At 36.6% G+C, this 129,314-nt stretch overlaps 1 protein-coding gene across 24 annotated transcripts; it reads right to left on the minus strand.

Annotated features, from left to right (window-relative positions):
• Positions 1-27,563: 27,563 nt before the first annotated feature.
• TDRD15 (tudor domain containing 15) lies at positions 27,564-108,399 on the minus strand. Of its 24 annotated transcripts, none has more exons than XM_041755175.1 (8): positions 108,151-108,399; positions 102,451-102,562; positions 88,064-88,111; positions 85,985-86,744; positions 84,992-85,029; positions 48,239-54,485; positions 44,393-44,505; positions 31,664-31,880 (listed from the first exon to the last, which is right to left on the minus strand). In XM_041755175.1, exons 6-7 carry the CDS (start codon positions 54,480-54,482, stop codon positions 44,447-44,449), a joined length of 6,303 nt encoding a protein of 2,100 aa, XP_041611109.1. In that variant the 5' UTR covers positions 54,483-54,485; positions 84,992-85,029; positions 85,985-86,744; positions 88,064-88,111; positions 102,451-102,562; positions 108,151-108,399; the 3' UTR covers positions 31,664-31,880; positions 44,393-44,446. The 24 variants fall into 24 exon arrangements, 19 of the variants coding, with proteins under 19 accessions (XP_041611099.1, XP_041611109.1, XP_041611107.1 ...); XM_041755173.1 differs by having other exon boundaries at positions 88,024-88,111; XM_041755182.1 differs by lacking the exon at positions 102,451-102,562.
• Positions 108,400-129,314: the final 20,915 nt, after the last annotated feature.

Here is a 129,314-nt window from a genome sequence, read left to right on the forward strand (position 1 = left end):
TGCAAGGTGAGGGGCTGCAATTTTAAAACAGGATAGTTAAGGTAGGACACTTTGACTAGATAAAATTTTAACAAAGATGGGCAAAAGAAGTAAATCACACAGACCCGAAAAATTAATTTCTCAATAAACATAGGAAAAATATTCAACTATAACAAAGCATCATTCATCATCTAGTGAATGAACAAAAAAAAATTTAAAAATAAACCAAAAATTGGCCATGGTGCAAGATAAAGGGTTAATGAGAATATAAATAAATGGGTATAATCACAAAAGAGTAGAAAAATTAAAAGAGATAACATCTAAAAAGAAAAATCTCTCTACATTTATCATAACCAAAGGTGAACTTCAGATGGCTCAAAGATCAAAATGTGAAGGGCGGGGATCCCTGGGTGGCACAGGGGATCCCTGGGTGGTGCAGTGGTTTGGCGCCTGCCTTTGGCCCAGGGCGTGATCCTGGAGACCCAAGATCGAATCCCACGTCGGGCTCCCGGTGCATGGAGCCTGCTTCTCCCTCTGCCTGTGTCTCTGCCTCTCTCTCTCTCTCTCCCTGTGTGACTATCATAAATATATTTATTTAAATATATTTATAAATTATAATAATTTTATTATAGAATTATAATTATAATATTATAATTTATAAATAAATTTATAAATTATAATATTTAAAAATTTTAAAAAAACAAAATGTGAAGGGCAAAAATAAAAATATAAAGTGTAAAAATTTTAATAGAAGTAAATATTAATAAACATCTACATGAACTAACAACAAAGACTTTTTAAGTAAAATTGAAAAAGCACGAGCCATACTACTAAGAAATAATGATGGATTAGACCCTATTCAACAAAGAACACCACAGACAACATTAACTGACTGGAAGAAGGTAACATCTAAAACCAATAATGGATTAGTATCTAGAACATGTGGGAAATATTTGTATATCGAGATCAAGAAGGGGGGAAAAAAGGAAAACTTATAGCTGGGCGAAGAATAATAAACAATTCCCCAAAAAGAAAGCTACTAACCAGAGAAATGCAAATTCCAGCAATGAGATACCAATTTATATAATTAAATTTACGTAAATTTCAAAGGAGGCAAATACCAAGTATTGACAACACTATCAGATGTAGAGAACTCCTGTACTGCTAAGTAACTGTTACCCCCCAAACAATCTGGCAGTATCTATTTACTCTACGACTGAACAATTCCATGTTTGACTATGCATCACAGATAAATCCTTGCTCACAGAGTTCTATAAAGAAAATACAAGGAATACAAGGTGATTGACCTTCTCCGATTGACTTATTTCACGCAGCAAAATACCCTCCAGTTCCATCCATGTCGAAGCAAATGGTGGGTATTTGTCTTTTCTGATGCCTGAGTAATATTCTATTGTGCGTGTGTGTGTATGTATATATGTGTGTGTGTGTGTGTGTGTGTGTGTGTATGTAACATCTTTATCATATGGTTTCACTCATACGTGGAATATAAGAAATAGTTAAAGAGATTATAAGGGAAAGGAAGGTAACTGAGTGGGAAAAATTGGAGAAGGAGACAAACATGAGAGACTCCTAACTGAGAAACAAAGTGATGTGGAAGAGAAGCAGGGGTGAGGGGATGGGATAACTAGGTGATGGTCACTAATGAGCGTACTTGATGGGATGAGCACTAGGTGTTATACTATATCTTGGGAAATTGAATTTAAATTAAAAAAATAATTTTAAAAATTTTAAACAAAAAAAAGAAAATACATGGATATTCACTGCAGTGTACTTTAGATAGAAGGATGAAGGCTGACTTTCCACTAGCAGGGAAATGAGAAGTAAAAGGTAGTAGATATATAAGAAAGTATATTATCCAATAGAAAAACTAAATGTTCTTCAATTAACTGACAAATTATTCCACTCAGCATAATACTCTCCAGTTCCATCCACGTCGAAGCAAATGGTGGGTATTCGTTGTTTCTAATAGGCTGAGTAATAAGTCAATCGGAGAAGGACAAACATTATTATATGATCTCATTCACTTGGGGAATATAAAAAATAGTGAAAGGAATAAAGGGGAAAGGAGAGAAAATGAGTGAAAATATCAGTGAGGGTGACAGAACATGAGAGACTCATAACTCTGGGAAATGAACAAGGGGTAGTGGAAAGGGAGGTGGGCGGGGGGTTGGGGTGACTGGGTGATGGGCACTGAGGGGGCCACTTGACAGGATGAGCACTGGGTGATATTCTATATGTTGGCAAATTGAACTCCTATTAAAAACTGACAAATTAAATGAAATAGCAACATGGATAGATCCCAAAGGTATTGTCATGAGCGAAAAAAGAATTATCTACAGGACAGTATTTTTATAGGTTAAAAACATCTATATCTACAATGTCACTAGAAATATACAAAGATACATATATATGAGGACATATTTCAAACATATTAGCATGGGCATCTATCAGGAGAAAGGAACAGAAATAGCAATAAAAAAATAAGGGGAAAAACAACCATGAAATCAAACAAGATAAGGCATATATCAATGATAATATATTATGAATTGAGAATATAAACTCAATTCTTTCTATCCAATAGCCACAGAAGAGGGAAAGTGAAAACTATTCTCATACAAATTTCTGAAATTAATCTTGATTAGGATTGCAATATTTTGAAGATCAAAGAATTTTTTAATTTAACCTAGAAGCATAAATCTGTAAGAATGAGCATAAAAATCTTCCATAAAAAGTGAGATTAGATTTATATTTCCAGTCATTAAAAAAGAAAACACATAAGTCTAAAATACTTAAAAGATAGTGTAGTTGTATAAATAAGGGGAAAAGTTCAGAAGCAGACCAAAGACTATGTTAGATTTCATGGTGTGGAGAAATAGCCTTCCTTCTGTCGAAACCAAACTGCTTATCTATTCTCCTGGAGCCACACTCTTCCATTGCATCCACTGACTCAGAAAAATGTCTAGGATATAATAAGTCAAAAATTGAGTTGCAGATCAATTGAATAGTTTGATTTTTATAGTAATTTTAATAAAGACCAAGAAAGAGCCTCAGATTTCATCCAAATCCAGTGATTTTTTTTAAATGGTTGTCATTAAAACAGTTCCAGTTGGCTTGCTGAAATGAACCCTCCAGACCCCACCTACCCCATTTTCCAGTACTCTGGGTATCCTCTGTTTATAGGTGGCTTTCAGCTAGTTATACTGGCAGAGCTCAAAAATACAAAGATTCCTGCTGCTCTCAATGCGACTACACTAAATGAAGTTGAAATGTCAGAAAATTCTTGATAGAATACAGGAAGGAATCCAAGAATTTGGGGAGATGGGTGAACCTACTCACTCATCCTCCTACATCCCCCAAGAACATCTAAAAGATACTCAACTGAGGAATTTAGAAATATATTGGTTGAGGAAAATGCCAGTATCCTTGAAAAATGTCAGTATTCTTTCTCTCTAGAGCAAGGCTGCCGGTGATAATGCCCACACATGACATCAGTGCCATGATTTCAATAGGAACGATTAGATCTCAGGATGGTACATGCCTATAGGGTTCATTTAACCTCTCAAAAGAGGACATGGTATTGTCAGAGTGGTAGTCAGGATGTTGAGTAGTAGTGACCTTTGCCATTAGATAATTAATGAGAGGACTAAGATGAATGAGCAGCCTTCTACATGATTCGTATAACTCAAAACCCTAAGTCTGGTGAACTAACATGAGCCACCAAATAGAGCAACAGCCCTTCACAAAATACTTTGAGTTGGTCCATACATCCCAAGGCACTTGAATGAAGGGATTAGTACATTCCATAATCCTTAATTTTTACCAAGGGGGCATGAGGCACTGAAGATAGAGAAATATCTAGATCTTTTGGAGACTATTGCACAGTAGCTTTGAGTTAATGTCAAACCCTATGAATTTAGAAAGCCACTGTGGTCAATTAAAGATAAATCAAATTCAGACATAAGTCAGTCTTGCAGTCAGATCAGTGCAACAGTGGATTCATCCTATGGTTATTTCCCCAGGTCCTTAATATACAGTTGGAATAGATATACAAGAAATAAAAGCCTTGAATTAGCTCTTACGAAGTAAAAAGTCTTTTATAGTAGGAAGGACCAAGTGGACAAATCGAGTGCCATCTTCTACCTAAATAGTACATTTATAGAAACACCAGGTAGCTCTGGAGAATTAGATTAGTGCCACCACCAAATTCTTCAAAGTTGCTCAAGTAAGGATTTCTAACACATCCCTATTTAACTCCAAGACAGGAGGACAGTATAATCAAGTGATTCTTCCCATTGAAGTTGCTGGTCCAGATGTGGTCTCTCATCAAAGTAATCAATTCAACTGTTATTGCCTGGCATGTACTTACTGCTCTGGCAAATTCTTTGGGGTTAGTGTATTATACTAACAATCAGATTGATGGAACCTGAAAAGTAGGAAGCATCAGATAATCTAGTTATCTTGATAAGACACATGTGGCAAAGAGTCTGAGATAAATTCCATAAAATTACAGAGTCCTCATACTTCAGGGAAGATTTTGGACTCCAGTGATCTATGTGGAGTGCTAGGATACTTCCTAGAAAGCAAAAGACAAATATCCACACCTTTCATCTCTGCTGCCAAGAAACAAGTATACTCTGTGGAGGGCTTCTTTGAATTCCAGAGGCAACACAACCGGTACGCTGCATTGTCACCTCCCTAACTCGTACCTATGGTCTAGTATTAAGTTCCCAGAGACCAGCTGATGAAGGAAGATCAGAATCCTGCAGCATTACTACTCAAGTAGCCTTGCAGAGAACAATAGAGATGTAAAACTCCACCACTAAGGAATGTAAAATGTCCACATGGATGATCAGAATCTCTGAAATAAGATGTTTGAGGATTAGACATGAAGGCTATTGCAAAAGAGGCACACAAACAGAGGGGAGCATAGAGTATTTTTGACCAGAGAACAATAAGAGAAAATCAACTCTGCATAGAACTTCAGATTTGGGGTTGACATCCGTGGCAGGAGTAGCCATTTATCATTGATTATAAGATTCTGTTCCTGATGCAAAAATAGCATCAGTAGGAAACGAGGACCACAGGAACAATTTCATCTAGGGCTACACGGGGACAAGAACAACAGCAGATGTTCTCTCATGGGGCAAATCAGGCAAGAGGTCTTGATAAATATTAGATATGCAATACCCTTTTAATTTATGCCTTTAATTTTAGCCAGTGTCCACTTCTGTGACCTTCAAATAAGGACACTAGGATTCTATTAGCACCCTAGAAAGAAACAAATGGTGTAAAGGTCTTTGAGAAGACTTTTTTTAAAAGGGTTTAAAAAAAAACAGTTAAGGAAATCCATAACGGATGATACAGTATTCTGGAACTAGAAACAAGACGCTCCTTAAGTCTGAAGGAACAAGGAGACAACATGGATACTGGAGCCTAGAGAGAACAGCTGTTGCCTTCAGTAGAGGACCACAGCCAATAGTAGTGAAGGAAGAAGGTAAACAAACACACCAATCTCACTTTCTTCTCACCTTCTAGTCTCCTGCCAGTGCATCCATTGATCAAACCTAAACAAAAGCCAGAGGGCAAAACAGCCTATTGATGCAGTCTATAAAGGTCAACCTCTGGGAGACAGCAGGTTGAACAACAGTGGAGAATAAATTTGGAGGGAAAAAAACGAAAATATCTAGCACACTCTAGCAGCTATATCCTCTTATTAGTCATTCAGTTCATTTCAGGTTTATATGGTTGGAGTTATTAGGGTTAAGACATCGAATGCATACCATTATTTCATAATACTACAAAGATACAGCACTGCCCAGGTAAGGGAAAGAGCAAGCAAGAATACTTGAAGAGTAAACAGGAATATTTAGGGCCAAAAAAGACTTTGTGTCTTCCACTCCTTTGCACTCTAAGAATGTCCTCCCAGTTAACAGTCTCTACATCTTCATCATTTTGAGTGCAAAAAAACGGGCACTTCAAAATCAAATTAGTTTTCTAAAGTATGCAGGTACTCCAGCAAAAGAAAAACCAGGAGGCAATCTGTCGCTTTCTGAAATGACCTTGGTCACAATGATCTGTAACTCATTTTTTTTGTTGTTGTTGTTTTGGTTTTTTATTAGAGTTCAATTTGCCAACATATAGCATATCACCCAGTGCTCATCCCGTCAAGTGCCCCCCAGAGTGCCCGTCACCCAGTCACCCCATCCCCCCACACACCTCCCCTTCCACCACCCCTTGTTCTTTTCCCAGAGTTAGAAATCTCTCATGTTCTGTAACTCCTGATGGGAGACAGACCCTGCAGGAAATACCACTTCTGGGGCTGGATGGTCCTGGCCACTGTCCTCACTGTCTTCTCCTTTTTCATTAAAATTTTCATAAAGGGTGCAGGCTTCTTGTGATGAGAGTCAAATGTATGTGATGATTCACTGAATTCTACTCCAGAAAACAATATTGCACTGCATGTGAGCTGAGTAAACTTTAAATAAAAAAATTTTACAGGGCAGCCCCGGTAGCTCAGCGGTTTAGCGCCGTCTTCAGCCCAGGGCGTGATCCTGGAGACCCTGGGATCCAGTCCCACGTCAGGCTCCCTGCATGGAGACTGCTTCTCCCTCTGCCTGTGTCTCTGCCTCTGTGTGTGTGTGTGTGTGTGTGTCTCCCATGAATAAATATTTTTTAAAAATTTTACAGAGGAAAAAGAAAAACTAAACTTTAAATCATCTTTGATTCTTCTTTACCTCTCATATCTAATCCAGCAAGACTTGGTGGCTCCATTTCCAAAGTATATAATACATATATTCTTCACTATCACTGTAATCTAAACTGTCATTACTGCTCAATTAATCTTTCAAGTGAGAAAAAAAAAGTTAAAATGCTTCTTGACCTTTCACCTATTCTATAAACTACTGCTCTGTTACAAACGGACTTTATCTGTAAGATGCATGTAACTTTCAAAAGAGATAAATTCCATTAACTATTATCCATAGTGTAATAAAAAAGTGACCAATTATTTACATTTTAAGAGGTTAAAATGATAATACCCTCTTTGGTTTGTGATTTTGACCAACAGGTATTTTGGTTTTGAACATTAAAAGGCAAGAATTCAAAAGATCAAATTAGTTATCTAAAATCTTCAGTATTCTATGGCAGGAAATAAATGATTCTACATATTTCTATAGAAAGAAAACAGAAAGAATTTGCTAATTGGCCCCATTTTGGCACTGAGAAACCTAAGAAATAAGACAGGATTCCAGACTTCAAGTAACTCAAAATGTATGTAAGATCTAAACCAATAAAATACAAGGCAAGTGATAAGAGCACAAATGAAAATATGGGAGCACAAAAGAGGGGGATAGGTCACTTTTGTTCAATTAAGGAAGACTTTTAAAGTTACACTTGAGCTGAGCCATTGAGTCCAGAATGCAGGCAGGGCCCGGTTACAAGGGACCTCACCATACTAAAGAGTTTGGATTTTACCCTGCTCTGAATGCAATCTTTGACAGACATGGGCAGGTCATCTTTGTTTCAGGCACATTAGATTGACAAGATTCTAGAAGGCCAATGGGAGGGATAGTAGGTGATTTCTTTCATTCCCTACAAACAACAAACTACATCATAGTTCATCAACCTCTCCATGAGGTGACTGTGAAACACAAAGCAAATTTTTCCTCTAAAGTTCAGGTAAAATAGCATATAGGCCATGAAATATTTTTCTTCTAGTATTACCATAAAAGACTTAAGGTTGTTTTGTTTTGGGGGGGCGGGGGGGCGGCACCTCTGGAAGCAAGCTAAATGAAATCCAGTGAGGAGAAACAAACTTTTAAATTTCCTTTCTGGGATCTTTCCTTTTTCAGATGTGAGAAAACCATATTCATTAAGAACTACCTGGGGAAAAAAAAAAGAATTACCTGGAAAAGCTTTTCATTCCTTTAGGTATTTCATACGTGTGGCACATATAGTCTCTCAATAGTACAGCATGATGTAAAAATGGTATCACAAATAAAAAGTGATAAAATCATCCAACTTTTCCATTCATTTAGGAAAGAACAAACACAATCCAACCTGACTGGTCAGTTAGAAAATTCCTCAGAACATCTTGCTGCTGACAAATTTATGAAAGCTGTCTGCTTTTGTGAACTTCATTGCCTCTCTACTCTGCTGTACCAGGAAAGTACACTTTAGTAACACCTACTTTACCATTGAGTTATTTTCCCTTGTAATTTTTTTAAGTAGGCTCCATGCCCAGCATGGAACCAAATACAGGGCTTGAACTCATGACCCTGAGATCAAGACCTAAGCTGAGATCAAGAGCCAGACGCTTAACTGACTGAACCACCCAGATGCCCCTGTTTTCCCTTTTAAACTGTTCCCTGACTGGTCCTTTTCCCACTAATACAAATCCCTTGACTCCTAAAATTTTTTATCACTGAGCATTACTCATTTTCACTTTCTTCAACATCCTGCTCTTCCAACCTGACTTCACCACAGAATTAGCCAAATACCCTGATCTTTGTATGGATCTTTGAATGAAATTTAAATGAATTATAATCTAGGATTCCTTTTTACTACAACTTGCTAAGCACACACCAAACCTTCTTGATTATTGCTAATATTTCTATAGAGTAAAAATTATTAGAAATATACAAAATAGAAGGGAAAAAATTAAAGCATTTGGTTTAAGCAATTTTTATGATTGCTTCTTGGATAGTCAGCTTATCATAAAAAGTTAGTGCTGGGTCTCCATCTGGTGGCCAAAATTTCTATTTTTAAATTCTAAAGGGCCTCATTATTTTTTGGTCTATCTTCCTGACAGTGAAATACAAAAGATAAAAGACATTATTAAGTATCCTAAAAAGAAAGGACAAACTCACTTAATAATTCAGAGATTATAAGTCTGATAATGCATAAATTAATGCATAATGCACAAAATAAAGTCCAGCATTCTTAAGAATTGAGCCAAATCTCATGCATGAAAAACAAAGTAGGTATGTTCTGAATTGAGCAGAGAATTGCAAAATGCTGTCACTATCAGAAATTGCATTTATTCACTCTTCAGCAAATATTCATTGGGCACGTTCTATATATCAACAATTCCTCTAAATATAGGAGCTATAGTAAACAAATTTCTTCCCTTCAAAGAGCTTACATTTTAGTGTGAAAAGATAAACACGAATAGGTATACACCATAACATCAATTTGTCATTAGTGTTCTGAAGTAAAATAGAGTAAGAAGACAGGGAGTTATAGAGGTGAGGATATGTTACTTTTTAGAAAAAGGTCAGGATTGGCCTCTATAAGGCAATATTAGAATAAGAGACTTGAATAAAGTGAAAAATGTATCTATTTCCTAAGTAAAAGTAACATAGGCTAAAGAATATTATGCACAAAGTGCCTGAGGTATAAACATGTTTCAAGATCATTAAGTGAAACAGTGTGGCTAGAGAATAGTGAGTGATGGGAAAAGTGGAAGAAGATAAGGTAGGAGAGGTAGCAATTAGCCAGATCTTACACAACCTTAAAGGCCACTCAAGGACTTTCCATTTTATTCTAAATGCAGAAGAAAGCCACTGGAGATTTTGGACCTAATCCTATCTAGTCCACCAGCTACGTGAAGAACAAACTGGGCATATAAGGGGGGAGGGCAAAAAAGGCAATAGGAAGACCAGTCAGAAGTCAGCAACATGTAATCCATGTTAGATATAGTAGTGGCTCTGATGGTAGCAGTGCAGAGGGTGAAAAGAGGGATGCAGTTTAGGGGTAGTGCCCACAGGGAGTTTGTGAGGTAGTGAAGAGCAATCAAGCATAACATCAAGGTTTTTTTGGTCATGATGAGTAGGTGAACAAAAGTCAATTACTAAGGTGAAGAACATTAGGGAACATGAGGTTGGGGAAGAAAAAGAATTTTAGACATGCTAAGTTTGAATTGGTTATTAGGCATCCAGTTGAAAATCTCAAAGATACAGTAGGACATGTAGGTCTGCAATTCAAGGGAAATTTAAGAAATGGAGATGTAAATCCCAAGCAAGTGTTTTGTGAGTGTTATTAATCAATGGGAGAATGTGAATAGCTCACTCAGTACAATCTACCAGAATGAGTTGAATACATGTCAAGTTGATGACAGAATAATTCCTAACATGTAGGCAAATTTTACAATTGACTAGTTTCAAAGCACCTCCTATGTGCTGACCATAATATCCAAGGCAACGTGATGTACGAAGAAAAGTTTCAGTCACTGCACAGAAAATTTCAGTTCTAGTAAGCTGACAAGATAAATTAATGAAAAACAAGAAACAAGCAATATGTGAAGAGGAGCAGGATAGTAAGGAAAGAGAATCAGTGACAATAAGCAGGAATTACATAAAGTGACAAAGGCCAGAACAACAATGGTGGTGACATGATCAGAGAAAGCTAAATTAGAGGGGAAAAAACAATGTCACTTTTTAAAAAGCTAATTACATTTAATAATTTCATTTCACACTTAGGAAAAGTATTCCAAATATTAAATCACATGAACATGCCAATTATGTAATACAGCCAAGTAAAAACATTGCAGATAAGTGTATTGCAAAAATCAAAGTTGGGCAATGTATTGATGAGAATGTGAAGATACAGCAATAATCACGTACTGGCCAAAGTGTACACTGGGGCAGCCATTCTGGAAAGCAATCTAACACTTCTCAAATATATGTATTCCTTCTCAGAAACTCCATACATTGATCTATACCAAAAATTATCCCCAAGATCCGTCATTGGAACATTAAGATTCATTAAAGCATTATTTATGGAAAGTGAAGAGAAAAAAAGGCATATGAGAAAAAAGAGATAGAGGGATAGAGATAGAAATAGGAAAAGAGATGGATACAGGTAGAGAAATGGAAAAGGTGAGAGATAGGTGTGACAGCAAAAAGAAGAATCTCAAAAACAAAATTAAATAACAAGCAGATTTTCTAGGATTTAGAAATCCTAGAAATAACAATGGATCCAAAACAATCCTCAAAAACAAAGCTAGAGCTTGCATACCAGTTACCAAGATCTATTATGAAGCTAGAGTAGCTCATTTTGGTATTGGCAAGAGAAATTGATCAATGGAAGAGAATACAGCCCAGTAAGAGATCTACCCACATACCATCTGCTTACTGCATCGTACCATAATGCAATAAAGGATGGACTTTTCAGTAAGTTTTATTGGTCAACTGTTTATATGCGTACAAAATATGCATCTTGACCCCTACACTGCACAGCATACTAAAAACTTTGTTGCAAATCTAAATGTATAGGCAGTATAATAAAGCTTTTAGGAAAAAACACTAGACTATCTTTGTGGTAATCACAAGTACAGTAGTCAAATATTTCTCAAATAGGAGATAAAACTGAACATCTTGGTTTTAACATCTGAAGAAAGAACTGATGAACAAAAGTAATAGAAATTACCCACAACAAAAATTAACAAGGCTGGAAACCACAAATGTTGGAGAGGATGTGGAGAAAGGGGAACCCTCCTGGAATGTGAACTGGTGCAGCCACTCTGGAAAACTGTGTGGAGGTTCCTCAAAGAGTTAAAAATAGACCTGCCCTAGGACCCAGCAATTGCACTGCTGGGGATTTACCCCAAAGACACAGATGCAGTGAAATGCTGGGACACCTGCACCCCGATGTTTCTAGCAGCAATGTCCACAATAGCCAAACTGTGGAAGGAGCCTCAGTGTCCATCGAAAGATGAATAGATAAAGAAGATGTGGTCTATGTATACAATGGAATATTACTCGGCCATGAGAAATGACAAATACCCACCATTTGCGTCAACGTGGATGGAACTGGAGGGTATTATGCTGAGTGAAATAAGTCAATCAGAGAAGTACAAACATTATATGGTCTCATTCATTTGGGGAATATAAAAAATAGTGAAAGGGAATAAAGGGGAAAGGAGAAAAAATGAGTGGGAAATATCAGAAAGGGAGACAGAACATGAGAGACTCCTAACTCTGGGAAACGAACTAGGGGTGGTGGAAGGGGAGGTGGGTGGGGGGTGGGGATGACTGGGTTACGGGCACTGAGGGGCACACTTGATGGGATGAGCACTGGGTGTTATTCTGTATGTTGGCAAATTGAACACCAATAAAAAATAAATTTATTAAAAAAAAGAAATTATCCACAACAGAACACAAAGTTAAAAAATGGACGGCAGTTTAAAGAATAGTCTAGAATGAAAATAATTTTTATCTAAATATCCCAAAGGAAAGAGAATGGAGCAGAGAAATACTGGGAGAGAGTATGGTGAGAATTTTCCAGATTTACAAATGACACCAATTCACAGATTCAAGAACACCAAGGAATAGAGAAGATAACTGCAAAGCAAATTAAGATGGATTAGCATCCAAAATCAGGACAAAAGTCAACAACCAGTTAGACTGGTGAAAAATAAAGGAATAGGGGTTTCACAAAAGCAGCAGCATAAATGTCCAGTAAGCTAAAGGTGTAACTCATTTGTTATCTAAGAAATGTCCATTAAAACACTGAGAACAGGGATCCCTGGGTGGCGCAGCGGTTTGGCGCCTGCCTTTGGCCCAGGGCGCGATCCTGGAGACCCGGGATCGAATCCCACGTCGGGCTCCGGGTGCATGGAGCCTGCTTCTCCCTCTGCCTGTGTCTCTGCCTCTCTTTCTCTCTGTATGACTATCATAAATAAATAAAATAAAATAAATTAAAAAAAAAAAAGACTAATTAAAACACTGAGAACACAGCCATGGTTCTGTATAGAATTAGGTCTTGTGGCCACCATATCAAAAGAACTGGGGTGGGGAACAGGACTTGCTGGTCAAGTGACTGGCCACTTAAAAATGGGGCTGAACAATTAAGTAAATATATTGAGGATTACAGGAGGCAGGTTTCTCATTACAAATGTGAAAATGGGGAAGGTAGAATTAGAGTTCAGTAAAAACTTGTGACTTTCATCATACAGAGAGAATGTATGTAGCAATAGATATAAATGCATATGCAGACATATACATAAGTAAATATAAATACAAATATAACTCAACTGAGAGGATATAGCAGACACTGTAAGTGAACACACCAAAATCCAGATCTGTTTATAATCACTATCCTAAAGATAATGATTATCTTTAATAATAAGCCCTAAAAGATTATAGGGCTCTTGAAAAAATGGCAGATTCCAAAGTTGAGGTATCCTAAAGTAAGGAAAGGTTCAAAGAATTATGGGGACATATTAAAATAGAGAAGTCATCTCAAAGGAGTTCGCACCGGCCATTTCTGTGACAATTTAGGGATCAAATCCATAATGGTAATAATATATAATATTAAAAAAACAGAAATCCTTGAGTCATTACTGATAAGAGTAAACGAATAATAAATCTATGTAGAAGGAATGACAGAATTAGAAAATCATTTGGCAACCATTATAGTAATATTTGATTAAATAAGAATTATCAAGGATGCCAAAATTAGTAGGTGAATGATTGGTAGATAAGGGTATTTATACAATTCACAAAATAGTTCTAATCACTCATTAATCAAGCATAAAAATTACAGATAAATCTGGGAGACAGTTTCCTAGAAAAATGACAGAAGTCGACATCTGGGACACCTGCATGGTTCAGTCGGTTAAGCCACTAACTCCTGGTTTCAGTTCAGGTTATGATCTCATAGGTCAGGAGATGGGCCTGCATAGGGCTCTGTGCTCCGTGGAGAGTCTGGTTGAAGAGTCTCTCCCCCTGCTCCTCACCCATGCATGCATGCTCTTATAAATCTCAAAAAAAAAGTCATCATCATCATCATAAGGGGACAAACTAATATTGTATACTTCCTGACCTAAGTACAAACAGTAACATTCCTATGGAATTCATGCCAAAACACATATCAGAATCTAATCATGAGAAAACATCAAACCCAAGTTGAGAGTCCTTCTACAAAAACTGGCCTGTGTTCTTTAAAAAATATCAAAGTCATGAATGGCAGGAAAACTGAGAAATTGTTCCAGATTGAAGCAGACTATGAAACATGACTACCAAGGGGGAACACATCACTTAGATTTAATCCAAGATTTAAAAAAAAAAAAAGAGCAATTATAAAGGACATTTCTAAAATTGGCAAAATGTGAATAGGGGTGGGGGGAGAGTCTATGAATTGAATTGTAGGATTACATGTCCATTTCCTGATTTCTTTTTAAGATTTTATTTATTCATGAGAGACAGAGAGAGAGGCAGAGACATAGGCAGAGGGAGAAGCAGGCTCCCTGTAGGGAGCCTGGGGTGGGACTCGATCCTAGGACCCCGGGATCATGACCTGAGTCAAAGGAGATGCTCAACCACTAAGGCACCCTGGTGCCCCCACTTCCTGATTTTATGCGTCCTCATGTACAGGAAATATACACTGCAGTGTTTAAGGAATAACTTTTGCAACTTATTCTTAAATGGTTAATTTTACATCTATGTTTATGCACACTCTATATGTTTTTTATACATACACATACATCCATATACATACATACATATACAAACTAAAACATAGGGCAAATATGATAAATTGGAAAATGTGGGTGAAGAGTTGAGGAAAAAATTTTGTAGAAGATCTTTAAATTTCAAAATATTAAAACTGAGATTCATTTTATTCCCAAATTAGTAAACATTAAGTACCAGACAATATTAAGTGTTGGTGAGGATATAAATAGCAACTTTCATAAACTGCTAGTATAATTCTGAAAATCTATAAAAGAATCTGCAGTAACTAATAGAATTGAACATAACCACACCCTATGGCTTGACAGCTATGGTCCTAGGAATACATCCTAGACACTCTTGCATATGTGCAGAGACACATAGAAAAATGTGTTATGGCAACATTTGTAGAATAAAACTGGAAACACCACAAATGTCCAAACAGAACAGAAAAACTGTAGTATGGCAATGAAAATGAATGAGTCATCAAATGCATTAAAGTGAATAAAGCTCAAAAACCTAATAATGACCAAGTCGGAAAAATTCACAAAGCAGGGTTCCATCTCATAAGGTGAACAGGACAATTTTTGTTATTGGTTTTTGTTTTTTTACAATTAATGATAAGCACAAAACTTAGAATTATGATTTTATAGGAAAAGGCTCCTAGGCAGCTTCTGTAATAAATTAGTGTTCTATTTCTTGCTCTTGGGACAGTGACCATTATATGCTATTTAAAGTATATATAAATGTTGTAAAACACTCTTATACTTAACAACTTTAAAAGGCTAGATGATATAAGATCACAGCTGAGTGTAATCTAATGAAGAATTTCAGGTATGTAAAGAGGATTCAAACTCAGGAAATCAATATAAATGATAGCATCAACAGATTAAAAAAGGGAAAATGCATGATTGAATCAATAGATGCTGAAAAGGTATTCAGCAGCCTTTTATATAAAAATACTAAATAAAATAGAAGTTGAACAAAAGATATAAAAACTATTAAAAACCAACAGCAAATATATTAGAACTAAATCCTTTTCAGTTTAGTAACGGTAATGTTCAATTTTATTCATTTTCCTAGAAATTTTAACACATGCTGTAAGAAAAAGAAATGTAAAGATTATAAATTTTGTGACATTTTAAAACTAGAAAATAAACTGGCAATGAAATAATTTTATAAACACAAATTTTTAATAAACTATCAGATTCTTTGTAATCTAGCAAAAAGCCCCTAAAAATAGAAAAAGACTGCATTTCAATAGTTGAAATAAATTTGACAAGGTATAGAATCTACGCAAATATCAAGTTGAAAGCTAATTTAAAGACATAATTCAAGACTCAATAAAGTGAAAAGTATAGCAGTCTAGCTTGCCTTAGACCAACTACCCTAAGAAAATCTAGAAAAGCTTCCATGTTCATGGAAGAACTCTCATAAAATTATTCAATTTTCACAATCATGATGTATATTCATGTAATTTTTATTAAATCATTAATATATTTTTAAATGGACAAAATTATCTCAACATTTGCATGAATGAGTAAATACTTGACAAAAAAGTATGAGGAAAAATAACATGGGGACAGGGGACTTGCCCTCCTGGAAATCAAAACACACTATAAAACCATGAAAAAAATATTTGTATAGCATTAAATAGATTAGTGGAACAGAAGAGAAAAATCAAACACAAGACTATATAAGACTTAATATTCTACGATGGTTGTAGTTGAATTCTACAGGAAAAGGATGGATTATTTAAAGAACTTTCCTAGCAAAATTTGCAATTGATGTGCAAGAAGAACTAAAACTGTATCCCTTAAACCACAGGTTAAAAAATATATATATATTTGGCAATAGCATTCCAAGTTGATTTCAACCAAGTGTCATGCCAAGGAAATCCAGAAAACCTGAACAAAATATAAGATACATTTGTTTGAAGTTATCAGAGAGCAACCAAAGCAGTAAAATTTGCAGAGTCAAAGGCCGGAAAAACAAAAAGGACAACCAAAGAAAGCCTGGCCCTTGGTTCAACTTTACCTAGAAGGGACAAACAAGAGCTGTGATTTAGAGTTTAAAAAGTTGAAGTAATGCCTTTGACAATCTCAAGGAGCTGGGAGACATACTGAAGCTCAGTGTCTTCCAAGAGAAGAGGGCAGGACCCCAGAAATCTACATTTAAGGATGAACCCTCAGAATAAGTGGTGGTCTAGCTCCAAAACATCTCAGCACCTGATTGAATTGATCTGCCACTAGCTTCAATGCCTACCAGAAGCAAAAGCAAATCACCTGAAAAATAATGTCTATAATCTCTATACATGATGTTCATACAATATTCTACATAATACTCTGTAGTAAACCAAAAGTCAACACGACAACTTTCACTGAAAACCAAAAGAAAAAACCAAATCAGAGGTGAATCGGAAAATGAAGTTATTAAATAGACTATAAACTAATACACTCAAAGCATTAGATGATAGAGAAATTTAGATAAGGCAACAATGAAACTCAAATGAAAAGAACTGAACTGAAAATGCAATACTGTATTTAAGAACTCACTACATGGATGTAATTTTAGGTTGGACATAGCTAAAGGATTAAACAGGAGATAGGTCAGTAGATAACAGACTTAAATATAGAAAGTGTAAAGATGAAAAATATCATAAGATATATGTAACAAAGTGAAACCTCTAACATGGGTGTAGTTGGAATCCCTGATGGGAAGAAAAGAGATGAGAAAAATAAATACTTACAGATATGGTGAGTGAGAATTTATTAAAACTGATCCCCAGAAAATCTGGCTAAGAATTCAAAAAGTGGTACAAATCCTGAACTGGGTAATTACAAGCCACAAACAAAAATATTCCAAGTACATTACACAAAAAATTCTAAAAGAAAAAGGAAAAATTCTTAAAAGCAGCCAAAAAAAAAAAAAAAAAAAAAGGCACATTACCTTGAAAGGAAAACCAATAATACAGCTGACTTCAACAGAAAAGTCTCAAGATAATCAAAATAATGAAAAGACATCTTTAGAAGTCTGAAAGAAGTTAGATATTCTAAAATTCTATTAAAGTTTTATTTTATAGCTAGAAAATAACTATTCTAATATTTTATGCCTATGAAAATTCCCTTCAAAATTAAAGTCAAAATACACTTATAAAAAATAAAAGAATTCATCATAAGGCATGTGTTAGAAGAAATACTGAACAAGTTCTTTTAAAAAGGAAAATGATCCCAGAAGGAACCAGGAAAATACAGGATGCACACCAGGTGAAATGGTAGAAATATAGGTAAATATTGAGTAATTGCTTTACACTATCAAAATACTTCATGAGATTAAGATGTATGAAAGCAATAGCACAAAAAGCAAGAGTAAATGGAATTAGAGTGTTCTAACACTAGATCATTGTATATGAAGTAAAGAAAATAATTTAGATTCTACTAAATCAAGCATTCATGGGACAATCCCCGGGTAACCATTTCAGAAATTGTGAAATAAAGTATAACTAAAGCTAATAGAAAAATGTAATAAAAAAATCGAAGATTCAAAAGAAAATGAGAAAAAGGACAAAGTAAAAAAATGGTAAGACAGTGCATATATACACCAAATATATCCCTAATTACATAAAACCCCATGAAATAAGGACTTTCTTTAAAATAAAAATATTCTCAGACTGAAAGAAAATAACTACAAATAGCACGTGATACAAACGCATCAAACAGAAGGCCAAAGGAAGTTTGAAACTAAAAGAAGAATTACATGGAAAATTATCCAAACACTAAACAAAAGCCTAAAAAGCTGGCTGTAGCTATGTTATCAAAGCTGGCATTAAAGCTAGAAACACTACTAGCCGTAAGAAGGAGTCTTTTATAATGAAAAAAGGTTAAAACTACCAGGTACATAGGTCATTAGGCACATTCACATCTTCAAAATAAATATATGTATGTATACATATGTATTTATATATATATTTAATAGTAATTTTGTGCTGTCATATTAGATCTTATTTTGTGAGTCCCTTACTTTTTTAAGATATACTTTGGTTTTACTAGTTTTATATTTTAGCCTTTATACTAGCTCCTAACATGATCATTCTACTATCTTTACTGTATGTTTGCTTTTATCCATGAGTATTTTTTTCTTTTCATAATTTTCTTCTAATTATGGCCTTTTCCTTTCCACTTAAAGAAGTCTCTTTAACATTTCTTGTGAGGCCCATTTGGTGGTGATGAACTCCTTTAACTTACGTTTGTCTGGAAAACTCTCCTTGAATTCTGAGTAACTTTGCCACGTATATTCTCTGTTGTAGGTTTTTTCCTTCCTGTTCTTTGGATTCATCATGCCATTCCCTTCTGGCCTTTCTGCTGGGGGTGGGGGAGGGGCAGAAATCAGGGCTAAGTTTATGGGGTTTCCCTTGTATATTACTGTCTTCCTTTATCTTGCTGCTTTAAAAATTATCTTTAATCTTTAGTATTTTAATTACAATATGTCATGGTGTGGACCTTGTTGGGTTCATCTTATTTGGAACTCTGGTGCTCCTGAACCTAGATGTCCGTTTCCCTCCCCAGGTTAGGAATTTTTTTTTAGATATTCTTTCTTCAAATAAGTTTACCGCCCCTTTCTCTTATCCTTCAGGGACCCATATAATGCCAATGTTGCTTGATGTTGTCCAAGAGATCCCTTAACTCATTTTCATTTTTTTTAAAGACTTTATTTGTGAGAACATGAAGGGGGGTGCGAGAAGGAGAAGGTGGCTCCCTGCTCAGGGGGGGATCATGCCCTGAGCCAAAGGCAGACACTTAATTGACTGAGCCACCCAGGTGCCCCTTTTACATTCTCTTTTTCTTTGTGCTGTATGCGCTGGGTGCTTTCCATTACACCTGGTCTTCCAGATTAAAAGATGCAGAAGAATGGATCAGCAATTTACTAGTGATTTCCTCTAATGTATATTCTATTTCAATTATTGTATTCTTCAAATCTGATTGGTTTTTATATTTTCCATCTGTTAAAGTGCTGAGTTCATTCTCCTTCTCCAGTCCAGTGAGCTTCGTTTATGATCATTACTTAATTCACAGGTGAATTCACAGGTGAATTTTATCAAGCATTAAAGAGTTAATACCTGTTCTCACACTATTTTAAAAATGAATAAATAAAATAAGTAATGTAATGTATTTGGAATAAGTAATGTATTTGGAAAGCCTCCAAATACATTCAACAAGGCCAGCATTACCCTGATACCAAAACCAAAGGCACTACAAAAAGAAAACAGGCCAATATCCTTGATGAACACAGATGCATCCTCAACAAAATATTAGCAAGCCATATTCAACAATACATTGAAAGGATCATTCACCACAATCAAGTGGGATATACTGCTGAGACACAAGAATGGTTCAATATTCATAAATCAAAATTATACATAACATCCACAAAATGAACACTAAATATAACCATTGCAATAGATGCAGAAAAAGCATCTGACAAAATTCAACATTCATTCATGGTAATGATTCTCAACAAAGCTGGTGTAGAGGGAACACACTTAAAGACAATATGACAAACCTACAGTTAACATCATAGTCGATGATGAAAAACTGATAGCTCTTCAAAAATCAAAAACAATATCCACTCTCACCATTTTTATTCAACATAGTACTAGAAATCCTAGCTACAACAATCAAACCAAAAAATAAAAAAGGCATCCAAATTAGTAAGAAAGTAGTATAACTATCACTATTTGCCGGTGACATGATACCATATACAAAAAAACCTAAAGACTCTACCAAAAAAAATTATTAAAAGAATTCAGTGAAGTTTCAGGATATAAGATATGCAAAAATCAGCTGTACTTCTTTACACTAACAATGAAATAGCACAAAGAAAAATTTCCTATTTAAAATCTCCAAACAATGCATTTGCACCAAAAATAAAATACCTCAGAATAACAAAGAGGTACAAGATCTGTACTCTAAAAACTATAAAATGATGAATTAAATTGAAGACACAAATAGAAAGATATCATGATCACAGATTGGAAGGATACTGTTAAAGTCTCCATACTACCCAAAGCAATCTACAGATTAAGTGCAATCCCTATCAGAATACCAACAATGTTTTTCACAGAACTAGAATAATCAAAATTTGTATGAACCACAAAAGAACCCAAATAGCCAAAGCTATCTTCAAAAATAACAAAGCTGGAGGTATCGCAACATATACCATAAAGCTAAAAAGTAACCAAAACGTATGGTATCAGAACAAAAACAAAAACAGGTACATAGGTCAATAAAGACAGAATAGAGAGCCCAGAAATAAACCCATGACTATATTATTATTTAATCTACCATGAAGGAGGCAAGAATATACAATGGGGAAAAAGACAGTCCCTTCAAATCAATAGTGATTGGAAAACTTGGGAGCTACATTAAACATACACACACACACCCCACTATCTTACAACAGAAAAATAAACTCAAAGACCTAAATGTGAGACCTAAAACCATAAATCTCCTCAAGGAAAATATAAGCAGTAATCTCTTTGATATCAGCCTTAGGAATGTTTTTCTGAATATGTCTCCTCAAGCAAGAGAAACAAAAGCAAAATTAAAAGTATTAAGACTACACCAAAATAAAAAGCTCTTGCACAACAAAGGAAACCATCAATAAAATGAAAAGGCAAACTACTGAATGAAAGAAATTTGCAAATGATATATCCAGTAGGGGGTTAATATTAAAAATGTATAAAAAATTTATACAACTCAGAACCAAAAATATCCAAATAATACAATTTTAAAAAGGGTAGATCTGAAAAGATATTTCTCCAAAGACATATGGTCACAGACATACGAAAGATGTTCACCATCACTAATTATGTAAATGCAAACCCAAACCACAATGAGATATCAGCTTATACCAATCAAAATGTCTATTATCCAAAAAAGGGGGGGGGGGATAGCAAGTGTTGGTGCAGATGTGGAGAAAAAGGAACCTTTGTGCAGCATTGGTGGGAAATGTAAATTGGTGCAGCCACTATGGAAAATAGCATGGAGGTTCCAAAAAAAAAAAAAAAAAAAAGAAACAAAGAAAAGAAAAGAAAGAAAAGAAAGAAAGAAATATGATCTTGTAATTCCACTGTTGAGTTTTCTACCAAAGAAAATACTAGTTCAAAAAGTTATGCACCCCTGTTTATCACAAAATTATTTACAATAGCCAAGATATGGGAGTGACCCAAATGTCTGTCCATAGATGAAGAAAATGCAGGTGTGTATCTCAATGATACCCACCATGGGGGGCGGGGAGAGACAGAGCAAGCTTGCCATTTGACAAACCATGGATGAAACTAAAGAGTATTATGCCAAATGAAGTCGGTCAATGGAAGACCTATGCCATTCAATTTCACTTATATGTGGAATCTAAAAAAACAAAGAAAAAAGTAGAAATAGACCCATAAATACAGAAAAAATACTGGTAGTTGCCAGAGGAGAGGGGGCTTGGGGGATGGGGAAATTGGTGAAGGAGAATGGGAGGTACAAAATCCAGTTATGGAATTAGTCAAGGTTGAAAGGTACAGCATAGGGAATATCATCAATGGTATGATAACACTATTGTATGGTAACATGTGGTAGCTACACTGGTATTCACCACAATATATAGAGTTGTCAAATCACCATGTCCTACACCTACAACTAATGTAATATTATGGATCAACTATATTCCAATAAGAAAAATATAGTAACGTAAGGAAAATAGACAAATCCCCTATCAAAATGAGAGACTATAATATATCCCTCTAATATAAACATCTGAACAAAGTAGTTAAGGATGTAAAACACCGAAATAGCACAATTAAAGAGGACCTAAATAACAATCACATAGTAGTATTTTTTAAGTGTAAGATTAAAAAAATGATTATACATGGCTCATAAAACAAGTGATACACTTGGATAACTATAAATCATTCAAAATTATGTTCTCCGACCACTATAGAATTTTTTTAAAAAATAAATTTGAAAATGCCCAAATGTTTAGAATATATTTCTAATCCATGGTTCAAAGAGATGGAAATGAAGATTGGAAAACATTTCAAACAATGATACTGAAAATATATTTCAAGAAGTTACAAAAAGGATAGCAAGTTCAACCCAAAGAAATCAAAGAACAGAATACAAGGAAATAAAAATAAATGTACTCTCCCGAAATCTAAAATTTGGTGTCTAGTACAACATTCTCAACTAAAAGAAAGCAGAGCACTTTGAAGAAATGGCTGATTCTAGGACTGGAGTAGGGAATATAGAAGATGTGCCTAGAATACCTCGTAGCGCCAAAAAGGAAAAAAGTGCTTAAGAACAAAAAACAATGGTATTATGTCAAAAGAACTTAGGAGGCAACTGAAAGAATGTTCAATGGCCAAAGCTGGAGCAAATACAGTAATAAAATACACAGTATCAGGATATAACCAAAAGTATGAAGTATATATCCATGGGTCCATATTAATAAAAAGAAATTATTAAATATTTAAATGGGGGAGAATAGACAAAATATCTTGTACAGAAGAATCTCAATTTACATAGATACTCCCTCCTCAAAGAGGTGGGGCATAACTTACCACCCATTAAATATAGGATGCACAAACTGACTTTCTCATAAAGAGTACAGAGAGGGGAAGAATTCTTTTACCCAGAAGAAATCTGATCAGTATTACCTCAAATAAGTAAGGTTCATATCATTAGTGATACATCATGTTAACAATATGTACCGTGATATGCAATGAAAATATAAAAATTTACCTCAGTAGTCTTCCTCCCACTCACAACCCCTATCAGAAAATAGCCAAAATAAGAAAATATTTTAAAAGTTATCACTACAGATTTTATAATCATTTAAAAATGAAGAGATTATGAATTCATGCTAATAAGTTTGAAAGTTTACAAAAATAGACAAAAATGTTCATCAAATCAGATACAATAAAAATAGAAGAAAATCTGATCGTCTATTTTTAAAAATGAGAACTCGGTCTTAAATTTTTCTTAGAAATTATCAGGTCCATATAGCTTCACCAGTGAATTTTTCAAAATACGGGAAGAACGTATAAAATGTATAGAAGGTCTTCCAGACAATACAAATAAATACTTTTCATTCTATTTCTGATACCAATTTAACCTTAACACACCAAAACCTCTAAAGTTATAAGAAAAGATATAAACACATATTTCTATTGATTATAAAAGCAGAAATCTGAAACAGGAAATTAAATCCACAGAAAAATGAGAGAGCTCATCATAATCAAGTAGAATTTAATCCAAGAATAACGTTTATCTAATATTTTTAAATGAAGCAATAAAAGGAAGAAAAAGAAAACATACAAGATCAATAGAAGCAACTAGATAAAACTCAGCACCACTCACACTAAAAATTTTAAACAAGAACTAAAAAGAAACTTCCTTGCTCTATTAAAGACTATAAAAACTACTTTTGCACACATACTTAATGTTGAGATATTAAAGACCTTTTTCCAAAATTGAGAATGACACAAGGATGCTCACAACTACTTCTATTCCACATTGTACATAAATCAAACATATTAAAGAAAAAAATTTAATGATGTAAGGATTTAAAAATAAAAATACCTTCAGAAACAACTTCACTAGAAATAAGTTTTGTCGGGATCCCTGGGTGGCCCAGGTGTTTCGGCCCAGGGTGTGATCCTGGAGTCCTGGGATTGAGTCCCACGTCGGGCTCCCTGCATGGAGCCTGCTTCTCCCTCTGCCTCTATGTCTCTGCCTCTTTCTCTGTCTCTCTTTCTCTCTCTTTCTGTGTCTCTTGTGAATAAATGAATAAAATCTTTAAAAAAAAAGTTTCGCAAGATTACTAGATAAAAGAACAGTATACAAAAGTAAAATGAATATAAAATTTTTAAATTATACATCTAAAACATCAAATACCCAGAAATATATTTACAATATTCTTATGAAAATTATAAAGTATTTTTAGAATTTTAAAGGGCCTAATTCAACGTAAGAACACACCATATTTGTAGCCTTGAAGATTCAGTATTATGAAGTTGTAAATCTTCTCTAAATGAACTGCACATTGAATGAAATTACAATGAAAACCAAGTGTATTTTTGTACAAAATTAAAAAGTATGCATTAAAATGTATATAGAAATGCAAAAGAAAGACAAACTAAGGAATTTTTAATTTTTTAATTTTTATTTATTTTTTTAATAAATTTATTTTTTATTGGTGTTCAATTTGCCAACACATAGAATAAGGAATTTTTTAAAAGCCAGTGAATAGGCAACCCAGGTGGCTCAGCGGTTTAGCCCCGCCTTCAGCCCAGGGCATGATCCTGGAGACCCAGGATTGAGTCCCACGTCAGGCTCCCTGCATGGAGCCTGCTTCTTCCTCTGCCTGTGTCTCTGCCTCTCTCTGTGTCTCTCATGAATAAATAAATAGAATCTTTTAAAAAATTAAAAATAAAAGCTAGTGAATACTAGCAGATATCATGACTTAGCATAAAGCTATAGTAATTAAGACAGCAGGGTATTGACTTTATAGTATTGTCAGTGAAAGAAACACAAAGCCCAGATACCTACCTGTACTAAACACTTGATACAGGTCCATGAAGATTTATCAGTTCAGCAAAGCATGTATAGCATATTTTAACAAATACTATGGGGCCATATGAATATATGTAAAAGAATGAATACTGACCCATTTCTTATAACTTACATAAAAAATTTTAAGTGAATTGTAAACTCAGCTTAATAAAATTCTAGGAAACATTTTCCATGAATTTGGGGTATGTTAAAAATTTCTTCAATAAGACAAAAAGCACTAAACAAAGGAAAAAATGTAGAATTAAGAGTTTCTGTTTATGGGCATCCCAGGTGGCTCAGCGGTTTAGCACCACCTTCAGCCCAGGGCATGATCCTGGAGACCCTAGGATCAAGTTCCACATCGGGCTCCCTGCACGGAGCCTGCTTCTTCCTCTGCCTGTGTCTCTGCCTCTCTCTCTCTCTCTCTCTCTGTCTCTCTCATGAATAAATAAAATCTTCAAAAAAAAAAAAAACACCCTAAGTGGAAAACAAAGTGCCTGACTCAAAATATATAAGGAATTCTTACAAATCAATGAGAATATCTACCTAATAGGAAATTAGCCAAAAGGAGTTCTTAGTGACCAGTGAACATAGGGAAGTTGTTCAAATTTAGTAATCAGAATTGCAAACTAAAACTACAGTAAGATACCAATGTCTACCCATAAAAATAACTAGGATAAGAAACACGATAAGTGCTGGTGAAGATGCAGAACAGAATTCTTACTCACTGGTGGAGTGTAAACTGGTAGGACAACTTCGAAAAACTTGTGTGCTGTAATTACTGACCTGCTGAAGTTGGAAATCTACATGCCCTATGAGCCATCAATTTCTGAAATATATATCCAAATGAAATGTTTGCACCACAGCATCAAAAGTAATGTACAGGAATGTTCACAGCCATGTCTATATAGCGTTAATTGAAAAAAATCCAAATATCCATCAACAGGGGGATAATCAGATTTATGCAAGGGAATACCAACCATATAGCCAGGAGAATTATCTGCTGCACACCACAATGTGAGTAAAAGTCACCAACAAAATGTTAAACAGAAGATATTGGATATAAAAATACATATGAGTTTATATTAAGGTCAATGAGCAAAAACCATAATGTTTAGAGATCCAGTTTAGGAGGCAAAGAACACAAAAAATCAGGAAGGCAATTATCATAAATATCATGACAGCTGTAACTAGGATAATGCAATTTTAGTAATTAAGAAGAGACAAGAATTATTCTGAGTGGCTGCTGATTACATCAGTCTGTTTACTTTGATAATCCTTTAATACTGTACTTCACCATGTATATGTTATCTTTCAATTTTGAGAAGTTTAGTTATTAAATTCCAGGTGGATTAAAATTTAAACTTAAAACTCAGACAATAAAAACTTTGCAAAATAAAAAAAAAAATTTTAATGGAGAGAAGGATCCTGGAAGATAAAGGCCATGTGTGAGGAGTGGGACCTTCTTCATTACATACAGGGAACTCTGTCTAAAAAGACAGACCTGTTTAATTGTATGAAGAGTTAAAACTTTGTTTTCTTTTGCATAAAGTACTTGTAAAATTGGGAGGATAAAAAAGGAGTTAACATCTTACAATATACAAAGCATTAAAATTAGAAAAACTCATAGAATTCAGTGTCAGCACATAAAATTGTTCAAATTCTCTAATCAAGATATTAAAAATCATTTTAACCCCTCATACAGGCAAAAATGTTTAAAATGCTATAAAATGTACTAATGGTAATGTAGGGAGAAGGTATTCTCATACATTGTTGACATTTCAGCTGTTTTTAAGAGCAACGTGGTAACATCTATTCAAACTCTAAATATGTTCTTTCATCCAGCAATCTTACTCCTAAAAAGCTATCTCAGAAACAAAATTACCCCTATATAAGGACATACAAGCACAGATATGTATTGCAGTAATATTTAAGATGGCAAAAAAGGCAGATGTCTATCAAAAGAAATTGCTGAAAACAAAATTAAAATGCATCTGTGCTTTTTAAAATCACGCATACATTTAAAAGAATAGAACTACATCACTTCTTAGATTTCTGATATGCTAAGTGAGAAAAGCAAAATGCAGAAAAATTATGGGGTTTTTCTAAACTGTAACAAAAGCATGTACATTGTACTTATGTTCACGCAATTATATTCATTCACTGAATTATGTGCACACGGAAAAAATCTATACTATTACGACATACCTTAGGGTAGTCTTTAGCAATTCTATGAATGGAAAAAGGGGAGCCCAAGCAAATGAAAAAAATTTTAAAAGTGCAGGAAAACTATACTTAGGAATGAATAACATAGTCCTGTTTAGTCACTTATTTTAAAGTATGTATGAGGTATATGAAGAATACCATGAATTTTTTCAAAAAAAAAATCCTGCCTTCTCTTTAGGCACCTGAAATATATCTTTCCATTTAAAAAAAAAAAGCCTTAAAAATTAAAAGACAGACCCAGAAAGAGTTCTATAAAGCTTGTAGGAATTTAAACCATAGAAATGACGGCCACTAGATGGCAGTAAAACCCTCTGAAAATAGAAACATTTCCTTAACTGCTAGAAAAACTTGGTTTTATCTATTATCGTCATAAAGATATTCGAATTATATATGTAGACTATGAATTAGTTTCTTTCAGACTTTACCTCTTATTAGTGAAGTTAACACTAATATCTAATTACTTATTTCCTAAGTCATCTAGAAGTCCTTTTCATATTTTTTTAAATTCATGAATGATGCCTCTGAAATGCTGACAAATATTCAATCAATATGTAGTTATTTCCCATCTACTATGTGTAAAAATATGGAGGCAAACTGAAGGAATCATTTATTGAGTTTTTAATCAAGTAGAACAAAATGAAAAGTAAATGGAATGTTTACAAAGAGACTAGTACAAACTAATGTACAGTGGGCACATAAATGCTCTAGAACTCATATAGCCATAGGACTTAGTATCCCAAAACCAAATAAATGAATAGCAAGCCATTAGGCAGATAAAACGTGTCACACTTTTTCACTGAAATTCACACTTATTACCAGGTCTTTTTACTCTCACCATATGCCAAAAGGTCTAAAGATACTTTATAAGCAGATTATAAGTTATCCAGTTGTTCTACTTAACTACCTCAAGGCTAGTATAAAACATAACTACTATATTAGGTTCATGGATCCTGTAGCTTAGGAATTTGGATGTGATGAACATGATGGAGTTTGCTTGTTTCTGTACAATCAATACCCATGGCTTCAGCAAGGAAAACTCAAATGGTTGGGGTATGTAACTGTTGACAGTCCTTACACATGGACTCCCCACGTGGCTTGGGCTTCCTCACAACCTAGATGTGGTATTTGGATTTCTTCTATGATGGTCCAAGGCACCAGGTAACAAGTGTTCCAGAAAATAAGGTGAAAGCTACATCATTGTTTGTGAAGTAACTTGTAAGATGACATGGCATCACTTCAACTCCATGACTTTTGGTCAAAGGACTCAAGCTTACCCACTTCCAAGGAAAGGGTAATTATATACTCCCCTTCTTGAGGGGGAATAGCAAAGTCACAGTGGATGAAAGCTTAAATATTACCGTGACAATCTTTGGATAATAAAATGCAACACAGTACACCCTATAGCCCCAATTCACATCATTCTCATATGCAGAAGACACTACACCTTTCCCAAGACCTCCAAAGTCTCAATCCATTATGGCATCAGAACAGCCTCAGACCTCATCATCTAAATCAGGTCCAAGGGTAGATTAGGCTCCCCAGAAGCAGTTCCTCAGGTACAGTTCTTCTTGATCTCAAGACCTATGAAACAAAGTAGCATGTTAGCCCAAACACATCCAACATACCACTGTGGGGCAAGCACAGAGTAACTCGTTATAGGCACTCTCATTCAAAAACAGAACTAGGAGGCATTCAGTAATTACTTGGAAACCTCCTAAGACTAAATACTCCATTAATTAGGCACATTTTCATTTTCTCCATGTTGTGGCAGTAGCAATTTTGTTATATATAATGAGAATATCTAGCAAAGATCTCCATTTTCCTTTCCTCCAGCTTTCAACATTTTCCTTAACTACCATAAGGCCCTCACTGACCATCTCCTTGAGGACTGTCAAGTACCTTCCAGTTTCTGCCCACTACTCAGTCCAAAAGTTATAGCAGCATTTCACATCTGGTGCCATAGTTTGTTCCAGTTATTTCTATTTAACAACTTATTCTAAAACCCAGTGATAAAAATAATGGTATTATGTCACAGATTCTAGGAGGCAGAAATTGGGACAAAACACAGCAGGGTTGGCTTATCTTTGTTCCACAATGTCTGGGCCGTATCTAGGGATACACAAATGGTAATATACTGGAACAGTCAAGAAAAGAACCTAAACAGAACATTTTCACGTGGCTTGAGTTTCTTCAGCACATGGCAACCTCAAGGTCACTGGACTACTTAACATGGCAACCTGGCATTAAGCAAGACTATTCTAGTGAACAAATAGAGATGCACCACCTTGCACAACCTAACCACACAAGTCAAGCAGTACACTTCTCTGTCCTCCTTGAGGAGGGAACAGGACAGGAGATAGTGTTGTGGCCATTTCTGGAAACTAAAATCCTCTATGCCAGTTTATCAAGAAATGCATGATGATCAGAGTGCAACCGGCAATATACATAACAACAGGAAGGAGAAACAGTGCTTGCAACACATGTGTTTTTGCTGCCTCTTAATAGTGCCTAAACACTATTAAGATAACATGGGGAAAAAATAAGATAACATGGAGAAAAAATAAAACATGAGAAAAAAGCCACTTTGGGTTCCTCATGCACTGAACAATTAGGTAAAGAAGAGTTATGTATAGTGGCTGATTCAATTAGGGATCCCAGGGAATTCCTGTCTTGGCTATGAGAGTAACTGATAGACTAGCCCCATTACAAACAGGACACAAAACCTAGAGTATATATAAAACTGTTTGCAGGTATTGGACAGCACTCATGAAGGGCTGTAATCTTTGAGAGGGGAGACAAACATGGGGAATCTCTATATCCATCCAGGTTCTCTCCCCAGGTAAATTATCTGGACCACAGTGCAGAAGTGAGGTCAAGCACAGAGCAGTAGCTTTACTGAATTAAGGATGTGGAAATCAAGGTGCAAGGCTAATTTATGGTAGCTGGGATTTGGTGCCACCATAAGAGCCACAGGAAAGAACCCCAAAGGTTTGTATAGTAATTCCTCAGGTCATTAGCCAACTCCTATGCTGCAGATCTACAGGGCAAGACTCTACAGTTAACTTAACGGTGTTAAGAAGCTGAAAGCTGAGAAGAGATTCTGGAGGTAACAGCGTGCTTGGGAGATTTTGCAGTTTGTGCCAAGTCAGAATATAAGCACCCTGGAAAACAACCTGAGTATTCAGTTGAGACCCCAGAAAAGTTATCCATAGAAGGATGGAGAATAAGGCATGAAAACAAAATTAACAGATCTGCCCTTAAACTAGATGGACAAAAACCAAGTGGTCCAATAATAATCTAACAAACTACCAGAACAAAAATTTAAAATCTTAAGAGGAAGATAACAACCCAAAACTATTATAACATACACCCACGTTGTAATAAAAAAAATAGGGAAAGTAAAAGTAATATATAACCAAGAGAAATAAAGTAGGCATCAATTCATGATAAAAACTCAAAGACTAGAAAAAAACTTCAATCTGATTAAAGGTTAATATACAACCATAAACATCATACTTAATGATGTAAGATTGAAGGCCTTTTCCCTAATACAGACAAGACATGGATACCTGCTCTTACCATTTCTTTTCAACATAATATTGGAGATTCTAACTCCTGCAACCTGGCAAAACAACAACCACCACCCAATACATCCAAATAAAAGGAAGACTTAAGTTTTATTTGCTATGACATTCTGTATGCAGCAAATCCAAAGAAACACACCTACAGGGCAGCCCGGTGGCTCAGCGGTTTAGCGCCACCTTCAGCCCAGGGCCTGATCCTAGAGACCCAGGATGGAGTCCCAAGTTGGGCTCCCTGCATGGAGCCTGCTTCTCCCTCTGCCTGTGTCTCTGCCTCTCACTCTCTCTCTCTCTTTCTTTCTCATGAATAAACACACATACACAGATTTGAATGAACAAGTACAGAAAGGTTACAAAACACAAGGTCAAAATTCAAAGTCAATTGTATTCTAATAGATGAACAACTAACAATTAGAGAATGAAATCAACATCTTTCATTATAATTAGCAACAAAGAAAATATTTAGAAACAGAATAAGTTTCTAGATTTCAGAATAAGTTTCAAGATTTGTGCACTAAGAATTACAAACATTGTAGAGGTAAATTAAAGATCAACATAGTCCCTGTTCCAGGACTAGAAGGGTTGACACTGTTAAGATAGCAACTCTCCCCAGATTAATCTACAGTTTAAACCAATTGCTGTAAAATCTGGCTAGGGTTTTTGTTCTGGGTTTTGTTTTTGTTTTTTTGTTTGTTTGTTTGTTTGTTTTGTTTTTTTGTTTTTGCAGAAGTTTAAAATCTGACCCCTCCTATTCATATGGAAATGTAACAGACCCAAAATCATTTTAGAAAAGGACCAAAAACGAATCAACAAAAGAACAAATGAGAACTTTTATTTCAAAAATATTACAAAGCTATAATAATCAAAACAGTGAAGTACATGCAAAAGGCTAGTCCTATTCATCAATGGAAGACAATTAAGAGTCCACAAATAAGTCATTTTGGGTCAAGTGTTTTTGACAGTTTCCACAAAAACTCAGTGGACAGCGTCTTTTTAAATAAATGATGATGTAAAAACTAGAAATCCACCTGCAAAAAAAAAAAAAATAAGCAGTAAGATTCCACCTCATTCCACATACAAAAACTAATTCAAGACTGACCAAAGACCTAAACATCAGAACGAGGACTCTAAAACTCTTAGGAAAAAACTTTTATGAGCATTCATCATCTTGGATTACATAATGATTTCTTATGTATAACACCAAGAGCAAATGCAAAAGCATCAAAAATATGGATACACACTGGACTCCATCAAAATTGAAAATATTTGTGCTTCAAAGGGACATCAAAGTGAAAGGACACCCAGAAAAATGGGGGAAAATATTTGTAAACTATATACAGTATAAGGGGCTTGGATCCAGAATACATAAATTCTTTCTACTCAACAATAAAGAGATTTAAAAAACATTTTTTAATGATGAAAATTTTTGAAAACTTTTATTCAAAGAAGATATGCAAATGGCTAACAAGCACATGAAGAGATGTTCAATATCATTAGTGAAATGCAAATTAAAACCAAAAGATAGTTTGTCTTATCCACTAGGATAGCAAGAATAAAAGTGGATAAAGAACCAAGAGCTGGTCCTTTGAAACAAAATTTATTGTTCTTTAGCCAGACCCATCAAGAAAAAAAGGGGGGAGGGGCCTCAAAATTAGAAATGGAGAAATAACAACCTACACCACAGAAACAAAAAGAATATTTTGCCAACAAATTGGGTAACCTAGAAGAAATGGATTCTTAGAAGCATAACCTTCCAAAACTGAATTAGGAATAAATTAATTTGAACAAGTTGTTAGCAATGAATAGAATCATTAATCAAAAAATCTCCTAACCAAAAAAAAAAAAAATCCAGGACCAGGCTTCACAGGTGAATCTACCAATCATTCAAATGATTTAAATTTAACAAGTTAGTATCCATTCCTTTCAAATTATGCCCATCCCCCAAAAAAATAGAAGAGTAAAAAAGGCTTCTAAATTCATTAGGGCAGCATTACCCTGATACTAAAACCAAAGACACTACCAAAAAAAAAAAAAAAAGGGAGAGACGGAGAGACACAACTACAGGCCAATAATTCTGATTAAAAGATACAAAAATCCTCAACAAAATATCAGCAAAACAAATCCAATGATACGTTTTTAAAAATCCTTCATCACAATCAAGTGGTATTTATTCCAGGGATGCAAAGGTGGTTCAAGATTTATAAATCAACATGATACATTACATTAACAAAAGAAACATCTCAACAGGTTCAGAAAAAGCATTTGATAAGGCATAACATCCATTTATGATAAAAATCCTCAACAAAGTAGATGTAAAAAGAATACACCCCAATATGATGAAGGCCATATGTTAAAGATGCACAGCTATCATCATACTCAATGGTGAAAAACTGGGAGCTTTTCCTCTAAGATCAAGACAAGGATGTCCACTCTCACCACTTTTACTCAACATAGTACTAGAAGTCCTCACCACAGCAATCAGACAAGAAAAAGAAAAAGCATCCAAATTGGTAAGGCAGAAAGAAAAAAAAACTTACTTTTTGCAAATGATAGGATAATATATATTTAAAAACCCTAAAGACTCTAGCATAAAACTACTAGAATTCAGTACAAAATACACAGAAATCTATTGAGTTTCTATATACTAAAAACGAAGTAGCACGGACATTAGGAAAATAATCCCATTTATAATTGTACCAAAAATACCTAAGAATAAATTTGACATAAGAGGCAAAATATCTATACTCCAAAAACTATAAAATGTTGATGAAAGAAATTGAAGACACAAATAAATGGAAAGATGTTCCATGCTTCTGGATTGGAAAAAGTCAACATGGATCTATATTACCTAAAGCAATCTACAGATTTACTGCAATCTAGAGATCAAAATTATCAACTGGAACAAATGATCCTAAAACTTGTATGGAACCACAAAAGACCACAGATAGTCAAAACAATCTTTGGAAATAAGAACAAAGCTAGAGGTCTCATAATCCCAGATTTCAACATATGCTATAAAGCTATAGTAATCAAAACAGTATGATACTGACACAGACACATAGAAAAATGAAACAGAGAGCCTGTAAATAAACCGATGCTTATATGGTTGATCTAAAATGAAGGAGGCAAGAATATACAATGGAGAAAAGATGGGCTCTTCAACAAATGGTGTTGGGAAAACTGGAGAGCTACATGCAAAAGAATGAAACTGGATCACTTTCTTACACAATCTGGAAAAATAAACTCAAAATGGATTAAGGACCCAAATGTGAAACTTTAAATCATAAAACCCCTGGAAGAAAAGAGGTATAAACAGGTAGTTTCTTTGACATTGCCCACAGAAATGCTTTTAGACAGGTCTTCTTAGGCAAGAGAAACAAAATCAAAATTAAAGTACTGGGCTACAATGGAATAAAAAGTTTTTATACAGAAAAGGAAACCATCAACAAAAAAGAAAACCACATAACTTACTGAATGGGAAAAAACATTTTCAAATGATAAATCCAATTGGGATTAGTATTCAAAATATATGATCAACTTTTATAACCCCACACCAAATACTATCCAATTAAAAATGAGTGGAAGACCTGAATATTTTCCAAAGACAACATACAGATGGCCAACACATAAAAAGACGCTCAAAGACACGAATCATCTGGGAGATGCAAATTAAAATCACAATGAAATATTAGCCATTCTGACAGATGTAAGTTGACATCAAAAATGGAACTAACAACAAGCATAAGCAAGGATGTTGAGAAAAAGGAACTCTCACAAACTGTTAATGGAAATGTAAATTGGTACCACTACTGTGAAAAACAGTTTGGACGTTCCTTTAAAAATTAAAAATAAAATTACCATATGATCCAATAATTCCACTACTGGATATTTACCCAAAGAAAATAAAAATACTACTCTGCAAAAGATATATGCACCCCTCTGTATGTTGCAGTATTTATAATAGTCAAAATATGAAAGCAACACAAGTGTCCATCCATAGATGAATGAAAATGTGGCATATGTATCTATAATGGAATATGTATCTATAATGGAATATAACTCAGAAAAAAAAAAGAGGAGATCTTGCCATTTGCAACAACACAGATGGATCTAGAGGTTACAACGCTAAGTGAAGTAAGTCCAAGAAGGACAAACATTATTTGTTAATTTCCATAGGAGTGAAATAATATGAACAAAAAAAAAGACAAATAGACTCTTAAATACAGAGAACAAACTGGTGGTTTCTAGAGGGGAAGTGGGTGGGGGCATGGATGAACTTAAACATTTACAAGGATATAGAGAATCAGCAAAACACTCTGCCCATTGAAAGAGGCCAGACATGAGAACATATGATTCCTTTTATATAAGATCTCCATAAAACAGAAGCCATGAGGGACAGAACTCCCCCCTTGCCTGAAATAGGGAGTAAGACTGGAGAAGGATAGGAGGATTGACAGTAAATGTTGCAGGAATGATGATGAATAAGATGCTGCAAAAGGTATTTATGGAGATAGTTGCTCAACTTGTTACAACTACCAAACACTGAGTTGTATGCTTGAAAGGAGTTTATCAAAGTATATGAAAATATGCCTAAAATTATTTTTAAGTGATGACAAAAATAAAGATATTCACAGAAAACAAACGCTGAGAAAATTGTCATTGAATCCAAGTTAATAAAAGGAGTATTAGAAAATAACCTAAAAAATAAAAACACTTTAGAACATATGGGATGCAGGTGAAGAATGCTTAAGAAGTAGTTTATAGCAGTAAGCATTTCTAATACAAAAGTGAAAGCTATAAAATAAACTCTCTAGATTTAGAGACTAAAAAGCTAGAAAAAGCTAGAAGCTAGAAAAAAAATCAAGCACAGAGTAAAAAGAAGAAATTACTCTTAAGTCAAAGAAATGGAAAATGGAAAAAATGGGGGAAAAGTGAAACATTCTTAAAAAGAAATAACATAATCCTACATTAAGATTTCTCAGGCAGCAGAGGAGATATTTACCATCATTCTGTTATCCTAATATCAAATCCAGAGAAGACATCACAAAGGGGGAGAAAAGAACCTTAGACCAATATCCCTCATAAACAAAATTCCTTTAAAAATGCTAGCACCAAATCTAGAAAAACATTAAAAAGATTGTATAACATGCCTAAATGGGGCATCCCAGAAATGCAAGGGTATTTCAACACTCAAAAATCCTAACCTGTCTGTCTTTCCAGGAAGGTTTCCTATGACCGTTGGAAGTCTGACCCATAAATTAGTCAATTCAATATGCCATTGCAAGGCAACATGAACTACTGCCAACCTACATCTCCATTCAGGGGCATCTCTAAAGGAACAATGATGAGAAGAAACTTTTCTTTGGGCACAGCCCACAACCTTTCTGAATGGAAATGGAAGAAATCTAAGGTAAGTATATATAGTCTTCTACAAAGTGCCAACTGGTTAAGTTGGTTGTTTGAGGCTCAGAAGGTACAAATCTAGAAAATAAAGAAAACCTGTAGAAGAGGCATTTGGATGAGCCAGTGGTAATGGCACGTGAGTCTTGGTATGTCAATCTTGGCGATTCATGTCAATACGGATCATACACATCCACCACAGAAATATACTCAGCAACCAGGTGAAGAGAATTCCACATCCAGTGGGTAATTATAGCACCTCATTCTCTGTGTACACTAGTACACAGCGCACAACCACTAGTGTACAACCAATGACCCAACAATTCTAGCAATGGGACCTAGCACACATCCAACAGAAATGCACATGTTTATGAAAAGATGCATACTATTTCTCATAATTACTTAAAATAATTGAAAACTGGAAAAAATGTCATCAAAAATAGGATAAATTTTACTTTATATTCAGAAACTAAAATGAACTACAGCTGCACAAAATTGATAAATCCCATATTTAAAAGCTGTAAAAAGGAATAGATATAAAAGCATACTATCAGTTCCATATATAATCATTAAAAGATAAAAACATTTTTTTCTTGGTTGTTGGCAAAATTAGGTGGTAAAACTATTTTAAAGACACAAAAAGAAAGGAAGGTAGTAAGGAAGGTAGTAGCTCCTTTGGAGAGGAGGGCATAAATATTTGCCAGGACAGGAAAAGAACCTCTAGAATCTTGGTAATGTTCCATTTTTGAACTAAGAAGCAGTTACAAGGGTGGTTCAATCAGAAATAAGACTTCTAGCTATAGATCTGTTTTGTATACTTTTATGTCTATACTTAAAAATAAAAAGTCATAAAAATGAATCACACACCAATAGCTAATAATGACATGCACCGAATGACCTGGACTAAGGATCTTACTTTCCCCTTCCTAGGCCTCTCTTTTCTCATTTATTTTTTGAATCTTGAGGTTTCAGATTGTATTCTGTTCTAAAGTAGATATCAGAATGTCATTACATTGCTCCATTCTTCTCTAAATAGTCTCAAGGAATAGTTTATTGAATACATAAGCTATATATAAAGCTTCATACGTGTAATTTTTAAGAAGCTTCACTGAATATTCAGTTGTCATAAAATTTACCTTTAAGTGTACAGATCAGTGGATTTTAGTATATTTACAGAGTTGTGTAACCACTTTCACCATTTAATTTCAGAACCTTTTCAGAGCCCCAGAGAGAAACTCCATATCCATGAAGAAACTCCATATCCATCCCTTCCTACCCCCAGTTCCTCTTGGACCTTGGCAATCAAGACTGGTTTGTATCAAGTCAGTTTTGCTTGGCTGTACTATGCAGTCTCAAGTTCCTTCCTTGTTGGTTTGCCTAAGTTCTTTCAAGAATCAGGCTCACAGGCCATATTTTTTAAGTCTTATTCAACTGGTTCCTCAGGAAGTTAGGCACATTGCCCTCTGTGGTCCTAAAGCACATATTATATACCTTTATTACATACCATGTATCATTTACAATTAACTTGTTTCCACCACTGGAACTAAACAATCAGAATTGGACTCATTTTTGTATCTCCTATATTGAATATGGTGATTTCCAAAAACATTTGGTGAATGAATGTACCATATAAGAAACTGATTAGATTATAAAGAAGGATGATTTAGTACTAAGGAGAAAATATTCAGAGACAGGAGTATGTTTGAGGACATCAAGACAGAAATGTTATGTCATAGAAAATCATTACGATAATATAACTTGTCAATAACTGATCATTTTACAATGAATAAATTGAGAAGGCCAAGAAAATACATTAAAACTATTACATAGAGTTCACACTAAGATGTTAATGTACCCTAGCTAGAGAGAAATAGCTACTAAAATCTTAAGTATATTTAGTATGGCTGTGATAATATAACCTAAGAAAAATTCTAAAAGTCAAATGTAGAAAAAATATATATAATGCTGCAAGCTTCTGAAAAAGGTTGAAAATTATATCCAAACTATCAACCAAATAAAAGTCAAGGTAATGCTGACCTCATAGAAGGAGTCGGGAAGTGTTCTTTCCATTTCTATTTTTTGGAACAGTTTGAGAAAAATAAGTATTAATCCTTTAAATGTTTGGTAGAATTCTCCTGGAAAGCCAGGCAGCCCTGGACTTTTGTTTTTTGGAAGAATTTTGATTACTGATTCAATTTCTTTGCTGGTTATGGGTTTGTTCAGATTTCCTATTTCTACCTGTTTCAGTAGTTTATATTTTTCTAGGAATTTATCCATTTCTTCCAGATTGCCCAATTTGTTGGCATACAGTTTGTAATAATATTTTAATTGTTTATATTTCTGTGATGTTGGTTGTGCTCTTTTATTCATGACTTTATGTGGGTCCTTTATCTTTTCCTTTTTGCTAAAGTCTGGCTAGGGGTTTATCAATTTTATTAATTCTTTCAAAGAATCAGTTCCTAGTTTTGTTGATGTGTTTTACTGTTTTTGTGTTTCTATATCATTTCTGCTCAACCTTTATTATTTCCCTTTAGGCCTTTTTTCCTATCCCATTTCTAGCTCCTTTAGATGTAAGGTTAGGTTGTGTATTTGAGACTTTCCTTGCTTCTTGAGGTAAGTCTGGGTTGCTCTATTCTTTCCTCTTATGACCATCTTTGCCCTGAGTCCCAAAGGTTTGAACTGTTGTGTTTTCCTTTTCATTTGACTCCACATATTTTATTTCTTCTTTATTTTCTTGGTTAACTCATTCATCTTTAGTTGGATGTTCTTTAACCTTCACATATTTGTGGTCTTTAATTTTCTTCTTATGATTGACTTCAAGTTTCACAGTGTTGCAGTCTGAAGATACACATGGTATGATCTCCATCTTTCTGTACTTACCGAGGCCTGATCTGTGACCCAGTATGTGATCTGTTCCAGAAAATGTTCCATGTGCACTTAAAAGAAAGCGCATCTCGCTGCATTAGGATGATATGTTCTGAATATCTCTGTAAAGTCCATCTGGTCCAGTGTGTCATTCAGAGCCATATTTATTCTGCTTAGGTTCTCTATCCATTGCTCTGAGGTGTTACAATCTCTTCAAGAAATGGTGTTGGGAAAACTGGACAGAAGCACGTAGGAGAAAAACTGGACCACTTTTATACACTATACAGAAAAATAAACTCAAAATGGATGAAAGACCTAAAAGTGATAGAGGAAACCATAAAAATCCTAGAGGAGAACACAGGCAGTAACCTCGTTGACATTGGCCATAGAAATTTCTTATTAGACATGGCCAGAGGCAAAGGAAACAAAAGCAAAAATGAACTACTGGGATTTCATCAAAAAGCTTCTGTACAGTGAAGGAAACAATCAACAAAACTAAAAGGCAACCTACAGAATGGAAAAAGATATTTGCAAAGGCATATCCAATAAAGGATTAGTATTCAAAATCTATAAACAACTTAACACCCAAAACCAGATAAGCTAGTTAAGGAATAGGCAAAAGACATGAATAGACATTTTCCCAAAGACCTACGGATAGCTAACAGACACATGAAAAGAGACTCAACATTACTAATCAGAGAAATGCTAATCAGGGAAATGCAAATCAAAAACCACAATGAGATACCACTCACACCTGTCAGAATGGCTAAAATGAACAACTCAGGAAACAATAGATATTGGCAAGGATGTGGAGAAAAGGGAACGTCATACTGTTGGTGGGAATGCAAACTGGTATAGCCAGTCTGGAAACCAGTATGGAGGTTCCTCAAAAAGTTAAAAATAGAACTACCCTATGACCCAGCAATTGTACTACTAGGTATTTACCCAAATGATACAAAAAATACTGATTTGAAAGGACACATTCACCTTGATGTTTATAGCAGTATTGTCAACAATAGCCAAAGTATGGAAAGAGCCCAAATGTCCATCAACTGATGGATAAAGAGGTGATTTTACACACACACACACACACACACACACACACACCCAGGACCTATTACTAAGGCATCAAAAAGAATTAAATCTTGCCATTTGCAACAACAGGGATGAAGATAAAATGTATTATGCTAAGCAAATTGAGTCAGAGACAGACAGATACCATATAATTTCATTCGTATGTGAAATATAAGAAACAAAATAGATGAACATGAGGAAGGAAGAAAAGAGGGAAGCAAACCATAAGAGACTCTTAAGTGTAGAGGACACACTAAGGTTTGATAAAGGGGAGGTGAGTGGGGGAATGGGTTAAATGGGTGATGGGTATTAAGGAGGGCACTCATTGTGACGAGCACTGGGTGTTGTATATAAGTGATGTATCACTGAAATCTATTCCTGAAACCAGTACAATACGCAATATTAACTAGAGTTTAAGATTTTATTTAAATTCAATTTCCCGGATCCCTGGGTGGCACAGTGGTTTGGCGCCTTGCCTTTGGCCCAGGGCACGATCCTGGAGACCCGGGAATCCCACGTCGGGCTCCCGGTGCTTGGGGCCTGCTTCTCCCTCTGCCTTTGTCTCTGCCTCTCTCTCTCTCTCTCTCTGTGACTATCATAAATAAATAAAAATTAAAAAATAAATAAAAAATAAATTCAATTTGCCAACATATAGTATAACACCCAGTGCTCATGTCAACATGTGCCCTCCTTAATGCCTGTCACCCAGTTACTTATCCCCCCATCCACCTCCCCTTCTGCAACTCTTTGTTTCCCAGGGCTAGGAGTCTTCTGTGATTGGTCTTCCTCTCTCATTTTTCACCAGTTTCCCCCTTCCCTTATGGTCCCTTTCACTATTTCTTATATTCCATATAGGAGTAAACCATATGATAATTGTCTTTTACATTGACATGGATGAATTGGAGGGTTTATGCTGAGAGAAATAAGTCAATCAGAGAAAGAAAGACTAGAATAAAAATTTTATTTTATTTTTTTAGAATAAAAATTTTAAAATAAAAAACTATAGGCCAAATAAAAAGATTTGTAATTTTAAAAATCCAACACTTCTTAAAAGTGAAAAAGTGAAAGGTTAAGAACTTTGAGAATTAGTATGTTTTTTCCTCTTTTAAAGTACTTCTAAGTGTTTGAGTAAGGACTAGCTTTGGTTATGGGAAATGTTAAAGTGAATTCAATTTTTCATCACAATATACACAAGGTTTGATTGTTAATGCTATAGTACTCTTTTAAAACACACACACACACATTCAGACTTCAGCAAACTATACTTAAAGTATTGTACTGTGAAAAATTAACAATACTCAATATACAAAACAAAAATAACTTCCCTTGGGTGTACATAACTATAAAAGTAATATTAGAGTTAAATACACATTAAAAAGTCAGAAAAAGTTATATTAATACAGATCTTTAAAAAACTTAGACATGAAATTTAACCAACACAGCATCTCCTATAGAAAAATTTAGAATCATTTCATGATTGGATTGTTTGTTTCTTTGCTGTTGAGTTTAATAAGTTCTTTATAGATCTTGGATACTAGTCCTTTATCTGATACGTCATTTGCAAATATCTTCTCCCATTCTGTAGGTTGTCTTTTAGTTCTGTTGACTGTTTCTTTTGCTGTGCAGAAGCTTCTTATCTTGATGAAGTCCCAATAGTTCATTTTTGCTTTTGTTTCTCTTGCCTTCATAGATGTATCTTGCAAGAAGTTACTGTGGCCAAGTTCAAAAAGGGTGTTGCCTGTGTTCTCCTCTAGGATTTTGATGGAATCTTGTCTCATATTTAGATCTTTCATCCATTTTGAGTTTATCTTTGTGGATGGGGTAAGAGAATCAAAGTGATAGTGCCAAGAAAAGATAAATTAATAATTTGTCTTTCAAACAAAATCATTAAAAATTTATTTAAGAGAGAAACTGCAACAGAGATAGCAAGAGAGGGCACTAGAGGGGAAGAGAGAGAGACAAAGGGTCCTTCACTGAGCAGGAGCCAAGACTCAGGGCTCAGTCAATCCCAGGACCCCAGGATCATGACCTGAGCCAAAGGTAGATGCTTAATCATCTGAGCCATCCAGGTACCCCAACAATTTGTCTTTAACACTTTTTATGTGTTTTTATTTTGTATCCATGTATATAACTTTGAATATGCTTATGTGAATATTTTTTAAAAACCAATCCATTTCTATGGAATGCTTTTTTTCCATTCTTATAAACCATTTTTATAGGAGTTCAGAAAATATTTTTAATTTATATGAATAAAGCAAAATTAAAACTTAACAATCCTTAACTTTGAAAATATTTAAATCTAAAAGAGTCAAATGAGTTACTCTTTCCCAAATTTTGAACCAACAGTCTGTTGCCAACATTTACAAAAAAACAGATTCTATTAACTTAAACTAATAGAAGGGTTTTAGACTATGAAAAAAAGCATTAATATTGATTTATCTGTAAAATATAATAAAAACTTAATCCTAAGAAAATATAAATCCTAACATTGAATATACTTTTTTATTTGTTTTTATTTGAAAGTACTCTGAATTACTATACATCCTCCAGGTTGTAATTTTATAGTGTAATATACAAATATGGGGGGAGGGATATGCCTTCAAAATAAAGAAAAAAAAGGAAAACAGCTTTAAATTAAGCACTATATATATTTTAAAAGGAAACTATTTTAATCCTTTATTCAGCTACTTCTCTATACTGGGCTTCTGTTAAAAAAAAAAGTAGGAATTAACTAAATGTAGATTGTAAAAACATTTTCTACAATATTTAACAACAAATGCTATAATAAATTTGTGAAGTTTGTCTATTTCCAAACATAAAATACTATACCTGAAGACACAATTCAATGAAGTTAAATCTAAAAAACTGAAGGACAGGAGGCTCTTCCTGATAAAACTGGTACCAAAAACATCCATTATTATTTTATCTTTTTTTTTTTTTTGGCATTCAAGTTCATTTATTTTTTAAATTAACCAAATTATCTTTGCCATATTTTATGGTACCAAAACAAACAAAAGCAGCCCAGTGCCCAGTGATACAACAATCACAGAAGTTATATAGAGTGAATTATTTTTCCAATAGAAGCATTTTTCTAAAGTGTACAAAATAATCTCTAAGATCTGGTAAGATTTGGGGGAAAAGTAAAAAAAAGTGTTCAAAGAAATGATATTACAAAGAGTCAATGTTAAATGGTCTGCTCTAAAATAACTACAAACCACAGATTAATTTGTAGTGTAAAAATACACTCCTCACTTCGAATAAACTTTCAAGACACCAAATTTAAACTCCTATTCATAAACAACAGTATTTCTGGAAATTACTTCCTAACCACAAAAAAATGACAATATCAATACACTCAATATACATGTACCAATAATAAATTTGATTGCCCTATCTAGCTTAGAAAATTTCTAAGTTTCTTCAAATATTTTCTAAATCACCAAATCTCTAGTTCTTCGAAACTATTTGGCAGAAACTGACTCTTAAGTGGACTTGTATGATTTTATGGTTCTATCTCTGCAAGAATATACTCCGAATTTGCTCAATAAATGTTTACTTGTAAGATAAATCCTAATTCACAAGTAAATGCACTGACAAAATCTCTCTCCCCCAACTAAACAGTGGTGTTCTTGAATGTCACAAATATCTACAACAAATAACCAAAAATATAAAGCCAAAATAAATAAATATACACACACACACACACACACACACACACACACAAAATAAAGTAAAAGAAAAATCCCATTGTATGAGGTAGAGAGAGGGAACAATGGGATTAAGTCTGACTTTTCTTCCATATTCTAAGTGTCCTATAAGCACCCATATTTTCCTGGGAATGTGGCTGTGTTGCATTAACTCTCTATGTACTATCCATGACCTCGACGATGACTCTATAAAGTAGCAACAGAAACAGAGGCTTTAGTCAGGAAAGACACCTGAAAGATATAACAGTAAAATATTATCTAATGACTGAAAATATAGCAAAGAATACTTTATCAAATAAAATGTTTAAAATACGTTAGGAGTGAAACACATTTCCTAAATATTCTTTCTGAAAACAAGTCATCATAATTCCTGGTCACAACAAATTTGTAACATTCTAATCTGTAACATTCTAATCACTGTCTGCTAGCAAAATAATCTGAACAATCTAGATGCCTTTCAGATACTTTGAGTTTAGAAATTGTCATATGCTTACCACTTTTATTATATATTTGGAGCATCTAAAACAAAACAGGAATTACTGGGTATCCTATGTATTATCTGTTGCCAAACTGATGCATAAAAGATCTGAGCTTTCATCTCCTTGCACTGAAAAACAAGAAAGAAAAATTAGAATGTTAGATTATATTTTCCAAGAATTATGGGTTTCATTAATAGTCATGACATTATTTTGAAGTTCCTACTATAAATAGAATTTTTTGCTTAATTTCTAATAGCCATAATTTAAAAAGGTAAAGGAAAGAAATATAGCATACAGATTATACATATACTAAAACATACTTACACTTAACTAAAAATATCTTTTCTTAAATAATTACTAATATATATCCATTCTGGAAAATAAAATACATTTTTGTTTCTTCTAGTCTTTATTTAGAACAAGAATTCTATCAGAAATCCAATCTTCCAAAAAGATTTAACTGTTAATCTATTTACCGCAAATATGTGCCTGTTATACACTGCCCTAAATATTGCAATTTCATGCAGAGCAACATCAGCAATTTTTCAAGTTACTTCACAAAAGATTTTCAAAACAAATACAGTAGTTTTATTAGAATGTCTGATTTTTCTAGAATTAGTGAGCATTTACTTTGTACCAGGTACTAGTGAAGAGGTTTCACAGGTCTTAACTTATGTAGCCCTCACTCAGCCAATGGCGTCATCATTGGCTGCATATTACAGATGAAGAAACTGAAAAAAATCAATATGTTAGAAAGCTTATCTCCAGTTTCACAGTTAAGAAGGGATGCAGCAGGAATTCAAACTCATGGAGTGGGGCCTCATTGCCCATACTTTTAAATACTGTGCTAGATCCAATGCAAGTGATCCATAAGTATCACTTACAAGTCTTGTATTTTCAGAATTCAGCCTAACATTTTACATGCCTATCAGCCATTCCCCTTTGGATATCTAGCTATGTCATCTTGAATGTAAAAGGTCAGACAAAAGTCTCCTCAAAAATGGGTTGCCATTCCAGATTTCTTTCAAAGTTGTCCTCCAGTTAAATATGCAACTGTAGGAAGGTAGCACATATCAGCATCAAGCAGTGCCTCAGTAACTCGATATTTTTGTGCTTTTCAAAGGGTTGTTACATTCTCCTAGTTCCCATAATTATCTATTTAAGGACTTCCAGGGAAAAACAAGCAAGCAACAACAGCAAAGACATCTTGGACACATACTAGTAACTTATTCTGAGAAAACAGGCTGCAAATAAAAAACACTAGCTTGAATATTTTAATATGGATATGTTATAGTAGGCTGAAACTATGGAACAGCTAAGCCAATTTTCTAAATGTATAATTAAAACAATACCTGGGCAAGGCAAAATAAACGCCTTATACTTTGAGGCCATTTCTAAAACAATAACACTTTGAGTTAAGTTTAGCACAGAACTACTATGACTCACTATGTATTGTCTGGACTCCAAATACCAGAGCGATAGATTCTAACAGGTTTTGTGAAGTCCAAAATTAGTATTTTTCTCTAACAATTCAGAAAGTTATCCACAATAGTCTCTGGAACAGCGGTTCTCAACCTTGGCTGGACGTTAGACTCACCCGGGGAGCTTTAAGACGGTGAGATCACAGCTGGATCAACTAAAATCATCTCTAAAAGTGAGACCCAGGCAGAATTTTTTAAAGCTTCCTTTTGAACGCAAAGCCCAGATTGAAAAGCATGGGCACTAGCGCCACTTTTCTAGCTTCTTTAATAGGGAAGAGAACTTCAAATATTGAGAATTCTAACAGAGAATTAAAACCATTTTTCCCTAAGATCTGGAGCATGTGCAGGCAGTAATAGCAAACAGCAGTGGCTACTACAGTACTGCTGGTGATCAAGGAATAAGTGTTAGGAGCCTGGACAGTACTCAAAGCAACGAAACCATCTTGTTTTTTTATTTTGTTTTAAAACTGATTATAGCACATGCGTTAGTAAATTCTAAGTCCGTGAAACCATGTTTCTTATATTTGCCTCAAAGATTTTCCCAAAAAAAAAAAAAAACTTCAAAAATTTTAGAACTATAATTTGATATTTTATTAGCTGCTTTTGTAATAGCTATCTTCATTTAACTCACTCATTGATTCACCGTGTGCTAGGAATGCAGGAGGTAGGATGGAGATGGGGGCCTGAGGTGGGTTTTTAAGGAATTTAAGAAAAATGAAGGTGGAAATATATTCAGGTAGAGTAATAAAAGAAATTGTGGAAGCGCCAAAATGTATGGGCTGAGGGCCAGAAGCTTACTGAAAACTCTGCCTCAAATGATCTAACTGCTTTTCAGAAGGCAGTAGAAGTAATTAACAAAAGACTATAGAGTTGGAGACGTCAGAGTTGCTAAGTATATAGGGAACTGAGATCCTGTCTTCTATCCATGGACAATTGCCCTGAGCCTCATCCATAAAACAGTGATAATTTTGGGGGGTGCTTCTTCCCATTCCTGAAGTTTCCTCCCATGTAGAAGTATTCACAGGTGAGGCACTCTCCTCACCCAACACTCTGCTGGTTTTTGGCTTCCTTACTTAGACCAGGAGGAGGGCCAATCTGATTGGTCCATTTGGAGGACAAAGGAGGACAAAGGAATAGGTTAAGGTAGCCTCTTCCTCCTCCCTCCCTTTCTTTGGGAGATCAACGTCTCAAGCAGGGGTAGGCCCCCCCACATGGGAGGGCGGGGCAGTTCCCGCTCTGTGCTCTGTGCCTACTGTTGGTAAACCTATTTTCCCCACAGATATAAACCCACATTTACCAGTATTGTTTTGGGGCTGTTGCTTTATTAATAAATGTGGTATTTAGCTCACCAATTGTTTTCCTCCTTGTCCCTCTCTAAGGTGATTTAGAATTCAGGCAACTAGTTGTCAGACTCCATTTAAACCTCAGTATCAACCTACTTGAGAGTTTGGTAACCTTTAAATGAGGGATCCATATGAAAACCTTAACACAGCACCTGGAACATAATAAGCACTCCACCATAACCGCTAATTCAGTAACAAAATATTCAAAACTAAGAGCCAATTTTAAAATATCCATTCACTATAAAACACCTAAATATGAATTCAAATGAAATATTCTTTCTAAAATACGTCAATAAAAACAAGATCCCTCTGCCCATTCAAAGAAAGTAGTAACCTGCTAGAATACGAGTTAGAACATGGAATAACAGATTTATAGTCAGAACATTCATTAAACAGGAAGCATTTTTATAGCCTACAAAGATCCTCAGTAACTAATTCACACAGAAAATGAAACCCAACATGTATTAAAAAATCTGATAATACTATAGCTATAGCATATTAAAATTTTAACATTAGAGAATCAGTTTGACATCTAAAAAATTTAAGAGGAAATATGTCCCGTCAGTTTATTCCATAAGTGTAACTGCATTAGCAATATGCTAAAAGTACACTCGAAAAGCCTAAATAAAGATCTATTTCATCTGATAAGAAACCTATAAGAGAAAATTGGTTCTTCAAAATGAAGCCAGGAGCTCACTAATAGCAAGATTTATTAACCTGAGCTTTATGGGCCTTTAAGTTTTGTGAAACCCTTGAAATCGTCTGTAAAATGTCATGTATTTGTGCATGCATATATGGTTAAAAATGTTCTCCACTTTCATTACATTCTCAAAGGTCACCATTCCAAAAAAGAAAAGACAGTCCCATATCATCTTATAATTAAGTGATTAGTCCCAGTTTATCCATTTATTCAGATTTTCTATAAAGTCTTACAGTACAGAATGTTTTCAATTTGGATAATTCTGGCATATAATAAAAATTTAAAGAATAAAAGTAAATCTACAAAAACAATCTACTTTTTTAAAATAGCTACTTACCCTTTAACGGTTCCTCTGATACAATTTTTTCATTAGCGTGCGATGCTTTTACTGCTATTCTCAAATCCACTATGTTGTTTTCCTGTATTTCTTCAGTTGGTAGTTTTTCAAAAATGTTTTCAGCATAATTGATGTTATTCTTGAAACCATTAGGTGGTTCCCAAAATGAAGCTGAACACGTATCCAATGGAAAGGAACTTTGGGGATTACACTGCCCAACATCAGCCTTCTCTCTCAGAGTTACGTTTCTAGAATATAATCTTTTACGGATACAGCTTTTCCTTAAGAGGTTCTGGTAGACTTCTTTCCTCTTTACAGTTCTCCCTTTTTGCCTTTGTTTCTCAGAGCAGGCACAACTTATATTTTCCCTTCTATAACAATTTTGATCTAACAATGGGAAGAGAGGCTTCCCCTGTAATTGAGGCTGGACTGTAGTAGATCCAGTACTAACTTCATCATTAAGACGATCTGAATCTTTACAATACGCTGCAAAACCAGAAGCAACTAACACATCAGCCAAATTGTTCTTCTCATGGATGACCTCTACTTTCAGTTTTGTTTCAAGATTATATGTCCTAAACTGAAAAACTAAGCCTGGTTTACTTAGGAAATCTTGAAAAAAACTTTTGGCTTCTACATTCCAGTGTTTCCCTTCAGCAGGTAAGATACCATGTAAGATACAAGGATAACTCAACCTTGGTAAATTCAAAAGTTCGACAGGAGCAACTTTCAGATTTTTTATATCTGAATAAGGTATGGAAACAGAAAATCCATAGTCGATCAACACAAGTAATAAAGATTGATTAGAGACCTCAGAAATTTCCACTCTATTCCACTGATCTTCCAATTCATATTTGAACAAACAACTAGCACCGGGAATTATGCACTCTTGAGGTACTCTTTGCAACTTTTCCGGTAGATCAGAAAGCAACACAAAGAGAGATTTCATTATGTCAAAGAAATCTTCTAACTGAACGCAGAAATCTGACGGATCAGAAATAGCAGTGGCAATACCAGAATATTGTTTTCCATTGTGGAGCTGGGCCCAAGTATATGATCTTGTTGTACAAGAGGACACAGTAGTCTTAGATTCCACACTCAAAATAGTTTCTGAAGATTTAAGTTTGTTTTCAACATGAACTTTATTTAAATTTAAATATTCCAAAAGTAACAGGCCATCTACCAGAATGTCTACTTTCCACACAGAGTCTAAATATTTCAGGAAAAGAATATTTATTTCCAAATGTGCAAATAAACCCACAATGGACTCAAATGGCCGGCTTTTAAAATTTTCAAACCAAATCCATTTACAAGGCACAGCTTGTCTTGGAATATTTCTAATTTCATTACTAAGCATCTTGGTATTACTGAAAGGTACTATTTCATACTTACCACGATCTACTAAAAAAACAAGCACTTTCTCATCAACACACTTCTTTGCAACTTTTGATCGATACCACTTCAAGGATTTTTTAGATTTTGCCAAGCACTCTAAACCTTTTTCAATATTTTCAATTGATAAAGAGGGTTTCTTTACTTCTTTGGCGATTAATACTGTTAAATCTGATAAGATTTTTTTATTTTTGGATAACTTCACATAAAAGATCCCACTTTTTGAGACATAAAGTATTTCAGACTTTTCAAGTTGTCCAGGTTTTAACTCTTCCAAAGGAATCTTAACCAGCTGTTGGCAGGATGGTTGAAGGATCTCAGGACCTTCACACTCGTTTGATTTTCCTTTCTTCATTTCATCATCCTCCCCAGAGCTCACCTTTTGAGAGACAGCCACAGGCAGCTGCAATACTGTTTTCCGTAGTTTTGAATATGCTGTACATTTCAGTAATTCATTAATGATACACGTTCCGTCACAAATGATACTGACTTCCCATCTCCGCTCATGCTTTTTCAAAAATTCACAAGAAACTGTTTTGTTACTCACTTTTGATGTGAAAAAATCCACAGTGTTACTGTCCCATATTTCATCAGGCTCATTCCACTTGACTCCACTAAGAAAAGAATGGATTCCTAGCTGAGGAACAGTTAAGAATTCCCTCTGAAATTCATAAATTTTGGAAGCACTTATTACCGCAGTATTACCATAGTCAATAAATTCCACTTCAAAAGAATTTCCTGGCAAAATTCTCTTAATTACTGCTCTGTAGATGGCATGGTCACCAAAGTATTCTGCAATGACAAGGTCTCCCACCATAGGCTTCACTGATTTTCTCTCTTTCACTAAATTTGCTCTGCTTCCATTTAGAGCATCTGTGAGTCTGATGATTACATTTGCATTCTCAGCCAGCTGGATATGGAAACTTGCTGGATTACTGATATTAGAAACATATCCTTTAACTTTGGCATTCAAGTAGATTTGGGGTTGAGGAAGATCTTTGATCTGTGGTCTCATAAGATTAGATGGGTTTTGAGAGGCTGCTTGATTTAATTCTCCACTAAAACACTGTGATACAACCCTTACTGATCTGTGGCCCACATCATTTTCATCGAGAGCATGTGCAGATCCAGAGACACTTTTTACACCCTTACCTTTTAGTCCACTACTCAAAGAGTTCACTTTGGTTTTTGACACCGGTTCAATTTTGTAACAAACTGATGGTTTCAAAAGCTTGGCATATGTACTTCCAGGATTCATTAATTGATCTATTTTGCTTTCAGAATACATTACTAGATTAGTTTTATTTATCATATTATGATGATAATTGTTTTCTATTTTGCCTTTCAAAGAAACAGCAAGTCTTTCACTCTCACTTATTTTAGGACTCTTTTCCACACAGTGTGCTTGGTCACAATGTTTTTTTCCATAAGCATGAAGCAACATTTTAATTTCCTCATTTATATGTTGACATCCATCATACAATTCTATACCAAGCTGGCCATCTGACTCCCTGGACAATATTATTGCCCTTAACGGTTTTCCTAAGAAGTTATCTTCAAACCAGCCACTGATTTCTGCTGGAATATCTACATCTCTAAGATCTGACAAAAAACACTTAATAGCTTGCATGGGTGTAAACAGCAATTCTGGAAACTGATCTGAAATCGCCCTCAATGTACTTCCTTCTACTAACTGCTTATTTCCAAAGTCCACAAAATAGACCAGAAAATCAGTTAATGAATCCGTTGGCATTGCTAAAGCTCTGTAAGAGACACCATCCTCTATATACTTAGATATGCACAACCTCATTTTACTAGGATCATATTTTGGACAATTTTTGAGGTTACTAATCTCTACGATTTTTGTTTCTATCATCTCTAGGTCTTTAATATTTCTACTAAGTTGGCAATAAAACTTTTTGGGACTGTATATGTGAGATATGTATATTTCTTCCTCGCTTCCAATTTTTATGTTAAAGGAAGAATAATAGTAACTGTAAAGACTAACTGAAGATGGGAATGGCTTTGATAACATACTATACTGTGCTGAGCCATGATTAATGAGAAATTCTCTTGCACTAGTAAGTGGAGATTGTAAATCCACCAAGTTATATAAACAGTTTGGATATATAAGAGCTAAGGCATAAACGACACAAGTCAATAACCCTCCAGAGGAAGAAATAAAATTCCTAAAGTCTCTGCATGCTTCTCTTGTCCAACAGAATTTACCACTGATGTGTTCAACTAAATGGTTAAGACTACATCTGAAGGCTTGGACTTCTAAAACAAGAAAACGTGGGTTAATAGCACAAATATCTTTAACTAAAACCCTTTCTTGGTAACCATAATCAACAAATACTATGTCAAATTCTTTTCTTGATACTTGAGTCAAAATAGCAGCTCTATACCACTTCCCATCTCTGGAATACTTAGCAACACAAGCAATCTGCCCAGTTTGATAAGGATCAGAATGAATGCTGTAATAATTCTGAATTTGATCCATTAGTAATTTTAGGTCTTCTAATTTACATTGAAGCTGGCATGAAAAGTCTCCTGGGCCATAATAAGAAGAACACTTGACTTCAAGGACTGTTCCTGGTTTAAACATATATTCTTTATAAGGTCGTATCGATTCTGGTCCCACAGACAAGGTAGAAGGATTTCTTAAATCTGAGAAGTTAACAGCTGGGGACTTTAACAAAGACAAGTTACTGTCTTTTAGCTTATTTGAATGATACTTCTTAGGTTTAGGTCCTTCAAGAAGGGCAGATAGGACTTTAATATTAACTTTGTTTTTACACTTTAAATTTAACACTGAATATTCACTTACAGATTTGGGGAGACATTCTGGTTCTACTTCCCAATATTCTGCATATCCAGCTTGTAACATGAGAGAGACAACATCAGTATTTTCTGAGGCTTCAATACTCTGAATATTTACAATGTACTTGTCATCTTTTCTTGCTATAACTTGAAGCAAAATTGCTTTGCTCAAGACAATTTTTTTAAAATAGTCAATTGCTGCCTTAACCCATAAATCTTCAACAGGAAATATATGTGCAAGTGAACAGCACATGGCTAAAGCAGGCAACTCACAAAACTCTGGAAGCAAAATTTTTACATCAAAAAATGGTATGGAATCAGTATTTCCATAATCTATAAAATAAACATTAATCTTATAACCATTAATTTCAGTGATGACAGCCCTGTAAAAGTATCTGTCCTTGCTGTATCTAGCACAGCATAATAATCCGGGCTCTGGATTTCTTAGAATCATTTCATCATTTTCACACAAGTCATAAGATTTGTTTATATTTTTCATTATATCTTGAAGTTCATGCTGATGTTCATTAGTGCGTACCCAGAAATTTGATGGGTTTAATACATAGGCCACAAAAGCAATATAGGCAGCCCGTATGTCCATCTCTACAGTTTTAACAGGAAAACCTACTTTCAAAGTGTTTTTATTTAGAGAGTCTATCGGCCGTTCGATATTTCCAGTAAAATGCTCAACTGCAAAGCTGTTTACATCAGAAGTATTAGTCTCCTTAAACATATTAGAGATTTTTGATTCAGACACTGGACAGAGTACTTGTGTGCCTACAGTCTTCAGCAGACACTTAGAATTAATTGTAGACTCCTGAGTTTGTAGTGTTACATAATACAAATGTTCATCCTTATTGAACCAATCAAGGTGTGCATATACTATTTGTCCTAACAAAGCTTGTTTAAATACACTCAGTTGAGATTTTCTGGCATCTCTATCTGGACTGTGCAAATATGTCAGAGAACATGGAAATGAAAATAATGGTACTAAAATAAAATCCTGCTTAAGTTTCTTTACATGGATGGAGGGTATAGCCTCACTATTGCCATAATCCATGAACCAAATTTTCACTTGATTATTGGGCAAGAGCTGCTGAAGAATTCCTCTATGCCACTGTCCATTTCTTCTTTTGGCAACACAAAGTAGTCCAAAGTTATCACATGTGGGACTACTTTCTTGACTGGCTGTATCATAATGCAAAGTCATACACACTGTTAAGTTTTCTAATTCTGGAATCCATTTAATTAGCTGACAATAAAATTTACTTGGGCTTAATGCAGAGGATATCTTTATACTTTCAATACTGCCTACTGACAAAGTTGGCTGCAAATTACCCAGAATGTGTTGAATATCAAGTGAAGCATCATTATTACTTAATGGTAACTCAGGTCCTTTATGTTTTAGTAAATCTGATATTTCCTGTGGGAATTCTTTTAACATTTCCACAATAAGACGAAACGAATCCCCATCAATAAGTCTGCCTAATTGTAATTCAAGAACCTGTGATATAATTTTTGGCACTTCAAGAAGAAGCATTTGAAGAGGCAAAACAGCTTGTACACAGCCTTTCACTTGTAATCCTACTAATGACTTGAAGTAATTCAAAGCCTTAGGAGGCCATCTTTCCCCATTTGGTAGTATGTTGGCAAAAATACCAACTATTACCCGTGGCGGTAGCTCAAATAAGTTGCCACAGGCCGAAGCAACCTGTGTACTATTAACTTTTAGTTCTTTTCCATGATCTATGAGGAGCACTGTATAGAGTTCATTTTTCTTTTCCATGACTCTTCCTCTCTGCCATTCGCCAGATACACTTTCTTCTACCAAACAAAATTCATCAATGTCCACATTATTTTTTTCTTTGGGAATGTGCTGCATTTCCCGCTGTAATATGTGGTAGTCAAACTCACATTCAATATTATTTTTGCCTTGAAATTTCACCAGAATATCCTTGGGAAGACATTCTACATGTGATATTGTCAGATCCACGTCTAAAAACGTTGGTAACAGAGATGTAGAATCCATTTTCTAAAAACAAATAATAAGTACTAATTAGCTTCTGGGCAGACAGTTGTTATGATTAAGTGAAATTAGCCTTCTATAAATTTGAAATTAGTCTTTTTACAGGTTCAGTATGTAAACATAAACCTTAAAATCCTTATATGCCTGGGGTTCCTGGTTAAGTGTCAGACTCTTGATTTCAGCTCAGGTCATGATCTCAGGGTCCTGAGACAGAGCTTGAGTTAGGCTTCATATTAGTATGGAACCTACTTAAGTTTCTCCCTCTCTCCCTCTACCCCTATGCTGCTCGTGTGCTATTTCTTTTTTAAAAAATTATGTGCCTGTTTTTCAAACTAAACATATTGGTTTAAAAATTACATTTTTATTCTGTTCAATATACCTAACTTCACTGCCTTCTACTTTCAAAAAATTTGACTGAAATAACCACACTTGGAAAAATAGGAGAACAATTTTCTAGAAACTTCCAAGTTTCTCCTAGATATTAGACAGATGTAGTACAAGAAGGAAGCTAAGTAAAGGCAACTGGAGACTTCTTTCTACTGCTGTGAGAACACTAACAGACTTCTTCTAAAAACCTATAACTCAAAGAGGTGAATCCTAGAAGCAAGGGCAGATGGTGAACCCACCAGGGACACAAAGTTTATACTCCCCACTCTCAATTAGTAACATTTGGACCCTATCAGTATCACTATACAACTTCTGGATTCTTCTTTGAGGGGGCAATTAGGCTAACTCCTGAACACCATTAAGGAAAACCAGGCATGGAAAGACCCTAAAGCAACTTAGGTGCATCTGGGTTTTGTCACTGGTATGGCTGACCACAAAAAGTATGGAGGGAAAAGAAATCTTCAGCAGAGGCAAAGCTCTCTACTCTAACTATGGCTCCAGCTAATTTTCTCTGAACTGTTGGGACTCTAAAAGTAAAACCAATATTCAAGTATAAAATATTCCCCAAATTCAGGCTAGAACCAACATCTATTGTTACAGGACACATCTCAGCTCCTACTTGACCTGGAGTTAATGCTTTACAACTATCAATTTCTTTTTATGATGAGAAAAATACTGGACCTTAAAAAAGAAAATCACTTAAAAAGCGAAGGAAATGCTCCTCTAAGGAATAAATATGAGACAGCAAATAATTGTTTTTCAAGAGTCTGATTTCTGTTTTCAAAAGGTCAAAAGAACACATTTTTATATGAGTAAGTGGTCAAGATGCAGCAACCGAATTAGAAAAATACACATAAGGAATTTAAAACTGCCATGGGGAAAGTCAACACAAAATAAAGGTAAACAGAATAGAAAAAAAATTGAGAGAATACCCCAAAATTCAGAAGATAAAAAGAAATATAGAAGACAGGAATATAAAATCTTATCAAAGTATAAATGTTCTCTCAGAGATCAACAGATGTTTTTTCTGAGACTTAAAAGCCTAATTCCAAAAGCTGAAACTGGCCACTGGAAAGCTAGAGAAAGGGTTAAGATTTAGGGACATCTGGGTACCAACTATGGGTTTTTATTTCCTTCTACATAATTAATTAGGTGGTAATCACTATGGTCTGAACTACAGACTACAGCTATGCTCATTTGACCCTGGAGTCTAAAAAATTAAAATATCAAGTCAATGGACTAAATTCACTAAAAACTTTCATTAGAATAAATCATAACACTTCAAGACAAGAAAGGCCTTAAGCGACTGTTATTTAAAATCACAGGCCTGTACTAAACTTCCAGACCTGAGTCAGTTTATAGATCTATATCATTCCTTATACAGAGGGAAGACCAGGTACTCAAGAAAGGATCCTGTACTAGAACACAAGAAAATTCTTCCTGGCATTCACCCAAAAGGTCATGTGACCATTCATCTAATAGGAAAAAGAAAAACAAAACACTTAAGTCTTTTAGGAACTACACTTCTCTTTAGGTATAAAAAGCAAATGTAGGACTTTTTCATTAAATGAAGGAATATATACAATATGAGCCAAAAGAAAACCTAAACACACAAAGAAGTTAAATGGCATACTCAAACTACCAGAAGCCTATTCCTCCACACTACTTAACCTTCCTTCAAACAATATAAATGGCTTCATGTGGAGTTTCACAGGAGGAGGGAGAAAAAAGCCCGAGCCTAGTTTGCATATGCTCTCATCTAATGCCAGTAACATCTAGAAATTGCTGAAGCACTGGAGTGGCCTTGCCTGAGAATCAAAATGAAATAGTCACAATTGTAGAACTAAGAGTACATTTACTGTGCTTGAAGAAATTACTAGCATTAATAATCTATTCCTATTAATGGGCAATAGCTAATTCCACAGGATGATTAGTAATTCAATGGAGAAAGACTGAAGGACTTACAAGTAAGTCTGAAGAAGAGAAATGTGGATGAGCCCCTAAGAATTGACACATAAGTTTGTAGGTCCAAAGGCCCCTACTATGGAAAAGAGGTTTTGTTTTGTTTTTTGAGAGGGAGGATGCAGAGAGAGAGGAAGACAGAATTTCCACATTGAGCATGGAGCCCATCACAGGACTCAGTCTCACAACCCTAAGATCATGACCTGAGCTGAAATCAAGAGCTGATGCCCAACCGACTGAGCCACGCAAGTGTCCTGGAAAAGATTCTTGACTGAGGAGACAATCTATTCTGTAGGTGTCAGCCTCCTTCACCTACCTCTTCAATGCTGGTTTAATAGGATCATGAAGAAAGTTCCCAATGCCATGGATAAAGCTCTACCCTTGTGTTTTTGAAGCTCAAAATATAACAATTCAGAGAATTAGGAGGAAAAAAAAAAACAGGGAATTTAAGACCAAACATGTTCAACTAATCTTTGACAAAGCAGGAAAGAATATCTAATGGAATAAAGACAGCCTCTTCAACAAACGGTGTTGGGAAAACTGGACAGCAACACATGAGAGAATTAAGCTGGACCACTTTCGTACACTATACGTGAAAATAAAAGACCTAAACATGAGACAGGAAACCCTCAAAATCCTAGAGGAAGACACCTCGGCCACAGCAACTTCTTACTAGACACATCGGTGAAGGCAAGGGAAACAAAAGCAAAAATGAACTATTGGGACTTCATCAGGATAAATAGCTTCTGTACAATGAAGGAAGTAATCAAAAATTTGCAGATGTCATGGTAAAGTGTTAGTATCCATGACCTATAAAGAACTTATCAAATAACACCCCCCAAAAACAGGTAATACAGTTAAGAAACAGACAAAAAGACATGAATAGACAATTTCCCAAAGACCTACAGATGGCTAGCAGACACATGAAAAAAGCCTCAACATCATTCATTGGGGAAATACAAATCAAAACCACAATGAAATACCACCTCAAACCCATCAGAATGGCTAAAATTAACAAGGCAGGAGACAACAAATGTTGGCGAGGATCCTGAGAAAAGGGAACCCTCTTACACTGTAGTGGGAAAGCAAACTGGTGCAGCCACTGTGGAAAACAGTATGGAGGTTCCTCAAAAAGTTAAAAATAGGGCAACCCGGTGGCTCAGCAGTTTAGCGCCACCTTCAGCCCAGGGTGTGATCCTGGAGACGCTGGACTGGATCCAGTCCCACGTCGGGTTCCATGCATGGAGCCTGCTTCTCCCTCTGCCTGTGTGTCTGCCTCTCTCTCTCTCTCCCTGTGTCTCTAGTGAATAAATAAACAAAATATTTATTTTAAAAAAAGTTAAAAATAGAACCACCCTGAGATCCAACAATTGCACTACTAGATATTTACCCAAAGGATACAAAAATACACATGCACCCCAGTGTTCATAGTAGCATTATCAGCAATAACCAAAGTCTGGAAAGACCCAAATGTCCATTGATGAAAGGAAAAAGAAGTTATGCAGATATATAAATATAGAGAGATAGATTTAGATAGATAAATATATTTAGGTATAGATAGAAATATTTAGATATATCCACACACAATGGACTATTACTCAACCACCAAAAAGAATGGAATCTTGCATTTGCAAGACAGACCTAGAGGATATAATGCTAAGTGCTAGAAGTCAGAGAAAGACAGATACTATATGATCTCACTTATATGTGGAATTTCAGAAATAAAACAGATGAATATGGGGGAAGGAAAGGAAAAAGGAGATAAAATAGAGAGGGAGGGATCCCTGGGTGGCTCAGTGGTTTGGCGCCTGCCTTTGGCCCAGAACGTGATCCTGGAGTCCCGGGATCGAGTCCCACATCGGGCTCCCTGCTTGGAGCCTGCTTCTCCCTCTGCCTGTGTCTCTGCCTCTCTCTCTGTGTCTCTCATGAATAAATAAATAAAATCTTATAAAATCAAATAAAATAAAATAGAATAAAACAGAGAGGGAGACAAATCATAAGAGAACCTTAACTACAGAGAACAAACTGAGGGTTACTATAGGGGAGGTGGGAGGGTGAGAGAATGGGTTAAATGGATGATGGGCATTAAGGAGGCCACTTGTTGTGGGGAGCACTGGGTGTTGTATGTAAGTGAAGAATCACTAAATTATACTCCTAAAACCAAATATCATGCTATATGTTAACTAGAATAAAAAAATAAAACCAAACATGTTTTTAAGCAGTGGTTTTTTATACAATGGACATTTAAAGACCTAATTTAAACCAAGATGTTCTAGATCCAATAACCTTTACACAATATTCTATTCTTCAGACTATTACCATATTCATGAAAGTACTTTGCATACACAAGATTTAGATGTCAGGAAAGGATTTTTACTGAAAATTCAATTGTGTGAGATCTGGGGAACTGTTTCTTAGAATCAGATTCTAAATTTGTAAAATGAGAGGGCTGAATTAGACTTTTTCAAACTTTTTTTTTTGGCAACAATAGCAGCAAAAATCCTTAACCTAATGGAAGATGCAGAAAATAGAAAACCTAAAACTCCTATAAATTGGATTCATAAATGGGATTTCTAGTCATTTCATAAGTTGATACAATTTACTTATTAAAAAGCCAGAAAATGATAACAAAACTAGTTTGATTAATACAACCTTCATCATACAGTTTTCCTTATCATTGTATTGGATAGAACAGCAGTAAATCAGGTTCAGACATATGTAATAAGTCTACAATTATATATGATCAGATACAGATTCAAATATAGATAAAACCACAACTTAATAATCAATAAATTAATCTGATGACACAAACTAGTGCTTGATCTTTACTTTTAAATTTATGCTATTTGAGGGTTGTCTCAGTGGCTGAGCATCTGCCTTCGGCTCAGGGCATGATCCCTGGGATCCTGGAATTGAGTCCTGTGTCAGGGTCCCTGTGGGGATCCTGCTTCTCCCTCTGCCTATGTTTCTGCCTCTGTGTCTCTCATGAACAACTAAAATATTTTTAAAGAAATAAATTTATATTATTTGGATGTTTTCTTTCGGAAAAAAAAAAAGACTTTAAAATTAAATTCAAGTCAAAAATCAAACTCATGAATTAAATTTAAATAAAAATTCACAGCATCACAGTTCCCCTATGGTTTGTGGAAAATACAACCTATAAATGCCTTAAGAATAGATATGGAGAGCCCTTCCCACACTAAAATTCCCTGATTCTATAGAATACATATTACAGATGTCCTCTCAATGTTTGCCAACTACCTACAAATTCACATCTAATAAGTCTAGACCAGTGAGATCCAACAGAAACAGCTGATCCATATATGTAACTTTAAAGTTTTAAAGTCTCTAAAGGAAATGTAAATGTCTTTCCTTCTATTTAGAGCTCCTTATAACACTATTATTTTTAAGGAGGTTGTCAGTACATTAGTGTAACTGATCTTCACAATAAGACTGTCACTTTTCAGGCCAAGAGTGTGAAGATAAGAAATTCAGGAGCTTGAATTTAGATTCTGATTCACTCCAGTTCTCTATATACATTACTCCCACTGTTTCACACTGCTCCTTCAACTAAGTCACATCATTATGGACAAGCACTAAAAATGGAAGACACAAATCCAAAAACAGATATACAAACAAAATTGGGGAAAGCACCTTATGGAATAGAATCTGTTTACTAATTCTCTTTTTCAAAACTTAACATAGTTCTGATAAAGCTCTGATTAGCAGTACTCTGGCAAGGTTACCATGTTCCAAAAGACTGAATCAAATTAAGCATCTATGCCCTGGTTTTCCTTCTTTTTTCTCTATTCAGATTGATTTCTAGGTCTTTTAGGACACTGATGCAGTAGAAATAAGACAGTATTTTTTTAATCTGCATATTTCAAACACAGCTTCATTTTAACATCCCTCACCCAAGGGCTTTTGTGTCCCATAGGAAACATATGACGAGGTCTACAGATAGATTTTCTTGTCATAACTGGGCTGGGGTGGGGGCAGGAATAGCTACTGACATGTAGCAGGTAGAGACCAGAGATGCTGCTAAATATCAGGGTATAACCCATCTCCCCACCCACCCACAAAAAACTTTTGTTCTTTTGTCCAGTCCAAATTGTCAATAGTGTGAAGGCTAAGAAACATTGCTTTACTGAAAGCAAATACCAGGGAGGTTAAGAGAACAATTTTTTTTTTAACTAAATAAGAGAAAATAGACTTTTTTTTTTTTTTTTTTGCTAAAGAAGGCTTTCAAGAGACAAAACCTAAAGGCTACAAAAACAAGTTAATGCATAAAGTCGTAGGGAAAAGAAATGAAGCTAGGACAAAATTAAAATCCATATAATCTACCACATGCAAGATTTGCTCAGGTCAAGCATCTTCAATCATACTTGACTCCACTTTTTTGTATCCTACACACAATCCACCAGGAGCGCCTACAGGGTTTATCCTCAGAGCACATAATTCTGATGGCTTCTTCCATCTCTGCTGATACATCCCTGGCCCAAACTACCATCTTATCATCTGTAATACCAGATTCCTAACTTATCTTCCTGCTTCTGTCCTTAATCTCACTAACCCACCACTACCCTTAGTCCTATAATCATAATGACCTTTTTTAAAATCTAAGACATAACATGCACTTCTATGCTTGAACACATGAGTAGCTCCTATTTACACACAGTGTGAAACCTAAAGCTGTCACAATGGCTTAGGGAGTCCTACAAGATCTAACCACTACCACTAGGACCTCACTGCCGCTGCCCCAACACATACATGTTTTTCTGTTATCTTATTCCTACTACACTCATTATGCTGTAGCTACAGTACCTTTCCGTTTCTCAAACTTCCTGCATCTGGGTTTTGGGCTTATTTACCTCCAAGCACAGCTTGCTTCTTTACCACCTTCAAGTTTTTGTCAGATGTTTCCTTTCAGGTGAAGCATTCCCTGACCACTCAATTTAAACCACAACCTTCACCTAAGTTAGTCGTCTCTGGACCCCTCCCTAACCTAACACCAAAAAAAAAAAAAAAAAAGTTATCTTAAACCAGTGGTTCTCAAATATTTGGTCTCAGGACCCTTATACTCCTATAAATTAATGAGGTACTTATTATGGACTGAGTCTTTGTGGCCTCCCCCACAAAGTCATACATTGAAACTATCTCCCAGTGTGGTGGTATTAGAAGGAAGGGTCTTTGGGAGTTAATTAGGATTAGAGGAGGGCATGAAGATGAAACCCTCAGGATTGTGATTAGTACACCGATTGGAGTCACAAAAGAACTTCTCTCTGCTCTCTGCCATACAGGGATACCTTGAGAACACAGTCATCTAAAATCTGTAAACCAGCAAGTAAGCTCTCACCAGATCTGCAAACACCTTGATCTCGGACTTCCAACCATGCAGGATCATGAGAAATTTCTGTTGTTTACAGTCCAACTAGTATAAGGCATTTTGTCAGAGCAGCCCAAGCTAAGACAAACACCAAAGGGTGTTTATATAGCTTCTTTCAATGTTTACTATATTAGAAAAACATTTCTTAAATACTCATTTCCTCACACCAGTCAAAATGGCTAGAACTAACAAGGCAGCAAAGGGCAGGTGTCGGCGAGGATCTGGAGAAAGGAGAACCCTCATACACTGTTGGTAGGAATGCAAACTGGTGCAACAACTCTGGAAGACAGTATGGAGGTTCCTCAAGAAGTTGAAAATAGAGCTACCCTAGGACCCAGCAATTGCACTACTGGATTTTTACCCCAACGGTACAAATGTAGTGATCTGAAGGGGCACCTGCATCCCAATGTTTACAGCAATATCCACAACAGCCAAACTTTAGAAAGAGCCCAGATGTCGATCAACAGAGGAATGTATAAAGGTATGGCGTGTGTATATACACACACACACAGGACTACTACTCAGCCATCAAAAAAAAATGAAAGCTTGCCATTTGCAATGACATGGATGGAACTAGAGGACATTATCCTTAGTGAAATAAGTCAATCAGTGAAAGAACTATTATATGATCTCACTCGTGGAATTTAAGAAACAAAACAGAGAAGCATAGGGAAAGAGAGGAAAGATGATAAAATCTGAGAGGGAGACAAACCATAAGAGACTCCTAATCATAAGAAACAAACTGAGGGTGGCCAAGGGATGGGGGTGGAGGGTAGGGTAATTGGGTGATGGACATTAAGGAGGGCATATGATGTCATGAGTACTGGGTGTTTTATAAGACTGATGAATCACCGACCTCTACCTCTGAAACCAATAATACATTATGTTAATAGAAATTAAATTTTAAAAAATAAAGAGGCAGAAGACATGAGGAAAAAGATTCATTTCAAAATCATAATAAAGGGATCCCTGGGTGGCTCAGCGGTTTACCGCCTGCCTTCGTCCCAGGCCATGATCCTGGAGTCCCAGGATCGAGTCTGCATCGGGTTCCCTGCATGGAGCCTGCTTCTCCCTCTGCCTGTGTCTCTGCTTCTCTCTCTCAGTCTCTGTCTCTCATGAATAAATAAATAAATAAATAAATAAATAAATAAATCTTTAAAAAACAAAAAAAAATCATAATAAACCCATCAAATAGGTTTTCATGAAAGATATTTTTCAAAACCAAGAACAGAAGAGGGACATGGTTTTTACAATTTTTGCAAATCTCAATGTCTGCTTGATAGAAAATAGCTGGATTCTCTGAGCTGTCTCAACATTGTGTTTCAATAGACTATTTTGGGTAAAGTAGGTGAATAAAATCTGGCCACACACAGATATGTAATTAGAGAAGAGAGTAGTATTTTAGTAGCTTTAGTAGCTTTTTCACAGAACTGAAGACACTCTTCTCTGATAGTCACAAAAACTCAACAAGGGATAGTTTCTTGGACATTATTTACAACATGGAAACATTAAACCCTATAAATGAACTTTTTGTACTCTTAAGATCTCTTGGGATTTGAATGGAGTTTTAAAATATGAATGATTTGCTTGACAATACTAGTTCAGAATTATGCAGAGCTTCCATATACTGACATATTGCATTACCCAATATCTCAAAAATCAAATATCACAACCAACCTCATCAGACAACACAAGTATTGAGAAGCTCTAAAGCTTGAAGGGACAGGCACAAGTTTTCCAACTTTATAATTTTGGCTTTAAAGCGTGAATTTAAATCATAAATAAATACAGTCTGTTTTCCTTCAAGTATCAAGCTTCCTTCACTCACTTGAGTAAAGGTCTACAAAATACTCAATCTGAATAACCATAGTTTCTCTCCTGAGGTGGAACCTCATAACGGTTGTGTAACTGATCAGCAATAAAAAGGTACAAAGTATTGATAACCACCACATCATAGATGAATCTCCAAATTACTCTGGTCTACTTCTCCCTCTCCTCTCTCTCTCTGCCCTTTTCCCTACCCGCCTTGCTTGTGGTCTCGAATGTTCTCTCAAATAAATCAAATCTTCATTAATGTGAGCATTCAGTAATAGTTGCTTCAGAACTTGTATTTCATACAGATTTGAAATATTACCAGTAAACTTAATTTTTGTTAAAAAATTATTCTGAAGGAAAGCAAACTAAGAATGTATACTGCAGGGATCCCTGGGTGGCGCAGCGGTTTGGTGCCTGCCATTGGCCCAGGGCGCGATCCTGGAGACCCGGGATCGAATCCCACGTCGGGCTCCCGGTGCATGGAGCCTGCTTTTCCCTCTGCCTGTGTCTCTGCCTCTGTGTGTGTGTGTGTGTGTGACTATCATAAATAAATAAATTAAAAATTAAAAAAAAAATAATGTATACTGCATTCCATTCATATGAAATTCTAGAAAATGCAAACTAATCTATAATGAGGGAAAGCAGACCAGAGTTGCCTGGGGAAGAGCCAGAACAAACTTTTTTGGGTGTGATGGGTAGGTTTATTATCCTAATTATAATGGTTCCATGAGTGTGTACAGGCTTCAATGTCATCAAATTGTACACCTCATGTGCAGTTTGTTGTACCTGAATTGTATTTCAGTAAGCCTATAAAACACACCACCCAACCTAAATGGTTATTTAGGTGGAAGAGATTACAGAACACTTTGATTCTTTCAATTGCTACCGAAAAGAAGAAAAGAAAAAAAGAAAAGAAAAAAGAGAGAAAAGGAAAAGAAAAGAAACAATAGATCTACCATCACTGACCGATGCAGGTCTTAGGAATCCTGTAGAGTTAGGGGGTTGGAGGGTGGGTCAGAGTAATAGGGGGACAACACTAACAATATCCTACACTTGTACATGAATACATGCTCGGTAGGCACACAGATGAAGGTATGAAGGGTAAAGGAGGAGACAGCCAAGGAAGGGCAGAAGCGGGATTAACCTGACCTTCCGTTTAGCTGACACTCTACAGAAGGTTTGTATTTCTTCTTCAAAATCCCAGAAGGTTGCTTCCACAGTTTGGCTATTGTGGACATTGCTGCTAGAACCATCGGGGTGCAGGTGTCCCAGCGTTTCACTGCATCTGTATCTTTGGGGTAAATCCCCAACAGTGCAATTGCTGGGTCGTAGGGCAGGTCTATTTTTAACTCTTTGGGGAACTTCCACACTGTGGAAGGAGCTTCGGTGTCCATTGAAAGGTGAATGGAGGGGATCCCGGGGTGGCTCAGCGCTTTAGCGCCTGCCTTTGGCCCAGGGCACGATCCTGGAGTCCCAGGATCGAGTCCCACATCAGGCTCCCGGCCTGGAGCCTGCCTCGCCCTCTCTCTCTCATAAATAAATCTTTAAAAAAAAAAAATGGATAAAGAAGATGTGGTCTATGTATACACTGGAATATTCCTCAGCCATTAGAAACGACAAATACCCACCATTTGCTTCGACCTGGATGGAACTGGAGGGTATTATACTGAGTGAAGTAAGTCAATCGGAGAAGGACAAACAGTGTATGGTCTCATTCATTTGGGAAATATAAAAAATAGTGAAAGGGAATAAAGGGAAAGGAGAAAAAATGAGTGGGAAATATCAGGGAGGGAGACAGAACATGAGAGACCCCTAACTCTGGGAAACGAACTAGAGGGGGTGGAAGGGGAGGAGGGCGGGGGGTGGGGGTGACTGGGTGACGGGCACTGAGGGGGGCACTTGACGGGATGAGCACTGGGTGTTATTCTGTATGTTGGCAAATTGAACACCAGTAAAAAATAAATTTATATTAAAAAATCCCTGAATGTCAAAAGTTACTTCCGAATATGTATTAAAGCAGGACACCAATGACATGACTCAGCCAAAAAAATAAATAAATAAATAAATAAATAAATAAATAAATAAATAAATAAATAATACGCTTCTTCAGAAGAGCCCTTGCAGCCTGTGTCCTTCCATCACCCCGCGGAAAGGCGCCTGGCCAGAGTCTGGGCCATCAGGGAAGCGACCCTGGGGGCTGCCTCCCTGCAAACGGCATCTGTGGGCCGGCGGGGCGGGGCGGGGCGGGGCGGGGCGGGGCGGGGCGGGGCCGCAGGGGCTCCGCGGCTGACACCGTTGGCGGGCAGGTGGGCCCACTCGCCTGGGCGCCCCCCTCTGGGACCAAGGCCACAAGGGGTCAAGGAACAAAGCTGGCGGGGGGGGGGGGGGGCACCCAAAACAATACAGCCTAGCGCAGGCTAACTGCCATACAGACCTACAGAGAAGCACTGGCCAGGCCGTTCTTCCCAAAGCTTCTAGAAGAGCGCCAGGGCCCAAGATGGCAGCAAACCTAGACTCGGTCACCCCCAGCCCACCCCACCCCCCCTTTTCTGGCCCAGGGTGCATGCGCAGAGCGCGGAGGCTGCGAGGGGCGGGAGGCGCGCGCGGCTCCTGCAGCCCCAGGGCGAGGGCGAGGGCGAGGGCGAGGGCGGAGGGTGCGAGGGGCCCAGGGAGTGCGATGCCCAACCTGAGCTCCAGATTCCACGCGGGCAATCTCACAGCTGTGTCCACCCGAGATGGGCTCAAGCCTGCATTTGACCTGGATTAGAGCCTTGGGGGGGGCGGGGGGAGGTCCTCTGTGTGATGGTTTGTCATAGGGGTATGGCACGTTGGGGTGGGGTCACCCGACTTCTCTGGTTGTGCAAGGATCGCAGAGCACGCGGGCAGACACACCACGTGGCTTTCCCACGGTGGAAACCCAGGAGCCCTGAATGAATTTACAGATTAGAGAAAGCAATGGCCAGTTACTGAGCACCTGTTCATAACACACTTATGTATATTATTGCATTTAATTACATTTCTCTGTTTTGGAGAGACTTGAATTGGATCTCTGGTTAGATACTAGTAATTTATTATGTGACTTTCCTAATCTCAATAAATCTATTGGGGTTATGCAGGGGAAAGTCCTTGCTTGTAGTAAATAAACACCAAAGTATTGGGGGTGATTGGGTATGATGTCAGTAATATACTTTCAAATTATTGGAGGTGGCATGTTCTTTCTACTACTCTTGTACCTTTTCTGCAAATGCGGAATTATCCCAAAAGAAAAAGAAAACCTTAATTTAAAAAATTATGCTAGCTTCATGAAATGAGCTGTGTAACTCTATTTTTCTATATTCTGTAGCAGTTTATATTACACAATAATTAACAGTTCCCTGAAAGAGTAGAAACTGATCTATAAAGTCATCTAGACACAGGTATTCGGAGGAAGACAAAATCTTTGACTTTGTCATGCAGATCAACTGTTCTATTCCTTGAATTAATTTTGTCAGTTTATTTTTTCTATCAATGTATCCGTTTCCCCTAGGTCTTCTAATTTATTAAAGTATGAACTTAATATTATAAGCATATTGTTTTAAAATATATGTCTTTCATTTTTCCAGAGATGACATACATATGGTCAACAGACACACGTGAAAAGATGCTCATCATTACTTATATCAGGGAAATGCAAATCCAAACTACAATGAGATTATCACCTCATATCTGTCAGAATGGCTAAAATTAGCAACACAAGGAACAACAGGTGTTGGCAAGGATGTGGAGAAAAAGAAACCATCTTGCATTGTTGGTGGGAATGCAAACTGGTGCAGCCACTGTGGAAAACAGTATGGAGGTTCTTCTTCAAAAAGTTACAGTACTGAGTATTTTCCCAAAGAATACAAAAACCCTAATTCAAAGGAATACATGCACACCTATGTTTATAGCAGCATTATTTACAATAGCCAAGATATGGAAGCAGCCCAGGTGTCCATCAGTTGATGACTGGACAAAGAAGATACGGATATTACTGAGCCATTTAGAAAAAAAAGATAAAGAAAGAAATCTTGCCATTTGTAATGACATGGATGGAGCTAGAGATTATAGTGCAAGGTGAAAAGTCTTTCAGAAGAGGACAAATACCATATAATTTCACTCATGTGGAATTTAGAAAAACAAAGCAAACAAAGGTGGGGGGAGAGAGAGTAGAACCAAGAAACAGACCCTTAACTATAGAGAATTGATGGTTACCAGAGGGGAGGTGGGTGGGGGATGTAAATAGTTGATGGGGATGAAGGAGGGCACTTGCTGTGATGAGAACAGGGTGATGTGTGGAAGTGCTGAATCACTATATTGTACACCTGAAACTGATATAACACTGTGTTAACTGGAATTAAAATGAAAACTCTAAAAAAGAGAGAAAAATAATAATAAAGTAAAATCTATGTCTGTGACCATTCCCTCCTTTATTCTGTATTTGTTTATTTATATCTTCTCTTTTTTTTCCTTGACAGATCTTATTAATCTTTGTTGGTTTTACTTGTTCTAATTGTTCTCTGATTCATGTGTCTTTCCTATGTCTGTATCCTTTCCTTTTAAGTTTGTTTGTTCTGTTATTTAGTTTTGAGTTTGTTTGTTATTTACTTTGAGTTTGTTCTGTTATTTACTTTAGCTTCTTGCATTGAAAGTTTACTGTCTTTATTTTTTATTTATTTATTTTTAAGTAGGCTCCACGCCTAACGAGAGACCTGAATTCTTTTTTTTAATAATAAATTTATTTTTTATTGGTGTTCAATTTGCCAACATACAGAATAACACCCAGTGCTCATCCCATCAAGTTCACCAGACAGCAGGACCTGAACTCGGGTCTAGAGTCAGAGGCAGAACAGAGGGAGCTATCCAGGCACCTCCTACTGTCTTTACTTTTAACCTGTCATTTCCTTAAAAATGTACTTAAGCTATAGAATTTTCCTGTAACAATTGCTTTAGTTATATCCCTTAAGTCTTTATGGCATTATTCAATTATCATTCAGTTTTAAATTTTTCTAATTCCTATTGAGATTTATTTTGTAGTCTATGGGTCAAAGATCATTTTTATTAATTTCCACACATGTGAAGTGTTTTGTTATATTTTTTATATTAATTTGTAACTTGTATTAATTGCACTGTAGTCAGAGAATATGGTATGTGTAATACTGAGTATTTAAAATTTCTTGATACCTGCTTCATGACCTAGTGTCTGGTCTTTTTTGAAAACATATACCCATCACAACAAGTTGTTAATTTTTCCAAGTATCAGGTACAGAAAGTGATTTTTGTCAGCTTTTTGTAAATCTGCCAATTTTTGCTTTCTATATTTTGATTATATTTTACAAAGTACACAAAATTCTGATGAATTTACCATTTTATCCATTTGTAATAATCTTCTTCAAGTCCAAAAAGGTTTTGCCTTAAAGTCTATTTTGTGTGGTATTGATCTAGCTATGCCAGCTTTCATTTAGTTGGTATTTGCCTTAGTTTATCTTTTCCTGCCCTTTTTCCTATTAATCTTCTGTGTCTTTTGTAAGTAACATGTCGTTCAGTTTGTTTTTTTTGTTTGTTCAATGTTTATTTATTCAGACATAGAAGCTTCTTTTTACCTTTGGTCTGTTGACATGGATTGTGATTTCTAATATTTTGTGATTCATTCCTACCATTTTATGTGTTAAGTTTTTGATACTTTTTTTAGGTTTCTCTGTTATTGTTTGCTTTGAGAGTGACTGGAAAAGCTTTTTTAACTCCTCCTTCTCTACCCCACCCCCATCTGCCACTTTCTTCTCTACCACTTGGGAAGTTATTCTCTCTGTTACCATCTTTTAGAGATCACCCTACAATCTGTAACGCTTATTTAATTCTGAAGGAATTCTGAAGTTAATCAGTGTGCTTACCCTCCTCTTAGACAATACAGAAACCTGGGAGCATTTTAACTTCAATTATCACCTTCCCCTTTCTAACTTATCTGCTGGGAGGAATTTCTGTGAACATCTGATGGACCATCTGTCGCCTATACTTAAATTACTCCTACTCATCCTTCATTTCTCAGCTATAATGCCACTTCCCCTGAGAAGACTTCCCTAGAGTCTGGGTCAGTAGTCATCAAACTGGAACCCTGCACTTAGAAATACCCAAAGACTTCCCAAAAGGGTGATGGCATAATAGTTTTAAAGGATTCAACTTCCAAACCCTCACATTTCATGTGTAGTCTTTCCTAATCTGATCTGCCTGAGAACCAAGCTACCCACAAGCCTGAAGCATATAGTTAGTCCTCCTTTTCTCCTTCCCTTTCATCACTGCCCTGTCCCTACTTTGTGAAATAAAAGTATGTCTCTATTACCTCTATTTACCATTATACTTAATTTAGCCCTGGAGTATAAATCCCCCTCAAACACCAAACAAATACTCAACGGTTCAAAATAGTAGCAACAGTGAAACTTTTAGCTGTTCCTTTCCCAGTATTATTCAAATTTTTCTGAAAGACAAAGCATTAGAAATGGAGTGTTTTGGTGCATGTCAGGTCAGGTTGTTAATAGACATAATATAGAGTTAAACAAGAGTAGAGTTGCCAGATTTAGTAAGTAAAAATACAGAAACCTAGTTACATTAGAATTTCCGATAAATTTTTTCAATATACGGATTCCCCAGATATACACTGAAAAATTATTAGTCCCTAGGGATCCCTGGGTGGCGCAGCGGTTTGGCGCCTGCCTTTGGCCCAGGGCCCGATCCTGGAGACCCGGGATCGAATCCCACATCGGGCTCTCGGTGCATGGAGCCTGCTTCTCCCTCTGCCTGTGTCTCTGCCTCTCTCTCTCTCTCTGTGACTATCATAAATAAATAAAAAAATTATTAGTCCCTGAAATTCAAATTTAACTGTACATCCTGTGTTTTATCTGACAACCCTAGCTAATATTAAAAACAATTTTCATTTTTTTTCTTTCATCTTTTTGACCTTTTGAAAAATACAGTGTTCCCAAGGGAGGGTTCTATTAGCACAAACCCAAACTAAAAAATGTAAGTAAGAACTTTTAAAGCAGAGATACTTTAACCAGGCTACAAACTCATGGCAAGGGTCTTTTCCTTATTTAGCAATATATCTTATAATTAGAATAATTATCAGAGTGATGCTTATTAATATGTTGATTTGAAATGAAAAGTAAAGTCAGACTTGTTCTGTTGAAAAATGAGTCATATTTGGCTAAACAATTAGGTTACATGTGGGAATTTTCATATGTTGAATTCAGCAAATCTTCAATTCCAGGGTTTTATAGAAACTAATACATTATAAAAGTAAATGTTATCAAATAAATAACAATTATTATTATAAATTAGCTTCATGTTAAAAGTTCATTGATCTTAAGTACACTTAAGATGAATGCACATTATATATGCTATATCTCGATGAAAAAAGAAAAAAGTTTTAAAAAGGAATGTTGAAATTAGCAGTGTATTTTCTAAATATATCTGCTGTCACTTCAAGGTGAAAGAAGAACACATATAATTTGGTAATTTATGATAAGGCCTTTTGCTAAGCTTCCCCAAAATTCAGAAAGTAGATAATTCTGAAGGTTGGGTAGGAAATTTTTTTTTCAAGTCAAGTGGTCTCGAATTTTAGCACTAACAACAAAAAGAAGAAAAAGCAGGAGTTGAAGAATCTAGCCAAGTCCTCAATCAATCATTATAAATATGAGAGCATTAAGAATGCAAGAGCAATAAAGTTTAAGAACCACTAACACCAAGTTAGTTTCTCATAGCAACCTGGACTTTTTCCTTCACTTATCATAATATGTAAATATATATTCATTCACATGACTATTTGATGTCTGCTTATCCTACAACATCATGTCTCATAGAAGCGATACTGAGCACATTGCTTTTACTCAGTGAACCTTGAGTGAAAGATTAAATGGGCAAATGCACGGGCAGCCCGGGTGGCTCAGCGGTTTAAAGCCACCTTCAGCCCAGAGCGTGATCCTGGAGATCCAGGATCAAGTCCCACATCGGGTTCCCTGCATGGTACCTGTTTCTCCCTCGGCCTATGTCTCTGCCTCTCTCGTCTCTGCCTCTCTCTCTCTCTGAGTCTCTCGTGAGTGAGTAAATAAATAAATAAATAAATGGGCAAATGCATCACCATTCAGGTGGTATTTGCAATCTCAGGAGTGGATGAGATTACGAGAGGATGGAACTCTGGAAAACAGAAGTAGATTGCAACTCCTTTTAGGGCCACATGGGTGTCATCTACATTTGCAGCTCTCCCTTCTCCTTTCCTCCTTTGTCCCTAATAGGGATATGGTGTCTTACACTTAGGAACAATACAAAAGTAAAACTGACCCTGCTTTGTCAAACCAATCTAAGATCTGGAGTAGATAACCACTGTTAAGAGTGTTCTTTGCAATGAAACAATTACCCTAGAAGACTGACATTGGACAAATCTCTTGATCTCTTTGAGCTTTATTGTCTTCACCATCCTATGGGAGAAACAGATGTTAAATACATAAAATATAGTGGCTCCCACCTCCCCTTCAAGGAAGCTGCACACGATCCCCCCTGAGAACCAGCCATTTAAACATTAATTTTTTTCTATCATTCATTTTAGCCAATCACCTCTGAATGCATCATACACTCATACCATATGTTATATTTGTGGATAAGAATTTTTTCCTCCAGTTTTAATTTCCTCCAATATCCCAGAGTCAGGTCCATTTTTTCTATGTTTCTGCTACTCACTTTCTATCACTTTAACCCCAAATGAATTAACAGTGATGACTTGTTCTGATAGTTCAGTTAGACTGGGTTTTTTGTGTCGTCTGGTTTTTTGTAGGTGCCACCAGGAGGCAGCACGAACTTAGTGATGATCTCACATCCTGAGTCACTCTGTCACTTCCTAAAGGAAGTGGTCTTTTCTACCTAAGATACAATTAAACCTGACTTTATGTTTGTTTGGTTTTGGTTTTGGGAGGTTGTGGGGGTTGTTTATATTTTATTTAAATTAAATTTGCCAACATACAGTATAACACCCAGTTCTCATCTCATCATGTGCCCTCCTTAAGACCCATCATCCAGTTACCTACCCCATCCCCTCACCCACCTCCTCTTCTGCAGAATTAGGAGTCTCTAATGGTTTATCTTCCTCTCTAATTTTTCACTACTCAGTTTCCTACATCTCCCTTATGGGCCCTTTCACTATTTCTTACATTCTTACATTCCTTACATTTCTTACATTCTTACACGTATATCATATGAGTGGAACCGTATGATAATTGTGTTTCTCTGATTGACTTACTTCACTCAGCATAATACCCTCCAGTTCCATCCACGTTGATGGAAATGGTAGGTATTTGTCCTTTCTGATGGCTGAGTAATATTCCATTGTGAGTGTGTGTGTGTGTGTGTGTGTGTGTTGAAGGACAACCTGACCTTTTTTTTAAATAATACCCAGTGTTATGAGGACATGGGGGAGGCAACACTGCTATATACTTGCATTTGAAGCATTCCTTGACAATTTGACAACTCCATAGTTAAAACCTTTAAATTGTCAATATCCTTTGCTCTGGCATTCTCATTTCCCACAACCTCTCTCCCACCCCCTGTCATTTCATCTAAGGACATTATTGTGTCTGGGAGCAAAGATTTAGCTATAGGGACATTCAGTATAGCATTGCTTAAAATAACATAAACTAGAAACAATGTAAAGATCCATCAATAAGAGATTAAGATCATATAATGAATTACTATATGGCTGTTAAAAATTATATTGCTGAAATGTTTTCCAAGTATATGAGATATATATATATATATATATATATATATATATATATATATATATATTACAAGATGTGGTACATGGGACCATTGTAAATGGTATGTGGAAGGACACTGTTTCCATTTCCCTATATATACTCCCATTTCCCTGAAACCATCCTGGACAGTTAGAAGGCTAAGACTTCCCACACAAGCCCACACTCTTCTTTTCCCTCTCATCCTTAGGAGCTCTTTGTCCTGGTCCTGTTTCAAGGTCCAGGCTTCATCCTGTCATCCTGGCCCCCACATCCTTCTTTTTAATCCAGCCCTTCCTCAGTCTAGCAACCAGCTTCACCCTCCTTGCCTTCAAGTCCCTTTTCATATTTCCTGAACGGCCCAGCTCTGTCCCTTCTCCTAAGCTCCAGGAGGTGGCACTGAAGTAAGCCTTGAAGGATGGGGAGGAGTTGGCTTGGCAGAGACAGAGGACATGTAGGTATGTCAGAACACCATAAACTAGAGCAAAAAAAGAAAAACATAGCATGAAATGCACAGAGAACTAAAATCAGATCAGTGGCACACAAGAGTAAATCGAGAAGCTTGTTCAGAGATCCAGTCAGGGGTAGCAAGGACTTGATTACAGAGAACAGAGCATGATATTCTATAGAGTTTGAACCTCACCCTGAAACTAAGTTTAAGGAGTGATGAAGTCAAACCACAAAGCTTTGTGGAAAATGGATTTGTGGGGAAAGAGGTTTTTGCAGTAACATATATGAGACATGATAAGGGCTTGAGCTAGAGCAGAGGTAGGAAATATAGGGAAGATGGGTCAGATTTGAGATTATGTAGAACATCAAATTAACAGGACCTTGAGACTATAGACTACAGACCTGCTGTGGGTTAGGTAAGGACCAGAGTCATATCTGTCTCACTCACAGCTGGTATCTCCTGCACCTAATACAGTGTATTCCACACAGATACTCAACACATATTTCTTAAAGAAGGAGTAATGTCTGAAGTGAGCTAAGCTGGCATTACTGTATATGTAGCAAACTCATTCCTAAGACACCATTAATTTTATACCACTGATTTCATGGTACCTTTTGGAAGGTGGGTAGGTATCAGAAGAACCAAAATGCAAAATGACTGCAGATCTTACCACTGAGTGGAGTTTATTTCTCCTTCCCTTAAATGTTGGCTGGCCTTTTGATTTGATTCACTTCAGCCAACAGAATTCTTGATACCAGAAGGATCAAAATGAGAAAGAAAAGAATCTCTAATTGAATAATCAGCATAAATTTAAATAATTACTGATGATACATCTGTGAAATAATATGTAATTGAGAATTCCTCAAAATAAAAGTAGAATACTATTTAAGCAAGTTTAATGATAATGTAGAAGTAAAATTGTTGGCTATGTCAACATAATTTAGAAGAGAGGCATACATAAGAATGAAGCAAAATCAATGAAAAGAATTATCTTACTTGGGATAATGAGACTATAATATTGATTAGCCTCAGACAAAGAAAAAAACATAAGTACAAATAGTTTTTTATCTATTTAAAATGTAAAATTACGACCATAACTATAGGCAATATTAAAGAATAAAATAAAATCCAGTTATATGAGACTTACAAAATACAAACCCAAGGAGCACCATATACAAAGATTGAAATTGAAGGGATAAAATACATATACCTTGTGATTCACAAGTCCAGCCCAGATTCAAGAGGGAGAGAAATAAACTCTTCCACTTGATGGCCAGATCTTCAGAGTCAATTTGCAAAGTGCGTGATTCAGGAAGGTATAAAGATGAGAGATTTTTTTGCAATTAATCTACCACGAAAATCCTATCATTCCATCTATCTATTCTAATTCTAATCTATCATGAAAATTCTAATTAAGACCAGTAAGAAAAATGCAAGAAAAATCAGGAAAATAAGGAGGAAAAAAAACCCGGAAGTATGGAACATAAACAAATAGTAGAGCAGCCCTGGTGGCTCAGCGGTTTAGCGCTGCCTTCAGCCCAGGGCCTAATCCTGGAGTCTTGGGATTGAGTCCCTCGTCAGGCTCCCTGCATGGAGCCTGCTTCTCCCTCTGCCTGTCTCTGCGCCCCCTCCCTGCCGTGTGTCTCTCATGAATAAATAAATAAAATCTTAAAAAAAAGAAAACAAAAGTCAATTATATGCAGAAGTCAATTATATGCTGTTTAAGAGAAACTCCCTTCAAATATAAAAACACAGGTTAAAGTAAGGTGATGGAAAAATATGCACTATACCTACACAATCCAAAGAAAGCTAATGTGGCATAGGAATATCAGAGGAACCAGATTTTGAGCAAAGAACATTACAAGGGGTAAAGAAGTTAATTGCACAATGATATGAGTCAATTCATTAAAAGGACATAACATTCTTTAATGTGTATCCAATAATAACAGTTTCAAAATATCTGAAGCAAAATCTGTTAAGAGATAAAAGGACAAATGGACAAATTCATAATTTTAGTTGGAGATTTTAACAGTAATAGACAAAGTGAAAAGAAAATCAGTAAAGGTATAGGGCACCTGACCATTATCATCAATCAACTTGACCTATTTGCCATTTATAAAAATTCCACCTAGCAACAGCAGAATGCATCATCTTTTCAAGTGCACACAAAACATTTACCAACATAAGCTATATTCTGGATCACAAAACAAGCTCTATAAATTTAAAAGAATAAATCCCAAAAAGTATGTTATGACCACAGTAGAGTTAAATTAAAAATCAACAAAAAGATATTTGGGAAATTTCTAAGTATTTGGAAATTAAACACGCATTTCTAAATAACTGAGGGCTAAAGAAATTATGGGGAAAATTAGAAAGTACATTGAATTAAATGAAAATTACCAAGCAGCATATCAAAATGCATGAGTCACTACCACTGCAGTGCTTTGAGGGGAATTTATATTATTAAATGCTCTTGATTTAATGTTATAAAAATTTACTTTAAGATCATAAAAAAGTGAATTAAATGAATTAAATTCATAGGCATTAGGAAGGAAAAAATAAACATCAGAGCAGGAGTCAATAAAATAGAAAAAAATAACAAAGAACAATCAGTGAAACCAAAACCTGGTTCATTGGAAAGACCAATTAAAAGTGACAAAACTCAGATCAAAAGTCTGACTCGGGTCAGTCAAACTGATCAAACATGAAAGAAGGAAGACACAAATAAGAATGAGAGAAAGAAAAAAAAAAAGAAATGAGAGAGAGGACAACACTACAGATGCTACATATTTTAAAATAAAGGAATATTATGAGCAATTTATGCCATTTAGATAAAATTGACAAATTCCTTGAAAGACAAACTACCAAAGATCATTCAAGAGAAAATGATAGTCTGGCTAGCCCCAGACCATTTAAATAAGTTGCATTTGTAGATTAAAAACCTGCCCCAAAAGAAAATTCAAAATTCAAAAATATAAAGAGGATAATATGCTTCACAACTTGTTTTTTGAGGTAAGCATTACCCTAGTACCCAAAACAGGTAAAGCCATTAGAAAAAAAACTACAAACCAAAATCCCTCAAAAACATGAATGCAAAAATCCTTAACAAAACATTAACATAGCAAGTCCAGAAATACATAAAGGAAAAATGCCTCATGGGATTTTTCATTAGAATGCAAAGTTGATTTAACATTTAAAAATCTGTCGATGTAATTCACCAAAGTAATAAATTAAAGTAGAAAAACCATATAATTATCTTAATAAAGGCAGAGAATCCATTTGACAAAATTCATCTCCTGTTCATGACGAAAATTCCAAACTAGGAATAGAGAGAAACTTCTTCAACTTGATAAAAAGCATCTATAGCTAGTATCATACTTGATGATAAAAGACTAAATGTGTTCCTCATAAGGTCAAGAAAAAGGGTGGTGATTCTAATAAGAATTTTTAAAATCAAGTTTGGTAGGCATCAGAACACAAAGTCAATATAAAAAAGTCAATTCTGTATATTAGCATTGAACAATTAGACTTTGAAATTTTATTTTTTTAAATATTTTATTTATTTATTCATGAGAGACAGAGAGAGAGAGAGAGGCAGAGACACAGGCAGAGCTCCATGCAGAGAGCCCAATGTGGGACTCGATCCCGGAACTCCGGAATCACGCCCTGGGCTGAAAGCGGCGCTAAACCTCTGAGCCACCCAGTGATTTCCCAGAATTTGAAATTTTAAATAGTATTTATGATAGCATCAATAATATGAAATACTTAGAGATAATTTTTTTTTTCTTAGAGATAAATTTAACAAAATATATGCAATACCTAGATACTGGAAATTGTGAACTGTTTCTGAAAAAAAAATTAAAGATCTAAATAAGTGATGAGATAGTCCATGGTTCTGATTTTGTTAAGATGCCATTTCTCCTCAAATTGATCTATAGATTTAACACAATCCCAGCCAAACTCACAATAGGCTTAAAAAAATAAATAAAATTGGAAGGTTTATCTTACCAGATTATAAGACCGAAACTATAAAGTTACCTTAATCAAGACAGTGATTGATGTAGATACATGGATCAATGGAACAAAAGAGAGTCATTTTTGAAAATGAAAATTACTTAGCATTAAAAACAAACTACTGCCAACAGGTAACAACATGGATATATCACAACAGCATTATCCTAAATGAAATAGGAACACGTGAAATTTTAGAAAAAGTAGAACTTTAACAACAGAAAGTAGATGAGTAATTGACAGGGCTCATGAGTAGATGGCAAGAATGGACTGTAAAATGGCATGAGAGAACTTTTGGGGGCAATAGAAATGTTGTTGATTGTGTTTGTGGTGACACCACTGTGTGCATTTGTCAAAACTCATTGAATTGTATATTTAAAATCAATGAATCTTACAGTATATGAATTGGACTTCAATAAAATTATCAAAAATTAAAGATAGAACCTTTTAGACCTTCAAAACTAATAAAGAACCAGAATTAACAGTAGAAAAAAACAATAAATTCCTATAAATAGATACATTAATAAATACCTATCTTTGAAAAAATTAATAACATGACAGATCTCTTGCAGAATCAATCAAGAAAAAACAAGAAAAGGCACATAGACACTATTACAGGAAAGGGAGAGCTGAACTACAGGTAAAGTGAAATGGATGGATTCCCGTCCAGCAGTGAAAATAAATGAACTGAATCTACATATACCTAAATATCTTGAAAATATAACTTTGAATTAAAATAAGTTGCAAAACGCTCTATCCAATATCGTACATTTGTGTAAACATTAAGCAAACAATAGTAGGCATTATTTATACATACTTACACATACAGAAAAACTTTAATTTTTCAATTAAAATTTTTATTATAAATGCTCATTTAGTACATGAGAATTAGAATGCTAAATTATCAGCTTCAAAATATTGGTTTCCCCTGGCAGGAAGAAAGCCTGAAGGAATGGGTGGTAGGTGCAAGGGGAACTTTAGCTATATCTTTAATGTTTAATTTCATTTATGTCCCAGAGAAAATAATAAAGACAGAACTGAAGGCAAAAGAGAAAAAAAAAAGCAAAATGTCATGATCTTTCAGGCATTTTTTAATATATTTTTTATTGGAGTTCGATTTGCCAACATGTAACACCCAGTGCTCATCCCATCAAGTGCCTCCCTCAGTGCCGTCACCTACTCACTCCATCCCCCCACCCACCCCCCTTCCACTACCCCTTGGATCTTTCAGGCATTATGGGGAGTACATATAGGTATCTGTTATATTATTTTCTGTACTTTTGATATGTTTGAAATGTTTTACAATTTAACATCATTTTTGAAATTGAATAAAGCCAGCCAGACTTTAAACTTCACACCACAAAGTGTACTATCTGGGAATCATATTCCTAAGGAATCTCACAACTGATACAGCTTCCAGATTTACAAACAAAAGTCAATACATATTAGTTCTCTCAGAAAACTTCCTCAGAGGTATTAATAAACTGAGGATCAGGTCAGTGATTTCTTAATTACACTTCGGCACTGATTTTTTGAAAGATGCCAGTCAACCCTAGTGATCCATCAGATAATGGCAGCATGTCAGCAAGCAGATACTGCTGCGTGATCAAATTATCAGATTAAATTATCACTGAGGGCAAGTGAGAGCCCTGTGATACCGCCCTTGCAAGTGAGGTCAGAGATTTATCTCTGCTCAGAAAGAATTCAGTGTGATTAAAATCCAGCCTGTAATGGACTGTACCATGTCCTTCCCCTATCTTAACACTGATCCCTTGGAATCATCATCACCTGTCTGGATGCTTGGCTCACCGTAGGCACACAATAAATAATTGCTGGCTGACTGATTAGCCTCCAGGAAACGAAATCCCATAAATAGGAAGATTGTGCCTACTTATCCCTGGCTCCTAATATGGTGGACCTAGCATGAGGTAGGAACCAGCAAACATATTGAATGGGTAAAGGTAAAGCCAAAGGTGCTGCTACTTCCATGAAAATTTCCCAGCTCTCTCCAGCCAGAAGGATCTCTTCCTTTCAAATGTTACCCTCTTAGAATGTTTAACACCTATTCTCAGGTACTTGTGTTTAGGTCTCATTTTCCATTACTACCTTTATTTTTTTTTAAGATTTTATTCATTTATTCATGGGAGACAGAGAGAGAGAGAGAGAGAGAGAGGCAGAGACACAGGCAGAGGAAGAAGCAGGCTCCATGCAGGGAGCCCGACGTGGGACTTGATCCCGGGACTCTAGGATCACACCCTGGGCCAAAGGCAGGCGCTAAACCCCTGAGCCACCCGGGCTGCCCCCATTACTACCTTTAGGCTTAAGATCAAGGACTGTTCCTTTTTTGTCATTTATTACAGAATGATGGGAAATGGAAAAAAAAAAGTCTCAAAGCTAAAATTCATTTTTATATTTTATTTTTCTAAGTTCAGCAGAACCATAATGATTTCAAAGTGTGCAACTTCAAACCACTCAAAATGAAATCCCACTTCCATGTATTTAGTTGGTAGCAGAGCAATGGGCGATGACATGTGCGCCACACCACCTACAGGGCCAGTGTGCCTATTTGCTCAGCTATTTCCCATTAAACACCAGCAAACAAAGACAGCTGCCAAACATGTTCTAGGTCAGTTGTTCTGTTTGTAAACAGTAAGTATACAATAATTAACAAGATGTAATCATTTGCAAACTGGATTTACACAGAATGAAAGAATTTTTTAAAAGGAGAGAAATTAAGGTAAGTCTTAAGTGCTTAATGACCCCATTAATTGAGAGGGAATTGAAGAAATTAAACAGACGAGGTAATGGCCTTGGAGCCATTAATCTATTCTGGGAGTACTCCTAATGTTTACCAGGTGATTTTTGTCTGAATTAAGAGCTGAGAGTCAGTCTACTTTCTCACAATAATTCTTGGATCTGGTCAATCAGAAGAATCACTTGGAAAGCTCTTGAACAATATAGATCCCTGGATTCTCTTCATACATCCTTCATCAGAATCTCAGGGGTAGAGCTCATGCACATGGATTTTTTAAGAGCCTAACAGGTGATTCTTTAGAAGTGCTAGCCAGGTTTGGACGTTATTGTGCAGGATGTTTTCTCAAACTAGACACTGATGACATTTTTGGAAGTTAATTGTTGTGGATGCTGTCCCGTACATTACAGGATATTTAGCATCATCCCTGGCCTCTACCCAGTAGATACCAGTAGCACCCTCCCTTCTGCAAGTTGTAAAAACAAAAAACAAAATATCTCCAGACATTGCCAGATGTCTCTGGGGGCTGAAATCACAATCCATTTAAGAACCACTGCTTTAGAACAACTCTAATAGAACTTTCTGCAATGAAGGCAATGTCCAACATTGTAGCCACAAGTCACATGTGGTTATTGAGTACTTGAAGTGTGGCTAGTACAGCTAAGGACTTGAATTTTAAATGTTATTTTATTTTAACTAATTTAATTGTAAAAGCCACATATAACTAATGCTATCATATTGGACAACACAATTTTACAAGATTCAGATCTGACTCCAGGCAGTGAAATCTATACAATGTCTTCCCTAAGTACTTTGAGACACGTCATGTAGAAATAATTTACATGAATAGAAAATCTAGGGCAGCCCCCGTGGCTTGGCAGTTTAGCGCTGCCTCCAGTCCAGGGCCTGACCCTGGAGACCCCGGATCAAGTCCCACATCAGGCTCCCTGCATGGAGCCTGCTTCTCCCTCTGCCTGTGTCTCTGCCTCTCTCTCTCTCTCTCTCTCTCTCTCTCTGTCTCTCTGTCTCTCATAAATAAATTTTAAAAATCTTTAAAAAAAACATAGAAAATCTACCTACCTCCCTGTCTGAGTCAGAAAAATCTCTTGGGAAGTTATGACTAATGGAAACTTTACTTGCAGCTTTTCTAAGTGTTGTCTAGGAAATACATTTTATTACTACCCTTTATATCCAGATTGTGATACTTAAAGCAATCTAACTGGGGATAACCCCCTTCAGTCCCAATCTTGATCTAATTTTATTGTCAGTCCTTAACATTTTCTTAGGGAAAATATCCCATTGCTGTCTGGTTTTTGTCAATTCTTAGCAGTTAAACACAAAGTTACCATATGTCCCAGCAATTCCACTCCTAGATGTATACCCAAGGAAGATGAAGACATATGTCCATACAAACACTTAAACATGAATGTTCATAGCTGCATTGTTTTTTCCAGTTTTATTGAGGTATAATTGACATACAGCACTGTATAAGTTTAAGGTATATGGCACAATGATTTGACTTACATAAAAGGTGAAATGATTACCACAGTAAGTTTACTTAACATCTATCATCTCATATAAATACAAAAAAAAAGAAAAAAAGAAATTTATTTTCCTTATAATGGGAACTCAGCATTTATTCTAACAATTTCCATATATACCATATATAGGTATTAATCATAGTCATTAAGTTGTACATTACATTCATAGTACTTATTTATCCTATAACTAAAGTTTATACCTTTTGACCACTTTTATCAAATCCCTTCTCCACCTCTGGTAAGCAACACATTTATTTTCTTTTCCTTTGTTTTTCAGATTCCACATATATATGAGATCATATAGAATTTATCTTTCTCTGTCTGACTTATTTTTCTTAGCATAATACCTTGAAGTTCACTCATGTTATTGCAAATGGCTGGATTTCTTTTGTTATAGCTGCCATATGTACACCACATCTTCATTACCCATTCGTCTGTCCATGGACAGTCAAATTGCTTCCATATATTGGCTTTTGTAAATAACACTGCATAGCTGCATTATTCATAATAGCCAAAAAGTGGAAATAATCAGTCTAACAACTGATGAATGAATAAATAAATGTATATCTATCAATGGAATATTACTTGGCAATAATAAGGAATGTGACCTTGATATATTCTACAAGAGGATGAACCTTAAAACTATGCTAAATTAAATAAGCCAGTCACAGAAGACCACATACTATATGAGTCCACTCATATGAAAGGTTTATAACAAGCAAATCAATAGAGGCAGACAGTAGTTTAGCAGTTGTCTAGGGCTGGTGTGAAATGAGGATGTATGATAACTAATGGTTATGGGGTTTCTTTTTGGTGGGATGAAAGTTCTAAAATTAGATGTGATGCTGGCTGTACAATTCTGTGATTATACTAAATCTATTGAATTATACACTTTAATAGGGTGAATTGTATGGTTTGGGAATTGTATGTCAACAGAGTTGTTAAAACCTCTGTTGGTGTAATTCACTATATTGGTGTAATTCACTCTATAAGCAGATCTAACAAGAAAATCTGCATGATAACATCAACTGGTGCATAATACTTATTACAAACTGGAAGTAGTTTTTGATAATGTTATTATCTTATTCCAAAATAGTCTCTCCACTGTTTACTAGTACTCTCATTTCCAAGATAATTGAAGTGACCCTGCATTACCTCCAAACTCAGGCTGAAAAATGTTAAGCCTGGCCCTTACTCAACAACAAATTCTTCCACTCTACGAGCCCCACTGCAGGACAGTGAATTCATTCAGAGGATATTCTGCATAACCCCAGCCTGCAACTAAAATGACCCAATCTTGTAATTTCTGAGGTCCTCTCTAGTCCATAGGAATAATGGATTCATGAACATTACCAATGAGAAAAGATAAAGGGATAAGAGATATCCTAGTCTATCCTTTTGTCACAAGTCAGTTCAGTCAGACCCTGTACTGGATTAAAGTACTAAGTCATGGAAGATAAACAGCTCTGTCAGGTAATTCTAAGAGGACATTTACTTTTAGGGCTTTGAGTTCTCTAAGTAACCACAGATAAAGCCTGTTCTTTGACTCTCAGCTCATCTGATTCAGAACACTTTACAAGAAATGAAACATTTCAAAAAAAAAAAAAAAGAAAAGACATGAAACATTTCTAGGTTTTCCATTGTAAAGCAAGAGCTGGTACTAAAAATGACTGCCAGACTTATGCAGCTTGAGCATGGACCACTCAGGAGGCCTCGTGGAAGTGTGCAGAAGAGGAAAGGAAAACAGAAAATATCAAATGAGGTAAAATTTTTCATCATATAAACCAAAAAAAAAAAAAAAGAAAGAAAAAGAAAAATGCCTAACTAAGGCAATTTTGCTTTTATTGTCCAGAAGAAAGAATGTCAAGGGAAATTAAACAGTTTGTCTAAGTAGTTAGGTAGAGAATGATGTCCAGAGAAGTAGGGGCTCAGATTGTAAGGCAGGAAAGAATAGGCTGCTTCTTCTTCTTCTTCTTTTTTTATTTTTTATTTTTTTAAGAATAGGCTTCTTAAAGGAAAATTGTGTAGGGAGGAATATTAATTCAGTTACTCATTCAGTAGACAAGGCTGAAGATCTTAGGTTACAAAGCAGTGACATGTTTCTGACCTCTCTTCCATTCACTGAGGATACAGACGAACAAATACTTAGAGCATTTATGAGAAAAGCTAAGTCCTTAGGAATGGTTCTGGGAAGAGTCTGAATTATTGGGAGGACAAGTGTCATCCTCAAGACAAAATGCATTAACTGTACTCTGAATTTCTTATAACTAGATAGAGTGCCAGCCTTCCCTGGCCCTCATCATCTAGCTTGGTAATTACATCCCTCTTCTGTGTTGCTGGATATACCCTTAATATACCGCTTCAAATTATGTAAGATTGTTATTTTTTTCAGCCATTAGAAAGGACAAATACCCACCTTTTGCTTCGACGTGGATGGAACTGGAGGGTATTATGCTATGTGAAGTAAGTCAACAAGAGAAGGACAATCATTATATAGTTTCACTCATACAGGGAATATAAGAAATAGTGAAAAAGATCATAAGGGAAAGGAGAGAAAATGAGTGGGAAAAATTAGAGGGTGACAAACCATGAGAGACTCCTAACTCTGGGAAGTGAACAAGGGGTAGTGGAAGGGGAGGCGGGCAGGGGGATGGGGTGACTGGGTGACAGGCACTGAGGAGGGCACTTGATGGGATGAGCACTGGGTGTTATACTATATGTTGGCAAATCAAGCTTCAATTAAAAATATATATATATATACATATATATGTATATATGATTGTTACTTTTTATCTTCTTTCATCACAACACAGTAAATTTCATAAGAACCAGGACATTGGGGCAGCCTAGGTGGCTCAGCAGTTTAGCGCTGCCTTCAGTCCAGGGCCTGATCCTGGAGACAGGGATCCAGTCCCACGTCAGGCTCCCTGCATGGAGCCTGCTTCTCCCTCTGCTTGTGTCTCTAGCTCTCTCTCTCTCTCTCTCTCTCTCTCTCTCTCTGTCTTTCATAAATAAATAAATAAAATCTTAAAAAAATAAAAAAAAGAGCCAAGACGTTGGCATCAGTGTGGTTCTCAGTTTTCATGGGTGTCTTCACAGAGTTTCTAAGGTTGGCATACTTTCCCACCACTGGTAGTGTTTCATTTTCAGGTATTCCATAGGCCACTTGGCTCCTTCCCAGGTTAGGTAATTCAAAGATTACCATACCTGGACTCTGCTGTAAGACCTGTGGTAAGTCAGATTGTAATGTAATGCTAAATTCCATTAGTATTTGGGCTCGGCTCCAAAATTGATGCCTTATTCAAAATTGTGCCCTGGAGTGGATTTAGTGTCATTGCTTTGGCTTCAAGTCAAATATTTTTTCAAAAAACATTGTCACATGGACTTGGGACATTTGAACTGCACTTACCCAGTCTGGAACCCTGGGAGCTTCACATAGATTCCAGCCATCTATGTGAGATGTTAAAGAAACAAGTTGTTTAGTGACAGTTATGAAAGAATTAAAGCACCATCCCTGTTGCCCATCTTCATGGAAGGGGGCGTGGTGGGGGCAGGGTAATATAGCCATTGAAGAGTCTGATGTGTATCTCCAACCACATATCCACATCCAAGATATGGACTCAGAAATTTAATTATGGTCCTTGCATGTTCCAAGTCATTAAACCTAATCCCAAGTTTTGTCCCTTTTTTTTTTAACCCCTCTGAGTAGAACTTTTGAATTGCAAAATGACAATGGATTGTCTGGATAAGAAGTGTGATTCCAACAAATCTTTCATTTATGATCTTTCCATTTATCCCACTTAAGTAAAAGGTATAACACACACAGTTTCTTTTTTCTGGACTGCCTGTGTCAATGCAGACTCTATGTCAGATTGAAAAAAGAGAGAGAGAGAGAGAAAGAGAGATAAATAAGGTCCATGGGTGTCCCCCCATGCGGCGCCAACTTGTTTGAGCCAGTCATTATCTCCAGAGCTATAAGAAGACCTTTTGGAACTCCACCTGCCTCTCCTGCCAAGGCTTCTGGGATTAGAGACCAGAAGACAGAAATGCTCTGTTCTTTATTTCAGGGAGCACACATAGATGAACTTTGGAGTGAAGAAATCGTATTTGTTGAAACCTTTGCTCAGAGTTATAAATCTATGTGCCGCGTGGCAGGGATGTCTCTAACTCTGGAACAAAGAACAAAGACCATTTTAGTTAGTCACACTGAGGAAAATACTGAAGACGTAGAAACCACAGGAGTGTTCATAATATCCCCCCGCCTCCTCCCCTCCTGGAAGACCACCTGCTTTCCCTTTAACTCAAGTAGAAATCTCTTGGCACATTCCAGCTCCAAATCTAGGGTTTTGAAATAATAAAGCTAGTATCAGAAACATTCCCCAGACTCTTACAGATACATTTTTAATGATGATGAATTTAGATCTTTCATAAAGCCATAAAACCTCAATGTAGCCAATAGCCTGGAAGTCATGGTGTTTCACTTCATCATAGAAGTGAGGGAGTAACTAAGAACCAACATCACAAAACCCCTCAGAGGCCCCCCGACTCCTACTACACCTAGAAGGATTCTTTAAAACATTTATCTGATTCATAAATATAATATATTTTCACTGTATAAGAATTTTTTAAGTTATAGAAATTCCAGTTAGTTAACATAGAGTATAATATTAATTTCAGGCAAACAGTACAGTGAAAAAGGAAAATACTTCCATAATCCACCACAATACATTTTGTTCACCATGCTCTGTTGTGATTAAAGAAAAACTAATATGCTAAATCTTACAGAATAAGAAAGAAAACTGTGGATTTCTACTTATGATGTTTAAATTCTGAATTTTGCAACTTACAACATAAAACATCAAAGCATACTTGGACAGGGATCTTCTTTGAAACAAGAGGAGATTACAATAGGTCTGAAAAATTGTGAAATCAAGCCATCTTCAAGGGAGTGTGCATAGCATGATATTCTCTATACAGATCTTGGCAGTGCCAGGAAAACCTTGCACTCATAACTGGCCAAATACTGCAGGGTGCAGCCCATAACCAGTAGAGGGATTCCAGAGGTGTGTGCTATTACCCCTGAGTTCTTATCACAGACACTGAAATTCAAGCAATTAAATTAGAGAGAAAGCAATCTAAAGTGGGTGAAAACAGAATGATTAAGGTTTGTGGATTTGTGTTGATCTTGCACTGATTAGGGCTTCCTACAGAAGATGCCGACTTCCCTGCAGAAGTAAAGAGGCAGATCTATGGAGGGTATTTCCTAATATCATGTGAAGTTATCCAGGCTTAGAAGGAAGGGAGGTCTGGCAACAAGCAAGATGAGCTAGTGCTAAACCAGGTTCTGTTGTCCTTAATTCTACGTGTTTATTGAGGTGATATTTGGTCTGGAGTATTCTTTAATTGTCCTGTAAACGCTGCAGACCCTGTAAAGTCAGATCTACTTACAAATAATGGCTCCATGGATCTGGAATTGATGGCTACATACCCTTGCCTTGTTCATCTTGCTTTCCATTGCATTCTTCAATTTTCAACTCTAAAATGTAAAAGAAAAATAATTGACACCTCTCCTGGCCTTGTCATCTGCACAGTTACAGAGTTGGTTGGATGGGGTCACCACCAAGATCCCCTGCTCTACATTCTAGTTCTCCTCTGCTCAGTGGTCCTAAAGATTGGGTGTCCTGCATCAGGCAGGAGCAGTGTGATTACTACTCCATGTCAACAGTGCTGGCCTGTTGGAAAAGCTGTGCTATTTACTGTTTTAAACCAGCTACCTTGTCCCTTCTTTATGTTACAGCACTGACAACCCATAAGCCCACTAAGACTGTTCCCTTTAATCTAAGGACACAACTGCATCTCCTTCAAACCTCAATGAGGAACAGAGTGAAACCAAATCAACAGTGGTGTAGAAAGACAATTGCCCCAGTAGTAGCTCAAGACCCCTGGTGAGTCAGGTCACATCAGACGACTCCTCTGAAGCTCTGGCCAGCTCAGGGTCTGAAATGGAATTGAGTGAGGGAGTCTGCATTCTCCAGAGATCCAGAATGAAGGGGTCAAGAAAACAAAGATCTATCCCCAAACGCCAAAGAACACCATTCCTGAGTAGTACAGATGCATTTGGTAGAATCTTTGCTATAGAATCAGAAAACTCACTCATAGAAACTACATGAGGACATTCTGTTTATCCCCCTGCTTTCAAATAATTAGCAAGGATTCATTGAATCACTTCCTATACCCTTAAGCATGTACTGGGATGGAATCCACCCCATAGCATTTTTCAGGACTTTAATTATCTCAAAGTATCCTTTGGTAATCTTTTTCAACGTCTCACCAACATCAGCTACCCAGTTAATATCTAACCTAAATCCTTCCTGCCACTTATTGAAGCCATTTATTTTCTTTAATACCTTAGGACATATGGGAGAATAGCAGATAACCTTTTTTTGGAATCTATTCTCAGCGTGTGAGCTTTCCTTTTGCCTTGATTCCAGTGAACAGAGCATGCAGGGAAGAACCTCAAAGAACATAGACTGATTAATTCTCCAAATAATAAAAAGAATCAGGAATAAAGTTGTTGTGTTTGATTTTTCTGTATATTAGCTTTGTGATCTTGGGTGATCTTGCAACACCTCTGAATTCTAATTTCTGCTTTTGTAATATAAATATAATACCTAAACCAAAGTTCATTATAAAGGTTCTAAAGGCTAATATATGCAAAAAAAACCTGTCAACTGTGAAGTACAATAAAGATGCTAGATAGAGTAATAATTATTCACATGTCATGAGGATTAAGTCTGAAGAATAATGGTTAAATAATGTTCGGAGGATGTGGAGAAAAGGGAAGCCTTGTATATTGCTGGTGAGGATGGAAAATGGTGCAACACTGGAAAATATTATGGTGCTTCCTCCACACAATTAAACACAGAATTACCATATGATCCAATAATTCTGCTACTGAGTATATGCCCCAAAGAACTCAGTGCAGGGATTCAAACAGACATTTGTACACAAAGATTTATAGCAGCATTATTCACAGTAGTAAAAAGTGGAAACAACCCAAATGTCTACCATGAATGAATGGACAAGCAAAATGTACTATATGCATATAATGGAATAATATTCAGACTTAAAAAGGAATGAAGTTCTAGGGCACCTGGGTGGCTCAGTCAGTTAAGTATCTGCCTTCAGCTCAGGTCACAAATTTAGGGTTCTGGGATGGAGCCCCACATCAAGTTCCTTGCTCAGTAGGGAGTTTGTTTCTCCCTCTCCCTCTGTCTGTACCCCCACTCATGTTCTCTCTCTCTCTCTCTCTCTCTCTCTCTCTCAAATAAGATCTTTAAAAAAAAAAAAAAAGAATGAAGTTGTGACACATACTACAACACGAATGAACCCCAAAGACAGTATGCTAAGTAAAATAAGGCAGACACAAAAGGACAAAGATTGTATGACTGGCGTCACTTACATAAGAGTAGTCAAACTCATGGAAACAGAAAGTAGAATGCTGATTGCAGGGGTTGAGGGAGGGGAATAATGGGAAGTTGTTGTTTAATGGGAATAGATTTTTCAGTCTGGGATCATGAACAAGTTCTTGAGATGGATGGTGGGGATAGTTGCAAATTAATGTAAATTAATGTCAGTGAACTCTATGCTGAAAAATGGTTAAAATGGTAAGTTTTAGGTCATGTATATTTTACCACAATGAAAAAAAAGAAAATGATAGTTGCTACATGGCTCCCACTCAGCAGACGATATGGGGGATACAAATATAAAAGAAAAGATTGGATTGACTGGACACTATATAAAACAATCCAGCCTAATGGACAGCACTCTGTGAGCAGAGGCTGCTCTGAGAGAAGGGAGGAGGTGGTAGTGAGTGTGCAGGATCAGAATGACCACAGAATGCCGGCTTCATGGATGCACAGACCGAGACTGGGTATAGGTCTCTGAATGGACATAATCAAAACCTTAATTATTTTCAGGCCTAGGAAGTATTTTCGAGCAACAACCCCTCCTCTTTCTACCTTGGAAAGCACCCATTTTCCTCCTGTTCCTGCATAAAATCCAGGAATTTCATGCAATACTGTGTTGTGCCTTCATGCCCAGAGAACTAGAGATTAGGATCTTCAACACCCATTTGAATTGCAGGGATTGCGGGATGGGAATAATTTGGGACTGGGAGGGATGGCACAGAGAAAATCAAAAGGCTAGGTATTGATTGACAAATTACCTGGGGTCAACTGAGATAAGCAGCAGTAAACCATTAATGTCTGCATTCTCCTCTCTATGGTGCTAAAGACTAAATGTCCTGCATCAGGCAAGAACAGTGTGATCATTACTCCAGGTCAAGGCTGGGCTATTTAAAGTCTTAAACAAGCTGCGGAGGTACTACCTTGGTGCTATAAGCACAAACTTTTTGGTGTACCAAAAAAGATGAAGCACTTGTTTGGTAATGGCAGAAAAAGGGTATCGTTGTGGATTGTATAGAGAGTGGTGACATCAGGCTGAGTGATATAATGGGAAGGAGGGTGGACTTTAGTGACAGACATAAGGTCAAATGCCAATTCTGTTACGTACTACCTTGTGAATTTGAAAATTATTTCACCCACTTAGCTTCTCATATATATGGCATAATAATACTATATCACTGGGTTTGTAATGAGATGGTGACAGTTTATATAATGTCCCTTAAACATAAAGGGCCCTTTAATAATGAGAAGAAAATCAAGGGGGAAAAAAAAGGTTTTTAGAGAGGGTAGCTATGATTGCTTCTAGATTATAATAAAAATAGCTGAAGTGCACAGAATTAACATTGTCCCCAGGACTGTCCTAAGAACTTAGATTTTGAACTCTTAATCCTTGGTAAACTTCTATGAGGTAGGGACCGCAGTTTACATTTGAGGAAAGAGAAGCAGAGAAAGAGTAAGAAACCTGTCAAGTGTCACAGAGCAAATAAATGTTGGCACCAGAGTCCATATTCTAAACTGCAATAATATAGACCAAAATGATATTTGGTAGCCCCCTAAAGAACAAATTCACTATGCATAAAAATATGTAGCTTTAAAAAAAAATGTAGCTTTGGTTTTAATAATAAGATGATCAGAGGAGACAAAAGAAATGCACGTTTAAATCTCCATAACAAATCATAGAAAGGTTATTTTATGGTCATACTAAGTTTCTTTTCAGCAAGGAATTCTAAAGATAAAGATAAGAAAGAAACATATATCACCATGTCATATAAATAAGAGACTTCATTTTTATATATAGCCATTAAAATATTTAAAGACATAAATACGATGATTTTCATTGCTCAAGACTTTCATATTTTTGATAATTTTAGAATTCAAGAGTTTTAATATAACTATATTCAATATGTACACTTTCCCCAATTAGTATTGAAAAAGAAGTAGATTGTCTACAAAGAGACTTGCATGGTTTTCCACAAGTACTGATTCATAATATTCTTTTATTATTATTTATTCTTTTATTATTATAAAACCATACCTCAAACATACCAAACATATTATAGAGGAATGTGAGGTTGCTCCGGCTCTTTACTCATTACCCTTATATGAGTTACAGAAAGAAAAGTGTGGGCCAGAACACTTCAAAATCCATGGAGAAATGGAAAGATATTCTGCTGGTCAGTGATTGGCATAAAAAACACAATGTCAGATCTAATTACAGAAGTCACTTAACAGGGGTTCCCTGGGTGGCTCAGCGGTTTAGCGCCTGCCTTTGGCCCAGGGCGTGATCCTGGAGTCCCGGGATCGAGTCCCATATCAGGCTCCCTGCATGGAGCCTGTTTCTCCCTCTGCCTGTGTCTCTGCCTCTCTCTCTGTCCCTCATGAATAAATAAATAAAATCTTTAAAAAAAAAAAAAAAGAAGTCAGTTAAGAAATAAGTTTATGAATTAACAGATCACTTAGCAAATAATAAAAGAATATTATGAATCAGTACTTGTGGAATATAGGAAACTTCATAGTCCTGAGTGCCTTTCTAATGAAACAAACAAAAAATTAATAGCACTCAAGATATTAGAAAAAGAACATAAAATAAAGCCAAGGAAAGTAGAAGGGAAGACTTTATAAAAATAAAAGCAAAAATAAATAAATTAGAAAATGTTAATATTTTTAAATCAAAATTCAATGTAATTGTGATTTATCACATTGGGGGATTTAAGCAGCAGGTCTCTATGGTACTCAGTGTCTTCTCTATCATTAAGTAGTTGTCAAATTTTTTCAAATAAAACTGAATACCCACTCCTGATTAAAACAATAACACTAAGCCAAGAATGGAAGGAAACTTTCCTAACTTGATATGGCATATCTACCAGAAACTCAGATCACCTGTCTTATTTGGGCAGATACCAAAGAAGCTTATTTCCCACTTAGGTGTTAGTCCAAGGCAAGTATTTCCTGTCAGCAGGAAGCTCTTCTCCACAAGGCTTTGTGCATACTCAGATCTTCTGACCCCATGTCCTAGAACCTCATCACCTTTATCCAAGCTTCAAAAAGAATGATGAAGAAGTACAAATGAGAACTTTTTATGGGCCTTGCATGAATATTGTTCACATTGCACTAGAGACAACTTAGTCACCCGGAGCTACAGTGAAGGAGGCAGGGAGATGGATTCTAGCTATCTGTCCAAGGAGAACATTGGAAAATTGTTTCAGTGGACAGTGCTCTCTGCCACAGTCAGCTTTGCTGGCTTCATGTATCTACACATGCCCTTCTTCACACTCACCTGCTCCCTAAGAGAAAGGACCCCAAATCCCAGGCAGGTACTGCATTCATCTCAAGGTTCAAGAACTCTGAGTATTGTACAGTCCAATCCATCAAATATCAGTTTGGTTCATTATGGGGTTGGTTGACGACCTATACACTAAAAAATATTAACCATTCCTGCACACCCACCCACCTAAGACAAGTTAACAGAGCAGGGAAGGACATTACCAATAAAAACTTTCATTTTAGAAAGGAGGGAATGGAACACACACCAAATCTCACACCAAACCAAAATTAAAACCCTGATGGATCCATATCTACACATGAAGTATCTAATCACAAAAGATTGAACCATGATATATTAAAAGGCACTATAATAAAAATAGATTTTAATTATGTATTAGGAAGATATCCTGAGCATGACACAACAACTAGAAATCTTAATGGAAAAAATGGACAGGTCTGTCTTTGTGAAAATGTAAAATTTCTGTATCTCAGAAGTTACCTTAAACAAAATTAAAAGGCATATATAACAAATATTTTCAACATAGGTAACAATTGCTTACTATCTCTAATACCAGTGAGAAAAAGGCAAACAACCCAACATAAGAGTGGAAGCTTTGCCTTCCAAATAGGAAACCAACTGCAGTGGTAATGTTCTCTCCTTCCCCAACCTTCTCTATCCTTCTTCTCTAAGCCTTAAATTTCTTTTTTGAGTATGAGAATATACATCTTACTCGGTAAATTCAAAGAGACATTTTTAGCTAATAAAAATTATGAAAAAGTCCTGAGAATCTAAAAATACACAGGATAAGTTTGAAGAGGTTAACTGCAGCCTGGAATTTGTACTGGGGCCTTTTGGAAAGTATGTCACAGAAGAAAGCAGCATCACCAAGGTTATTTCATGCCTTCAAGTGGTAGAAGCCAGGCGCTATGAGGAGGGATCCAATGCACCATGACAGGAAATAAGCTGGGATACCCACCCATGTGTAGCTCACTCCCCTCCTCCACATCCATTCAAGTCTATCCTTGGGCAGGAGCCATGCTGACGGGGAGCAGAGCCTGAAAACCCCCAAGATGGAACAACTTTACCCAGAATATTGGCTTCTAAGATACCTCACCCAGCATACATCCCATCTTTTTCACATTCTCCCTGAAACCATTGTAGTGCACAGACCTCAATAGCTACTTCTACACCTCTCTGAGGCTGGCTGTGGGACTAGGATAGTGTCCAAACAGGGGATCCAAACCACAAAGATGAGCCCATATGGAAAATCACCAATATCTGGCATGAAGCCACCATGAGAAATAGATAATAACCCAACAGAAGAATTATGAAAAATTAATAGAATGATAAGAAATTGACTTTACAACAAATTTAGTGTCTTCAGGTATAGCATGATGTCACCATCAGGAGCTGTCTGTTATAAAATGAACCAAACACAAACCTTAGAAATATAAAACATAATTACTGAAATAAAAAATTCAGTAGATAGGAATAAAAGAATGGGGCCAGCAGAGAAGGAAATTAGATATCTGGAAGACAGCCTAGGAATGAAGCAAGAGGTGAAAAAAAGGTGAAAACTTAAGAGACATGGAGGAAAGTTCTATAAATCATAGCATCTAATAGAGAATAATGAGGATAGAAGAGAGATAAACTCAGGAAATAACAAAATAGAATTTCTTCTCACAGTTGAAAAAGCATAAATCCTCAGATTGAAACGGTCCACCAAATATAGAGCAGGATTAAAATAAATAAACACAAAAAAAAAACACAAAAGGCAATGTACAAAGGTAGTGACAGTTCAGAACATTAAATATACAGTCAATATGCTAGGCATGAGAATAGCTACAAGGATAAAGAGAAGCTGTGGAAGCTTCCAGAGAGGGTGAGAAAATGACTATTCACAGTAAATCTAATCAGATTGGCATTAGGTGTTTCATCAACAGTGCTGGGTGAAAAAAAAAGACATTGAACAATATCTTTACTTTGCTGAAAGCAAAGAAGTTCAAATCTAAATTTCTATATTCAGACATATTATTATTGAAATGTGAGAATGACATAGATTTTTTTCAAATACCCAGAAAGTCAGAGTTTTAACAACTCAATAGATGCTGTCTGAAAACTTAGAGAACTATGAGAATATACAAAGAAAATGAATCCAAGACTTAACAACCAACTGCAGTTAGCAGAAAAATAATACAACTATTTTTTTCTATGGGATATAATTAAAAGATTATTTTAAAAACAAAATTTTGAAAAAAAAAAAAATTTTGGTGCCAAAATTTCAGATTACATCAACATGGGATGTGGAACATGGAAGCAGCAAGGCTGATGAAGAATTCAGGAAAATAAAAGCATTCGAAGATTCATCAAAAATGATCAGTAGAAAGTGAGTAACCTCAGAAGCATTAGAAAAATATAAATTTAACAACTTAGGATAAAAAGTTAAGCATAACCCCTAGAAGCATAATAAAAAATGTGTGTGGTTTTCAAACTAGTAAAGGAAAAGAACAAAGGAAATCTCAGTAACCCATAAAAAGGCTAAAGGGGAAACAAGAGAAAGGATGGTAAATTCAAACAAAATGACATGGCAGGAATAGGTCTAAATACATCCAAATAATGATAAACACAAATTGGGTAAGTTTGTTTTATAAAAGGTGAAATAGGTTTGATTTTAAAAATCCAGCCATGTGCAGCTTACTACAGAAAGCCAAAGCTGTGATTACTCCAAGTTTGAAAACGTATTCCCAGAAACTATTAACAAAAAGATATTAACAGCACTATCAATATTACTCAAAACAGAATTGAAACTCAGAAAAATTACAAGTTTTAAAAAGGACATTTCACATTGTTAAATAATTCATCATGATGATATAATAATCATGAACTTTAATGTTCCTATCATCATTTGGAGTACATGAAAAATTGGTAAAATCACAAAAGGAAATTAGCAAATCCACATCTGAGAGGTCTATTAAAGTCTCCCATTACAATGGGACAACTGAGTACTTAAATAATATAATTAACAAGCTTATGCTAATAGATATGCATAGAATTCATACTCAACAAAGAATATATAATCTGCTCACTCAGTTAAAATTTGCAAAAAATTGGTCCTACAGAGAGCCACTAAGAAAATTACAATAAATTTTTTAAAAGATATATAGAAATACATAGACCACTTCAATGAACATAGTATATTAACACTAAAATTTTTTTAAAGTTAAATCCAGGGGTACCTGGGTGGCTCAGTAGTTGAGCATCTGCCTTCGGCTCAGGTCGTGATCCCAGGGTCCTGGGATTGAGTCCCACATCAAGCTCCCCATGAGGAGGCTGCTTCTCCCTCTGCCAGTGTCTCTGCCTCTCTCTCTATGTCTCTCATGAATAAATAAAATATTTATAAATAAGTAAATAAATAAATAAAGTTGAATCCAGGCATCTAGATATTTTAAGTCACTTCTAAATAGTTCATTGCTTAAGACAATGTCAAAATTGAAATTTCAAATTATTTGGAAATTAATAAAAATAAAAGCACCCATATCAGAATCTAAATGTTTTGTTCATGGACAGATATATATGGCTTCAAATGCATTATACATTAACCTAAGAAGCTAGGAAATAACTCAAATAAACCCATATAAAGTAGAAAGAAAAAATAAAAACTATAAAAGCAGAAATGGGTAATATAGCAAACAACTCCATCTCTTTGCCTCCTACCTCATTTCTTCTCCTTATAGCAAAACTCTCCAAAATAATCATCTAACTCTCACTGTCTCCAGTTGCTGTCCTCCATTTTTATAAACCCTTCCAACCAAGCTTCCATCTTCAACACTCCACTAAAATTTATCTTGTGAAGGCCACCACTTGTACATATCAACTTTAATTTTATCTGACCCATCAGTAGGTTGATCATGTACTTTTGAGAGTAAAGGGCAGTGTTGTTAATTATTATGCCTGAAAATAGGCATAAACTGGGGCATCATATCAGCAGCATTTAGTGAGGATCAGTACATGGCATAGAGTACATAAAAAAATATTTATTGAATAGATGGTATGTATCAACTCCCCAAACTCCCACTTTTTCTTGTTTTGTTGTTAATTGAATATAATAAAAATCTTTTGCAAGATCAATCAAGGAAAAATGCAAAGCCACAAAAAACACATTAGCAATGAGTGAAAGTCATAGAAACACATATGTCAAAGATAAAAGGAACTTATGAGAATACAACAACTGTATACTAATCCATTGGAAAATCTAGATGAAATGAATATATTTCCTATCATAAAAATGATTAAATTTGACCTAAGGTGGAAGAGAAAACCTGAATAAATCAATCACTGTTTTGTTTTTAATTTTTTTTATTTATTTATGATAGTCACAGAGAGAGAGAGAGGCAGAGACATAGGCAGAGGGAGAAGCAGGCTCCATGCACCGGGAGCCCGACGTGGGATTCGATCCCGGGTCTCCAGGATCGCGACCTGGGCCAAAGGCAGGCGCCAAACCGCTGCGCCACTCAGGGATCCCCTCAATCACTGTTTTAAAAAAATATTTCCAAGGGGTGTCTCGGTGGCACAGTCAGTTAAGCATCTGACTCTTGGTTTCAGCTTAGATCATAATCTCAGGGTCATGTGGTCAAGACCAGGGTCAGGCTCCACACTCAGCAGGGAATCTGCTTGAGACTCTCTCTCTCTCTCTTTCTCTCTCTCTCTCTCTCTGTGTGTGTGTGTGTATGTGTGTCCCTCCCTCCTGCTCTTTCTCTCTCTCTCAAATAAATAAATATTTTTAATATAAAAAAATAAACTTAAAAAATATTTCTCAGCTGCACCATGGGGGAATTAAGAAAGCTGCCGGGGCCAGTAAGAAACTCCTTAGGGGAAAGTTACATAGTAATTTAAATTAGAAAATTACATGGTAGAAAGAATACAGTTTTCGTAATCAAAGAAACCAGGTTCAGCTTCATATTTCCTGATTTCGAACTGTATTATAAAGTTATCATAATCAAAAATAGTATAGTATTTGCATGAAAAGAGGCACATAGATCAAGAAAACAAAGAACCCAGAAATAAACATGCATATAGTAAGGTCAATTAATTAATAAGAAAGAAGCCAAGAATATACAGTAAGGAAGGGAGAGTCTCTTCAACAAATGGTGTTGAAAAAACTAGACAACCTCATGCAAAAGAATGAAACTGGATCCCTATCTTACACCACATACAAAAATCAACTAAAATGAATTAAAGGCTTAAATTGAAGATCTGAAACCATAAAACTCTTAAAAGAAAACATCAGTGGACATTGATCTTGGCAATGATCTTTTGGATTTGATGCCAAAAGCAAAGTGAAAATAAACAAGTGGCACTACATCAGACTTGAAAGCTTCTGTACAGCAAAAGAAACAATCAATCAAAAAATAAAAAGTCAATTCAAATGATATATATGATAAAGTGTTAATGCCCAAAATATATAAAGAACTCCCACTCAATGACATAAAGCAAATAATTTGATTTAAAAATAGGCAGAGGAACTGAATAGGTATTTTCCCAAAGAAGACATACAAATAGCCAATAGACACATGAAAAGGTGTGCAATGTCACTAATCATTAGGGAAATGCAAATTAAAACCACAATAAATAACATTACAGCTGTTAGAATGGCTCTTCTCAAAAAGAGATAACAAGTGTTGGCGAGGATGTGGGTACCCTTTAGCATTGTTGATGAGAATGTAAACTGGTGTGGCTACTATGGATAACATCATGGAAGACCCTGAAAAAATTAAAAATAGAACTTCCACGTGATCCAGCATTCCCATTTCTGGGTATATATCCAAAGGAAATGTAAGTTAAATAGGATATCTAAGAGATATCTGCATTTTCATATTCATTACAGCATTATTCACAGTTACAAAGATATGGAAACAACCTAAGTGTCCATCAGCAAAAGAATGGATAAAGAAGATGTGGGATGGATAGATAGATAGATAGATAGATAGATAGACAGACAATACTGCATGGCATCATTTGTATGTGGAATCTAAAGAGAAAGTCAAATTCATTGGAACATAAAGTAGAAAAGTGGTTGCCAGGCCTAGGGGGTTGGGGAGGGTGGAAAGAATAGGGGAAGGCTGGTAAAAGGGTACAAACTTTTAACTATAAAATGAGTAGCCCCACCGCCACCCCCCGGCGGGCCGGGGGGCAGCAGGGTCCGGGACATAAAAAAAAACAGAAAGAAAAAAAGAAAATGAGTAGGGATCTGTGGTACCTGGCTGGCTCAGTTGGTAGAGCATGCAACTCTTTTTTTTTTTTAAGATTTTATTTATTCATGAGAGACAGAGAAAGAGGCAGGAACATAGGCAGAGGGAGAAGCAGGCTCCCCACAATGAGCCCATGATGGGGCACCCAGGGATCACGCTGTGAGCCAAAGATAGATGCTCAACCACTGAGCCACCCAGGTGTCCCAAACATGCAACTCTTGATCTCAGGGTTGTGAGTTCAAGCCCCATGTTGGGTGTAGAGATTACTTAAAAACAAAATCTATAAATAAGTTAAATAAATAAATAAGTAGAGTACAGATCTAATGTATAGCATAGTGAGTATACTTGGTAACACTGTATTTTATAATTAAAATTTGCTAAGAGAGTAGAAGTTGAATGTTCTTACCAAATATATACATATATACATGATTATAAAATATATACATTACTATATATATATAAAACTTAAAACTATGTAAGATGATGGATGTGTTAACTAAATGGGAGAGATCTTTTCACAATGTATACACATATATCAAATCATGACAATGTATACTTTAAATATCTTCTAATTTTACATCAATTATAACTCAATAAGTCTGAAAGAGAGAGAGAAAGAGACCAGGTTAAAGTACTGGCTTGGCCTCTTCCTACCTATGCTAACCTTGACATGTCACCTATCTTAGTAGAGGCTACCCATCCAAGATAGCCTTCAGCACCATGACATTACCCTACTGCCTCAGGCTGATGTCACTACTTACCAAGAAAGCAATGGGCAAAAAATGATCCAGGGGGGATCCTGGCTTCATCAATGTGTATTCCTTCAGTTGTATTTTTGTTTTGTATCTTGAGGCTCATATTCTGCGGGGCTCTACCTCTAAGTTCCTCACCCAGTAGGCAGACTTTAATCAAAACCTAATAATATATTAAAGACATACTACTCCAAAGCATTCCATACTATTCCAAAGCAATCTCAGCATCCCTAATATCACCTCTGATCTAGAACCCCCTCAGGACAATGTGAGCAATAAGACAGGTAAACCTAGAATGTTCCTCCCTCCAGCTCTCTCTAAAAGTTGCACATGATGCCTTCCCTTGCCAAGGCACCATTGCCTGTCTATACCAGTACCGAACACCCTTCTGTTTCCCAAAGAATCCTCACATAGACGAATATATGCTGATATGGAAGCATCAAAGCCAATATTTTAATGGTTCAAGAAGCTGTCCTCATTTTCAACCATTAGCTCAAAAAAGGAAGCAATGAGCTCAAGACCCTAAAGTGAGATAAACCTATAAGGAATTTTTTAAAGGGTTGGAGTTATTTACAAGGGTTAGTAAATGTATGAAGATTGTTAGTGAGAAAATAAACTGATGCAACTTCCTTGGAGTGGAGGGCAATTTGATGCTGTCATCATCTACCAGCTGTGTGATGCTGAGTTTTATTTTCCTTCCTGGCAAAATGGAGCTCTAATACCTACCTTCCGGTTTTGTTTCAAAGATTAAATGTGACAGAGGGTCCCACACATAGTTTGTACTTAATAAGTATTGCCTCCTGCCTTAATCATCTTGGGCTGCCTTAACACAATGCCACAGACTGGGCAGCTTAAACAACAGAAATATATTTCTCATAGTTCTGGAGGCTGGAAGTCAAGATCAAGGTGCCAGGAAGATAATTCATTCATAGTCTTCTTTTCTTGGGAAGGAGGGAGGGAGAAAGATGGCAGGTGGGGGGCGGGGCATAGATTAAAAGAGAGTAGGAGGGAGAAATACTGAAAGAGAGAGAGAGAGATGGAGGGGGAGAGAAGACAGGGAGAGAGGAGGAAAGAGATTACTCTCTTTTTATAAGGGCACTAGTCTCATCATGAGGACCCCATCCTCATGATCTCATCCAACCCTAAATATCTCCAAAAGGCCCCACCTCTAAATACCACCCCTTTGGGTTTAGAGCTTCAACAAATGAATCTGGAGGGGACACAAACATTTGATCTATTACATCATAACGTGTGTAAGCAACATTTTAAAAAAGGGAAAGATATTTGCTCAGACTTTGATTTCTATTGAGACAGATGCTAAGAAATCTATTCCAGGATATCAGGTTTAAGCTGGGATTTCATTTTTAAGTTGGACAATATATTCTAGGGTTTTCTTTTTTATGCCCTAAGGCAGGAGCAGTATCATCCTACCATGCACATAGCAGGTTTATTATCCCTCTCAGAAGGTATGAGAAGGAACTGTTTCCTCTGATCCATTACAGAAACAATAAAAAGTTCAGGAATGGGGAGCTTGGGCCATGGGGCCACAAAGCCTAGTGGGCTTTGGCCATAACATAGTTCCTATAATGCTTAACTAAAATTTGTCTTAGACTTTCTTGGCAAACTATCCAGGAGGTGGAAACACACTAGTGATCTTTCACACACCTGCCTTTATTCTGGTCTGAATTTAGTCACCTTAGTAATAATGAGAATTTTCCATTAGAATGACTTACTTTAATCCCCAATTTCTAACTTTAAACCTTGCTAGGCTAAGCAAAAAAAAAAAAAAGCCAGACACAAAAGAGTACCTGCTGTGCTTCCATTAATATGAAGTTCTAAAACAGGTAAAACTAATCTTTGATGCTAGAAATCAGGACTGTGGTTCCCTCAAGAAGGGCAGGAATTGAATTAAAAGGGTCACCAGGGAATTTTCTGGAGTAATGGAAATATTCTATAGCTTGAGGGCTTACACATTTGTCCAATCTCACCAAGTTGCCCTTAGGATCTGCTCATTTCACTGTAAATAAAACCTCAGTTATAAAAAGTGACTATTTGAATTTAGGTTCTTTTGTATCAAGTGGAATGTAATTATGAGAATTATGTGCATTTTTCCTTAGAAAGATCTGTCAGAAATCTTGATTCACATTTTTATATAGTCTTCAGTAGCAAACAGGAGTATGGATTGGGATAGAAGCCATGTGTTCCTCAGGTATTCTCTCTGCATTTCTGTAGCCATCCATAGAACAGCAGTTCTCACTGGGAAGAGAGGGACAGTGGAAATTAACACTTTTTAGTGGGGTATATCAGAGTTACCAGGCTGGTTTTCTAGTATAGGTATGGGCTATCTCCCTACTTTACCCCCCAAAAATTCTCTTGTAATGTTCCCCTTTAAGAACCACTCCAAAGTGTGCCACTTTTATTAATATACCCCTCAGGGATGTTGAGTAAAAGCTCTTGATTCTATGCGGTTGGGTCATTCAGGTAGACCAACCTCTGCCTCTCCTTCTTACTGCCATCTACCAACTTCCCAAGTATTCTTCTTCATTAACTGACAATGATAGGACCTGCATCTTTTTTTTTTTTTTGCAATTTTAAAGCACTTTAATTAATATAATATAGGGTTTCTTTTTTCTTTTCTCTTCCCAAAATCTATTACTAAATTGTATGTCTTTTTTTTATTGGAGTTCAATTTGCCAACATATAGCATAACACCCAGTGCTCATCCCATCAAGTACCCCCCTCAGTGCCTGTCACCCAGTGACCCCCATCCCCCGCCCACCTCCCTTTCCACCACCCCTAGTTCCTTTCCCAGAGTTAGGAGTCTCTCATGTTCTGTCTCCCTTTCTGATATTTCCCATTCATTTTCTCTCCTTTCCCCTTTATTCCCTTTCACTATATTTTATATTCCCCAAATGAATGAGACCATATAATGTTTGTCCTTCTCTGATTGACTTATTTCACTCAGCATAATACCCTCCAGTTCCATCCACGTCGAAGCAAATGGTGGGTATTTGTCGTTTCTCATGGCTGAATAATATTCCATTGTATACATAGACCACATCTTCTTTATCCATTCATCTTTCGATAGACACCGAGGCTCCTTCCACAGTTTGGCTATTGTGGACATTGTTGCTATAAACATCGGGGTGCAGGTGTCCTGGCATTTCACTGCATCTGTATCTTTGGGGTAAATCCCCAGCAGTGCAATTGCTGGGTCGCAGGGCAAATCTATTTTTAACTCTTTCTCTCTACCCCACTTACTATCATAATTCTGGGTGATATCAAGATTCATATAAATGAGCCATCCAGAAACACAGGTTTGGACCTCTATAATTTCAGTGGCTGTAACTTCTACTCTACTTGGCTAAGTCATGCCTAGAAACTTACTATCATCTGGAGCTGCACCAGATCAGAAATTCCAAATTCCATTATTCCACAATGGGCCTTAATATCTATGTTATTCTTCTACTTCCTTTGTACCTTCATTCCCATTAAACCTACTTTTTGACTGCATAGACCTCCAGCTCTTTAAACCCACAATTTTTTTCCGAATCTATGAAGACCTTCTGAAGGTCTCTTGCTAACCTAATCTGTAATATATAATTGATTGTCTCAATTATTCTTGACCAGTATCTTTGACACATTTTGTTAATATGCTTTCCCTGCTACAGCAACTATATAGTAAATCTCTAGCCTAAGATCAATGCAACATTACTGCTTATATATCTCATTATTCTTGTGTACACATGTCCCTTAGTAACACCTGGTGACCCTTTTACTTGCTCTTTAGACTGCTTTCCAACCTCCTCAAGGATTATTCCAAACATTTGCCATTCTCCCCAAAACCCTCAGCAGATCACCTAGGCTCCTATATCATGGAGAAATTGAAATTATTAAGCTCACTCTCCATTAGCTTCTTGCTTTCAGACAGCAATTTTAATGCATTTTCTAGCTCACATTCTTATTCATATCTGTACCCTTCACTCCTTTCCCAAAGTCTAAGAACACAAGGTAAACCCAAGGTATCTCAAGGTCAGTGCCAACACTTAACTCACCCCCTTCTCCTTTGACATTTTATCAATCATCTTATTTTTGTTCAAATATTAATCTCTTTCTTCCTACCTCTTCCTCTCTTCAGCCTATAAACATGCTCATGTCAGGCCCATGTTAAAAACAAATCATCTGGATCCCATGACTTATTCTAGCTACTATTTATCTTATCATCACCATCTTATTAAGATTATATTTTTGGGCAGCCCCGGGTGGCTCAGCAGCTTAGAGCTGCCTTCAGCCCAGGGCCTGATCTTGGAGACCAGGGATTGAGTCCCGTGTTAGGCTCCCTGCATGGAGCCTGCTTCTTCCTCTTCCTGTATCTCTGCCTCTCTCTCTCTCTCTCTCTCTCTCTCTCTCTCTCTCTCGAATAAATAAATTAAAATCTTTTTTTAAAAAAGATTATATTTTCTTAGTATAACAATGGTTTTAATTGGTAAATCTTGTATTTTAAACCTCAATTTCACTGGACCACAGAGAAACTTTAACTGATCACCCTAAAATAAACACTCAAAAATCGTAAGAACTAATAAACAAGGTTAGCAAGGTTGCAGGACACAAGGTCTCCATGCAAAAATCAATTAGTTTATATATATATCACCTTACACTTGTCACAATGGCTAAAATCAAAAAGACAAGAAATAATGAGGTTGCTGGGGATGTGAGAAAAAGGAACCCTTGCACTCTGTGGGTAGGAATATAAATCGGTGCAGCCCCTGTGGAAAACAATGTGGAGGTTCCTCAAAAAATTAAAAATAAAAATACAGTATGATCCAATAATTTCATTACAGAATACTTACCCAAAGAAAATGAAAACACTAATTTGACAAGATATATGCATCACTATTTTATTGTGGTATTATTTACAATACCCAAGATATATAAGCAACCTAAGTGTCCATCGATAGATGAACAGATAAAGATGTGGCACACACACACACATACACACACATAAACAATGGACTATTACACATCCATAAAAAAGGATGAGATCTTGCCATTTGAGACAACACAGATTGACCTAGAGGATATTCTGCTAAGTGAAATAAGTCAAAGACAAATACCATATTGTGTCACTCAAATATGGAATCTAAAAATACAAAACAAATGAATAAACAAAAAGAAAGGCAGAATCAGACCTATAAATATAGAGAATTTATGGTCCTGAGGGCAGGGGTGGGGACACTGGGAAATACCAACTTCTGGTTATGGAATTAATAAGCCATGGGAATAAAAGGCACAGCACAGGAAATAAAGTCAGTGATATTATAATAGCATTGTATGGTGACAGATGGTAGCTACACTTGTGGGGAGCATAGCATAATGTTTAGAGATGTTGAATCACTATGTTGTATGCCTGAAACTAATGTAATATTGTGTATTAACCATACTCAAATAAAACAATTGAAATAAAAAACAATTATTTTATTTCTATACATGAGCAATGCGAAATCCAAAAATGAAAGTTAGAAAACAATCCCACTTATAGTAGTATTAAAAGAATAAAATATTTAGGAATAAATTTAACAAAAGAGGTATGATATTTGTACACACAAAATTGTAAAACATCGTTGTAAGAAATCAGAGAAGACTTAAATAAATGGAACGATATCAGATATTTAAGAATTGGAAGACACTATTATTAAGGTAGCAAAGTCCCCAAATTGATCTAAAGATTCAATGCAGTCCATTTCAAAACCCCAGCTGGCTTCTTTCAGAAAATGACAAGATGACCCTAAAATTCATATGGAAATGCAAAGAAAGCAGAATAACCAAAACAAACTTAAAAAAGAATAGTAGATTCGGGAGACTTATGGTTCCTAATTTCAAAACTTACTACAAAGCTACTGTAAACAAGATACTGGCACAAGAGTAGACATATAAATAGACAGTAGAATGAAAGTCCAGAAAAAAAAAAAAGAATGAAAGTCCAGAAATAAACTCTTACATTTATAGTCAAACGACTTTTGATAAGGATGTCAAAAGATTCAATAGGGAAAGAAGAGTCTTTTCAATAAATGGTGCTGGTATAACTGCATTTGCAAATGCAAAAAAATGAAGTTGGAACTTCAGGTTTCAGCCCTACATGTAGATAGCTTGGAAATCATCAGTCCTAATCTTACATGAAAAAAACTGAACAAACTAAAAATTGATGACTTGTCTTGGACTCATGATATTGTGGGGGCAAAGAGCTACCCTGAAATCTGAACATTTAATGGAATCCAGGGGCACTTGGTGGCTCAGTTGGTTAAGAATCCCATTCTGGATCTCAGCTCAAGTCTTGATCTCAGGGTCATGAGTTCAAGCCCCATGTTGGGCTCCACACTGCAGAAGGAGCCTACTTAAAAAGAAATAATGGAATCCTAAGAGTCACTGAAATCTGCTTAAGTGGAGAACTGGAGTCATACATTGATAGGAACACTTTTTGTGGGAATTTCAACAAATAGTTAGAGCTGAGTATGGACTAGTATGAGAGAAAGAGACTCCTGGAGTCCGTGGTCTTTAGGGTCTCTCTTGCTTTCATGGGCTTTACTTCTCAGAACCCCATCAGGTTCTCACAGTGAAGAGCCAAGAAAGATAAGCTCATAGCTCTGACATGTGATGAAGAATTTTTTTTTTCGAAATAAAGCCAGAATTTCCTCCATAACAAAGTCCTATTCTACAGAAGAAAGATTTTGCCAGAGTCTTATTTTACCCGAGAGAAGTACACTGCCTTGATTCCAGCTCCCTCTACTTTTCATGTCTTACTTAAGGGGTGGAGGGAATCCAAGAAACACTTGTGAAGGACACAACCCAGGGACCTAAAACACTGATATTTAACCATACAATTACAGAATGCTACCCCTTCCCAACACCTCACCACCACAAAAACAGACTCTGTCTAAGGAAGAGACATTCTAGGACAACAAGGGGAGACAAAAACAAAGACACTATAGAAATTTGAAGCTTCTGTCACCTACAGCTACAGCAAAACCAAACACAGCCCAACTTATAGTAGACCTACTCGGCTTCATTTATTTTAATCATTCCTAAATTTACTCACTCTATTATAAACTCTTTTATTGAACATGTGATTGGTTACATGGCAAAAGACACCTAACCTCTCTAATATTTTTCACATTATATAAATAACTATATTATCATATCATTTACATCTCTGCCTATCTTATTGCCCCAATTGTTGAAGTCCTTTAAGGACAACATCTGTGTTTCACTTTTCTGTACCTTCTGTGGGTAGCCTGAGTGCTAAGTGAGTGAGTGTGTGAATAAATGAATGAATCAATAAGCCTAAGATTTTCTTTGCAGTGACCAGGGAATCCTGGGGGAGGAGGTACTGCAGTTCTAATTATTATTGCTCTAATAGAATTTCCTTGGTCTTAGACATCTGCCTCCAGGGAAGGAGTGTGGTACAATGGGGAATGGTCTAGAAACAGGAAATCTGCTTTCTAGACTTGGATGTACCATGAGGTAGCTATGTGGCCTTGGAGAGCTCAACTCTGGGCTTTTTGCAGATCTGTAAAATAAACACTCCTTTCAGTTCTATCATTCCAAGATTCTTGAAGCCAGTGGTCCTTATTAAAGTGGAAAAAAAATCACTGAAGTAAACTCTGAGTGTAGAAAATGAATATTCTTTTTCTTATATCCTCTAATAGCTAGGACTTCTTAAATGCCTGTTATATTCAGGCACTGTTTTAACTGCATCACCTATATTAACTTATTTAGTTTATTCCTATGAAATAAAACTACTTTATCCCTCCTTCATGTGTGAGTTACAGAAAGGTTATGTGACTTACATAGCTGGTGGCAGAATGAACTTCAGCTCCAGGCAATCTGGCTCCAATAGGTGTGTTCTTGATCCTAATGTTTCTCCTATGCCCAAGGGTAGCACCAGTCTTCTGCCCTTGGAACCAATGGCCTCTTCCATCACCATATGGTTCATTTGAAAGATTAAACTCTTGCCTCCCTGGAAAGTGATAATTCAGAATGATGTTGTGAAAAGACACCCTTCCCAGTAGAGCAAGACATATTTGCTAACGCCCTCATTTGGGGCAAGGGCCTTTGCTTTATTTGACATTACCAGCCCTGGATTGGGAAATCAACCTGCGGAGAAGCTTTTGAACTGACTTTTGGACAGAATGCTGTTATTTTCCCAAAACCCTATCAAACATGAGGTTGAAAGGGGAGTCCTTTCATTGCAACATCACCTATCTTCCTCCTGCTGACAGGGTTCTGTTTGCTTCAATGTCAGAGAAGGCTTCCTCTATGGTTTCTTCCACAGGAACTGGATTTAGGAAGCTGCCATAACACTGCTTCCTCCCATTCCTCAGCTCAGTCCAGCAGTATATCATCTATGAGAGACTTGCTTAAATGGTTAAACAGCCTTTTAAAATGGGGTTAGGAAGAATAAGTAAACAGGAACTTTCCATCACATGAAACATGTACTTTGAATCCAACAAAGTATACAAAGTAACAGGTAAGATAAAGGTAAATCTAGAACTAACAAAGATTGGGATCAACATTCAGTGTTGCTGGGCCTTCTTCCTGTTATTCCAGCCACATATTTCCACCTCATTCTTCTTTCTGGTCCTTTTCTTTGCTCTCCTTATTTCTTCTCCCCACCTGTCCTTTCCCATAACACTGTATTATTGTCACATTTCCCCCTCCTAGGTCACTGAGGAAAAGAGCCTCATATGAGTGCATATAAAAAACCCTGAATATCCATATATGGATAGCATATGCTTACACTTTGAGTTTTTTCATCTATGTAATCATTCATGCATACATTCAACAGATGATGATTCATCGCCGGTTCAGTCTTAACTTTCTTACCCTACCTCCTCATACCTTAGGACAGTGTTTCCCCAAGGACAGAGGACTTAGCTAGAGAGGCCTAAGGTAGCAGAAATTGGGGCATATTCTCAATAGTTTACCACTGATCATGGATTCAGCGTTTGGTAGAAGCCAGATCTACAAATTACAGCCTTGAAAAAAAAAAACAGATGTTTGGGAAAACTAGCAGAAACAAAGATCTTCCTGTCTGGTGCTTTTAATGTCTTTCTGGAACTTTCTTTTGGAGCTCTGGAAAAAACTCAAGTACAGGGAGGAATCAAACAGTGTCGCTCTGTCAGTACCTGTTATCTGTTCACTGAAGAAGCCATACAAGCTTGGGAAACTTTTCCAGTGCCACCCTATCATCCAATGACTCATAGAATATCATAGACGTGAGATTATACATGAAGTATAATCACACCTCATAAGAGGTATGGCTTTTGACCAACCTTATTATACTGTTTATAAGTATTCATTGAGCACCTTCTAGGCATTCAGCCTGATGTTAGGTGCATTTCTGCCCCTTTGGGCTCTTAGAACTAAGTTGGAGAGACTAGACAGATGCAAATCAGATAATGGATGCAGCAATATAAAGTGGAAACAGTCTATGATCTGGAATCTTAAGTCTGGATATGGCTCTCAACTTTACCACTTGTTAGCTGTGAAATACAGTTAAACCTACTTCAGAACTGTTGTGTGTGCTTCGTATGTTACGTAAACTATGTATGAAGAGAAAATATTTTTCTGGTTTTTAGAAAAGAATGTGAAGCAGGGTAGGATTCCTTGTCAGGTTACTACAATCCCATGAGGTAAGCTAGTGTTTTGCAAACAAAAAGTAACCACCCATTGGTGGATCATGAAATCAATTAAATAGGTGGTGACCAGCATTTTTTTTTTAATGAAATAGAACAGAACAGAAAGTATCAGAGTGCATCACATATAGTAAGGGTAATTTTTGTTTCAGGCACTTTTATCTCGATTACATGTATTTATGTATACTGTATTGTGATGGGGAAAGAATTTCTTAGTATGGGTCACTTTCAAAAAGTTTGCAAAATGCTGAGAAGACTGCATGCCCTCTCCATTCCAGTGTCCATAAAATTATTTGGATTCATCCTTGTTACCCCTCTAATGACCACTAGTTAGATTTCTAAATCAATCTAGTAATTATTGATTTCTGTACTTACTCAGCCCCATGGAGCAGTACCTATAGAGATCCTGTGCTCAAGGATCTAACCAGGAAGGAGAATGACTAAAAACAACTGGAGACAATTGAGAACATTTAAATGCCGCATGGGTAATAATTCCTGTTCAGTAACAGGAGGTCACAGAAGAGGAGAGGGAGCTCAGATATTAGGGGAGATTTCCAAAAGGGCCATTGAAAGCAAACCCTAGAGAAAGAGACTTGGCTCACAGAAAAACAAAAGAGAAGTAAGTAGAGTAGAGGACAGAGCCTGAGACAAGTGGAGGAGAGCATAGTCTTTCTGAAAAGTCGGCCTGAGCTACCATGTGTAGCCAGTCTCCCCCTCTTGAGTCCTTGCTTGCCTGGTTGACCCCAACTACCAGCTCTCACCAAGCATAGCTTGGGTCTTCTCCCCCTTCGATCATCTTCCTTTGGCTCTGACCCTGGCCAATCACTAGTTACTATGTGTAGTGACAAATTCCCTGTCAAGACAATTGGTTTTGGACCTGTGTCTCAGTGCACTGCTTCTCTGACTCATTTCAGAGGTTTCTTGATGACACAGGAAGAGTTAACTGTACTATTTGTTGGAGTACAATGATATTCTAATATTCTAATATCATTTAAAAAAGAGCCAAAACCAGGATCAGCCTGACAAAAGTGATCTTACTCATGACTTGCCCAGTGCGGTCAAATTGGGGTTGTTGTTGCTTGCATTTGATTGTTACCAGCACCCGTATCACTACCCAGCCATCCCAGTCTTCTTAGAATCCTTCTCTCCTGAACACAGAGACAAGAAGCAATGGTGAGAGAGCACTAGACCTCAGACATGAGAACACTGAGTTTCCAGGAGGTTTACTACTGGTGCTCTGGAGCTTCATGTGGATGAAAGCACCAACTCCAACCCCTAGTAAATTATTTATCCCCAAAGTATCTGAAAATCTACTCCAGGTGTACTAGAAAGTTTTGAGATACAGAGATGAATTAAGTATGAATCTGATCCTGTAGCTGTCACAATAAGTATCTTAACTAAGGAGTTGTTGGGGTCCAAGGATGGATTAATAGGGGCTTCAATTATGTGCAAAATTTGCTAGACATTTCTAGGTTTTTATAGTAAAAAGACACTAGCTCTTACCTGCAAAGGGTTCTATGTCCCCTCAAATTTTTTAAATGATTAGTTTTCTCAACTATAGTTTTTATATTTTCTTATATTAAGAATAGTAGTCCTGTAACCATGAATAAAAAGCAGCGGAGGGTGCTTTTGAGTAACACTGGCTTCTATCTGATTTACTACCCCAACATCTATTTGTTAAGTTGGTCAGTTATCAGACTATAGTGACAGGGTATCACAGCCTCCATGGAAATACATATCTTGTATAAGATTAAAAGCGCTTTAACCAAACCTAAGGTCTGACTCTCATTTTCTGCAAATATAGTATGATATGTCACTAATCCCTGTGACATTTATGCAAGCATTCTAGTTTGTCTCCTACTGTAGCGGCATGTTCAAAACAAGTAAACTGAAGGTAATCAATTTATTGTCCAATGTAGACAACCCCACTATTTCTATCATCATTGTGAAGAGTATGGACTGCCTCATGGTGGAGTCTGTCACTAAGATTGCTGCTATTGAGACTAGGGAAACAAATGACTAGGTGGGCTGTATCATATCCAGCAAGGCCATGATGTTACTTTTTGAGTTGGCTCATTGCAATTCAGAGTCCCATTTGGCCAATTGTTATTTGATGTCATTGTGTATATACAAATTTGATTTTGAAAATTTGAACCTAAGCAAATCTAAAATTTATTCTTTGAAAGTGGATATTTCTTTTTGCTTTTGTTGTAGGTGAGGCATTTGTTTTTCTTTATTTTTTTTTCTTTTGCTAAGGATCTTGGAGGAAAGTTTACCTGTAGGAAATGTCCTCTAAGTTACTTAAATAACTCTTACACAATTGTATAAGCTAAATCCAGATGTTTTAATCAGAAGGTTAACTGTGGCCTAATTTCACAGCTGTAGCTTTCCTAAGTTCAAAGAAGGTTAATTCCATACCTAAATTGGAATGCTTCTTTCTCTTCATAGGAAAATACCTAATTATTTAGAGTAATAAGTTTCTTACAGATAATTAATACTAGCAAAATTAATTCATTCTCTTTATAAAGCATTGGTCTGACAATTAGTGAAAAATTTAGGCTGTAGAAAACATAAGTTGTCCTCTATTTATTTCTTCCAATATTCTAAATCAGTAACTATCTCTACTATAACGGGGTCATTACCAATAGAATAATAAAAAGGAGGGAAAGTTAACAGTTATATATATGTGTGTATATATATATAACTTGCTATCAGATAAATTTGATTTTGGAGACTTGTATAAAAGTTGTATGAAATAAGCTCTGGTTGACTGCTAAAATAATAGAAAATAATGCCAGGCAGCTTCATAACCAGTGAAAATCTAACATGAAAATGTAGAAATATCCACTTAGTTTATGATGCTGCATCTCAAATATACATTTAGCTGATAATGGGAAAGCTGATTAAAGTTGGCCCAGTGACATTTTTCAGATGGCTGAGAAATGAGAAATATATTCTCCCCTTCACAGCTTTATGTCTCACTGGTATGAATAGATACATTCTTTTGCTAAAGACATGAGTCTGTGGTCCATGTAGCAGGGTGTTTATATTTCTAATTCTAAACTACTCATTTTTCCAAATCCCAAAGAATTTTACTAAAATAAAAATTATATCTCATTACTGAAATCATAAGAATGAATTAAAAACTAGACTCCGTGCTTTTGTTCAGGGTAAAACAATACCTTATAAAATGTACAGCCAGAAGGAATTTCACACAACCAAAGGAAGAACATTCTCTGTGTTAAGTCTGACCAGACAGATAGTAGAAATTACTAAAAACCATCTACTGCACCAAGATAATATGGATTTTTCCTTCTTTATTCAGTAATTTTTTGAGAGTTGTGAATAAAATGTGTGTGTATATGCAAACAGAACTTGTAAAAAGTGAACTGAAAACAATTCTGCAAAAGAAATTATCTTTGTTGATCCTTTATTTTTTTTAAAGACTATTTATTTGAGAGAGAAAGTATGAGTGGGGGAGGGGCAGAGGAAGAGGGAGGAAAAGATGCCCTGCTGAGTATGGAGCCTAATGCAGGGCTCTATCCCAGGACCCTGAGATCATGACCTGAGCAGAAATCAAGAGTCAGATGCTTAACTGACTGAGGTACCCAGGTACCCCTCCTTACTGATCTTTTAAAACACATGCCTACTTTCTTAAAATGTCCAATGTCCTTTTCAAATCCAACTGCACCCCCAGAAGCATTCCTATTAACACTGTGCTTTAATTCAAAAGGTGATCTTTCAATGGAACAATGGAAACTACCTTGGAGGGAAAACAGTCTTATTTGACACATCTCATAGGCAATTGAGACTTGGAATGGAGACAAATTGTGAATGGCAGATGAAAAATAATAAATTATGAATCTCCATCAATCAAGATGTGTGATTGAATATTGGCCACCAAATATAAAGATAGCTCCTTCCCACACTCAAGATAGAAGAGATTTGTTCAACAAATTCATCCATTTATTCATTCATTGAACAAACACATCATGTTTGAAATGGTTTCAGAATGGACAGATGCCAAGGGGATTTCTCAGAGCCCTTACTGTCTCCAGGAAAGTTTATTTATGTCACCTTACAGTCTCATCAAAGCTCTAAAGAGCTTTATCAGCTATAACTGGGAAGAGGGGTTCATTTCTCTGTTTAGTCAATAAATTTTTTTTTCAATAAAATTTTTTTGAACATTTGCTAACTTCCAAGTACTTTGTGTGACTCATAGGTCTACAATCTTTTTCTACCATTCATGTCTTCTTGCCTCAAAATATATATATTTTATATATATGATATGTATCATATATACATGTGATACACACTATAACATATATGTTCTGAGTACTTGATTACAATGAGGCTCACTTGGAGCTCTTGGTCTCTACTCTTGGTCTCCCTAAATGTAAGAGTAAATTCTGAGCAAGTTTGTACTCTCTTCTCCACCTTCCAGGTCCCACTATCACTATCTTACCCATCATCACTCTTTAAAATTATATTTTATTTATCTTTAATGTATAATACTTAAACCTGATGTAAAATACATTTAATATATAATATTATACACACACACACACACACATATACCTACATATATATACCTATACATATATATGTTCCTATTGGTTCAGTTTTTCTGAAAAACTCTAATAAAAAGGGCATATGCATATACAAGTATACATTTGTATGTGTAGCTACATTGTACATAGTTTTACACAGTTCACATACTTATTTTCATCTGCTTTTCACATAACAGTCTATCTTGGAGACTGTTCTATATCAGTGCAAATATAGAACTGCAGTTTTCCATTGTATATTTGTTAAGTAATTTCTTTTTAAGATTTTATTTATTTATTCATTTGAGTGTGTGTGAGAGAGAGGAGGAGAAGAAGGAGAAGGACAAGCAGACTCTGCACTGAACACAAAGCCCAATGCAAGGCTCAATCTCACAATCCAGGGACCATGACCTGAGCTGAAATCCTAAAAGGGAAGAGAGAAGAAATGTGTGAGAAATATCAGAAAGGGAGACAGAACATAAAGACTCCTAACTCTGGGAAACGAACTAGGGGTGATGGAAGGGGAGGAGGGCGGGGGGTGGGGGTGAATGGGTGATGGGCACTGAGGGGGGCACTTGACGGGATGAGCACTGGGTGTTATTCTGTATGTTGGTAAATTGAACACCAATAAAAAATAAATTTATTATTAAAAAAAAAGAAACAGGGATCCCTGGGTGGCGCAGCGGTTTGGCGCCTGCCTTTGGCCCAGGGCGCGATCCTGGAGACCCGGGATCGAATCCCACGTCAGGCTCCCGGTGCATGGAGCCTGCTTCTCCCTCTGCCTGTGTCTCTGCCTCTCTCTCTCTCTGTCTCTGTCTGACTATCATGAATAAATAAATAAAAATCTAAAAAAAAAAAAAAAAAAAAAAAAGTGATGAATTTAAAAACTTTAAAAAAAAAAAAAAAAAAAGAAACAGATGATTAACTGACTGAGCCACCCAGACTCCCCTGTTCAGTAATTTATTGAATTAACTTCCTATAGATGGACATTTAATGTTTCTAAACTTTGCTATTAAAAACAATATTGTGAGAATATCTTTGTACACATGTCACTTTATAGATATAGGTATATTATACACACCTACAGATACATATTGTGTCTAAGACAAGTGCTTAGAGGTACAATTTCTGGGCCTCAAGATATGTACATGTTGCATTTTGTTTGGTCTTGCCATATTGTTCTCCACAGAAGTTGGGCAGATTTACAGTTCCCCCATCAATAACAACAGCAAAGTGTGTTTTCAAAATTGCTTTATCTTTGCTAGCCTGACAGATGAAAACAGGGATCTTAGTGTAATTATGATTGTATTTTTCTTATTATAAGAAAGAAAGAGCATCTTCTTACATGTTTAAGAATGATATCCTTTTCTGTGAACTGTTTATATGCTTTGTCATATTTTTGTTGGTGTTGAAAGCATGGCTTTTTGTAACAGTCATTTCTGTGTGCCTAAGGAAGTAGTCTCAAGATACATAAATGTTTTACTGTTAAACTAGAAGTTGACAACAGTCACTTGGACAAATTATCATTAGAATTTAAAAGTTAGTAAATTAAACTTTATCAGTTACATCTGATAATGTAGATGGAGTGCAAGGACTATTGTGTGGTGATCTATGTCTTATGTTTATCTATAATATGAGGATAAAATATCAGCCAATCCATTCCAAGTTGGGGCAATTTCTGTTCTCCTTAGAATTCTCATAATTAAATCTATCAAAGAGTATTCTAAGGTTAAATAATTTACAATTAGAACTCAAGGTTTTGTGAATTGTTAGGTAAGGAAATACTTTCCCAAATTTCAATATCATTAAAGAGCAAATAATAGTTGATGACAAATGCATCTAGCTTTATCCTAAGCTCATCAGTTGTTCTAAAGCTTCTTAAAGCCATGACTCTCCCAGATACAGCCATTAAAAAGAAGAAGAAGAGGAAGAGGAAGAGGAAGAAGAAAGAAGAAAGAAGAAAGAAGAAAGAAGAAGAAGAAGAAGAAGAAGAAGAAGAAGAACTTTTAGACCTTACATAAGTCTCTTAGTTTCTAAGGATCTTCTTACCTCACTATAAAGTGTAAGTCAATCAGAGAAAGACAATTATAATATGGTTTTACTCATATGTGGAATATAAGAAATAGTGCAAAGGATCACAGGAGAAAGAAGGGAAAACTGAATGGGAAGTAATCAAAGAGGGAGACAAACTATGAGAGACTGTTAACTATAGGGAACAAACTGAGGGCTTCTGGAGGGGAGGCAGGTGGGGGATGGGGTAATTGGGTGACATGCATTAAAGAGGTCATGTGATGTGATGAGCACTGGGTGTCATATATAACTGATGAATTACTGAATTCTACATCTGAAACTAATGATGGACTATATGCTGATTAACTGAATTTAAAATTTTTTAAAAGTATAGAGAATCACTAAATAATCCAAAATTCTATGATTCTTTATTCTCTCTTCTTACCCTCTGTAATTCAACATTGATTATTTTACCAAAAAAAAAAGTCACAAAGCCATCAGTTCCAATTCTAAATTCTTTAACATAAGAATATTCTCCAAAGGACTTAACTGTGAAGGTTTACTTTCCACCCCTGACTGGAGACTACAGACATAGGCAGCCCCATCCACTCCCACCCAGTGTCCAGGAGATTCTAAGGCAACCCAATTTTCAAACCAACCATGAAGGCTTTAACTGCATTGAAAAATGTATACTGCTACCTATGATAGTTTTACAAATTGTATAGGAAAATAATTGTTTTTCATAAATATTAAAAGAAAGGATGGCTTCCCTGAAAAATAATTTGAGTTTCAAGATTTATGCAGGAATTCCATTGAAAACATAAAGGCACCAGATAAGAAGCTCAAACAGATTTTTAGAAAACTGAGAAGTTAGAGCTACTTCTTCAAATACTTTTCAAATAATTCCAGTTACTTCAAAAAAAACTATGTAGTAAAGAAAATATCATGGACAAAAAAAAAAAAAAGAAAAGAAAATATCATGGACATATTTAATAAAACACAAGTATCACAAAAAGTATCCCCTGGCCATTCAGCTGGCATCCAAAGGAACTATTTGCAAAATTCCTCATAGGACTGGGGCTTTCATCTTAGCGGTTAACCTCTCTCCACCACCTCCTGTGACTTCAGCAGTGGTGCACCCCTCCTAAGGCAATTATAGTAGGTCTTACAGTTTGGCTGTTCTTACAGGTCATACTTCCTTTCTAAGAGTATAAACTAGCAGAAAAGAAGCCCTTTTTATTCACTTTGGGAAAATGTCTGAGGTAGACATATGTGTGTACATCAGAGGATCACAGACATTTGGAAGAAGAAAGGGAACTGAATTGAAAGGATGTATTGACAGACTAGTGATAGAAACTAATACTTACAGACTATTTGCCACGCGCAAGAGCTGGGCCAAGTACTTTATTGGCATTAATCCTTTTAAAAATCACAGAACCTTATCAGGCAGGAATATCTATTATGATTCCCTTTCCACAGATAGGAAAGCAAAAGGGACAAGAAACTAAGTATGTCCCTTATCACATAGCCAATAGGTGACAGCAACAGTGTAAGCCCAGGCCTCTGGCGTCAGGAGTATGTGCTCTTAACCACTCTGCTGGTCCACTTCCTAAAAAGAAAAGATACATGAGCTAAGGAAGCACCATACCCAGCTTTGAAAAAGTGGTGGGTTTCTGGGTCTGCCCGTGATCAGCTTGTTCTACAAGAGTAATTTCCTCAAGACTATCCAACATGTGGAAGCTCTGCCCTCCTCCTTAGTCCATAGGTTACCTTGAACCAAGTCTGGCTAGCCAATGAATTAATCAAACACACAAAATCTTTAGAAAGGGAAGTTACAAATGCTTCAGCATATCAGCACAAACCTATACACACTGATTTCATACATAATGTAAATATCCAGTTCTCATAACTGGGCCTGTCTCTCAAAATGCCTTTTTACTAATTGATTAATTGATTGACTGCTGATGGGAGGAAGCCCTAGTCTTTTTGTTTTTTGAGCCCTGGCTTCATTTGTAGTCAGGTACTTTAACATCCTGTCAGCAATTCATAGAACCAATACATAAAATAAGCAAAGATGTAAAAGAACTCAACAACACCATCAACCAACAGGATCTAATTGACATTTATAGAAAACTACACCTGGGCAGCCCGGGTGGCTCCTTCAGCCTGGGGCGTGATCCTGGAGGCCTGGGATCCCATGTCAGGTTCCCTGTGGGGAGCCTGCTTCTCCCTCTGCCTGTGTCTCTGCCTCTCTCTCTGTGTCTCTCATGAATAAATGAATAAAATCTTAAAAAAAAAAAAAAAAGAAAACTACACCCAACTCAGCAAAATAGTATGTTTTCAAGTAACCATGAAATATTCAATATGTTAGACCATACTCTAGGTCATAAACAAACCCCAACAAATTTAAAATAATTGAAATCACACAGCATAACTCCTCTGATCATAATGGAATCAAAGTATGGTTGAGTTCAGTCAAACTACACAACCAAGTGATATAATGCTACTTTTGCTTCATTTTGATATTTTTATTAAATATAATATTACTATACTTTTCTTCAAAGGCTTATTGATATCAAAAGTGTCACTTTTTAAATCTCCTAAATAGCCAAATAGATTTCTTCTAGCACTTCCTTGAAGAAGCCTGATATCTGGCATAAATGATTCGTTTCTAATTTATAATTTTTGCACTTAATCTTTTCTTACCAGAGACACCTTTATTTCTTCCCTACCCAAAATATCCACAGTGTCAAGCATTAATCTGTCCTTCTAGATTAGGCCAAGGTCTCCATTGTCTGCATTGTCTCTGGAGCTAAGTGAATTGCTAGCCTGGAGGTGGAAGGGAGTCCATTGCTCTCTGGGAGCCTGCCTTTAATCCCCTTGAGGTGAGTTTACTCTACTAGAAGAAAATTAGCCCCTGGAGAGCAAAAGTCAACAACCTTTATCATTCTTCTTCCTGGGTTATTTTGCTGTTATTGACAGGCTGTCTTAATGTCCCAGGGAGTTGTTTTCTGGATTTGTTTTACCCTTGGAATAAATGTCCCAGGATTTGATGGCTGTGTGGCCCCCAGAGTGCAGTAGCAAACATTTTCCAACAATATCCTTCCACTGCAGCAAGTACCGTGGCCAAAACCCATCTCAGGAAGCTGTTAGACGCAAAGGAAGCCATACTTAGTTCTGTAAGGCAGATACAAGACCATCTGGATCATAGTCCACAGTTAGGTAGTCAGCTAACAGGATCTCCTTGAAGCAAACCCTTCTGAGGAAGAAAAAAAACACACAGAAAGTATGGGTCTATATCACAGCCCACTGTAAGGAGATCATGTACTCCTGTTTGTGATCTCCGTTCAGGCTATTACAGGTTTACGTATGTGCCACCACCCCCAAAATTCACATGTCGCTGTGGACTGAATTGTGTTGCCCCAAAATCCGTATGTTGAAGCCCTAATCTCTAACATGACAATATTTGCAGCACATTTCTCTCTCTCTTTCTGTTTCTCTCTCTCTTCTTCTTCTTCTCTCCCCACCCTACCCCCACCCCCCTGCCATGTGAGGACACAGGCTTCCTGTAAGCCAGGAAGAGAGCTCTCATCAGAACTCAACCATGCTGGCATCCTGATCTCAGACTTCCAGCTTCCAGACTGTAAGGAAATAAATTTCCTTTAAGCACCCAGTATTTTATTAAGGCAGTCCAAGCAGACTAAGACGTATGTTGAAGTCCCAATCTCCAGTACCTCAGAGCATGACTATATTGGAGAAAAAGCCTTAAAGAGGTAATTAAGTGAAAAGGGTGAGCCCTGATACAATATGAGTGGTGTCTTTATAAAGATGAGGAGATTAGGAAACAGACACAGAGGGAGGACCATGTGAAGACACAGGGAAGAGAAGACAGCCATGTACAAGCTAAGGAGAAAGGCCACAAAAGAAACCAATCCTGCCAACACGTTGATCTTGGACTTCTAGCCTTCAGAGTTATAAGAAAATTGATTTCTGTGGCTTAAGCCACCCAGTCTGTGGTACTTTGTTATTGAAGTCCTAGGAAAACTAATACTCAGGCTATTTGGGTAGTCACTGTGGTATATTGCACACATGGCAGCATCATAGCCCATAAAATAACTCAAAAGAATAATTAATTCAGAGATAATGGAGAACCAAAATGGTGGATATGATAAAGAAAATGTGGAGGAGGACGAGGAATATGACAGACAACCTTAATAAAGTGGAGATGAGGGCTAAGGCTTGGTGACCAAAGCAAGGGAGTGAGTGCACTTGAGAGGGACCCAAGTGAGGTAAGAGCAGGGGGGAAGGAGTCTTATACAGGAGTACCCCTTCTCCACCCATGGAATAGAATAATGGTAAGGCAAGGGAGCACTAGGAGTGAAGCAACAGAAGCCAGCTGAGGAGAGCAACAGATGGGGGGTCCAGTCATCAGTGGGATGAGCTCACAAGTTGCTCTAGTTATGTGACTCTCCCACCTGTCTGGTACACTCCTTTCAGGAAGGTTCTAGCTTCTCTGAGCAGTAAGGGAGTAAATAGTTCACCTGCCCTCTAACAAGGAGACACAGCACTGTTATTAATGAAGTGAGAACAAAGTAATTACCTGGGTAATTCAGACATCCATCCCCATTTTCAACTAAAATGTTCAGGTAAAAAAAGGTATAAGAGTCAAGAGGAATAAATTGATTTAAATTTATTACCTCAATTTACCATTTTATATTGGACTTGTCCAAAGTAACTTACAAAGATGACCTTTAGCTGTGCTCATGGGTCAGGCAGTGATAGAGAATGTTATCATCAGCCAGTGTTGTACCAAGAGACTCCAGTCTCAAGACCTGGTCTGGAAAGAGAGGACAAAACACTTCATACTGAGTCATCCTCGGGTATGATGCAGTGTCTCACATTCTAGAGTGTGAATTCAGTTGAATGAGCCATGCAAAGACCATTATGTACAGGACAAGTGCGGAAAAAGAACTGAGGTATCTGAGCCAGCTTCTTGTGTACCTACTTGGGGAAAATGCATGTAGAAGGAGGGAATTATGTGCATGTTGGCCATGTCTATGTCTTCCTCTGTGAGATTTCTGTTCATATCTTCTGCCCATTTCATGATTGGATTCTTTGTTTCTTTGCTGTTGAGTTTAATAAGTTCTTTATAGATCTTGGAAACTAGCCCTTTATCTGATACGTCCTTTGCAAATATCTTCTCCCATTCTGTAGGTTGTCTTTTAGTTTTGTTGACTGTATCCTTTGCTGTGCAAAAGCTTCTTATACATAGACATGGCCAACACGCACATGAGAAAATGCTCCGCATCACTTGCCATCAGGGAAATACAAATCAAAATCACAATGAGATACCACCTCACACCAGTGAGAATGGGGAAAAATAACAAGGCAGGAAACCACAAATGTTGGAGAGGATGTGGAGAAAAGGGAACCCTCTTACACTGTTGGTGGGAATGTGAACTGGTGCAGCCACTCTGGAAAACTGTGTGGAGGTTCCTCAAAGAGTTAAAAATAGACCTGCCCTACGACCCAGCAATTGCACTGCTGGGGATTTACCCCAAAGATGTTGATGCAGTGAAACGCCGGGACACCTGCACCCCGATGTTTCTAGCAGCAATGGCCACAATAGCCAAACTGTGGAAGGAGCCTCGGTGTCCATCGAAAGATAAATGGATAAAGAAGATGTGGTTGATGTATACAATGGAATATTACTCAGCCATTAGAAACGACAAATACCCACCATTTGCTTCGATGTGGATGGAACTGGAGGGTATTGTGCTGAGTGAAATAAGTCAATCAGAGAAGGACAAATATTATATGGTCTCATTCATTTGGGGAATATAAATAATAGTGAAAGGGAATAGAGGGGAAGGGAGAAGAAATGGGTAGGAAATATCGGAAAGGGAGACAGAACATGAGAGACTCCTAACTCTGGGAAACGAACTAGGGGTGGTGGAAGGGGAGGAGGGAGGGGGGTGGGGGTGACTGGGTGGCAGGCACTGAGGGGGGCACTTGAGGGGATGAGCACTGGGTGTTATTCTGTATGTTGGCAAACTGAACACCAATAAAAAATAAATTTATTATTTTAAAAGGGGGGGGTATAAGATTTCATCCCAAGAGGAGTGGCCACAGACCAGCATTCGTGTGCTCTTTCCAAGCACATTGCATCAGAAATCTGAATGTTACCAAAGGCCTACCTTAGGAAACGCCACTGAGCCCCATCTCCTCCTTTGCTAGTGCTACAGGATTTTCATGTTGCTTCAATGAGCATCTTCTCTGGGAGCCAGCTGAAGCTCAAAACCCCATAACTTAACTCTAACAAATGCCACAAAGAGTTCAGGATTTCCTAATCTTCTCATTAAGTGTCAAGATGATGGTGTCCAAACTACTTGGGACATGAAGTCAGAACACCTGAGTTCAAGTTCTAGCTCAGCTAGTTCTATGCCAGGCAATCCTCAAAAGTCATTTAACTCCAGGGAGCCTCAAATGCCTCACCTGTGATATATAACATAAACCATACAGGATTATTAGAAGCATTAAAAGAAATACTGAATACCAAAGCTCTTAACAAACCTCAAAGAAATGTGGAATTGTAGACACTAGCTGACTTCCCTAGAGAGAAGGCAACTTGTGTATGAACTTTTAGGTCTGGCTTCCTTATTTGTAAGATCAGTGGTTAAAATATCTATTTTGCAGATTTTTTCTTTCAAATATTAAATGAGGTGATTCGTGAAAGTTAACTACCAAAAGGACTGGTACATTTTTGGTATTTGATAAATATTAGGGTTTTAAAAACATTTATAATGGTATGACTATTGTTCTGTTGCCACTGGGGAGCAGAGAGGTGACCACTCCTCCTTCTCAATGTCTGTCATACTGTTATCATTGGGTCTGTTGGTTTCTTTGTATAGTCCCCATTCTAACTCCCTAAATCGTTCTCAACTCCTGTTCTTCTACTCACCCCCAAAGTAACCATTCTAAGGTTTTTGATGTCAGTTCGCTTATTTTATTTATTACTAGTTTTGTCTGTTTCCTAGTAATACATGTTGAACTTTTTTGGGTGGGAAAAAAAAATTTCATTTCTCTAACCACTAGATCCTTTCTGAAGAAAAAGGAAGAATGCCACAGCATTATGGCATTTGGGACTCTACAAGGAGCTTTGGAATTCAGCTTGAGAGGCCAAAATATCTTTTTTCATTCTGAAAAGACAAGGGCTCAGGGCCTGTCCCCTCAGAGATTGTGACTCTCAGTTCTAGATGATTGGTCACTGCTTGGAAAGCACCAGGGAGGAGCAGCACCCTGATAAGGGACTGATCCTACTCCTTGAGCAATAGGGCTGATGTCATCCTCATGGGGAACAGGTCATGCCCTATTACTGGGAGGGAGGAGAGGTTACTCAGGGCCATGTACAGGCTTACAGAACTTAGACATTTCTAAAACTAAGGCTCAAAAAGAGTCTTCTATAAATATTAAAACCTCTAAATGGATCATAGACATAAACACAAAATCTAAAACTATAAACTTTTTAGGAGAAAACATAAAATTTGATTTTCTTGACCTAGTTTTAAATGTTTTTTAGGTATGATGCCAAATGACAAGCAACAAAAGAAAAAAAAATTAGACTTCATCAGAATTTAAAAATTTTGTGCTTCAAAAAACACCAGCAAAGAAGTGAAAAGAATCCACAGAATGAGAGAAAATATTTGCAAATCCTATACCTGATAAGACACTCATATCCAGAAAATATAAAGAACCCTTGTTGGGGCACCTGGGTGACTCAGTGGCTGAGCATCTGCCTTTGGCTCTGGTCCTGATCCCAGGGTCCTGGGATCGAGCTCTACATCAGGCTCCCCACAGGGAGCCTACTTCTCCCTCTGCCTATGTCTCTGCCTCTCTCTGTGTCTCTCATGAATAAAAAAATAAAATTAAAAAAAAGAACCCTTGCAACTAAATAACAAAAAGTCAAAACAGCTCAATTAAAAAGTTCAAAACCCAAAGGATTTGAATAGACACTCCTCTAAAGGACATTTCTCAAATTGCCAATAAGAACATGCAAAGGCCCAATGTGTAGCCATCATGGAAATATCTGTTGAAACCACAATGAGATACCTCTTCACACCCACCAGGATGGCTATAATCAAAAAGATAGATAAAAATGTTGACAAGCTTGCAGAGAAACTAGAATATTCATACACTGGTGGTGGGAATGTGAAATGGTGCAGCCACTTTGGAAAGTCTGAAGCCTGGATGTTCCACAAATGATTAAACACAGTTACCATATGGTATAAATTTTATCTTAATAAAGCTGTTAAAGAAGTCCCTTTTGAGGGCAGGTCTCAGAACACTGAAGGTGGCCAATATTTTTTCAAGTAACCTTACTAAGGCTGAGTGTCACCATTTTTAAAAAAAAGAAAGACAAGGGTCCCCAGATACTAAATGGCACATGTTTCTATCAACTTTCTGTTTGGAGACCAAGAAATCAAAATAGACTGTGTTGTGGGGTTGGCCTGACCCCACACTTCCACCCTCTATGCTAATAGAGAGTAAGGAGGTAAGGTGAAACCATCAGGCAATCTGGTAATTTCTTGGTTTTGACTTCAGAATATCAGTAAGGGGGGCTGGGTGGCTCAGTCAGTTAGGCATCTGCCTTGGCTCGGGTCATGATCCCAGGAACCTGAGATCGAGCCCCCATCATGATCTCTGTTGACTGGGGAGCCTGCTTCTCCTTCACCCTCTGCCTGCCACTCCCCTTATTTGTACTGTCTATCAAATAACTAAAATATTTTTTTAAAAAGATAAGACCTGTCAGAGAAACTTCCATTCCCAGATTAGCATCTTTTTCAGCTTTCCCTGCAGTTTTCCCTTCCAGTGTGATCTGGAAGATGGACAGAAACAGGAGAGACCTGATGGGGCACCTGGGTGGCTCAGCTGGTTGAGCATCTGTCTCTTGATTTCAGCTCAGGTCATGATCCCAGAGTTGTAAGGTGCAGCCCCATGTTGGCTCTGTGCTCAGCATGGAGTCTGTTTGGCCCTCTTCCTCTGGTCCTCCTGCCACTTGCTCTCTCTCTTCTCTTTCTCTCTAAAATAAATAAATACAATTTTTAGAAGAAAAAAAAAAAAGACCTGATGCAAAGGACCATCTGTCTACCTGCAGATGAACAGGCTAGGAAGGTTCCTTTTAAGGGACTTTCAATTGCTATGCTGACTGGAACATTATCTAATTTCACAAAATTGCACCATTTAGGCAGTCTGCTAATGGGTGCCCAGGGATTCTCTGACTGATGGGACACCTATATTGGGAAACAAGTAGGATTCAATGACCTTAATGGCCCTTTGAGGTCCCAAATCTCTGATTTTATATAATTAGTTACAAAGGAATATTTATTCTGAACCCCAATCCACAAAAAAAAAATAATAATAATATGCTTTTCACTTTTACCGAGCAGTAGATTACAAGGAAACACACCAATATCAAGGAGTCATCTTCATAAAACAGTCTCCATGCAATTTTATGTAGTCAACATAGATTTAATGCGATTAGAGTAGGATGAATAATCTAGATTTATAATCTAGGAGACCCAAGTTCTTGCCCTGCCTCTACCCTTGTCTTGGACTCTACAACCACCACCACATGCTGTCTGGGCCTACGTTTCTCTATGTATTTAGAATCAATCTCTTAAGATTTTTTTGTCTAACACTCTATGAATCCCTGCTTCTCCATGTCCCTTTACAGCTCTGCACAAGGAAAACTCAGCCCAATACTCATGGCCTTCTACACAACCAATTTAATGCCAAATATATACTGTGCATTTTATATAGTAACTCTCAGTTAAATCAGAGATGGAATTAGCCAGAAAGCTCAGTCCCTGGCTGGGTCACAGCAAACCGTGCTCCCTCCTGATCCCCCAGCCCACTTTCTCTCCAGCCTTCTCCATGGATTCGGCTAGCTGGCTGGGTTACAGACTCTCGAGCATATCACAGGCTCTGCTTCTCACCACTGCTCTTCCAGTGGTGCCACCAAGTCCAATTACCCAAATCAAGCCCATCATCCAAGATGCAGCTCAAGTCGGGACCTCTGAGACCCACACTGGCCCAGTGCACTCTGCATAGACCACACGTTGGGCACTTTATTTACACTGGCTACTAGCTGTGATATGTATTCACACCCTTCTCATTTCCAAGTTCTCAGAGCACAGAGCGCTTACAGCCTCCCTAAAATACTTGAGAACCAGTAGTTGTGTGGGAATGGTGAGGTTTGTTTAGCCAACCAGCCATCTGTTAACCATCAGCACTGGTCTCAGCTTTTTGAGGGTAGTGTATTCCAGTCCTTAGTGCTGTGAGAACATAAAACTGAAGGGAAGAAAGTCAGTAAAGAGTAGCTGACAAAAGTCAGCAAAAAGCCTTTCAAAGAAAAGCTATGGCATATCTAAGGAAGCTTATCTGAGGTCAAGGCAAAGACAAAGACTAAAGTTACACACAAGGAAAAGCTCCCTGAGGGTTCCCCAGTACCCCCAAGAGGGCATGCCCTCTCCTTATCTGGAAATCTGTTTAAAATAAGTAGAGTGGTCTATTTCTTAGACGAAAGAATGCAAGTTTTTATGGAGGTACGTGACTCCCAGAAAACCCATCCTTCTCAATGATTCCAAATCCTCAGCCCCAGCCCCATGGTTATTACCATGAGGTTGGAGCCCAGTGTGATTTATAAATTGTTTTTTTCTTTTTTTAAGTTGCAAAGTCTTCATAGAATCAAACTAGTCAGAGCTGTGGTGGGCCTAAGAGGTCACCTAGTCCTGTCCACTCATCACAAAGGTGAGTGATGGACACTCAGAGTTTTGGAGACTGTCCCATGATGGTGCTTCATAGTAGCAATTCTCTCTCATACAGATTCAAATCCACCACACATTCTAAATTAAAACTGAGGGTCCCTGGAGTGCAGGGGAGTGGGGGGACGGGGTAACTGGGTGTTGGGCATTAAAGAAGGTACGTGATATAATGAGCACTGGGTGTTATATGCAATGGATGAATAACTAAACTCTACCTTTGAAACTAATGATAACACTGTATATTTATTAACTGAATTTAAATATAATAAAATTTGGGCAGCCCGAGTGGCTCAGAGGTTTAGCGCTGCCTTCAGCCCGGGGTGTGATCCTGGAGACCCCGGATCGAGTTCCATGTCAGGCTCCCTTCATGGACCTGCTTCTCCCTCTGCCTGCGTCTCTGCCTCTCTCTGTGTGTGTCTCTCATGAATAAATAAATAAAATCTTTTAAAAAATAAATAAATATAATAAAAATTTTTAAAGATATAGACGCACACAGGCAGCACCCAGGAGTAAAAATGAAGTGCAAGTACAAAAAAATACCTGTCTCACAAGTACCATCTCACATTATAACCACAGTCAGTATACCCAGGCTAGCATCTGCCCAGCCTAATACAAGGTGTTGGTGAGCAAGAGGGACGAGGGATACAAAGGTGAAAACCACACACAATTTTTGCCCTCCTAGCTTATCTCTCTAGTTGGCAAGGTAATATGTAAACACATGAAAAATTAAATCATATTACCAGAGAAAAATTAAAGTTCAGGGCAGCAGTAGAAGGTTTGTATGAAGGCCGTTCATGACCAGTCGTTCTAAAAAGAAACTGAGAAGAGATAAGGGCCAGAAGCCTTGAGGTCCACCTGGGCTGGACCCAGAGAAAGGTTCCTTGAAGTAGGTGGGGCCACAGCCTGCCCTGGAAGGTGAATGGATGAGACGTGCATAATCAAGGAAATGGTACTTCACACGCATAGAACCTCACTGCACGTAGAGCAGCGCTGACTTCTGGGTTCCCACCCTTGGTAAAAACTGCTGCTCCACACTCTGACCTTATCTCTTGGATAGCAGAATGAAGGAGTAAGAAAATTTCTTTTTTGCTTCCTCAAAGGAGATTAATCATCTATCAGTAATGCTTTTATTTGGTTGACATTGGCCCCCCATGCACCTAATTGCACCATTTTTTTCTCGACATTTCTCATTTGTGTGTGTGTGTGGTGTGTGTGTACACGGTATGTGCGCACTTACATGTACAGACCACATTGGGCATGGGCGGTTCCATCCACAATGCTTGAGGTTTACTTTCCAGCTTCTGGGCATCATTTACAATTACGATGCAGTCATGGGCAGAAAAGAGATAGGCTAATTAGTCATTGTCAGTACTGCTCCCTATTTGCCAGATGAGTTTTTTGAACAGCATAGCTGGCAATAATTTGTATCAGATTGTATTTCCTTGTTTTATGTCACTGAGACGATTTATTTGGCATCATGGTCACTGTACATAAATATCCTGGAAGCAATGGGGTATAAATGAATGGCACGGATTCATTCATTAGTATTCAGCAAATTCCATACTGAACATCTATATCAGTATGTGAACTGCACTGAACCCAAAATATCAGTCTTCTGAGGGGCCTTTAATAACTTCCATAGTTCCCTGAATTTGGCCAAGACCCTTCTGGTCACCTGCAGATAAACACAAGGCAGAGTTTCACTTCTAGAGAAGGCATCTGGAATATTCAACATTATCTAATTCCTTGAAATCCCACTGGTCAGATGGCTTTCTAATGGGGACCCAGAGCTGTGTTGACTCAGACTGATGGTTCACCCAATGGGACTTTGCATTCACGAGCTGATAAATCACAACTACTGGCTGGGATTAATCTTCATGACACCAGAATGCATCTCTGCTAGAGTCACTAGTCTGCCTGCTATGGGAAGGCCCCC

Source organism: Vulpes lagopus, chromosome 5 (assembly GCF_018345385.1).
Source record: "Vulpes lagopus strain Blue_001 chromosome 5, ASM1834538v1, whole genome shotgun sequence".
NCBI classification, from domain to species: Eukaryota; Metazoa; Chordata; class Mammalia; order Carnivora; family Canidae; genus Vulpes; species Vulpes lagopus.

Excerpts from the sequence above, each read along its gene's own strand:
- TDRD15 (XM_041755165.1), bottom strand. The coding sequence starts at position 88,090 with ATGGAAAGCAAGATGAACAAGGCAAGG. Across the intron at positions 54,486-88,063 it reads GCAAGATGAACAAGGCAAGG|AAAATGGATTCTACATCTCT; the intron begins GTATGTAGCCAT and ends ATTTGTTTTTAG. Across the intron at positions 44,506-48,238 it reads ATCAGAGGAACCGTTAAAGG|TGCAAGGAGATGAAAGCTCA; the intron begins GTAAGTAGCTAT and ends CTTGTTTTTCAG.